This window comes from Pygocentrus nattereri, chromosome 23, assembly GCF_015220715.1.
Source record: "Pygocentrus nattereri isolate fPygNat1 chromosome 23, fPygNat1.pri, whole genome shotgun sequence".
NCBI classification, from domain to species: domain Eukaryota; kingdom Metazoa; phylum Chordata; class Actinopteri; order Characiformes; family Serrasalmidae; genus Pygocentrus; species Pygocentrus nattereri.
The window spans coordinates 22,357,317-22,501,495 of NC_051233.1; the positions used below are offsets into that span (position 1 = coordinate 22,357,317).

Here is a 144,179-nt window from a genome sequence, read left to right on the forward strand (position 1 = left end):
GATCAGAGAGTGCTGTGCTCTTATTCTCACAGAAACCTGGCTCTCGGACAGCACGCAAGACTCAGCAATCCAGTTAGAAATGCACTCCGTCCCCCATGGGGACAGCACAGCAGTGTCAAGGAAGAACAAAGGCGGCGGTGACTGCATCTACATGGACAACAGGTGGTGTTCCGATGTAAAGACTGTTGAAAAACATTGCTCAGCTGACTTAAAACTGCTGATGGTGAAGTGCCCTTCTATCTTCCCTAGAGAGTCCAGCACTGTGTTTATTCTGGCTGTTTACATCCCACCACTCATAAAATTAGCCATGGCGCTAGGGCTGCTGCATAACACCATTAGTAAACAAGAGACCGCGCACCCAGACACTGTGTTCACTGTTACCAGTGACTTCAACCACTGCAACCTGAGGACTGTCCTCCCCAAGTATCATCAGCAAGTATCATGAGCTTTCCGACGAGGGAGAGCAACATACTCAACCAAGTCTACAGCAAAGTAGACTACAGGGGGCCTATAGGGCTGTGTCTCGGCTACACTAAGGACAGTCTACAAAAGGTCTAGATATGATCTGCGTAGATCTATCAGAGAGGCCAAGAGACAGTACAGGCTGAAGCTGGAGGGCTACTATACCACCGTTGACTCCCAGCACATGTGGCAAGGACTGCAGCACATCACCAACTACCAACAGATGAGCAGGGTGGTTACAACCAGCCACACTACACTACCTGATGAGCTGAATGAGTTCTACGCTCGTTTCAAGACCCTCAACCCAGGACGACTGAGAGACTCTATGGCCAAGGAGAGCACATAGAACACATTACTCACTGTGACATCAGTGGATGTGTGCAGGACCTTGAAGAGAATAAACCCATGGAGAGCAGCCGGCCCAGACAACATCCCTGGACGTGCACTCAAGGTTTGCTCATCAGAACTGGCTGATGTGTTTGTGGACATATTCAATCTGTCCCTCGTGCAAGCTTTTGTGCCATCCTGCTTCAAGACCACCACCATCGTGCCCCACCCAAAGAAAAACATTGTGACCTGCCTAAATGACTATCGCCCTGTTGCACTCACCCCAATGGTGATGAAGTGCTTTGAGAGAATAGTCATGACTCATATCCAGGAGACCATTCTGAACAGTATAGATCCTCTCCAGTTTGCAGAACCGTCAGAACCGGTCCATAGATGACACAGTGAACACTGCCCTTCACACAGCCCTCACACACCTGGAGGACAAGGACACGTATGTCAGAATGCTCTTTATTGACTACAGCTCAGCATTTAACACGGTCATCCTACACAAACTCTCAGAAAGGGTCCTCACCCTCAGACTGACACCCGCCCTCTGCAGCTGGGTGCTGAACCTTCTAACAGACAGACCCCAGTCAGTCAGAGTCGGCAGCTGCACGTCCAGCACAAAAGTAGTGATCACAGGGGACCCCCTGGGCTGTGTGCTAAGCCACCTTCTACACTCTTCACTTATGACTGTGTTTGCTGATGATACTACAGTCATTGGACTAATCACTGGTGGGGATGAGACAGCATACAGGAGGTGGCTGAGCTGGTGACCTGGTGTTATGACAACAATCTTTCCTTGAATGCAGACAAGACCGAGGAAATGATTGTTGATCCAAGGAAGAAGCGGGAGCTGCACACACCCCTCCACATAGGTGAGAGGTGGAGAGGGTGAAAACCTTCAAATTCCTTGGCATCCACATCAGTGAGGATCTCACCTGGTCTCAGACACTCAAACACACACGTCATCATCAGAATGTCCCAGCAGTGACTGTACTTTCTGAGAAGACTGATGAAATTTGCCATGTGAACCAAAATTCTCAGTACCTTCTATAGGAGTACGATCGAGAGTGTTCTTACAAGCTCCATCACAGTCTGGTATGGAAACTGCACTGCTCAGGACAGCAAGGCTCTTCAGAGTGTGATCAAAACTGCACAATCCATCTCAGGAGCAGCCTTCCCCTCACTACAGGACATTTATCATGCCAGGGTCATCAGGAGGGCCCACAACATAATCAGGGACAGTACACACCCCCAGCACACTCTTCACACTCCTACCTTCAGGGAGACATTACAGGAATGCCAAATCCAGGACTGCAAGACTGGCCAACAGTTTCTATTGACAGGCCATCAGGCTGGTGAATACCTCACTCACTACCTCTTCCCCCCCCTCCCATTCTGAACCGGTTTAACTTTTGGCCGACCTTGCACTCAATAACTGCACTTTACACTGTACTGCTGCTGGCAGAACACTACTGTTTACATCTGTTACTTGAAACACACACTTTATGAACTGCTGCTCTACATACTTGCACATGTAACTTTAATTTTCTTTTAACTTTGCACTTATAACTGTACTTTTTATTATTATTTTACTGTTGTTTTCAGTGTTATTGTTATATTTTCTATTTTTTTTATTCTAAGATTATGATTATATTTGGTAAATGGAGGAACAGCAAAATAAGAATTTCATTGTACAGTGTAACTGCCTGTTTCTGCTGTGCATATGACAATAAAACTCTTGAATTTTGAATTTTAAAGATTTTTTTGCTTTCCTGGTTTACTTTGAGTTGGGCTGGACTATATCTGAAGATATATGATGACCATGGTGCTGGCAAAAATGGGTGACTATTAGAGGAGAGCTTTAGCAGTCTAGATAGTTTATTCAAGGTTGAGCATAACATGAACTCTGTAATTCAATCTCTCACACAAAGTCCAACTTCTACCAGAAAATAAAGGCTAGCAAAAAAAAAAAAAACACCAGCAGTCTCAGAGTTTATGTTGCCATGGACACTTTGTAGTCTGAAATGCCCACATAGCCCACAATGACCAGGCAGAGGATTTTTAATTTGTTTTAAGCTCTAAACTCCATTTAAATTATGGTTTAAGATTAATTGTCTTCACATCTGCTAGTGGTTAATGACTATCAAGAGAGAAATCTTTATTTTTAATATTCACAGCCATGTTGTCACCCCCTTCTGACTATATGGGCAAGTTGATTAATGTTGCTATAATTTATAGTCTACAAACCCAAGGGGAATTATAAACTGGCAGTAGCGTGGCACGCCTGGTGGTCTGGTGCCCACAGCAATTGCCTACTTTGCTGTGCCCACACACCAACCCGTAGGCAGCATCTCTCTCTCTCTCTCTCTCTCTCTCTCTCTCTGTCTGTCTGAAGGAGGAGGGGGTAGTGAATGAAAGTAATAAGGGTGAAAGCGAAGGGAGGCATGCTCAGTTCATTCGGCTGCTCATGTTGTGAGGTCAAAACTGAGTGAATCATTCTTTCTTGGTGATTTTCTCCATCTGTCTCTTTCACACACAGCACACATTTGCATGTTGATGTCAGTGAAGAAATCGTCAGGGCCTTCAAGGTCTTCAGAGAAAACCCAATAATTTAATGATCTTCAAGTAGGTGCAGCCAAGCAAGGTTTAACAGTGGTCAGGACTTCAGGAAATGACCTGAAGGCCTTACACATAGATAACCAACCAACACAATAAGAACTGATTGAGGAATCAACGAGTCATGATTTTATTATAATAAACAAGCCAATTTTTTGAGGAAAAATTGCCGCTCTAGTGTCACGATTGGCCCCTCCCAGTCCTGTCCATGTGCGTTTGTTTTGGTATCTGTAGTCCTGCCCCTTGTTTCATGACTCCGCCCCTGATTGTTTTCACCTGTCCCTCGTTTTCCCTTTGTTACTTAAGCCCTGTGTTTGCACTTTGTCTTTGCTGGTCTTTGTATCGGTCTTTGTTGGTTGTATTGGTCTGTTGTTTGTGTTTGCTTTGTTTGTTTGAACCAGTTATTGTTTGTCATCATATCTGGAAATCGATCTGTCCGCATTGGCTCTTTGACGCTGGACCGTTATGACCCTGATTCTGGATTTGCCCTCAATAAAAGTCGCTTACCTCCGCACATACGTCCGCTACCTCACTCGTTACATATAGGCTTTTGGAAGTTGAGTGGTAGGCTGATCAATGTGTTACTGAAGGAGTAAAGAGTCCTGGCTTTGTAGAAGTTTCAAATAAAATATGCAATGTCTTTTACAAACTTCACATGTCCATGTTTAATGTAAAACAGCAATTGTGTGAATCAGTGTTAGCTTAATGCCAACATACTGCTAGATATCCATAGGGATGTTTGCAAAAATGTGCATTATTACTGATAATAGTCTAATACAGTTCACGGTTGATTGATATGCATTAATAAACACTATAGCAAATAAACAATATGCACATACAATATACAGTATATTACATATAAATCTAAAACATACCTATATAATAAATACATGCCTATATAAAAATAAATAAAAGAAATAAAAAGAAATAAAAGAGGTTAAAGAGCAATGTTTCAAAATAAAAAAAGGTTTCAAAAATGTGAGCAAGAGTTTGTTAAAATGCAATTAGGGTCTCATTTTGAGTCTCATCTTCATATTACTGTGCAATAAAATATCTGCAATTATCCCTTGCGTTGGGATGGACCTCTGCAGTCTTTAAAAGGCCTGTGTTTCATATTTTTCTTATTTTTGTTTTTTTGGGGTCCACTTACAACACTGGTTTGAACTACCAAATTGCTGTTGTCGGAACAAAACCTTTGAGTTTTTGACAAGATTTGAAAATACCCAGAGTCCTATAAATTGTCTGTAAATTTCATGATGATTGGACCAAAAGAAATGACCTAAAATTATTTGGAAAAATGTCTGGCTCCATTGACTTACATTAAAAGTAGTGTGTTTTTTTTCCCTTCTACTGTAAAGTTACAATTTTGGAGATATGAGGTTTTGATACGACAGCAGAAAAATACAGTTAATTTGACCCGACCATTTCCAACCTCTCTTTATCCCACAGAATTGAAAAGACTCAGAGATGCACATGAGTTTCTTCATCCAGGTCCTGATCTGCATCATATCAGAGACATCATAAAGGAGGAGAACGGTCACAAGTCGAAATGTAGGGGTGGAAAAATTTGTATCGGTCAACGTGGTGTCTGTTGTGGAGAAAGTCTCGTTCTCTAACCAGCTTGCTGCTTACAGTGGTTACACCCCCTTGCATAATTTTGCACGGTGATTTCAAATATGCTTCTGAAATGGTAATTTCACCTACAGTTGTCAGTATATTGGTCTCTCCTCATTTAAAGAGATAGGAGTCTGGTCTTGTATGGCTGGACATAACTGCCCAGCAGTGTTGCCAATATGACCGCAGCGTGAACAGACTTTCCTATAATGACTGTGATAAAGTAGACTGAAAACTGTATTGTGGTGATATTGCTACACACATTAAAGGGCAGATTTACAAAAAACGGTGCTAATTATCGACAGCCTGTACTCTGTGCTAGTGGGAGTGGCCACATTAGTGCGTTATCTTCTTATAATTTCCTCGCAAATGAACAAAATAAATAACTTCGTTATTAATAGACCCCCAATATAAACCCCAATTTCCTCTTGTGAATTTTGTATGAAAGTCTATTCTGCCAGGTAGGAGTCCAACTGTGACACATTAGGCCAAAATAATGGGTAGTTACATTGTTGTTGCATATGTTTGTTCACATGCATCTAAAGTTATTTTCTCAACATTTTTGAGTAAGTTCATTCTTTTTTCCATTTGAAGTTCCTTCTGATTCTAATGAACTCTGATTGTAACTCAAAGTGAGCATCGCAGTGCGTCAGAAGCCACAGCCACATGAATTAATGAGGTAACCATTAGCATTAATGTAGAGAGTGCAGAGCCGAAGAGTTTCAGTGTGTGCTTTTAACTGTCACCTGCAAAAGCAAACCGTCGCATCCACTATTTAGGCCAAACCTTCTCTGAGGAAACTCTGACTGTTGTAAAATTTACCCAAAGAGCCAGAAAGTAGCAGTTAAAACATTGTTTTCCTGAAACGCCTCAGTTTTGAGGTGTTTTAATTTTTTTTGCGATGATGCAAAACATAAATCTGTCCCATATATCTAAAATTGTCCAGACATCCCCTTTAATGAGGGAATCCGGTTACTTTAAGGTGAGTTTGAGGCTATGTAGCAGCTGTACATGAGCCTAAGGTCACTGTGCCTAATACCAGGCATCAGACTTTTTTAATACTTTCATCAAATTGAGAATAATGTGACACGAGCAATGTCAGCCATGTTAGGGCCAAAAATAAGAGAAACATTTCACAGGTGTTAAACAGTGCACAGTCAGTATTTACTATCAGTGCTGGTAAATCAGAGTAGATGCATTACAACAATCTCATCCCAGTATTCCACGCTTTGAGAGGGGAACTCCTACAAACACATATGCAATGAGGCAAAGAGCAGTGATCTTATTATAAGTGCCAAAGAGTTATTGTGCTCGTTCAATGAATCATGCGTAAAGTTTTAATGCCATGGATGGATGGATGGATGGATGGATGGATGGATGGGTGGATGGGTGGATGGAGTTGGCGATGATGCAAAACATTAGTAAATCTGCCCCATATGTCCGAAATTGTCCAGACATCCGCTTTAATGAGGGAATCCAGTTACTTTAAGGTGAGTTTGAGGCTGTGTACCAGCCATACATGAGCCTATGTAGCCTTGAACACAACTGCATTAAAAATGAACATGAGTAATGCATACATGTCAAGTATGAGTGTACAGTACTGTGCAAAGGTCAGAGACTACCCATCATTTATTTCATTTTCAGCCAAAACATAGAACAGAAATAGAAAATTACATAAAGATCGCAGCTTAAATGTATCAAATTTTTTCAGTATTTACTGTGTTCACTCTTTGCCTTTATTACAACTGCTATTCTTTTCAGGAGACTTGCTTTCAGTTTTTCAAAGATATCTGCAGGGATATTTTTCCACTTCTCCAAAGTTCAGTCTTAGAAGTTGGTTGCATTTTCTCACAATCCAAATAAGCCCAAACACATTCAATGACGTTGAATGTGAATGGACCCTTCAGTGGACAGTCTATTGTTCTGAGAACAATAGCAGCTTCTTTATCTGAAGAGCAAATGTTCTTCTTTTGTCAGTAACGGCTTCTCGACAGCTGCACATCCTTTCAGACTTGTAGTGTTGTTGTCCTCTCACAGTGGAAGGATGGACAGAAACACCTGTAGAGGTTTTCTCCTGTTTTTTTTTTTTAGTTGTTTTTTCTTTGACTTTCCTCCCTCCTTATATAAGTCTTCTATCTAACCTTTCAGAAATATCTTCTGAAAAATGAATAGCTTGCACCGTTTTGACTGACAATTACTTTTGAACAGTACTGTACACAGAGAGAAAGGTCTTATCAAACACATTGAATCGATATGTGTGTGTGTGTGTGTGTGTGTGTGTGTGTGTGTTCCAGACTCAAGAAAGCCTGAAAAGGGGAGATATTAAATATTTTAGTCTCAAAGTGCCTTAAGAGCTGCAGATTATTTTGCTCAGGTCAGGACGTCCTACATGTGTTTGATAACTATTATTATCTCTTCATTGTAGCCATCTCTCACTGACATCCTGAGCCATTCAATTACGTGTGTGTGGGAGTGAGAGTGTGTTAGTGTGTGCTTGCAAGCATTTTGTGTCTGTAATTTGTCTTGCTCGGTCGACTGATTCTCTAAAAAGTGAAGTAGTTCTCATATGCTTTAATAAACGGACTGTAAGGAAAACAGGCTTTAGAGTCTCTAGATAAGAGTCCAATATCATGATCATATCACTAAGCCAGGGGCTCCAAACCTTCTTCGAAGACGTGACCCTTTTTTGGAATTAAAAATATTTCTTGGTCTTCTCTATGACCAAGGTTCTGTAGACTGAATAATCATGCTTCTCTATCTGGCTTCTTCTCTATCTTACCTGTCTGACTGTATTGCGCCAGGTATCAAGTTTGGTGGAGGAGGGATAATGCTATGGGGTTGTTCTTCAGGGGTTGGCTTAGGCCCCTTTAGAGCCAGTGAAGGGAAAACTTAATGCTTCAGAATATCAAGACAATTTAGATAATTCTATGCTTTTAACTTATAGTCATGGCTGGGTGAGTCTGGTGTGGAAGAACTTGACTGGCCCTGACCTCAAACATCCCATCAAACACTGTTAGGATGGACTAACACTTAACTTGCAAGTTCCTCAAAAATACCACATTAACATGTTCGATAAGCAGGTCACAAAAAACCCCACCAGTCAGTATGTGGAATACCCCCTGGTCACATGTTGGCTGGCTACTCCAGTGTTGGTAACAAAATGCTTGGATTAACAGTTCTTCTTCTGGAAACACTTGTTTCCATTTTGGTAATGTGATCTCCAACATGTTAACCAAAATCTTCTTTGGTCTTCGGTTTGACAAATGAGTAACGCTTGGAGAAACTAGTTCCTTTTTTTTTTCTTCAGAGGTATCCCAAGCATATTTACATTTGCTAGGCTATGCAGGATCAGCTGTGTGAATCAGTTTGCTACAGCGCCACCCTGAGGTAGACCAGTGCTGCATCTCTACTTAGTTAAAAAAATACCAAACACAGAAACCAGGTGATTGTGAGTGAAGCAGCTAAACACTGGCCTTTCCCTGAATGTGTATTTGAGTGTCTATTTTTCCCCTAATGGACAAGATAACAAGTTTTTTCAGGGATGCCTCCAGAATTTAGATTCGAAGACAATCAGGGGTTCCCAGACCCCCAGGACCCTCACACGTTCCAGCAGTTGTAGTTCTACCTTTCTCATAGCAAAAGGATAAGAGACAAAACGGATGCAGATGCCGTTAGTCACCTATTGTTCTGTCCAGCCAAAGCCAGGATAACTGTTATGTTAGCACAAAGAGACCAAAGCGCTACATTAGCTAAATTGATTTTGAATTAGGCCTACATAAGTGGTGCAAAAAAGCCCACTGTCAAAGCACCCTGCAGTTCTACCTGCTCTTAAGTGGACGGAAAAGAGAGGGTTGTTGTGATGATGGCAGCAGGGGAGTGTATTTGGTCCCAGGGTTCTACGCTCCCTCAACTTTGTTTTGCTATATTTTAAAAGGACAATATGAAAAACTGAACCTTACTTCTGTGTAAACATACTTAATCCCATCAGCGGTGCCACAATAACCTCTAGAGAGACATTTTCCAGTTTTAAAGACTGAGTTCCCAGAAGGAAAACCCCCTTCTGATGAAGTATCTTGAAGATGGGAGGAACGTTTTGAAAACTAAATACTCGTATGACTGTGATAACTGTCTTCAAATCATCTTTACAGTGAAGAGAATGAACTCCTCAGAAGAAATGCCACATGGGAGTCTAGATACCTTACCTCACTTCTTTTTTAAAAAAGATAGTAAAATACTATGCCATACAATACTGCATAACAAGACAAATTATATATCAAAGCTTAATTGGGTCAGAATTGATGTCTGAGTTGCTTAACGCCTCTAAATGCATTTTCACAGAAAGTTATTACACACAGCTGTTGCAAGTGCACAGCCTGATGTCTGGGACATTGTTTTATGATAGTTTTGACAATGGTTCAGTACATGCCGGGTGTTTTACAGCAAAATATTCCCCAATTAACGCTTAATTTCTCATATTTATCATGATTTTACCACCTACTACTACTTCATTATTACATATAAACACTCAGAAGACGTGTAGGTTCACTGGTGGTTTGGGATAATAAATAAAATGGCTATATTTGTGTGGTAGACATTGCAGCCCCTGGTTGCTATGATCACCACTGTAGAGATGTATGGGTCTGTGGGTTTTTCTACCATAAACCATCTCACATCAAACCACTCGGAATGAACTTGTTTACAGCGCTATTAACTGGTCATGGAATCACCAAAGGTCAAACCATAAGATATCCTTAACTTCATTTTTTTTTTCTTTCAAGCTTTGTTGGTTGTAATGGCCTAAATTAAATATTAATGTTGATGCGAATAAATCTAAAAATATTCAAGCCTCAGACTTTGATTTTCATTCTTGCTCAGATAGCAAGTCTGTACAAGCACTTTCATGTATTGTTTCCTAAGCATATGACCAATGAGGGAATGTAGGGTTGACCTTGGCAGTAGGAGATAACTAAACTGGTTTTGGCTTAGCCCTACATAAGAGAGGTACAACAAACTACCTGGCAAGTCAATCCTGAAAAAGAAACAACAGTGATGATGACGCAGTCTTGGTTCCCCTCAGCCAAAAGATGGGACTGGCATTAGCCAAGCAATGCTCGACACTTTGGTGCTGTTGATGGGCTGGATCAACATCTGCTTGTGCCAGCTGACAGCCATTCGTCTGCATTACGCCTCAGTGCTTATATGATTCACTAGAAAAACTACTGAGATGAATAAGAAACCATCTCCCCAGACAGAAGGGTATATAAGAGCATTTGGCTCAGAGAAGCAGACTTGGAGAAGGGACTGGGTGAGTGCACATGAAACGTCCTTGTCTGAATGCTTGAACGTTGCATGGTTGTTAATCTTGTAGTGTTTCGCAGTTTTGTGGCGATAGTGCTGGCCTATTAGCACTCGCAGCACTATCAGTGCAAACATGGTTTGTTAGCTTAACCTTGTTTGGTGTAGAGAAGGCACCATAGTGTACCACTTGATTTGTATGCTTGTATGCATATATGTTTGTATGCTTTATGGGTTCTTTATTACTTCTGTTTCAGACAGACATTACCTTACGGAGGAGAAAGTAGTCTGTTTTCTCTCTAGGGTGAAAATGCTTTATATGCTTTATAGCCTACATCAGCCATTAGGAGCGTGTGTGCGTGTGTGTGTGTGTGTGTGTGTGTGTGTGGGTGTGTGTGTGTGTGTGCGCGCGCAAGCGTGTACAGTTTTGTGTTTGCCTCTTTCAGTGAATGGGAGCAGGACAGGCAGGTGTTCAGTACAGATGGAATCTCAGATTGAGTAACAAATGGTCACCATTGTGTTCTCCCTCTAGCCCCCCCACCCCATCTGGAAAAAAATACACACAGAATTAACAGGAAAACAGAAAGAGACTGAGTTAGGGGGGGCCAATATGACAGTATTTTATCAATATTGTGTTATGTTGTGCTTTTCTGAGCATATCGTTGATATCGCCAATACTAATTACAAGTTTCATTTTAAAGCGCGCCTGATTAATTAGATTTACTGCAGTGCCGTTTGTAAAACATTGAATAAAAACACTGGTTCTACATGTATTACAGTAACAATAATGGTCTTTATAGTATTTTATCCTATTTTGTCTGTTTCAATTTATTAAATCTTAGAAAAACTAAACATCTTTATGCATATTGCGTATTGTGAAAATGTATTTGAAGTAGCGAGATATAATATTTTGCCATATTGCTCACCTCTATTAAGAGTGAGTTCTGTATGCATGCAATGTAGTGGTAAATTCCCTCAAGTCTGTCTGTGGAACCTCACCAGTGACATAAATAAGTTTAAATGTCAGACACCTGAAAAGTTGTGGTATCTCTGGCCTTCTGTTAAATTGTCTTTGCAGCCTTGGTAACAGCATTTTAGGGGTTAACCTTTATAGCAGTAGTCTCAAAATCTGGACTTTGAGTCCAGTTACTGGCTAAAGCTTACAAAATCCAGGACTGGAAACTGGATTTAAGGTCAGGATTTGAAGACCTATACTATAGTGCACTGATTTCCAATCCCCACCCCCACCATATGATTTACAGTTTTTCCTCCAACCCAACTCTCAACACTTAGGGATGAAAGAAAAGTTTGGACACTGAATACTCATTTAACTGAGGTAAGGAGAATACTTAGTGACTCTGAAAAATACTGGACATTAGTTCTATACTTAAAGCTGCACTGTGTAAGATTTTTTTTATGTTAAAATTGAAAGGATTAGCATTACTGTAACCTAAAAATAACATTTTAAATTATAAACCTAAAATAATAATTTAAGTCATCTGAAGTTTTCCTGACCATGAACATGTATTAACATTGCGCAAACTCAAAAAGAAGTCTAGTCTGATGTTTAGATGAAAAGCACTTAAAGCTTTCATCTTTCAGAGAGAGGAGAAAATCCTTCCACTGTGAGAAGACAATGCCATGATGTGCAGCTGTCAAGAAGCTGTTATTGAGGGAAAAAAAGAAGAAAAATTCCAAATCAAAGAAGTTTCATTTTGAACTATGGAGTCCAGACCTCAAATTCATTGAAACAAAAGCAGAATCAAGACTATACTGATGACATAAATGATAACAGTACTAGGCCATTCATGGACATTTACATCATGTACATCCATAGACGACACATCCTTCACAAAGTTTTGACAGAGTTCTCTTTGAGTAGATTCATCTTCTTGGGGAAGAGATCCAAAACATTACAGCTGTCAATGCAAATGTGGTTCATTGTGCATCTCGCTATATAATAAAGTGTACATAGCTATGAATAGTGCAGGACAATTAAAGTAAGTAACACCAGAAGAAAGTTGGAAAGTTTGAGGTGTAGACAAAAACAGGAATTTTGATCCATTATGGATTCTGGAAGTAAAGTAAACACTAGAACTGTACTGTCTTCCAAATATGTCAAATGAATTGTTGAAGACAACAGCCCTTACTTCCTGTCCGACTAAAGAAACTTTCCTACAGCCTGGAAATAAGTGGAGATTTGAGCACAAACGATTTAGTGCGTGAAATCAAGTGCTGGCCTCCCAGCACCTCATTTCCATCAAGCACGCTCTAATTCATACAGATGTTTCAGTACAGAGCCAGTAAAACAGCATTCAGCCGCTTGTCGAGCAATGTCTGTGCTTGTAGACAGAGTCTGAGGTCGAGCAGTGACTGTCCTGCTCCCGCTACTGGCCAAACTTTATAGTGTTTAAATTATAACCACTGAAAAAAAATAACGTAAAATAAAAGAAAACTACTGTTCTAAGACTAGGAAAATGTGATTGTGTAGTGTGATTATTTTCTAAAATAACAGATTTACAGTACTGCAGTGTATGAGATGCTTCTAGACTAGCTGTTTTTGTATTATTTATTTCATGGATGGTGTCAGTAGTATACAACAAAACACAGTGTAATACATCTTTAAATGGAACATAACACAAGTCCATCCACTTTTGTACTGGATTTCCATGTACACAAATTATTAGTATTATTGTTATTTTCCTATTTTATTCAAGAAATGATTGACATTATAGATGACATTGATAATAGTTTGGCTATTTTTTTGAGGTTTAACTTTTATTTTCTTACACACTTCTACCAGATGTGAGTTTGATCATATAAATATGTCAAAGTTGAAGAAGAACAAAACTGTCAGTGAAGCTTTTACAATCAGGTCTGACTGAATGCAGCTTTGATCAATAAGAGCCATTGATATTTTGGATCAACTATGGTATATTAGAGTTGGAGCTAAACCAATGGTTTCCAGTCCTGAGTCCAGTTCCAGTCCAGGTGATGCAACCCAAGCAATAGGGCCTATGTTTTACTCCTTGCCTATTTAGAACACCTCTTTGATAAAACTGTGTGACAGGGCCAAGTTGAGGCAGTTCACAATAGATGTGCCTACACCATTTTCCTTTTAGGTCTGCAGGCGACAAGATTCAGATTGTAGTGCTTTATGAAATGGCAAAGAAAGGTTACTTTTGTTTGCACAGGTCAGACAAAGTCTAAATACAGACTGTCTGGACTGACATGACCTACTTGTGGACGTGACCTCCTCTGCTACATACATATACTATACACAGATCATCCATAACATTAAAGCCATCCTTGTCCATTTTATCAGCTCCACCATATAGCTGCACTTTGTAGTCCTACAATTACAGACTGTAGTCCATCTGTTTCTCTGATACTTTGTTAGCCCCCTTTCACCCTGTTCTTCAATGATCAGGACCCCCAAAGGATCTCCACAGGGGCGTTAGTGTGTGTTGTGCTGGTATGAGTGGATCAGACACAGCAGTGCTGTGACACTGAGGTGTTCAAAAACACCAGCAACGCTGCCATGTCTGATGTACTCAAACCAGCACAACACACACTAATGCCCCTGTGGTGGTCCTTTGGGCGTCCTGACCATTGAAGAACAAACCACTGTGGTGGTCTCAGTGTTACCGCAGTGCTGAGAATGATCCACCACCCAAATAGTACCTGCTCTGTGGGGGTCCTGACCATTGAATAACCGAGTGAAAGGGGGCTAAGAAAGTATGCAGAGAAACAGATGGACTAGAGTCTGTAATTGTAGAACTGAAAAGCACATCTATATAGTCAGTAGAGCTGATAAAATGGACAATGAGTTTAGAAACAAGGAGGTGATTTTAATGTCATGTCTGATCTGTGTGTACACTTTTTGAGGTTCAGTGTTTTGTGTCAATGTTAACGATAACAGTTTATGATAAATGGCGTGTAATGACTCTGATTGGCCTTTGTGTAATGTCCAGTCCTCTTGCTTTAGGAAGAGAGCAAACTCTAAAATGGCTCTTAAGTGCTTTATTGCACAATTACGTCCACAGGTTACAACACGTCGGCAATATTGTAATAAATTACGTCACAATATGCTTCTCTGAGTGCACTGTCGGTACTCATATCATTAAAAAAACAGACCTAGGACAATTATAGAGAGCCTGTAAAAAACAATCGATGAATAATAACTGCATCAATTGCATAGTAACAAGGAACTATTTGGACATCAGTCCATTAGTCCATTTATTTTTAACTGTTTGATATTTCCTTCTATTCTTTTTTAAATTGTTTATTTTTACAATGCCATATCCATCCATGACCTAAGTGCACTCACAGCCGTACACCGCTGCTTTGTAAATGTGGCATTATTGTTTTCCTGGGACATTTTGTTTATTTTAAAATGTTAGCAAACTTCAGAAAAAGCAATATATTGTTGTACATATTCAGACGCACACTGTATATATAAAATGAATTGTATAGTAATATAGTTTTGCTATATCGCCCACCATTGAGTCTCAAGTAATGCAAATGTTCCTGGCTTTGGTAGAGACAGTGAGAAAGCAGGAGAATGGAACACTCAAAACGACTTGACTGGTGGAAGCAGGTAAACCTCAACTTTAGTCACTGGTCCCTTGAATCAATCCTTGGGTTCCAGAAGACAATCTGCCCCAGCCATGAATGTTTCTACTGAGCCAGACATGCCATTCCAACAACTCCTCAATCTTTAGCTCAGCATCATTGTCCTCCTCAGGGCTCTTGGTGTCGTTTGTTTTCCACGGTATGAATGTCTAAACAAATACAAGCAAGGCAGTAAATTCAATTATGTAAGATAGAATGTAATAAATACAGGGAAAGTGAATAAACTATTAAACAAATCTATTTTAAACTTGGATCTTTAGCAATACACCGTAAACTGAATTCGTCTGACCAGAATAGGAATCATATGAGCACTCTGGTGCTTTTACTGAGCAGCAGTGCAGCCCCTGAAATCTCTGAGGCAGTAAAATGATAGGAAGAAGAAGAGGATCCCCTTCTTCAGCGTTCTGTTTATAGAACATCAACACAGAGGGAGGGCATCAAATCGGAAAGCCTGAATTTCTGTCTTCTCTTTAGGCTTCTGGCTAAATCTGTATGGGGAAAGAGCAATGTTGTTTCTACAGATTCCAACTCACTTAACAAAAAGACAAGATAATGGATGCTTTACTGAGAAAAGGCTGAGGAGAAGATGGAGGCAGACAGATAAATTATACATAGAATTTCAAAAAGAGGGACAAAGCAATGCTAGCGAGCCATGATGACGATATTAATTAAAACAACAAAGCACTCTGCAATTTTACGTCTGTATTGGAGCTCACACAGCTCCTATGAGAGCAGAGGCAACTGATGCTACACTGGGTCACTAAATTAGAGGAGTATTTGTTGTAATATGCTATGCTGAAGAAGAACCCAGTAAAACCTATATATAGGAAGAGATTGTAAATGCTTCATCAGCAGCACCTGAATATGTTATTAGCCCTCTTGTTCCCAAATAAATAGAGCTGGGACGATTTCCAGGTTTAATGATAAGAAACTCAGTAATACTTATACTGTTTTAGAATGTAATCATTCCGCTAACCCTGTGCAATTACTGTCATTTTGGTGGAAGTCATGGTGGGAGTAAACAGCTTCTGCTACAGTCTTCCTGCAAGCACATGCCAGGAGAACACATGTTTACATAATTATAAACTGTAAACAGTACAGTGCTGGTGGTTATATTATTTATTTAAATTGCATTAGATTTTTTGTTATAAATACAAAACAGTAAAGCCTAAGAATATAACCTGTATTAAACTTGATTCAGTGTTTATTTCTATTTTGAAAGGCCCCATGCAGACACAGGGAGAACATGACAACTCCACATAAAAAGGACCCTGGTCGCCCGGCTGGGGAATCGAACCCAGGCCCTTCCTGCTGTGAAGCGCCACTGTACCGCCCAGTACAGTTAAAAAGGCTACTTTTGATATTCTGCATTTAAAGCTGAGATACGTAAATGAGCCCTGATCTGATTGGCTGTATGTCCACGTGTTGGTTTTCATGACATCACGTAAACAGGCAATCAAAAATAGTTTTTATAGCTTCCGGTCCATCGATGGACTGTATGGACTGAGGAGTAAATGGTACATTTTGAAACTTTACCAGTGTTTCTGGCATTTCAAAAAAAGTGTGGAAGTTTTGGTTTTCCCTCATTTGGGTCCCTTAACCATACTGTGACAATACCAAAAGTTGGTCACCAGTATGAAGACATTGATCGACTGTGTTTGACTGACAGACATTACTCTGTGTTTCTACACTTAGTTACTGGAAGATGGCCATATGCTCTTAACAATCTTCCTCAGCTAAATGAAGTTCAGTTTCCAGAGGCCCAGAGCTTCTGCATCTACTTCTAACTGAGGTTTGTTTGGACTCGTTAGCCTCTCTCCCTGACTGACAGGAAATCTCTTTAAAGAGCAGTGAGGATTCAACTGATCCATTTTCTCAGTTTCTCACTGACGTGCTCCCTTTCTCCTTTCCTTTCCTCTCCTCACTGGGCCAGGGTAATGTGTATTGATGGACTCTTCAGCATGTCAATATGAAGAGGATCTGAGTGGGAGGATGGGGCGCAGAGATGGAGCAAAGCTGAAATGGGGATTAACACGATCCTTCTGCATTGATTGGATGAAGGGGGAACCTCCGTCTCCTTCTATGCCTCACTGGGTCATAGGGAAAGACTCCTCACTGAAAGCAAAATTCTTGGGAGAGATTGCCTGGGTTTTCTAGATTGACCCCTATTTCTTTGCTGTGATCACATTTCCCTCTGGAAGAACAATGTATGTCTGCTGACCTTAAAGCAGAGACGATGTCCGCTCACCTTGTGTAACCTTGGCTTTCTTACATTTGATTTATAGCACTCGTTACTCATGGGAAAAGAACTCTTTCAACATATTCATATTCAGTTTATCTGAAGCACTTCAAAATGCCCTTAGGCAGAAGGGGTTAGCCATCATACTCTTGAGCCCGGCTGAGTGTGTAGATAGTGACAGTGTCTTCTCTACTGAGCTATACATACAGCAGGAGCAGAGTCGTAATTCAAAAGGAAGACGGTGGGAGGAGGTTCTGAAACACAATTACAGTTTGGCTGAAACTGAAAGCAGAATAATTTACAGAAAAATTAGCATGCACTTTTAAATAAAACAGTCACTGAGGGTTTTTTTATTTATTTATTTTCTTTAGGTTTCTGGCTAGGTCTGTATGGGAAACGGGGATTGCTACTAACATTTCATTTATTCCAGTTTTCTTCAGTTTTGCTGGCAGAAGGTGCATCTATTGCTTCATTTCAGTCAATTTCTGTTGTATCTGTGTAGCAGGACTTACAACAGACCTTGTCACAAAGCAGCTGTATAGTGCCACTGCATGTTCTCTTCACACCCCTCTGCTTCCCTACCTCCATTTCTGTTTGTCCTGGGGTGACAGACAAGCTGGTATCAGCCATAGGCACCTGCTCACCCCCTGCTCCTCCATTAATCCCTCCTTTTATCGTTCCTTCATCCACTGCTCCCTTGTTTCCATTCCTTCTCTCCTCTTCACTGTCCATAGTACAGAGAGCTAATGCTTTCCTCACTACATCTTATTGCTAGTAAACAAACCTTGTTTTTTCATGCTTATTTCACAGTTTTAGGTCAGAAGTCTTTTTCTTTTTCTTCCACACAGTAACAGCGGTACAGTGCACCTCATTTCATCAAAATGTAAAAGTGCCACATCTTCTATGTGAAGGAAAACCCCAGAGTCTTGTTCAGCAGCAAAGGTGTGCATCTCTGGTCATTTTACGTGTGTTGTAACAGAGTGCCACAATGTTAGCTGTACCAATATTATGACCGGGAAATCGACAGTGGTTCTCAATTGATTTCGCTTTCTTTTGTTTGATATGCTTGCACAGAACCATTAGACGCAGGTGGAGTGTTGTTAGAAGAGTTTGGCAATTTAACTAGCATTTCTGCTGAAGCGGGAACTGAGAATTGAGAAGCAATTGACATGAGAGATTGAGAAGCTTGATGTTTACAGGAAGTAGCAGCTTGCGAACGTTCCTGTAAATCAATTCACCTCGCCCTCCAATTCTCTCTCTCTCCCTACCCCTTCCTCCCTCAGGAAGAAAGACGTGATAATGATCCTGCCTTACGTTCTCTCTAATGATGACAGCGCAGAGGTGTCATCAAGGAAATTTGCCATTGTGCAATGTATAAACCAAATTCAGTCATTACCACACCTCTTCAGCTCCCAATTATACTTTCATTCATGCTGCCTTCATGAGTCCTTATCCTTTCTTTGAACCAAACCAAACGAGTGCCAATTTGTGCTGCTTATGAATTCCTGATTACGCCTCCTCTTCCAGTTCCACCTTCAGTCTTCCTGCAAATTTCTGCATATTTTTGATAAGCTTTTGCATTACTCTTTCTGGCTATTCCCAGGACTACTTTCCCTCACCAGTTTGCTTGTTATTTTGTACATCTTTACCTTTGGAGAGCATACCTTTCTTCTCAAAACACAGACACTTTCATTCTAGTTATGCTTCCAGTTAGGCAAGCATTGGACTTGGCCTTTGACTTTATAAAAACACCTGTGTGCATGTGAACTACCCAAACAATAATGTAGCAACTAGTAAACATCTATTTTAATATAATTCTATATTCTTTCTTTTCCTAAGTGATTGGCACTGAACATAACTATGTAGTTATATGTATTTATATGTATTACAGTCTAAAAATAACATCTACCCATTTTCTTTCTAAAAAAATATTTCTATCTATCCAGCCCACAGTACCCCACACAGTGTCATTAATTCTTTCTCTATTGAATTTGCACATGACAAATGTTTAAGGATATTGCAGACAATGGGTGCTTCTGTCTTACAGGGACATAAGCATTAAGATTAGTGTCATTAATAAAGGCATGGAAAAAATGACACTGTCATATTGACTTTGCCATTTTAGAACTATAACACAATGTGTAAAAATGACTCCACTTTGAGAGTCTTAAGCTCTGTTTCAACTGGATTTGTTTTACCCAAAATGTACTATAATTTAAGTGATTACTGTCAAAATGCATGATTTTAACCCAGCATGTAGTTTTAAGCCTGACATGAATGGTCTTCTGTAATCCTCAGAACCTGGGACCCTCTCAGTAAAAGCAGTCAGGATAAAATTACCCTTTTGGAAATATAAATGCAAATTTGCTAAGAGGCGTATCTGTGCATAATATTATTGTTATTAGGTGTGGAACGTGTTGCAAAATCCTGACATACGTGTCCAGGCTATGATGTTTCTATCTGGGCTACCTGTAGTAATTCAGGGACATTACACAAACACTTTATCCCATAGGACCAATAAAATCCTTTCTTGATTACATTACATTTACCTCTGTTAAAACTCAGCTCAAATAGTGCTTAGAGAAGCAGTTGAAGTCCCTTCTTATTTAGTGTGATGGTCGTAGTTCCTCAACTCATGGACCATAGCTAGACCATAGCTAGACCACAGTAAGTCAGGGGCTTTACTTAGGTCATATTAACCCAGCCTCCTAACTCTCAAGTGGTGTAGAGGTGTTACAAATGCTGTCCTCCAGCAGCTCATCCTCACTCAGGCTGATGTGAAGGCAGGTCTCGTTAACAGGTGAAGAAAATGGAAGCGTGTGCTCATAGCTGTTGGGCGTGGTCAGGTGGGGCGGAGTACCAGTGAAGGGGCGGTCTTCCGGTAAACTGCTGCAGGTACTAGAGGTTGACAGGAGGGCAGAGCTGCGGTCCTCAAATGGGTCCTCTCCAGGCTGCGGGGACGTGAGGGACTTGTTGTCAGAGCGGACACCAGAATCCTCACTGACCGAACATGAGGCGCTCCCACCATTGCTGAGGGAGTAGAATTCGCCGGGGGAAATGGTACAGGAAGTGATGTCTGGGAAGGAGGAGCCGTTGGCCTCCGAGCCTGGAGAAAAAGTTCTATTTGGTCGCTTTCTGTTGATGGGTGGAGGGGGTGGGTCTAGCTTAGGAATGATTTGCTTGAACCTGTGGGGAAACAGAAAAGCAATTTTGGGCAGAATGAGAACCTCAAACAAATCCTCAAGAGACTAAGTAACATAAAATGCTAAGAACAATGAATGTGGAAACGCTAAAGCAGTAAATAGGATGATTGTGTTAGGGTGGTCTGTGGACTCACAACTGCTGCCGAAAACAAGCTCTTTAGCTATAACTCTCAGGCTGTTCCAGTTCTCAGCTGTATTGTTGTGCATGTATATGTGAGAGCTTGTGTGTGTACACTTATCTCTCTCCCACAGTTCCCCTGGTGGGTGAAAGAAGGAGGAATATGAGAAAGTGAGAGTGAGAAAGGGAGAGCAGTGAGAATAAGAGAAGAGAGGGGGCTACAGTTTTAGGTTCTGATTGTCGCTCTACTAAAAATGCAGATGCAGAATGCAATGCAGGCACTTGGCATGAGAGAGTACATAAACACAAATGCAATATCCTACCACACAAAACTTGAACACTACAATTCCCATGCAGATACTCAAGCAAATGCAATTATACATCGTAGCTGAAAAAGCAGTGATACTATGACATTCAGTTCTCTCTCTCTGTTCTTTTCCCTCTTTCTCAATGCCACTTCCTGCCTTTCTCTCATTCTGTCTCTCTTCTTCATTAGCATAACACTGGAGTCAGCAATCCTGTTCTGTGGCATACACAACAGTCTCCCCCACACCTCTGCGAAGAGGCTTCCATCTCTTTCTCTCTCTCTCTCTCTCTTCTCTATGTGCACAAAATGTTTGTCTTCTCCGTTCAATAAATGACAGCCGCCATAAATAACACATTTCAGGCAATCCTTGACATTTAAAGTATCTGCTCAACTTCATGCACTGTATGTGGTCTTACATGCACATTATCAGCCCTTTGAATGTAATAATTCCTGAAAGATTTCAGCTTTACTTGGTTTATTAACTTTCCTGTTTCACAGACTACACTGAACATTTTTTGAAGCCCTGTACAAATCTTTAATGTCTGTAATTTATATACGTCTGACTGTAATAATGACCTCCTGTAATTTGGAGTTCCTTTAGTAACAGTGGTCCTGTTAAAATTGTTCTCAAGCTAAAGGAATAACAAAGCCTGGCAATAAACATGAACATGCACCATTCTGTCACTGTTATTGAGTGTTCCAGCTGGTGTGTAACATCTCTCTCTAGACTAACCTTCACCTGGCCTAACTGTGGTAATTTGGGGAAACTATGCCATACAAATTGGTCAGTCAAATCCCTTAGAATTTACACTACACACTGCTGATAAAATAAAAAAAAAATGCTTTTCTATATACAGTGCTCTGCTGAGTAGGTCAGTGAAAAGATTATATGGGTTGCTGATATTTCAAGTATGGATAAAGGATGAAGGGAGAACACCGGCTGGGTTTTGCTGAGGTTAAAGAGCTGGACTGTGTGTAGAGATGCATTATACACATCTCCAGCCACTCTAGCTGCTCCCTGAGGGAGACTGAGAGACAGGGCAAGAGAGAGAGATGAAGAGAGAGACACAGTTACAAAGAGAGACACTGAGAGTGAAAGAGAGCTGTAGAGGCAAAGACAGAATAAAAGAGTGGTACATATGAAGAGAAAGACAGATAGAAAAGAACGGCAGAGGAAGTAGAGCTGCATAATATGAACACAATACTGTTACTGTTGCACTACTCTTTATATTAATACACATCAGTATATTGCTGCTGTTTGGAACAAAACCTCTTATCTCAAAAATAGTAACTTTACAGGAAAAGGAAAAAACATACTCTTCACTCTTAATGTAAGTGGAACCAGAATTTTTGGCCGTTTCTTTTGGTTCGTTCATCATGAAATCTATACACAATTTTAAGGACAACAGGTCATTTCAAATTATGTCAAAAACTGAATAATGGAGATACAAGGTTTTGTTCCAACAGCTGTAATATATTAATCCTTAATGTGGTATAGTTAAAGATTCACTTTTGTTGAGTCACGTAACTGATTAACTCAAACACCTAAAGACTGTCGGTTATCGGACAGGATGCCAAGAACACACAATATGATGTGATTGATTAGAAGGTCATTTACACATTTGTAGTTCATTTGCATCAGTAGTGCAAAGGCTGGTGCTGTAATAATGATAAAAAAGATGAAATGAGAAAAAAGGTTTCAAAGAAGCCTTGAAGCTGAATTCCATTTTCTTTACTTCTACGAACGAAGTAATTCAGAGTGTTTTGAAATGTTTCATTCTCGAGAAATTTACCAAGATACTGTATAATTGTTCAAAGCAGTAGCAATAGGAACCAGACGTCTAAAGTGCTTAACGCTTCTAAAAGCTACATATCGCAGTTATTACACAAAATACTTATCAATAATCTGCCTCATGCCTGAGACAACGGTTTACGGTAGTTTTGGGATGATTTTCGCCTGAAACATCATTTTAAACATCTATTCATGGTGAACTGGTACATGTAGGGCATTAAAGGTAAAGTAGTACTCCAAGTACACTTCTCAGATTAAGCACTATTTTACCATTTTCAGCATTACATATGAAACTAGAAGATACATGTAGGTTCGCTGGTCATTTGGGATAATAAATAAAGCTAGATCAGAGTGTAGACACTGTAGACACTCCCTGTCACCACCACTGTAAAGATCAATACATATGACATTCAAATGAAAACATATAGAATAATTTCACATTTTAATGATTTAATTAAGCAGAAAGCTAAACTTGGTGGAATACCCCTTGAATAGAAAGACAGACAGAAATAGAAAGGTAAAGAGAAGAGAGAAAGGAGAGATACAGGGAGATGAAGAATCAGAGCAGCATATGCAAACAGAATTGACAGCGATAGGAGACGAGAGGAAAAGACAGAAAGAACGAGAGAAACAGAAAGGAAGGCAGAGGATATAAGTAGTGGGAGAGATGAAGAGAAAAGCATAGAAAGAGGGGAAGAAAGAATGGCAGAGGGAAAGAAAATAGAAAGAGAGATAGGAGAGAGTGAGTGAGCCTGGGGTGTTTTTGTTTGATGGTGTGTGTGTGTGTGTGTGTGTGTGAGTGTGCTTCAAGCGGGTTTCAAAATCCTTTCACTCTCTGGCAATATTTACCAGCGGGAGGACACATGCATGCGCGCACACACTTCTCAGTTCATTAATCAAATACATTGCAGCTTTGATAAGACAAGCCTTCTCCATCACCCCTCACACAGACACAGAGCACATCAACACTGTACTGGTCATATTGTCACATCAGAATGGCAGCAATCTGATTCCTTATGTGCACTTTCTTGCCATCATGACACCCACCACCCCAACACACACACATTGTGCCCATTCATGCTCTATTAGCATGCTAATGTGACTTAAAAGACGGTCTTAATTATACTCACAGAAGGTTGGAAAAGCGGAGAGAGGGGACAAGAGGGGTGAAGAGGCAATATATGGAGATAGGAAAGCAAGATATTTAGGAGGTTTTAAAAGTGCTTGAGAAATGAGTCAAATGAGAAAGGGAGAGAACAAAAGGATGATATGGGAAGAAAAAAAATATGGGTGTTATAGGAGGAAGAGAATGAGCAGAAGGGGAGGCTCTTCACAGGTGCACCTGAACAGAAAGAAACAAATATAAGAACTCCCTCTCCTTCCTCTCTCTTTCTCTACTTTTAAAATCAATGGTGAGTTCCATTTGAACTATTTTGCTGTTCAAGTATTTGCATTTTTCAACAAATAGTTGAGCAAATATTTCTTATTGTTATGAATAAAAAACAAAGCACAGAAAGTTTACGTTTATAGAGCACTTATTTCTAGCAGCACTAGCAGCATCTGACTGGTTGGGTAGCACAACTGTGATAAAAAGAATAGGGATTCATCAAGACCTTTTTTTACAGGCCGAGTATATGTTTTTTAATACTTGCCGATATCAATCCTGTACAGACAAAGCCTACAATTGATATATTCACACTGTGTGAATCCACTGGGTCCGACAGACAGCGTACGTGTAACACAGCACTTACAGACAGCTTTATCTATGGACAAGTATTAATAAAGCTGTTTCATTCAACAAAAAACATGCTGCACACCAAGTACTGAGCAAACAAACTGAGAAACTGTGACAGCAGCTTTGCTAACTTGTGCCACATTGTGCACTGAAACTAACTGGTGAAGTATATGGGTAGGACAATATAGTCTCTACAGTCTATTTTAGAAATACTATTTAAAAAATCCTTGTATCAACATACTTTGCAGTTCTATTTAGTCAAATAAACTTCGGATGCACAAATCTTGACTTTTTCAGCATTTTCCTTTCAAATGAGTTGTAAAATTATGAAAATATAAATACTACTAAAATATAAGATAATATAATAATCATATTTATGGCATTTGGCAAAAACTCTTATGCGACTTACAATTTTACATTTTATACAGGTAGGCAAAGGCAGTGTTAGGAGTCTTGCCTGAGGACTGTTAATGGTATAGAGGAGAAGGCAGAGGTGTTACCCGCAACACTACACCAACCGCTGTATGTAATAGATAATTTATCAATATTTTATATTCCCTATATTTCTCACTTATATGAAATCTATTAGTTAATGTTAAAAAAAGAAGATCGAATCTGCAGTGAACCCTGTTAATGACAAAAACAAAATCTTGATTTAAGCCACATGTCTTCAAATCTGGTCCTCTTTTTTCTACTCACTGGTTGTTAACTGAACTACTGGTGTAAATGATTGGCCACATAGTGTCATATAGCTGCTGTTGGAAGAAAACCCTTTAAGTATGAAAGAGCATAATTCACTTTTAATGTAAGTCAATGGAACCAGACTTCACTCCACGTCATTTTGGGCCACTTCTTTGGGTCCACTCATCATGAAATGTACATACAGTGTAAAGGGCAATAGGCATTTTAATTATGCCAAAAACTGAAAAATGACAAAAATGGATATTATAAATAAATAATGGATATGGAAGTTTTGTTCCGACAGCAGCAATATGTAACTAAGAATACCAAATGCGGGACCAGAGACTGGAGATCTGGATTTGAAGACCTCTGATGTAAGCTGCGGAAATCAAAAATGCAGATGCACAGAGTTACAGCAAGTATCATATTATAACCACATCTAGGCACCCGAATCAAAAATAAATTGAATCCCAAGCCTAGTCTTTATGTAATCCAACAAGAGTACATTATTAGGTCAACATAATGCATTTTTAAAAGGGTTGCACTGATATGTGATGTGTAGGCCCATTGCCCATATTTTCATGTACGTATCTACTGATGCCAATATTTAAACATTTATAAAATGTAGAAATTGGGACTATATCCATCTAGATTAGCAGTATGAAGGAATATATCATTTATTTCTGAAGAGTTACAAATATGGTACAATGAGCAGAACAGAAGCGCATGCACAGAGCAACAATGTGAAACTGCAGTATGTGGGAGTGAGGCTGGAATACACACACGAACACACATGCTGAGAAGCCGGGTCTCGCAGAGCTGAAGTCTGTCACATCTTAATTCAGCAGAGGCTGAGTCAGGAGAGAGTGAGGAGGGAGGAATGGAACAAAGAAGAACAGAAAGATGCATGATGGAAGGAAAGCAGGGGGCTATAGCTCAGAGCAAAACAGAGGCAGAGAGAACGATGGGGGATAAATAAACGGTGACAGGACAAAGAGAGTGAAAAGACACCAAGCAGGGAAGTTTCACTCAAGGAGAACATAGAAAGAATGTGTGTGTTAAGTTTTAGAACCTTGGCAATGCATGAAGAGTGAGCAAGCGGATGGAGAGAGACTGAGAAAAAGAAAGACAGATGCACACACGAAACCCACACTGCTCAAATATAAAAAGACAGGCAGTATACATCCCACAATCAAACACAGCACCTGATGCTATTGCCTGATTCTACAGTAAATCAAGCTTATTTACTTTTGGCATACAAATGCAAATTATGGCAAGTTCTTTGATGGATAAGCCAGTGTCATTAGTGAGCATTTACTCATTAACTGGCAAGCCTAAAATCAATTAGATCACCTAACAAAAACGGACATGTCTCAAAGTGAAGGCTGCAATCAGAGTAGAAGAGACCCTGCTAGCCCTGGTACCTGACTTGTCTTCAGTGTTTGTTCATGCAATTAGAGATAGCCTGAACAGGCTGAACCGACATGTTACAGCTTATTGATGTATGTAAATGTGATGTATGTAAATCTTAAGTTTTACATTTAATTTCAAAGTCTGGTGCTATAGCATCTCACTATTTATGGTTGTTTTGTGCTTTAGTTTTTTGCTATGCATGAAGGACTGTGGGGGACCAAAGGTCTTTGTGTTTATCGGCCACATTTCAACGATTTGATAAAACAGGACAGCCGCTGGTGATGTAATGGCTGAGATGGCTATTATCAATCATAAAATCTGATTAGTTGAGCCATGTTCAAAACCATTCCTTGTACAGACTGCATAACAGTCCTAGACCATATTAGACATATTCTATATAAGAGCTATGCTTATGATTATATAGTAAAACCTAAAAAGTTGGAATATACAGTCATGGGATACTGAAATTTCTATATTCTTAAGTCCTCAGGTTATCATTACCACTCATTATTAGCCCAGGTTAAAACCAACAAAACTTTTTAGAGTTAGCTTTGGCTCAATGTACCCCACTAACTCTTGAAAGCTATCGCCGTTTACCATTACTTGTCTATAATTTTGCACACCCACGTGTGATTCCTTACACTGCCATGCATCACACTTTTTCCTGGAGAACATGGATGAAATTGTTGTAACTAATGTTTTCTGGAAAAGCTGTCCTAAATACCACTAATTGTAGCCATGTGTGTCATTTTTTGTAGGCCTGTTTGGTGGAACCATTTAGCTACTGCACATTCAGGCATACAATTCAAAAAGGTTCCTTAACTTCAATGACAAACCTGCCAATTGAAATAGGAATTGTTTATTGGAAATGAATTTAAAAATTAAATAAGCCTTTATTTATTTATTTATTACATTAATGTTTATTTATGTGTGTGTGTGTGTGTGTGCTCATGCATGTGGGTGTGCCATGAGAGACATTTCATGTTGTTCTTGGTACAGTATGAGTCACTGGCAAGTCTTGCTTTGAGAGTGCAGGCGTATGCGTGTGTGTGTGTGTGTGAGAGAGAGAGAGAGAGACACTGTGTGTTTAGAAATCCAGTTATAAACAGCCCAGAGTTGACAGACTTAAGAGCTTTCTTAATGTTTATAATGTTTCTAGTGTTTATGAGAAACATCTGGGTGTTTGTCAGACTATGCTGCATACTTGGCAAAACTTTTTCCATCATTTCAGCTTATTTTTCATTTGTATTTACAAGTGTTGCATGGATGCTCTCCCATTTTACCTTCAGTATCACTATGCACAATTTTTCTGTGGTCCATGGGTCACACAGCAATCAAAGAATACACTGTGGAACATGAGTTTACCACAGTGTTTTATTTCTATAGGACTGTTATGCCATCATGTTCCAATCAGCACATCCAGTACTGTGCAAAAGGCACCCAAGATACATTTTCAAAATCTATTTATTTGTGTAGTCTGTGTTTATTTGCTGAGAAAAGTGTTAATATTTGAATAAACAAAATATTATATAACAGAATATTAATTAATAATATATATAGTGATTTTCTGGATGTTAGTGTATTTGTTTTTTAAAACCATTTTAAACCTCTCCTCGAGGAAGCCCAGTATTATATGTAGTTAAAAAGCAACTCCAGGTTTGACCAATCAGTGCTTCGTTAAATTGTGCTCATGATGTAATTGATGATATTAACAAGTCTCTGTGGTGGCTGTGAAGATGTCAAGGAAAATATGGAGCCAAGACATTCTTGTTACTTTTTTTTTTGTTTTTATGATTATTTGATATTTATTTGTGATAAACTCACTGCTGAGGTAAATTGTTTCCTAAAACCTTCGAACAGTACTGTGAGTGTTCTCAAAATAAAATGTAATAAATCGATATATCAAACATAGGCAAGTGTCTTTTGTCCAAGCACAGTCCTTGGAGTGGTTTAGCATGGGAAAAGTGCATAGCTGAGCAGAGCAATGGGAACTGGCAGATAAAATTACCTTAAAAATGACTTTCAAGGGCTCATATCATGGCAAATGTCCTTGCTTTTTAAACATGTAAATGTGTTTAATATTTCAAAATGTACCATTCACTCCCCAGTCCATATGGCCCTTTGAATTTAAAGCTGGAGAAAAAAAAACAGTTTCGAATTTTGTTTTTTGTGATGTCATAAAAAACACTATATGTATAGATATCCACCTACAGCAGTTAAACAGACCCACTCATGTTGATGTTAAGACTGTTACTTTGTTACTTTTTTGAATGAGATACAGTACAGGACAGCCCATCAAAACAGATAATTTGCATATGTATAGGCATAGTAATTCTAAGGGATAAAGAGAGATTGGACATGTCATGCCCTTAAATAAAGACCCCCCCCCCCTCCACAAAAAATAAAGTGGGCTTCGGGTGAAAAAATAATATTAAATGAAGAATGTAAAAAAAATGAATTAGGTGGACTAGTTGAAAGTCTGTTTCATGTCAACAAGTAAAAAATAGTCTGTGGTAATTGACAAAATGTGGAATGAAACTATGTGGCACATAGAGACTACAAAATGCTAAAACAGTCCTTTTAAGCCATATGAAAGTAAAAACAATGCATGATGTATATCATATGTGTTGTGCAAAAGGATGCAAATCTATTTAAAGTGAGTTTTATTTAAAGTGTGCATATGTAAGGTGGTTGTTGTTGTCAGAAAATACAAAGGGAAATGACTATTTACAGAATTCTAAGAAAGTCCCATCTCCCTCAGTCATTGCTGCTCCATCAATCAGATTTTTAGCTCAAACTACCTGGTAGCATCTATAACACTAACACTAACAGACTAACAAGCTCACTGGTGCAATGGAAAAATCTGAAGCACACTGATGAATACATTCAAAACACTATCATTCAAAACTACACTGATTATACAAGATGTTCAGCGCAGACACACATTTGAGAACTGATAAAATGGAATAGCAACTGGAGCTGGAGCTAAGAAAACTAACTAGTGAGCTAACTGATCTTAACTTTTTTGTAAGTTTATTGATTTTCTGTCATGTTTATGACTTTTAGCAAATACAGTAATCCAGATAAAGCTCAGTTTAGCTTACAACCAAAATAAATCTTACTGTTAACAGTTTTACTGTTGAGCTGTGACTGATATCTTCCACATAATTTAATTAAAAACTTGATCAGCGTCAGGAATGAAACACAAAACGCCACAGTCCAGATGATCCTGATCAGATGTGTTACGCGTGTTCCTCAGTAACATCTTCCCACAATTTCTTCGTCTGATAATTAATACTAATTTACTGCCAGTGGCGTTCTCAATGCAGGTTTGTTCTGAGAATTGTATGTTTTGCTTGATGGAAGAAGGAACGGTTAGAGAGGGTTGTGATTGTCCAAAAGACAAGTTTATCTTAATTTTTGTTAACGGTCAATTGTCCTCGCTGTGTCTGGGGAATCAAACAGCTACCACACCAGCGTTGCTTAAAAACTCTGCTTTACACGTACATTTACTTCCCTAATTACTGCTACACACTAAATATTGATCCCTGAAGGAAAAACAAGAAAGCTAATAACTAATCAAGCCAATGAAACATCTTGTCAGGCTCAAGAAAGGGGGCAGTCTGGTGCGAGTATGTTTGTGAGAACCTAAAAACAGAGTAGGTGGTACTGTGGGTTCCGTCTCTGTAATACAATTAATCCTCAGAACCTGACACAGGTCAAAATTTCCATTACCTATTACATCAAACCCCCACTCTCTCTCTCACACAGACACACACATCTATTTATATTATGGTCAAACAGAAGGGGAGGACACTCCATTGGTTTCTTACAGACTTTCATTAGTTTTGTTTGCATTTCTGCAAAGCAATATCCATCTCTACATGTCTGCTGGCTGAGTAGAAAGATGGATACAGAGAAAAATAGGACGGCAGGAGTTGAAGAGTGTGATAACGAAAAGGTGAAAACAACATTATCTAAGGCAAGGGGATGATGAGAGCAGCCAAAACTGAACAACACATTGTTATAACTAACCTTAGAGAATGATGTTTTCATTTAATCACAAACACCATTTTGTAGGTTTACAGTGACTGAGTGTAGCCCATCAGTAGTTGCTCAATTTATCAGCCCCCTCTACCATAATCATTAAAGGAAAGAGACCACCATAGTGCTGATACAGACATTACACACTGAATCAAATGTCGACCCAGTGTATTATCCTTTGATTGTAAACTTGGAGACTATTGCAAACATCCTTGGAAAATGAGTCATAGTTCTGTAAGCTGTGGCCAGCCTGATGCACACAAGCCTAAAACTTGCTCTCCTTTTTTTCTCTTCTCAGTCTTTGCCTCTTTTTATCTTGCGTTTGTTTTGACCTGCTCTGCTCCACAAGCCTGTGCTTTTATTTTGTGCAGATGGAGGGGCTCAAGTTTCAGAAAGCTGAGCTGCAATTGGTTATGAATCAGTTTGGTAGGAAGTGGTTAACATTTACACACACATTCATTCTCAGTCTGCTCATGTACACAGGGTGTGCGTCTCATTTAAACCTAAATCTAAACCTTGGAAAGAAATTAGACAGCCGCCATTAAAGAACAAACAAACATATACATACATAAAAGAATAAATACAAAGCAATCTGCCATCGCACTTTACATATGTCTTTCATTCACTCTTCTTTCTCATGTTTTTGTTTATCTCAACTAGACATCCCTCTCTCTGCCAAAACATCTGTTCTCCCTCTTTCTCCTTGTCCACCCCTGTTTTTGTGCAGTGTCAAGTTTACTTTTTCTTCTAGTTCTCAGCTTGAAGTACCCACTGGCTTGTGAATAGTTGTTTGTTGTAAGCATGTTGCTATAGAGACTGTTGAATACGCTTCCCGGACAAATAAGCGAAGAGTGCTTATGAATAAGTTTGCATGTGCATGAGGGGAAATGTTGTGTACCGTTTGTCCAGCGCAGATGAATTCATCCTAGTGATGTCACTCTTCGCACTGTCCAATCCCTGCTCACATCCTGCATCTGCTGGCTTGCCATTGGCTGTGGCTGTGAGGGGTCTGCCCAGTTTGAGCAGGTTGAGGTAAGACTCGGCACAGTCCGCTGTAGGGCTGATCGGGAGACAGTTTTCTGTCTCTCCCGCTGGCGTGGAGGTCATGGGCTGGTCTGAGCTGGGTGTGTAGCGGTTCTTCAGATTGAGTGAGAGAGAGCAGGTGGAAACACCTCTCCATGGTGACTCTTCATCTGGTGGATGGAAAAGATTTGCGATGACTCATTTAAAAACTAAAAGTTTAAGTGATGTAAAAGCATTTTCTTTTATTTGCGTTATTTTAAACTGTAGTTTGCTTAAGTGAACACTGCACAATTGTTAAACTACCATTCAATAAATGTCAAACCATCTATGTAACAAGTGCTAAATGTTAAACAGTGCAGCAAACTAGGAGAGAGGAGCGGGTTAGCATTACTGTATCTAGCCTGATAACAGCTCTGTTCACCAAAGAACATGTATAATTCTGTCTAACTAAAGTACCGACAAGCAAGCTCAGATGATGAACTTGCATGACGTTTGAATCTGTAAATGATGGACTAAGGTAACGTTAGATTAGCAAGCACACTACAGACCCAAACAGTGCCACACAGAAAGCTAAAATCAAAACCGTTTTGTGGTGTTTGGGGCTGTAGCTTATCTGGCTAAACATGCTATACACCACAGCACAAGACTGGTTGCTAAATTAAGCTAAAACAACAACTGCGTGACAACCATCTGAGAGCACAAAATCAAGTGATTGTTGTTAGAGTGAAATTGAATGTGTTCTGTGGTGTGTGTGTGTTGCTTTAATCTGTTGCTGAGATGCTATCACATTTTTTTTTTTTAATAGATTTTTCTGGTTCTGAATTTTTTCTTTTTTTATCACTGCCACCAATCAGTAAGCTCCCACATGATGAATCTGTCAGCCTCTGTAAAATATTACATAGCTACATATTTGTATAGGGCTTGGGAATGATCATTCTGACACATTAGCAGGGTTTATTCTTTGTTTACATGCTGCAGATACAAAGTCTGAAAGCTTAGAGTGATAGCTGTTTTTACTGTGATAAAAGAAAAGGGAGTGTGCAACTCCAGGGAGATCCCAAACAACTATATAATGATTGAAATTAGCCTAATTGATAATCTGCATCCACATAAATTCCCAAATAATGAGTGGAGCAGCTAATGATCTTCATATGCTAATGTTACCTCCTCTTCCATTCATATACTTTACCCTAGATAGTGTGGGGGGCTCATGTGCCTTTTACGTTGAGTAATTCAGAAAAAGCCCATTTACATTTTAGAAATGTTTATTCCTCACAGCCCGTGACCCTGAGGGAGAAGAGGCTTAGAAAACGGATGGATGGATATTCCTCATAGCCACTGGCAGATTTAACTGAGTTTACTTACTAACAGGTATTTCACTTGGCCACTGCTGATTTAACCCATTTCTGCAGGTTTAACATGCTTCACTCAGCCATCTTTGATTTCACTCAGTTACTATATTTCCTTGGCCTATTCTACTGTAGAGCAAACACTCCTGACTGGCTAGTTAGTACTACTACTGTACAATACTAACCTCACAAAAATGAAAGCTAGATCACACGTGGCTTAGAAGAGGCAGTCAATCTAAAGTGTCACAGCATAATTTCACCTCTGACCTTTTAGTTGCATAAACAGCATGCATTGAAAGGTAAATTGTCAGCTTTGTTTAATAGTAGTAGCGGTATCACTATATAATGTCACTTCATCATGAAGCAGGAAATGGCTGCTTTTTTTTTCGTTTCACCTTATATGCAGCAGTAGAGTGTTGGCTGATTCCAAACATAAATCCACTAAATGATGCTGAAAGATTTTTTCCATGAGATCTATAGGATTACTGCATAAAATGAGTAAAGTGAATAAAATGATCATGTTTAGTTAAATATGTTGATTTTCATTTAAGATTTAAAATGACAGTTTGGCCCATTAAAAAGGAAATAATGTTATTTACGTTGCAAGTATAGCTAATATACTAGTATAGCTAATAAAAGTGTGCACAGTTTTGCTGAAAGAAAAAGCATGTTACATGTTTTTGCCATTTTCTTGACATCAAACAAAAAAAGGCTCAAGGCTCAAAGCAGGCTCACAGCTGTCGATATAGAAAGTAAATCAAACGTAATTGTAATTCGCTGTGTAGTTCACTCTGTAATTACATTTGAATACTAGAGCAAAACAATAGTAATAATGCTTGATATCTAAGGGTTGAAAAACAAACACTCTTATGCCTAAATGGAATTAGGAAACACAAAATATTTATTCTCCAAAAGTCAAGTGAGACACACACACACACACACACACACACACACAGAGTCTCAGTGTTTGGCAGCATGCCCAGTGTTGATGCACTAGTGGACTCTGTGTAACGAATTAGTGGAGACAGCCTCCATAACACCATTACATCCCAGCCAAAAAAATGATGTGTCAGACGTGTATGTGTGGACTCACATCTGTGAGTGTAATTCAATCTAATCTCTCTCCGTCTCTCTCACTTACTCAATATCTCACTGTTGAGATCTTAAACACAAACAGAATGTTGAACATTCTCCTTATTTTGGTCAGGTGAGCTGACTGTACTCTGCACTCTGGGTTTGTGCTTGTCCCAAACACTCAACAAGATACAGAAAGACAAAAGGGGTGGATAGGCAGAACTGTATGCTGTGATACCTACTTAATGTTCTCTCTGATGTGTGTAGAGGCCCATTTCAATGATGCCCTTCTCTTGACATAGCAAATGTACTTAAAGCATCAGAATAGAATTTGACAGCTGCGGTTCTGAGATAAGCACACAAACACACTCTTATATGTATGTATGCGCTTACATGTACGTATATATATATATATATATATATATATATATATATATATATATATATATGTGTGTGTGTGTGTGTGTGTGTGTGTGTGTGTGTGTGTGTATATATATATATATATATATATATATATATATATATATATATATATATATATATATATATATATATATGCAGGGGTGATAGTGGGAAAAATTCCTGAGCCTGAACTTTTTTTCTCTGATCGGGAGGTGAGCAGGGTGGGGGTGCTATGTATGCGACACACTTAACACATAACATGTTGGCCCCTGGGCGCAGATATACGTCTATGTATAACCCTGATCTTCATTACTGTCAAAGAATTTTTGCTTTTGAATTAGTCCCTTCAATGATAGATTGTGTTGAATTTTGTTGAAATACATGAACAACATTCAGACATGAGATAAACAAACCCAATATAAGCCTATATTTCAGAAGCTTGTGCAGATTACCAGAACTCTTGGGACTAGCAGGCCTGTTCAGGAATCCATACCTGTTTTTAACTAGTCACATACCTTATTGCTTCTATAGCATAGGAGACTACAGATACTACAGCCATACCAAGAACGGTCAGCAGGTGGCAATAACAATACTCCAAAGTAAACTAGGAATTGATTAGTAGCCTAACCATTGACTAAATGACATGAACAAAGACACATTCATTTCTTTTAAAAATATAATAGCAAACTATGCAGCATTTATTTTAAATATTTTGAAACAGTTACAGTGCAACAAACTCATAAATAATACTACCACCCTAAAATTACTATTCAGTTCAATTTTCCCCTTAATATAGGCTTAATATAGATGTGTTCCATGGCTGAGTTTATACGTTTCACGCTGACAGTGGAAAAAAATTTGCACGTGTATTTCCTGGGATTTCCTACTGAATCTATCAATTCGTTTGGTCAAAGCAAGTCCCGCCCCGCCCTGTTTCTGACTGGCTTAATGGCTAGTAGGCTAGGCCTTGGTGTTGGTTACAGTGAAACCTGCGCATGTCAGATCAAGAGAAGCGTCAGATCCTATGGTCAGATCACTAGGCCAGGGGTCGGCAACCCGCGGCTCTTTGATCCCTCTGATGCGGCTCAGACTTAAAAAATGTTCGGGCGGAATATGACAAACGTCCGGTATTTAGTTTCGGTTCGCTTGACTGACATGTCGGCGCCAAAAAGGTTGCAGACCCCTGCACTAGGCGAACCTTTTTTTTTTCTTCTTGCAGACACGTCGGTATGTCGGAATTCCGGCGTGGCGCCTGAAAACTATCAGGCCTGTATATGTGTATGTATGTATGTATGTACAGTGTGTGTATGTATGTATGTATGTATGTATGTATGTATGTATATGTATATACATACATACATACACACACACACACACACACTGTACCCACAAAAGTAGTAAAACAAATTTTGGCACTGCAAATGTCCTTATACCCATGTACTTCCCCACTATTACCATATTAGAAAATTCTGGAAAAACTTTCATATAGCTAATAACATAAGTGTGTTCGTCTTACACTGTGTAGTGCCGTTGACTCTGGACTCCAGTTCACTAATGTGTTTGACCAGCAGTGCGATGTGTTGCAGTAGGTCTCGATTCTGCAGAAGCAGTTGGTGGGTCCTGGCCTGAGCCTCCATCCTTGCAGCAGTCTCTGCTGCCATCTGGTCTTTCAGGAGCTGCACCTACAGAGGGCACACAATGGGGCAAGTGTGGGGATTAGAGCTGGCCTATAAGGGTTAGAGCACTTCTCTGCATGCTACAGATTCAATGTTGCACTCTTGTGCGATTCAAAAGGGGATGAATGCTGCTGAAGATCAATTTCAGTGGACCAACCCCACCCCACCCCCCCACAAATATGCATCCAGTTTATGAAGCCCCTAGACGTATTTCTACAGCATAAGGGTAATGAATAAAACATGACATTCTTTTTTTTTTATGATGTCAGTTTTGTCCCTTTGAAATCGACTGCTTCAAATAGATCACACTGTTATGGAAAAAAAAAATGTATTGCTTCCCAGTGTGTCGTGACATTTGGACGATTGCGGGAGGGTGTGTTTGTGTGTGTGTGTTTGTGTGTGTGTGTGTTGCGTGCGGGTGTGTAGTACATATTATGAATATTTGACAGTAACAGTTTCCATGCACCATAATGGAGCAGTGGGTCACTGGTGCCAAATCTCAGCAGGCACTTGGTTTGAGAGCAAATTCTGTTATTCCTCCTCAAGAGCAAACACTGCATTTATGACCATAATCATAACGTCAATGTGCATTACACCAAACAAGGCAAGACGAGACAGACCAGTTATGCTGAGAGACGTTTTCCCAACCTTATCACATTACAGACCACACAGCTTTCTTTCTTCTCCTTTTTTAAATTCTTACAAAGGCATAATTCTTTATCAAATTCATGCAGTTTAATCTGCAAACCATAAAGGCTTTTTGATAAAGATTTTGGAAAATATGTACAATATTAATAATAATAGTGTTTGTGTTTATTTAGTATCAATATTGAGTAAAAGCACTCCCTAGTGGTATTACAGTGAGTGATGCTCTGGCATTAGGTTGTTGGTACACTGGGGAGATTGAGTACTGTTTTATTTGGGTTGGAGCAATAGGACAATCATCAGGGTGAATTCTCTGGGTCAAATCTGATCACAGAAATGAGTGGAAGTGGCATGTATACTAAAAGAACGGTTAGTGTGTGAGAGGGAGACTGTCATGCCTTACCTGTGCCACAGCAACCTGTGCTTGCTGTTGCTGCTGTAGTAACTGCTGCTGTAGTAACTGCAGGTGGTGGTGGGTAGCCAGTGGAGTGAGAGATGGTGAGCAAGGGCTGCTGGGAGACAGAGTGTAGAGAGACACACCCTCCAAGTCCTACAAAGAGAAAGGTATTAGATGGCCTGTTATTAACCACAAAAAAATTGGCCTTAAAAAGTACTTGGTACTTTCAATTGCACAAGTTAATTTTGTTTAGAAACAAAGCAGACAAATTCAAGACTGTCATTTTTTACCTTTTGTCAAAGGATTCAGTTTTCCCTCTAAAACCTTTGTACAATTCTGAATTCATGTAGTATCAATAAACACAAGGCCACCAACACTACTGTAGAAAAACAGCCCTAGACTTTGACGTTTCCACTACTGTACTTTACAGTACCCTAAGTGCTGGTCTGGTTTCTCACATTCTCACATCTCACAAACAATGTGATGTAAACCCTAAGTGATGGCAATTTATATGAACCCTACATACATCAGTTCAAATAGTAACATTTTTGCATTACATTTACGTTAATGCACAGCTTCACAATCACAAGTTATACTGCACATGAAAAAGGAAGAAAGATGTAATAGGCTAAGTTAACAAACATGAATGAAAGTGGTTAGTGGTCAACACAATTACTGAGCCACTCAAAGCAGAACAGAGAACAGGCTCACAGCTCAAAGGTTCAAAAGAATTCTCACACAAGAACAGCAAAAAGCCAAAAGTCTTCAGAAGCATATCATGTAAGAATAGCTACTGATTGCTCGTCATGCTGTTTAAACATGAAAATTCTAACCCCTGCACCTTGAAAGAGATCATTAAAGTGAAGTGCTCACACACAAAAGACACCCATACCCACACACATTCGGAGAAACTCATTTTTTCTAAGTAGCTTTAGCCTGACTGCTTAGTTTGGTGATGAGGCTGAGACACGTCTCTGGGGATTGGAACCAAAAAAATGCAGCTTCCCATTTCCAGTACACCACTTTCTAGAGAATTAGCGTAATGATTTTTCCCCTGTGCCTGACGGTACACCTGACAAAAACCGAAGTCGTTTATTCTACACAAACATAACTACTGTGGGTGGATGCTAGCTAAAAACAGTGCACATACAAGGGATAAATGGACACAAGGCTACAAAGAGATAAGCTACCATAAAACATTAAAAAAATCTTCACACAGCATAATCCGGAGAGCCCAAAACAGATGACCAGTGGCGTTAGCCCAAATAGCAGGCACTTTCAACCATATTTAGAAAAACAAATCTGTCTAGCAGCAAAAGAAATTGCCCGTTAGAACTACAATAGCATGATTTATTCATATTACATACTTCAGTCCTGCTCAATTGCAAGAAACTACAAATATGGGTAGATGTGCAGGCTTTTTATGTTGTAATTATTACAAGACTGCTGGAGAGGTGTGTTCTACACAATGGACAGCTGCTTTTGCAATCTTCTGTTCAAGACTTGTCAGAGACTTTTTATAAACTCTAACTTATTATATGATTATATGTGTCTAACGTGGTTAATCCCATCAACCACCGCTGGCTATGTTTGTTTCCCAGACTAGGAGGTTTACTGATAAGATAGAAGTCACAGGAAAGGCCGGTTCTGATTTATAGTGGCCCCAAAACAGATTTTGCCTTTAGATTTTGGATTTAACCACTTGAACACTGGTAAAATACAATACATACAATTATATTAGTTTCAGGGAAAAAACACTTTGAACAGCACATCAAACTAAAGATGAACTCTCTAGAAAGCCTGGAGCCAGCCTCCAGCCATCAAGTGCCTTTGCACACTTTTGAGTTCATGGTCTTATCTATGAACTCTGAAGCATATAAAGGCATTTTTGATGCAAACCTGCACAAGCCAAACCCAGCAGATGCTTTTTGAAAGAAGATCTTTTGAAAGAATTGCATCCTTGGAATGGTCCGTTTAAAATATATGGCACTTGGTTTGACATTTTGTTTCCCAACATGCTTAACTTAAGTATGGCAGAAATGTCCAAATACATTTTGGGCTCAGTGTATGTGAAGGAAGGCACCTGATGTAAACGAAATTAATATTTCACCTCATACCTTTTAGCTTGAAAACAGTTTCTCAAGAGTCTCAAATGAACTTCTTGTTTATTATGTCTTTTCTGTGACACTTCCTATGTATTATAGCTGTGCTTTGTACTACTAAAAGTGCCAGAGACTGCAGCACAGTGCTTCTCATTCAGTGTACGACAGTCTTTACCTGGTTCCAGCAGTATTTCTATGGACTACATGGATAAGAACCTGACCAAAATGTAAACTATGGTTTGTTTTCTACCCCTGTTGGCATGAAGTTCAGACAGCTCATGTTTCTTTAAATATGAGAATGTATAGCATTAGGGAGAAGCTAAATTGCTTATAAAAAATCCTAATTTACTATGCAGTTTTCTAAAATGTTCATGCCTATTTAAATATTCTGATTCAACCCTATAGATGGCATAATTCTGCTTTTTCCAAATAGTGACATTGAGACCTTGAGTATCTGTCAATAACAATCCAATATTTTGTTTTCTTTAAAATTATTATTATTAATTTTTAATTAGCACATTTCATCTAAGATAAGCATCTAAAAGTTGGCTATAATGCTCAGTGTTTTCAAACACTCTACTTTGGTGTTACTACTACACTGTCCTTCATTGTTATTGTACTTTTTTGAGTGCCAAATGCAAATGTTTGAGCTTTTTAATGATCTCATTGAAATTCCTAAACAATGCTAGGGCACGAAAAAACAAATATAATGGAAGGAATAAAAATGTGACATTTACACACAAAAAAGACTCAAGAATGGGATAAGACTAACTGTAACAATATAGGTTTCTATAAAAAGTGTGAATAAGTTTGAACATCAACATTTAGACAAATACCTCAGTACTTCGGTTTACTAAATTAACTTGTAAGCATAATGCAAAACAGAGTTTACCTTGGTTTAATGACATAATATGGCACTGAATGATGAAAGCACATGACACTTTAAAAAAATGCTGAAAAATTGGTCCGGATATCAACAACTTGCATTCTAAGACTCTTAGAAATAGTTACAATGCTGCCCAAGGAGGCTTCTGCTGAAATCATTAGAAAAAAGAAAAACATAGAGAGTGGTGAGAAAAGGATCAAATTACATATATTTGAAGGTGACAATTAAGTTCCTGTTAATTGTTTATTTTATTTATTCTGTATAAAGTCTCATGACTGAAATGCCACACTGCTGTTTTTAACTTATGAAAGGCGATTTAGATAAATTTCGATATAGTCAATCATAAAATATTTCTTTCCAACTTTCTTTCCTTAACTCAATGTGAACTACGCAAGATAAACTCACATTTATCAAGTTACCAAAAAGCCTTTTAAATTTATTCCTAAAAGCTTCATTCAGATCCCCTTTACCCTAAAACATCACTTCCACATCTCCTCTAAAATTCTCCTGACATTTGCAGTTAAATGTGACTGCCTAATGCTTAATAATCTCACATGCATCGCTAAATACACATTTATGTCAGCCACCTACCCTGTGAATCGCCAAATCTATCAGGGATATTTTCTGGGTCTATGCGTAGCGTATTCCACCATACTCTCTACTTCTTTTACAAAACCCTCATCAATGCTAAATATGAAAACACTGTTCACACGGTTGTTTATAAAGTAGGACATCTGCACCAAATGCAGCAAATAACAGCAAAGGTAATGTCACATGTAAGGCCTCTTTCATTTGCAATGGCTAAATGTGTCCACTAGAGGGAGCCAAATAATTACACTACACCAGCCCTCTTTGAAAAGCAGTTAACAACCCTTGTCTACCGCCCTGTATACCTTAGTGTTTAATTCTCTAGCACACCTGATGCACCTAATCGGTTCATTAACAAGCCCTTCCTGAGTTGAAGTGGGTGCATTAGAGAAAGGAAACCATTCAAATCAGATCTGAGGTACTTAAAGACCAATGTAGCAAATCACTGCTCTAAAGCAACTGAGAAAATATGTATTTTTTAACTTACTAAGAAATAGAGATCATAAGTGCAGGTGTACAAATTTAGGCTGTCAAAAGAGGATTCTTCTCATCCTGATATTTTCTCAAGAATCATGAATCAGTTTCTCACCCAGAGGTTTTCTCACCCAGCCTCCGTTTGTCCTTTTGTTTATCTTTCCACTCATCCAGCCCTAAGTCTTTTTTGGCAAAATTGGGAGAAAATCCGGATGGCAATTACCAAAATCCCATCCACCCGTCGCGCTCTCTCTCTCTCTCTTGCGCTCTCCTTATCTTTCTGGAGCGGAGTGTCACAGACCACTACAGCATGGCTCACTTCCAAAAGCACACGAAACATTCCGGGTTTCAGGATTAGGTGGACTCCCTACAAAGCTACGCAACATTCAGCTCCTTTGTTTCATGCTGCTTTCATCTCCTCACTTCAACAGGAGAACAAAAAGCTACAAAGGCCCCTCTACCTCCAGTGCAAGGAAAAAAAAAAAGGAAACAAGGATGACAAAGCCCAGTTCTCTCTCTAGTTATCTGCTGGTAGAGACATATTTGGTAGCCCCCTAGTGGTGTAAATGCCAATGTTTATATTTAGAGAGGTAGTTTTTAGCTTGTTAAAAAACATGATCAAGCAGTTTTGATGCAAAGGGCAAATATACATTCTAGAAATGCATCAAAATTTCATGAGCAGAAAATTTACAGCAGAAAATGGTAAAAAAAAGGCACAAAAGCCTAAACTCTAATCTTAACCAATACATAGTTACACAGGCCAACAATGAAGTGTGAAAATTTACTGATCTAATGCTTTTCAAAATGAGTTTGAATGTTAGTAAAAATTAGGAACAGAGAAATTAAGAGAAGTCGATGCAAAAGGGTAGCAAAAAATAAGCTGTAGATCATAAGTGTAGGTGTATGAAAACAGGCTGTCAAAACAGGATATTTTCTTTAGAGAAACAATTTGTGATCAGAATACAATGAAACATTAGCAGAAAGAAAAGTTCGTGCTAGCATGCAAACGACGTGTAACTACAGTCTTTAAAATGGGGGGAAAAAACACTTTCAAATGACTAAAAATAAATACATTCATTGGATTGAATGACCAATCATTCTGTGTTGCGAAGGATGTTGAATTTCATAATCACTTCCTGTACATACTATATTAATTTATAAACTTTATATATTAACTCTTCATTTTAATTTTGTCAGCTTGGTTCTGTCCTGTTGAAAGAACCAACATTTAAAAGCACACATTTTAAAAAACGGTTTTGGTTTCAAGCCTAGTATGTCCTACAGTCATCCAAGGCTGGGAGTCAACGAGCACAATTGGCCTCATTCCCTGCAGGTGGGTAGGAGGGCCCTCCCTCTTCCCTATCACTCAGCACAATAGCCAACACAGGCGACTGTTAGCTAATGTCAGAGAAATGTCAGTTAATGCTCTCCTAGAAGCACATTCCACTGTCCAATAGCTTTGCATAAGTGGCAATTCAAAAAGATGCAGTGGTGCATCACGTGGCATGAGGAAGCATGCGTTAGACTTCATCCTCCAAGCGTTGCCTGCATCATGTGACAGGGGGAGACCTAGTTACTGGGTAAAACTGGACATTGGTTAGAAAATTGGGGAAATGTCATGAAAAAAAATAAAATCATTAGCAGCTTATTTTAGATTACAGAAACATTTGCGCAACCAGAGAAACAACAAGAGGTGGCTAAAATCTATGAATTTGCTTGCTCAAAATGGCAGTTCATGAAAAAAAAAAATCCATGAATGGTTTGGTCTTACATTTTGCTTTTCTGACACAATGACAGAATTTAAAGACAGCTTTGTTTAATTAGATTATTAAATGTAGAAAAGGTAGAATTCACTATTTCTCCTTCTGCACAAATTGATGAACAGTTGTGTTACCAACTGAAAACACTAACACCTATTCATCACTCCTCTCTGGATTGTGGAACCTGCTGTTTTTCAAATGTCGGACGCAGGACACCAATTTGATTTTCTGCCAGGGATGTTGCATGTGATGGATGGCTCTCGGAATTGATTCTGAACTGAAAACTGTGGCAAGTGTATCGCTCCAGCTACATCTTGTGGACCTAGCTGGCTGGGCTGAGATTGCTTCTACTAATTTCTTTAGTCTACAGCCACATGAATAGCACTGATGAGAAAACAGGGCATCAGAGCCAGCCTGGGGTTGTTGATTCAGGGCAGCTTTTACAGATTTACTGAAAATGCTATGGCACAGCTTACTGCTCTGTTGGGTTTAGGTTTAGGACTCACAAGTTGGCAGCTGTTGCCAACCTTGCTGTTAACAATAAGACCACAAAAGAAAGCTTTAAACAACTAAGACAGCTCACTCTATTAGCTTGCAAGTGCCTGCATGGTTTTGATGGCAAAGACTCATTAGAGTTCCATGGCTTTTATTTTTCACTTCCGTGTAAAAGCCCAGCTCTGCCAAGCAGCTTAGCTGTCTCCGTCTCATTGGAGCCATATGATTTGCTTGTGCTTCAGTTGTGGTTAAGCAGTTGAAGTTATATATGCAGTTCATAAAGTCTCTCTAACACTTTAGGGCAAAAGAAACGCATGTTTACGGGCCTAAGGCAAGACAACACCATCAAAGAACAACTTAAGGCACACACTGAGGTTACATGCAGGATGATGAAAAGTGGAAGGGAAAGAGGGAGAAGGCTTCCGTTTTAAATGTCTTCACTTTCACTGCTGACACGAGATTTTAGAAAGCCATCTGTTTGGCTAAATAATGTAAAAGATTGTCACCATGTGCCTCTTATACTCTGTCAAACACACAAATTCAACTTAAATTAAACTATATATAACCTTGTCATAAACAGACATTCCCACCTGGAGGGTTTGTCCTGGTTTGACCATGTTGAGATCTGATAGGCTCTGAAGGATTTCGTTCATAGCTCGCTCACACACACTGGCAGACTGCGACTCTGCCCCCACATCTTTGACTTCATCCCGTTCAGCTCCAGTCAGCTGACGGCCTGTGAGAAACATCAATAAAGAGGTGGATTTGATCTATGGCTGTTGCCATCAATTACATTAGTAATCAAGTCATTTGCCAGTTATTCATTCAAAAATAAATAAATAAATAAATAAAATAAAAATGGACTTGAAGAATTCCACCAATTTTTCAAAATCTGCCAAATTAAGTGGTTAAAATGTAAGTCAAGTCATTCAGAGTTGTCTGATGTGAATGCTGTGCTCCAGAGAAACTTTCTGAGTCTGAGTTGTTCACAGTGGTGGTGATATAAAACAGACATTTTTTTAAAGGTGCAGTATTTAGGATTTAGTGGCATGTATGGGTGAACATCCCTCCCTCACCCCTCCTTTTCCAAGCATGTAGTATCACCTGCCATTTGTCAACATTTTTTTTGTAAGTTTGAGATCCACTGATTCTTCTTCTTTCTACATCTTCCAAACCAGTACTACAGCACCACCAAATTCAAGTTGCTGCTTTCTAGAGCCAGTGGTTTGTCCATTTTAGGCTACTGTAAAAACATGGCGGCACAACAGGGCAGCCTCTGATGGAAGATATGTGGATATAAAGGGCTCATTCTAAACAAACAAAAACACTACAATTCGTTGTTACAGGTGACTATACATGGATGAACACATAGGTATGTATACTATTAACTTTGATTAATCAATTAGTTTGGAACAAAAAACCTGCAGATTTGTGTAGCAATGATGTTCCATTTAATATTTCATTAAAAACAAAAAAACAAACAAAGAAAAAAACAACACAAGTCCCCCGTCTTCTAATTGGGTAGTTGTGTCATGTCTAACAATAAACGAACAACAAAGTGATCTTACATGGCAGCTGTAATGATAAAGCAAAAATAAATTAAGTAGATTCTGTGCTGTCGAGTGCATCCTGTAGTGATATGTGACTGGACTGGGTAATGTGTGATCTGTAATATAATAATCACACATAATAATCATTAGCCATGTCACCTAAAATAACCAGCACACAATGGAGTGTTTCCAAGTACATACGTTTTAAACATCAGTGAACTAAAACTTTTTGTTCCGAAGCTAAAACCCATAGAAAAACGTCAAACACAGTCAAGCCGTTTTCAATAGTAAACAAAATGGATATCTTTGTGCTGTAGACCTCATGACCCCTGGTTCTTATAAGCACCAAAGGGGAAAAAATTGAGTTGTTTAACTTCTCTACAACAGCAAATCCACATCAAACCACTCTGAATGCCTTAGTGTTCACATACTCAACTCACTTACTACTTTAGAAAATAAAAATAAAAAATACATAAAAGACAAAAAAGCATATAAACATAAAAAACAGAAATTTGAGATTTTAAAATATGCAGTATTATGTAATTTGCCAATTTGATAAAGTAATTGAGTAACTTTTGCTGGCCCTAGTTTTTATTTATATAAAATAAAAGGCATATTGTGCTTAAAAACAAAAAAAAAAAAAAACACATTGCTAGAGTGGGAATTTATTCCCAATTCATTTGCACAAATGTGTCTTTTCCTGCTTGATTTAATTTGTTATTAGCGATTGTAGATCTCTTGTCACCTGACAACCCTAACTGCTTAAGCTAAAAAAACTAGTGTGTATTGAAGTAGGACAGAGCAGAGCAACTGTTGAGGTAAAAGCATGTTCCTATGTCACCTTCATTAGTGGGTTCCTCTGCAGACTTATCGCTCTCTCCATCTGCAGGGCTGTCCAGCTGTCCATCCCCACTCTGTTCAGCATGCTGCAGACTCAGCTTATGGCACACTTCAAAGGCCTGTCCCACCGTCCTCACTATACGCATAGCCTGGCTCTGAGACATTTACAAATTTAACACATAACAATAAATGTCCATATACTAGGGCTGAATTGATCAGATTACAATAGTATTGACTACAACATTGGAAAAACACAGGCGTCATCACGAATTACAACATATTAGTGAACATCAGAACCACACACACACACACACACACACACACACACACACACACACACACACACACACACACACACACACACACAAACAAAAATCTAAAGGCTCCTTTGGATAGTGCAGGCTTCCATGGTACCAATATTGCAACAATGATATGATAATTAATAAATAACAATGTGTTGCCCTCCAATATCCTTCTCCAAGTTTTGTGGTAATGTTCATTATTGTTTCTAATTTAAAAACATGTTAACACTGTCCTAATAATAGAAACTAGGGCTGCACGATAAAACATATTTTTATCTAGCTCAGACAATACTGTTTTTCTGTTAGCCAGCTGGGCTGCTGAAGTATGCTACCTTACGATTCCTTCAAAATAAGACACCCGTATTTGTTTTTGAGTGCCTAAATAAAAAAAAAATTTTTTAAATAAGAAAAAAAAACATTAGCTCTTATAACATCACTGTGTTTCCGACAGCTTTATGAAACATGGCATTTTATGTCAATATCATGCAGCTCTGACATAAACTAATAAATGAATGAGGGGACAAAAAGAGAAGAAAGAGAGGTAGAGATGAACCACAGAGAAATTAAAAGAACAGGACATAGTCAAGCCCCCTTCACAAGTCATCGTAATCTTTCGTATGATCAAAGAGATTATCAAGTTAAAAGGTGATATGATCAAGCTTGAGACAAGGAGGCAAAGAATGAAAAAGAATGAAAAAAAAAAAAAAAACAGGGACCACCTCAACTCTTTGAAGTTCAGAAGTCAATTTACCTTCTTTTTGGACTTGAAGACGTTGCATCTGAAAGTGTTGCTGGATCCGTCTCTGGCAATGTAGCTGAAAATCTTAAGATCCTGAGAGTCATGGGATACATAGAAAATCCTGAGACCAACACAGAGAGAGATATGAGTGGGTGATATACATAATAAATACACAATAAATCGCTTTCCTGGACACCCTGCATTGTCAGTATTTGTAGCAATCTGGCTCCTTATAAAACCAGATTTCCACCAATGCAATTAAAACTGCAAAGTGAGCACACCAGGTAGGAATGCCATGGTTTTTTGTCAACTGTTTTCCTCTCTCGTTCCACTTGTCACACTGAAATCATCATACTGATTATTTTTCATTCCAAATTGTCAAATTAGAAATACACAATACCCTTATACATACTGTGTGTCTTGAAGCTACCTTAAAGTGTCACAATATTACAGTTTTGCCCACTTCTTACTATGGCTCATTCATCCTATACATATTTCATCAAAGCAGTGAAGTCTCTTTTATTAAATACATTTTAAAAATACAATTTAGACAGAATGATTAAATAATTCCCCCCACTTAAAGAACAATCCCAGATGTAAAAACAGTTAAAAAACAGTTAAATGGTTAAAATGTCATATGTCATTGTCATATGTCAGTCATTCAAAGTGGTTTGATGTGAAATGCTCCGATCTAAAGACACTTGCTGGATCAGAATTATTCACAGTGGTGATGAAGTTTATTACCTCTAAAAGTGCCCTCACAGAAAGTTATTACATGAATTGGTTATGAATACACTGACTGGGACACTGTAATGAGAAGTTCTTGGTCTAAAGCATATTTTTAAAATTCAAACGCAGGGTGTTGTAAGGTAAAATGGTCCCCAAGTTTATAGTTAATAAAATGACTATATCTGTGTTGTACACACTGGAACCTCTGGTTCGTTTCAGCAACACTGTACAGAACGCTGTAAGTTTCTAAGCAATGAACCATTTCTAAATGTCTGTTTTCATCTCAACCATTGAATTATGCAAGAATATTGAAAAAAATTGTGAAATTCCTATTTAATGATCTATACAGATAAAAAAGGAGAACAGCATAAAAACACAGAACAAACAGTCCAGCACTTTGAAGCTTGGATTCCACAAGGCTTTACAGAACGCAGATACCTCAGAAAGCATAGCAGCTGTATTGATCTACAGTATTTCAAGCAGCACATAATCACTTGGCAGACTACGCCATAGTGAAATTCTCTCCCTAGCAAGCTAAAAAATGTTGCTTTGTGTTCTATCTTTTCTTTTTTTAGTCAATTTTATCAAGATTACAACAAGCAGCAAATTACCACATTTTGTGTAGCCCACTAGATTTTATAGTCCAGTGCAGCACTATAAACAGATGCCCTTTACTGCCATTTATTCATTCTTTGATTTTATGGCAGTATATCTCACCTCCATAATTAAGTTAAACAATCTTTAGCACAAAAACCAAGAGAAAAGAAATTAAGCTACAGTTTTGCAAAATGCGAAAAAAAATAATTTTGTCAAATTTGTTGGACGACAGTGATCTCAACTGATCACTCTGAGAGTGAATAGGTGAACTGGACAAAACTGGAACAGCTGGAAAATTAAACAGTAGCTTAAATCAAGACTGCAGACTCACCTGTATATGGGATCATGCATCACCAGCATTTTACTTTCATCCCATGTCCATTCTTTTCTCTGTAAAACAAGAAGTGCCAACTGTTTCCCTTTAAAACATCAACTGATTATTTTTGAGCTCGGCAATAAATCAAAGCTAATAGCAGCCAGTTATTTTAACCTAGTTTGCATAATGATAACACATGTTCAACAGGGTGTATTACTTTAATAAAAGAGTTACAAAGAGGACAAAGTAGAAGGTACACACAGCTCACCTTCTGTTTCTTTCGCAGTACTACTTTTACTCCATCCACTGAGACCACCATGCTCACTTTCTTCTTCTTAATGTTCTTTGCTTTGAACTCATACTGCAATACAGAAAACAAATTGCATACTGGTTAAATGTGCAAGAACAACATTCTAACCCAGAGATCTTCAAATCTGACCTTAAATCCAGTTTCCCTACCTGGCTTTTGAAGTTCCTGATAGGCATGACACTAGGTGGCCAATCAGTAACATACAGACAGTTCATGTAAATCTGCCCTAAGTAAGATTTTTTCTTAAAACTGAAATAAGTAGCAGTACTGAGTCAGGAGAAAAAATTAAATGTGGCGTGCATGTGCTGCTTTGAGTCACCTTGTAAAGCCAGAAATAATTTAGAAGTCAGAGATGTCTGACTGGATTTTGCTGGAATTCTTTGGACCGTGATATGTTTTTACTTAACATTTTAACATACACACTCAAAAAGAAGGTCTGGCTCAGTATCTAGGTCTCAAAGGCAAAATCAACATTACACCGACAAAGACATGACACCAGTAGATAATTCAACCTCTTTGGAAGACACATCCTTCACAAAGTTTGGAGTTCTCTTTGAATACTCTTTCAATACACTTAATCATGAGATTAATCCGGGAAGGGGTCCGAAGCTCAACCAACATTAAAAAATGTTCTTCTGCACGTTGCCTGCAGTTACACACTTCCAGCAGAGAGGTCACCAAATCTGCCAAACTTACACATCGTAACTTTAACTACTGCTGAATATAAAATCCGGGACTGGAAACTGGTTCAAGGTCTGGATTTGAAGATCTCTGCTCTAACCATAAGCATAGGAACAAAAAATGCAACAGAGGCTTTGGATTTATTCCAAGTATCTCAGCAGATCAATGTCATCTGCTAAGCATCTTGGGACCTCTAAGCATTGTGTCGTTTGCAATTCCAATCAGGAATGGACACAACCCAATTTTGCTCTTCAGATATTGTTTTAGATATTGTCTGAGACATGTTGTAACTGAGTCTATGCAATCTAATGGAATAACGGGGGGGGGATTAATTATTTTATGAGCATATATCTTAACCTCTTGTCTCTTGTTAATAGGTGATATAGAAGGGGTAACAGTAAAATAGCTTTAGTGCTTATGTCTGGGCAGAAGCCAGCTCTCTACTTTCATTTTGACCTTCATCTCTCTCTTTCTCTAACCCTCTCTCAGGACAGAGTATGCAGTTTTTGTAGCCATAAAAATATGAATGCTGTGTAAAAAGCTCCCATTGAATTATATCCTTATCTGTTTTGATAACTTAATACAAAACTTGAGTGTTTTGGAAAAAAAATCTGGATAATCTATGAAATACTAATCCATTCATGGTGCCAGTGATTCAATAAAACTTACTGAGATAAATGACAGAAAGGACACAAATGGTTTCTGTATATAAGAAAAGGAACTTAAATTAGACTCATGTCTCGAAACCCAATGTCCTCACAACTTGGGCTCAAATTATTTGGCGGCTTGTTCATCTCTAACTGACTCCTCGTCTGAATGACTTTCATTTTGACCCTGTGTGTCAGAACATAAGGTCCTCTGAGCAATCACTGAATCACTTTCTGGATAAGAATCATTTTCTGCTGGAAGACTAAAGGTATTCATTATTGAAGTCAGGTCCTCACGTGAACTGAGCCAGGCTTTCTCCGTCACAGACATACAATGATGATCTTTCTATCTTTTATAAGCTGGAAGAGAACAAGGGAGCGAGGAGGGGGATATTAAAGAGTGTACGAGGCAGGCTGCAGGAACAGGATATGACAGCTGAACAGCCCGCATGCAATAGATGACAAACCCTTGAACTTGTTGTAGTATATGAGAGAGTGGGTGTGCATGCATGTGTGTGGTAATAAGTCAATGTACAGTTTCTGCGTCTCATGAAATGCTTCGTGTCTGGGCAGAAGGATGCAGAAGCTTAAAACTGCTCTGTCAGCTTTATTTTGTGTCAATGCTCAACATTAAAACTTGAACGTAACTTATCGCTAAGGCTGCTCTTCCTGCCCCACTGATCCATACAACTTTTAAAACTATCCTTTCCTTTCTCTCTGACTTACACTCTCATTTACCTTACCTGCTTTTCCCTTTTCGCCCTTCATTTTGGTCCCTTAAAAGCTTCAACTACCAAAAATAGAAATGATATTAAAACATCCAGAAGCATTAAGTGACAATAACGTTTTTCCCCCTCAAAAATGGAAACAACCCAAAAGAATGAACTTCCTCTCTGAATTTTGAGATGCAACTTATGTTACTGCACTTTATTTAATGCTGAGAATCTGAAAAATAACAGACCAGCAAACAAACAAGCAAAATTCTTAATAACAAATCAGTAAACAGGAATGATCCACTAACCAGTGCCAAAGTTCCACGATGCTCAGTAGTTCAAGAACCCGAAATGAAGCAGAAGTTATTTTTTACACAGCAATATTGTTAATTGAATGTAAACTGCATGTCCATAAGTATTCGGACACCCATTCCAATCACTGAATTCAGCTTTAAAACATGCATTGTGGGACTTGGATGTATCCTTCTCCATGTCGACCTTCCTCTGCATATGCCAAAACCATTTCACCCTCATTCTACACTTGTAAACACCTGCATGCATGTTGTATTCTTCTTAGCTTGATTTGGTGCTAGTAACAAGACTGGACAAATCCGAAATTCAGAAATGTATTCTTTAAAAAAAAGAAAAGAAAAAAATGTCAGATACATTTTTTGTAAATGTTATGATTTGGACTTTGTTATTATTAACATCATTAACACAGGAACAGAACTTTTAGGAGATCTTTTATTTTGTCAAGTAGATAAGACTGAAAAGGTATTTATGGGTCTGGCCTGAGGGCAGGGAATGGTTTGACAGCGGTTGCACCCCTGGGATATATTGGATTTAGTGTCTTGCTCAAGGGCACACTGACTGTCTTGGAGCCTGCAGGGATGCCGGCAGCCCTATCTGAGCAACTTATTGCAGTAAAGTAGGAGATTGTTAGAATCCAGAACTGGGTCAGATGCTTATTTCAAAAATATCTGGCCACTTTGAAAACTTTAAAAAAAGAACTGCTAGGAAGCAAAATTTGAAAAAAAAAAAAACTGCATTTGACAACACTGCTTTATTTGAAAAAAATTGCAAATTGAAAAACCTTTTTGTGTAGGCTCACAAAAATTAACCAAAAAAGTGACAGTAATGAAATCATAATTGGGATAAAATTGACATTTTTAAATTTATGATCTGTGAACCTTCTGAGCACATGTCCAACTAGCAAATGCTGGACAGGTGTTTTCAGTGCGTTTTTCAGAATTCAGCAGTATCAACATCACTTTATGCTGAGTAGGGCCACAGCATGGCTGTGGCATAACCAAGACCAAAAACCAGCCTTAAAACAAATAATGCATGTTGATATCAACTTCATGTTACTTAATATCCACATCCATTTTGTTGAACTGAGTAGTCAATTTTTCATACAATGCCTATTTTATAATGAAACAGCTAAACCAACATTGATGACAATGGCCTGATGCATTTTCTTATGAAGAACATCATAAATACCCTTGAACCACAATAAAAAGCACTGCAGAGGAAATACCCCCTTAAGCTCTGTAACAGTGGAGCTTGTTGGAAACCTACTTCTAAAAAACTTTTTTTACCCGTGCTTGGACAAGTAATATTTTGCCCAGAACATTCCGAACTGAGAACACTAGTTTCACTTTTTAATTCAAGCCTGTACAGGAGCATCATGTAATAAGACTGCAGAGTATGCTTCAGTACTTCAGAATGAGAAACAAGATAGGGGTAACTTAAGTGTTAAAAACAGAGGTCTTGCTAGTCCAACAGGCCAAAAAGGTAATGAATCGAATTCTTAGTACTCCAACGAAATAATCGTGCTGCCACCATTTTTGTATGCAACTTCCAGCAATGGCAGTAAAACACAAAATTTGTGGTTGTAGTGATAACAAACGAAAGGAGAAATCTACATGGCTAAGATTTGTCACTGCCTTACTTCTCCTGCATCCCAAACTGCACACTAGCACCCTAAATAATATTTAAAAACTAGTGCAGTCCTATTAGAAGTGCACTCATTATTGTAGTAAGTGAAATATAGATGTGTGTGGATTGGGAGGCTGCATTTGATCAGTCTGCAAGATACCTAGCAGTTCCAGTGGCTAATTATAGCTTTGCACTAGTGCTTGTCAGCTGTATATTAAAAATGTCCTAATGAACATTTAAGGTGTTCCCCTATTTAAGGATGCATTTATTGAGGTAAATTGGATGGCCACAGATTTTCCTGTGAAATTATAACGGCTTCTTATTTGCCAGCTTATTCGTTCTACATACAAGGCACCCAAATGTAACTGCTGCACCCTTTAGGATGGGACAGAAAGTTCAAGAAGCTTGTATATAAGAATTCAATGGCAACTTAATTGTCTTCATTATTTTAGACTTTTGGCAGTTTTACTAGCCATTTGTGTTAATTTTTGTATAATTTCATGCGCTGGATTTTGTCCTTAATGTGAGGATCGAATACCTCATGCAATTACCTTAATTATACTAATTTGTTAAGACTTTACCCAAATAGGTCAGTTACTGGAGTGAGCAGAAAACGTTAAAGTCAGGAAACAGTGCAGGAAAACTAACATATGTCTGTTACAGCTGAGTGCCTGAGTATTATAGTTCACTACAAAAATGTTTTGTCATCGCTCCTGCAGTAGTTATATGGAGAGGAAATGAGTTTTACCCTGCTAATGCTTAAGCCAGAAGTAATCACAAATCTTGTGAAAAGGGCCCACAAGTACCAATTTTGAATGGACAAAACAAAGAACTCGCTCTGTAAGTATGTTTTATAGCTACAAATTTGCATCTTTAACCGGTTCTCAAGTCCACCTGTATCCAGTTGTGGATTCTTCAGTTTGCTGGCAGTGGTTGAACCACGTCACAAAGCCTCATTCTCATTCATTTCTGCCACACTTTATCAGATCAGATTGTAAATTAATTGTAGTTCACTTAATACTCAGATGTAGCTTTGTAGTTTACATTCGTCATGCATGTTTTATAGATATTGCATATATTTTTATTTCTAAATAAATATTAGAGATATGCTAGGGTTTATTTTCTAATTCTGGATAATGTAACATATTCCTATACAAAAATGACAATACATATGGTATCATGAAATTGCATTTCGTCACACACCTATAGTACATATAATAGAGAATCTCTTAACAAGTAGAAACTTCAGGAAGAGCCATAAGAGGAAGAGACAAAAATACAGTGATCTCTATAATGTTTGGGGGGGAAAGCCATAATTTATATATTTTTTATTTGTCACTGAACTTCATAGAGGGCACAGTAGCTCTGTAAGGCTCTTACTGAAATACATAGCCACCAGCAGCTTCTGCATTACATTTTCATACAGCTTGGCCTATCTAGATATCTAGAGCGTGTAATCTTTGACAATAATGTGCTCTTGCTATATTCATGTGCAACATTGTAAAAGAGAAACATTTCACAAACTCAAAAACATTTTTTTTTATAAATAACAGCTCCAAATGTCACAGAAAATGAGAACTACAAAAGTCTCCTCTAGTGAAAGGCATAACACACATGCAGTGCAGAATTACTGCAGCTGTAAACGGCTTCTTTTCCTATTGGGGCAGGATTAAAGATCCTGGTGACACTGAAGTACAGCAGTCCTTTTACTGCTGAGACGAATGACAGAACTTGTTTACGAATCAAACATTACAGCAGGGCAGGTCAGTGATTCTGAAGGAAGAATATTTGCAGTCTAGTCTCAAGTGTCCTCAATACAAATTCTACCTGTTATCTCACTTGGTCTCACTGGATATTGATTTTTCAAAAGACTGTTCTTTAAACAATCTGCCTTAAAGCACTGCATATTCAAAATGCTCTGTGTAAAAGTAGCTCTTCATGAGTGACTGTAATTACACATAAACAGTTAGCAGTTATAATATTTAAAGCAAACTCACAGTGAAGATAACATACAAAATGTACGTGATGGCTTGAGTGGAAAATAACAAAGAAGCTCGTCATTCTTTGCCTTAATTATGCTTGTCTAAGAAACACTTATAAGAAATACTTATTTACTAGAAACTGCTATATATAGGCTTTACTTTTATTTACTTTAAGGAAGGGTATTTGCCAATAATTTATCTTTTTTTGCAGAAAGACGTCTATGAAGATGGAATGATCAGTCAAACATGCAGGGAATTTTAATGTCAAACTATTTCAGTGTTACACACACTTTCTCAGACAGATTTATCATTTACTTTTGTACATCGGTTATTAATTCATGTGTAGTAATTTAAGATTTCTAAACATTTACAATATCTCTTCAGTATTATTAGCATGTAGAATGTACAGTCAATACAACTGTACTGTTGCACTGAATGTACAATACAGTTTTATTTCTTGTATTTCACAAGATTTTACAATAACTAAGACTGAGCTTTACTGTTGAAAAAGTTGAGCAGTTTATAGTCTTGTTTTGTTCTTGTTTTCCCATATATATATATATTACTAGTATGCAAGGCAGGAAAATGGGATCTTGTAACTGTGTTTAAAAATTTAATCTTTTCATTCCTCAAGTGCAAGTGTGTTGAAATATTTAAGATTTAATGCACTCCCACTGTTCTGTTTTCTCCACAAGCTTCTCCGTAAACAATTAAAAGGTGCGCTCTCTCTCTCTCTCTCTCTCTCTCTCTCTCTCTCTCTCAATACTCAGAAAGGTGTAAAAAGTAACAGTTCCCAACGCAACTTCCATAAATAAATAAGAAAATTCTTTAGTGAAGAACTTTGGGCTTCATTTACCAACCGTTCTTAAGAAGAAATTTCTTCTTAAAACCCACTGAATTTTCATGAAGATTCTGATATTCACTAGTGTTTTCTTATTTGGAATTTTTTCTTAGATAAGAACAGAATCTACACACTCGTGCACAAAGGTATGAACAGTTCTGTTGTTTAAGAACATGTCAAGAATCCCATTTTCTTAGGACCTTCCTCAAGAACAAATTTAAGAACAAACCTAGGAAGATACTGGGCGATGAGGCCCATTGAGCTGAAACCAAGTATGATACAAATATAATGCGAAAGGTATTTATTTTCTCTGTTCCTTAATCCTAACTTTATTCTACATTAATAAGCATTAAGAAGCATTTTTGCATAATGTCCTAAAAGCTGGGCTAAGGCTGCTCAAAAACAGTCCTAAAGCAGAATGAGACCTCAGTGTCTGGCTACTCTTGCTCCATGTTGGGTGATATATCATCTATACCAGGTTATCTTGAAGGCATTTCATGATACTGCTTTTCAGTTATAGTAATTTTTTAGTGATATTTAATTGATAATGACCATTAACTTCATGATGTAACACACACAAAATAGCAACGTTACAGCTGTTTAACTTTTTATATCCTACTTTCTCCTCTTTATTTATGTCATTTTCTGAGAGTTTCATTTTGTAGATGTGTCAGTATTTGGTAATTCAGAAATTTGGTATACCGATACTAAAACGTATATTAATGTTATCGTGGGCATAATCAACCAAAATTGGTCAAAGTTGCTGTTCCACCAGAGACTTGTAGACGAGCACAACTATTTCTCCATCAAAAAGGTGAAAACTCAGCTAATGGTGCTGAAGTTTTTACACAGTGTCCACTTTACTGTCCATAGACACACCTACCTTGTTTTGTGGGTGTAAAGTCACAGACAGTAGCTCATCTGTTGCACAGTTTGTATTGATCATCCTCTAGTCCCTCAGTAGTGGTCACAGAACTGGATATTTTTTTGACTCCAGCAGTGACGCATATTTTAAAACTCCAGCAGTACTGCTGTGTCTGGTCTACTCAAACCGGCACAAAACACACTAACACACCACCCAAAAAATACCTGTGAGGGTCCTGAAGAACAGGGTAAAAGGGGCTAACAAAGTACACAGAGAAAGAGATGGACTGCAGTCTGTAATTGTAGAACTATAAAGTACTCCTATATGCTAAGTGGAGCTAATGAAATGCAGAGTTATAGCCTGGAAGAGTTTACATACACCTGGTAACATTACACTAAAATATTATTTACTCCAAACAGAAAAGGCTACAGGTTACAGTGATCTAAATGTTCTGTTAAGTACTATATTAAATTTTCTCTTGCTAACTTGTGCTTGTGCACACGCACACACACGCACGCACGCACGCACACACACACACACACACACACACACACACACACACACACACACACACACACACACAAAAAAACACAGCGAAATGTTTTGAAAGAAACCAATTACTACACAGTATCCAGAGTATCACTCTTGGATACTGGGCATGAAGGCTATCTATGCAGGATGTCTCTATGTGAAATGACCTTGACCCACTATGGGACAGTCTGCATGAGCGTGTAAGACAGCACTTTCTCAAGCTTGTCTGCCTGATTGGGATTTCCGCTTGACTTCAATCAAATGGATAGTGAGCGCCACTCTAACAGTGTACACAGAGGTGTGTGTGTATGTGAGTGAGAGAGAGAGGCTGAATGAAAGAGCGTGAATGTGTGTTTGAGAGAGAGAGGGAGGGAGAGAGAGAGAGAAAAAGAGAGAAGAGTGAAGAGAAGAGTGTGTGTGTTGGGGGGGGGTGAAAGGACATGAGTGAGTGGATTGATTTGACTTCCAAACAACTTTCTTGGCAACTCAAGCACTGCAGACCTGCTGAGTGCAGGACATGGGCCAGTTGTTCTGTGCTGCACAATTTCAGACTAATCTCTTTCATTTTGATATCTGTGAGGCTTAATTGCTTTTTGCAGTTGCATTTCATGCTGTTCCCTCATTCTTTATCCAATTCACTTCTTAATTTCTGAATAGCAATAATGAGCTGCATTCTTTCCTGCTCACTCTTCTTTTTTCTCTCTTCCTTTCCTTTCTCCATCGCCACTGCTCCCCCTTCCTTTGCTGTTTCACACATACTAACTCTGAGTGGTGTGAGCGATGTGAAACATCTTGCTATTCATTTTAGAGCATATTTTTTCCTCACGCTGTATCAATTAAAACAAAACAGAAAGCCAAATGAAACCAATTCACAAAACAAATAAAAAGGCCCAAACTTCATCTTTTTCTCCGTATGCATGTCTCAGTGTCAACAGCAAAAAAATTCACTGAATCAGACATTTTCAATTCCAATTTGAGACGCTTTCACATGTAGTACTGAAATTCTTCTTTAGAAATTTTTCTTTACTGAAAATTCGTCATAATTTCGTGCTGCTGAGTCTCATAAGCATTTAGGCTGATGTTTATGTACCCAAAAATTAGAAAAGACGTATTGCAACTGCTCTGTTTAAAAAAAAAGTCCAAATAAATAAAAAGGTTTACAGAATCCGCGGACACGAACAAAAGAAGTGGCCGTGGCTGAATAATGTACCCTTTTTACGGTGAACTCAAACACATTGTGGGTGATGAATCCAGCTGTCAACCACTGGAACTTCATAACGCTCCTCTGACGCTGGTGAAGACGAAATTGAAAGCTCCAGGAGCGACAGGCGTTCGCTCATCAGGATTTGTTTACTTCTGGACGAGCACAACACATGAAGTATTATTCTTTTGTGTCTGCGGGTTGGTTTAGGAGCTGATCTGTGCAGACTAATGTTGCATACAGGACACATTTATAATGTGAACAGCCAAACAAAAAATTTGGATTTGGTGAGAAAACGCTGGTGAGAAACCAGCTTGTGTAAACATAGCCTAACAGATTTAAAACTAAAGTTCAATCACAAATCAGAAATGGCAAGAGTAAACAAATACATCAGGCAATTTACAAATTAATATTTTTATTGATCAACCACTTCAGATTTCTAAAAACAACATGCACTACCATAACTGCCAAGCCAGTTTTGTCAAGTGTGTCAGGTCTGTTAAAGTCTGAAAACTGAAAACAATGATTTTCAGAAGTTATTTGTTGAAAGAAATAAAGTGAATTACACATCAATATACATATATAAAATAATGTCAGATTAGGGATAAGAAAAAAATGTAAATATAACTTCAGAATACCCAAATACATTTTCACAATATTCAATGTGGTTTGCAGACAAGTTGCAAAACAGGTTACATGTTTAAATAAAAACGTCTATGCAAAACTGAGAGTATAGTGATTATTATTTTTAATTTAAATTATATATCTTTTTTAATTTAAGAAAGAACAGGAGGAAAAATCTAAATAACTGAAGAATTCATTTAAGAAGGTAGTCATGTTTGGACGAAAACCAGTCCGCTCAACCAAAGCTGAAACACTGGCATTATATTTGGACATGCCTATAGTGGGCATGCTGGATCTAATTTGCCATACTAATGTTAAAATCAGCTGTTTTAGCTATTTTACCAGGGCTATAAAGTGTGACAGTTATGTTTGTATACTTGCATACTTTACTACTATGAAGGATGAATCCTTTAATGAACACAGAACATGCGTTGTTAAGAACCTATTGCATGACTGAGAAGGCAGATGTGTAACTAGGTTTCAGTTCTCTAGCTGCTGCTAAGTAGAACCATAAACAATTTCCACTTCTCTATTCGCAGAGTCACCTTGACAAACTTGTTGACACATCAATCACAAAAGACACTTCAACATTAGATATGTGTAGAGGAGGAGCCAGCACCACCTAAGAGACCACTGTTACTGCTAGTGTTAGCTCATTCAATGTAGCCTCTGTTACTCACACACAGTGGCCAAAATACGTTCCTGCATAATGCAAAATTTTCATTTGTGCTACTTCGCTAGGCATTCAGCTAATGTTCAGTGTTATGGTAGTGACAAGCTTCCATACCTTGACTTACGCAAACTCGCTTTAATACTAGTTACAGCAGTTCCAATCTTTGCTTCCAGTTGCAAGCAGTTCCGAGTTTGGGAGTGGGTTACTGAGTTGATCTGGCTTATATTTGCCAAGATGGTTGTAAAACAAAGACATTTTCTTACTTAGAGTAAGTTTACTACAATTTTGGAGTTTCTTACAGTAAGAGGAACACAGACCCTCTATAAAAATACCATTATGATGGGTGTAAACTCCTTAAACTCCTTGGAACCACTGGTGGTTCCAAAATACACTTCATCATATTCTTCATAACTTTCATATTTCATTTGCTATGTTCAAATAGTGGGTGTCCTATGAGAGCTGTAACTTTCTTCTCTCCAGTCAAATAGATGGGTGATGTAATTTTAAACCCTTACAATAGAAGAAGCTGAAAAGATTTTTTTTTCTACTGAAAATCAACCCATTTTTCCACAAATCTGGGCTATAAACTATAAACAAATGGGGTCTGTTCAGTGATAAACTCTGTAAAAATTACTTTTATAAAATAATACAAAGTGCATCTAAGATTTTTGTCTTTCAGCGGTAAACTGTAAACATATAGCAATATGTGTGATGATAAAACACATTTTCTGCTACAAAAAAAATAAAAAACTGCATTTATTTCATGCAGTTACTAAATAATTTGCCTTATGATTTGGTCATGCAAGTTCAGACGGAAAAACTAAAATATACCCTGGAGAATAAGAGGTTAATGTTTCAAAAGAATTGCAATGCATCCAAGCATTGATCATTTTTTCCCCACTCCTAGTTAATGTCAACACTAGATGATAGTTCATGTCACTCTACAGTCTTGTGAATATGAAACTTTCGGTGAAATTAGTTCTCTATACCCAAGTACTGAGCTACATTAATAAAACAAACACATGAATTCTTAAATGTAATATAATTAAATAAACATAATAATGAATATTTTAAACAACGTCACTATTAGTTTACATAAACAAAAAAGCAATAATGAATCTGCAAATCCAGTATGTGCATGCGTAACTATCTACATGCACATTGCATACAGAGACACTGAGGGTAAAGTGGCCTGAGCTTCACTGAGTAGCTGATGAGTTCTGTACAGACAGGAGCTCCCTGAGGTGCACATGACAGCTACAAATATTGACCTTGGCTTTGACTTGAATGACTGTGTGTTGTGTGTGTGTGTGTGTGTGTGTTCACCTCTGCTATTTTTACAGATATCAATGTTTTTTTTTTATATGTTTTGACTGTATTTTCAGTTATCCCTGTAACTTTGAACACTACATGCTCTTTAAGTGCATCTCAAATTCAATGACATTTCTCAGAAATCAGTGATTCGGCACAAAACAACAGCATAAAACAAAACTATACTGGAAAATATAAAACAGGACTTTACATATCTTTACATAACCTAACACAGGAACATCTGAAAGGTTAAATGTGGATGCCTAGAGGTTAACTTACATAATATATATGAATTACACAGTTGTGAGAAAAAAACACCCTTTGAATTAACAGGATTTCTGCAGGACTAGCTGTTTCAGTCTTTCAATGCAGTCTCAGTCTTAATACTAAAAAAGGCAGTCTTAATTATAATCACACAGTATAAAAAGCAGTCTATGTACAAATAAATGCAGAACATTAAACACAGTCAACAAACAAAGACAACAGTAAAAACAGTGAGCAAACAAGGTCATTCATGGAAAAATGCTTGTTAATCTCCAGGATAACCGTGTTCACGCATAGATTTATTTTATGACAAACAAATCAGATTATATTTTTTTAAGATATTCATGCAAATATCCAGATACATCCATTCTGATTCTTTTGTAAACCTTACAGCGATATATAAAATTTGCCTGTCGCCCATTTTTTGACTATTTCAGAATGTTTATAACCATGTCCTTTAATTATGACCAATACATAAAGAAATTATTCTAATGACAGTGTGTATACAACAGCTCAGAAGATGAATAGGCTATGTACTCTGTCGGATTTGGAGAACCTTACACACTAGAAGATGAAAAGGACAGACTTTAGACTGGTCTGTGTGTGTGATACGCATGTATGCCCACATAAAGGGTCAAAAACATCAGAGGCGCCATCTGTCCTATGAGGGCGACAAGAGAATGTGTGTGCAGTGACCACATGCTTGGTATTATTATGACCTGTTCCTTCTTTAATTCACATGCAACTTAAATAAAGGCTTGTTCAGTCAAGGATTAAGGGCAGTTTTGTATGAATTTGAGGCAATCAAAACCTCCAGATGGCCATTGTTCTTTCACACACAAAAAAGGGAAGGAAAAAACCTACCTTACTTTTAATGTACATCAATGGAACCAGATATTTTTCCAAGTAATTTTGTGCTGTTTCCTTTGGTCCATTCATCATTAAACAATGTAAATGCCAACAGATATTTTCAAGTTATGTCAAAAACTGAAAAGAATGACAAGAATGGAGATACAAGGTTTTCTTCTGACAGCAGTGATATACAAACATAATGCTGTGCAAATGTTTTAGACACCTAAACATGTTACTGAAAACAGTTTATATTATCTTTATCTTAGGAAATATTTTCTGTTTGTAAAAACACATTATATCATTAGAATAAGTGCAAATAAAAACAAACACAGTACAAACTAACAAACTTGCCTTGTTTTCAAAATAAAGTGTTCAATAACTTGTGAGCGTGTTAGAAGACCAAAGACTCAGCTATTACATGGATTGGTTCAAATTAATCACCAGCAAACTTGATTTAACACAATGAAGAACTGATTAGCCAAACAAGGTTTTGGATAATAGCTACAAATAATACTGGGCCATCACAAGGTGAGGCTTGGAATTTGTTAAATGAACTGACATAAAATCACTATTTCCTGTATTAATATAATTTGTATGCTTACTTTCCAGAAAAAAAAAATTAATTTTAAAAAAGTACCTATTGTTTTGTACGGTACACTCTTAGCATAAAGGGCTCTATTTAGTACCAAAAAAGGGTTCTTTGGCTTGTAACTATAGTGGAACCCTTTATGGTGCTATGTAGTACAACCTTCAAATAGGAGTCTATAAAGAACCACCTACAACACATTCTCCATCAATCTGAAAAACCCTTTTATGATGCAAGCAACCATTTAATAATACAAAGTCGTTAAAGGTTCTTTATAGAACCAGTTTCTTTACTACAGAACCCTTGAATAACCACATTTTAAGGTGTACTGTACAATAATCTGAGTTCTGTGACATCAGAACCACCTGTCATTTGTCGAACTGTACATAATTGCTTGTGTATTTATTTATGTATTTATTATTGCTTTTCACAATAAGAGGAAAGTGCTGAGGGAGGCAGGCCAGTAACAAGCAATGTTCAGGTGACACACCAGCCAAAGGCATAGCGTAAGGACAAATATTACAAGGTAAAGTCAAAACCCTGTTTTAGCATCTTTCATTAAGTAAAAGTAAAAAGACATTTATTTATTTAATATTTTTTATCACATTAATTCACCTTATAAGAATCAGCCAGGACCAGAGTACATCTAACATAGTTGATTTTTTTCAACTTGACTACATACATAAAAGGAGAACAGACATTCATGTGTGTAGCAGAAGCAAATCTAATAAACATATACCAAAAATTCTACCACACCAATCACATCTTACATCCACAACCTCACCTTAATGTGTCCTGTTTCTTCTCTACAGTGTCAGTGCACACAGTGGCTCTACATTTGGTTTGTATGTTTCTCCTAATAACAGGACAGCGAGTGCTCATATGAGTTTGTTTCGGCTCAGCAACACCTTAAAAGTTGTTTAGTATGTGATCCCCAACATTTCAGTCAACAAAAAAATAAAGCTGCAAAAATCTGTACCAAAGTGTGAGACACACAGTCTTTTTATAAACTTTTACAGGCTTCTGCACAGTGTATCTAAGACTTTAGAGACTGAAATGGGACTCAAAAATTAAGAGAGAATGAAATATTGTGGCAAGACTGTGACCTTGTGTAGTCTTTACAGCAAACCAACATGAGAATAAAATACACACAACTGGAGATCGACCTGGACAACGAGCAAACAATGACCTCTTAGGAACTTTAAGCAAACATACATACAAGAAACTCCACCACACTATTGTGCAGTTGGATATTTTGTCTTTGCAAAGTCTTAACAATATTTCAGTGTGAAAGTTTGCTTTTGTCTCTAAGTATATAAGTAGCACACAGGTTATGTTGGGCCACCACTAAAACTGCATCCCATTACTTTCAAAAACAGCTGAAATGACAAAACTGTCTAGTGACAGATGCTTTTAAAAAGCAACACTTATCCGACCCTCATACACATGCTCAGACTACTTTTAGTCATACCTTAAGCTAAGCCACTAAGCGGAGCTTTTAAGGTAGTACCTCACGCACACACACAAACACACAGAGGCAGAGCAAATGGACAGAACAGGGAAAAGCTTTCTTAGGTCTATGGGGGAATGTAATGAGACTTTTTTCCACAAAAGAACTAATATTTTTTGAATGCTTTGTTGCACGAGTAACTGACTAAGAGAGCTCTCGCTACAAAGGAGCTACTCGACTAGTAAAACAGTAATCAAACATTTTGTATTGCCTGATTTCAATCCATATTATATAATCAATGGCATGGCAGTGTCACAAGGCCACCTTTCCTGACAGTAGAGAGACTGGTAAACTTTGTCATTCAGTGTGGCCAGGAACCGCCTACTGTGGCAGGAAGGGATCATCTGATTGACAAGCAAAACCATCCACCAGAGATTACAGTTGTTGAGCAACCTGTAAGTGTGATTTTCAAAATGGTGCTTCAACATAAACAGCCTCCTGGAAAATAAAGTGGTACACGGCAAAAAGGTCTCATAATAGCCATTAAATTCTTGAATAACTTGAATAACACCAACTAACACCAACTTGCTCCAAAAGACTTGCTCTTTGGTGTGCTGAGTGGGAACTGCTTAATACTGCTAGCTACCATTTATCCTAACACACAAATGCAAAGATATTTTTTTTATGTAGGCTTTTTTTTCAAGCAATCACCTAATTTTCCATATTTGAAAGAAAATAAGATTTTGGTGATTGCATTGCTGTGAAAAAGCACCATATGTAGTTATTTACTACATACTAGTTACTTGAAATTACCACAAATTACTACATCTTAATGTTGCAAACAACAAAGCTAGCAAGCATTGACATATGTACACACACGCACACGCACACACGCACACAGCCTGTTATTAGCTAACTCCAACCCAAACCATCCAAATCACTGCGCAACGACACACTAGCATGCAGTAAGTTAGCAGCCCCAGGCAGTGTGTCAGTCACAACTGTGGCAAAATGGCTTGTGATGAGCTAAACTGGAGAAATAAAGTGAGAGAGAAGCAAAGAAAAAAGATGAGAGTGAAAAAGATGAGCAATGGGCTTGTGTAAACTGAGGGAGAGGGAACGTGACAAGAGGGCGAGAGAAGTTCCCAGAGAGTTTATGATGATGGATAGATAAACAGCCTCACAGAAGTAGGGCAACCAACAGTCTCTTGCTTCTATCTATCTCTCCGCTCTTTCCTTCTCTCCCCCCTCTCTTTACCCTAAAGCACTTTATTCAATTATAAAACAAACTAAAGTACAATAAGATAATGGAGTTGCAGCATGCCTTGCCCAGTGTGTGTGTGTGTGTGTATATACATTTTATATATATATATATATATATATATATATATATATATATATATATATATATATATATATATATATATATATCACACACATACACATTTATTTTCATATGTGTGTGTGTGTGTACGTATACGCATGTCAAGCTACTGAAGTGAACTCCACCCTCTTAACCACCTTTTGTTTAGCCTCTCTAGCTCTTGCTTGCATGTACACACTCACACCCCCCCACTATCACCTTCCGCACACAGCATGTTTTGGCAGAGACTGGAGTTGCTATGGTGATATGAGGCAATGGGCCTCATGTTACTGGTTAACTCAGTCTGAAGTGACCCTGAAACGTGAAAGAAAGAGTGAAAGAGCAAAGAAAAAAAGAGGGAGGATCCCTGCTGCGTTCATTGACTGAATGAATGCGGTAGACAGAGACAAAGCTGGCAGATTGTTTCTGCCTGTTCCAGCAGTGGTGAATTTCAGATAATTAGACACTTTTTTCAAGACTCTTTTAAAATATATATAGTCAGTAAAGTCCCCAGGGGAGATATTAAAGTAAGGATGTGTCAGTGTGTCCATTTTCTTTCTTCAGCACTTTTAGGAAAACCTGCTGTTGTGTTGCCACCACAATCACTAAAATGCACCTTTTATGAGGCGCGATAAAAAAACTCATTTGCCTGGAAATTCACCAGCGTAGTGCGGCCCACACTGAAAAGTGCCTGCTGATAAATCTGCAGACTTGGAGTTTATGGAAGAGAATGTAACACCATATGATATTTCACAAAGTGTACCCGTGGAAAAGAAGAGAAAACACCTAAAACAAACAAAACAGAACTGTCTCAGACTCAGCTGTAGAAACAGAATGTTTAGATACTCTTAGGACCCTTTAAAAAGATGATTCATTTTCTTGTAGTGTGATCATGTTCAACAACAGTCAAGAAATGCAGAAAGCAGGAAAAGCTTCCTTAAAAGTGTTTTGAGGAGAAAGAGCTGAATCAATGCAGCTATTAGAAAGCCTTTTTCCAGTTTTGCCTGAGTGACAGAATGACATCACTGCTCAAGCCCTCTGCATCCTTGTATTATCACTCAATGCTCACAAATCACTAGAATTCTTCAACTAAATGCACAGAAGGAAAACTACAAGGATAGACTGGCATAAGGCCTTCATTTTCATATAATGCACTGTATCCACCAAGAAAGCCATTTAAATTAAATAAAATTTTAAATGAACTATCTGGAAATTTAAACGAGGAAAAAAATGCATATTTTTTGATAATTACGAACTTAAATGTCCAAATTTAAGTGTAGAGGTGATCCATACCTGACCGCTTGGTTGATTTTAGTGATTTATCTTTGTGTTCTGTGATTTAACACACTACATGCTGACCTAAAATAGGGATCTGTGATATCTAAAAAGAATTACAATGAATCATTAAGTCGGCAAGTGTTTGCTCTACTGTAGCCTAATGACATATTAAAGTTTTGTAACGATCCATTGTTTTAATAATCTCTGGTCTATACCAGTAAAAGCGATTATTGGTTATTGAATATATAACCAATATTCAATAACACTGGCCCATATTGCCCAGATTTAACTTCCAGACTCACAACTCTAATTTGTACATTTTATACTGTAAAAATTTGTAATTTCTGTGTGAAAAATGTGACATATCTCCACTTACATATGGTCATTTCAATATCAGCTCCTTGCGTCACATGTATCTTTGCTACACCAATTATTTCATCAAAAACTATAAAAATAAAATAATACATGCTTTACTATATGCATGCTTTACTATATAGTATAATGAGTGTAGATGTCTGTGTCTGAATTGACTGTAACCCACTCTTGTATGCATATCCTCAACCAACATAAACAACTGCCAAATCCACCTTGCGTGCTGAATGGTTTTTGGAGGGCTGAAGGGATTGAGGTTAGGAATGATGGCGGGTTCATAGACGTTGGTGCATATAGGCCACCACTCTGCATCTGTCCGTGGGCAATCCCACAACAATGAGTCCTTTCTTTCTTTCACCAACCCCCCCTCCTTATTCAGCCCAGTCTACTTTCCATCTTCTCACTCAGCTTACATCTCTTTTCAGTTCTGTTAAACTTGTGTTTGAAGGAAGAGACGACGAAACAAAAAACATGATGCATTTGAAAGCAAGACAGATAAATGGCAGAGAAATTGTGCTGGTGATTACACTATCACACACAGCATGCAATATTATTATTACTACAGAAAATATCATGACCAGTCCTGTACTCTATCACTGTTGTTTTATATTCTGATGCAACACTGATGTAAACTTTGCTGATTAGATTTTATATTTTAAATGATAGTAAATGGCTGTATTTTAATGGTACATGTATAATTACTTGGTTTTGAAGATTTGAAGATAAATGTTATTTACCAGAACAAAAACTACAGTAATTTGATGCAATCATTTATTTTTAAAATAATTAACTGATGTCATTTTCATATTTTGAAAAAGTAAATACACCCCTGGCTTCAGTAACTGGTACTGCCTTCCTTGGCACAAACAAATTTTTGTAGGGGTTTGTTATAACTGTATACCAGTTTCTGGCATCTACTGGGAGAAATTTTTGCCCATGAAAAATTCTTTCAATTGTGCAATGTTCAAGTCTCTTGTTTGTAAAACCCATCCACCCCCAACCCCCACTCCCAGCCCCCACAGCACAGATCTGAGTGGGATTCAGGCCTGTGCTTTGACTTGGCAATTTCATAAACCCCATTTCCTCTTTTTGAGACATTCCTTAGTGGATTTACTTGTATGTTTTGGATCATTATCCTGTTGGAAGGTCCACTTCTTCAGCTTCTTCCGCAAGTTGGCCAGGCCCTGAGGCAAGCAAAGCAGCCCCAATCCACCACCATGCTTTACAGTTGGTAAGAGCTTCCTCTGTGGTAAAAAAAAGCTCTATCTGTCCATAGTACATTGTTCCAAAAGTCCTGGGGCTTGCCTAAATATTATATCTTATTTATTTATATCAGCAAAGGCTTCCTCCTGGCACACATCCCATGTAGGTCAAATTTCTTTTTCTAATGGTAGATGCATAAACAGTTACATCATTAGTGACCAGAGCTATCCGCAGATTCTGTGATACATTTTTTTTTTTAAGTTTTAGAGATTTGACTCTCAAGAGGCTGTAGCGGCCTGGCCTGAACAAGTTGGCAGTGGTTTAAAACCTCCTCCACTTGTAGATGATTTTCCGGACAGTGGAATGATTGATTTCCAATATTTTGGATATCTTGTTAAACCCCTTCCTAGACTCACGGGCATCTACAAGTTTCTTTTTGATGGCCTCAGAGAGTTATTTTGATCTAGGTGTTGATACAACAACTCCAATAACGAAGAGCAAATCAGACCAGATATCTGACAAGATTTTCCAAGATATTCTCTAACAGTGTTCTAATCATCAGCACCTGATCAAGTGTACCTGATTTCAATTTGACGTGTGAATAGTGATACCTCTTGAGGTGTACTTATTTTTTCCACATAATAAAATTGCATTTGTTTCAGTTATATAAAGAATGACATAAAAATGTTAACTCTAGTTAGTTTCACTTGTTAAATCATATTACCTTTATCAACACTGTTTAAATGAAGATTTGATATCTCTTGATGGAAGATTTGATATCTCCAAATATGTTGACAAAGTCTACACTTTTATTCATTCATGGGGTACACTTACTTCTTCTTATGACTGCAATTCCATATTAACCTTGGATTACATACTTGACAAGCATATCAAGCAGACAGGCTTACATACAAGATATTTTAAATAAATCCTATGCTCACCTTGAGGAGAGGCAAGAGTTTTATATGAAGGTTACTCTAGACAAACTGCGTACATACACACATCTGTTTCTGTCTCTGGCCCTATAACACATTAAAATAGATTTCAATCACAGTATCACACTGCAGAATTAAATATTGCCATAATCTTATATGCCCTTCTCTGGGCATATTCAGACTAGAGGTTGACAGTATGACTATATTTCATTGCCATCATAAAAAATGTGGATGTTGTCAGTACTTAAAGAACACTGAGCAATTGTATGCTTAGTTGCTTAATATGCTTAATAATGGGGTTAACCGAACAAAAAGTTTAACAAATCATGAGGAGCCTTTCAACGATTCCAAAACACTTTACTGGACAAACAAACCATGAAATCTTCATATGTACACTATATATCCGAAAGTCTATAGACACCTGATCATCTGACACTTTTTTTTTCTGGAAAAAGAAAAAAAAATGAATTCTAGTAAGGGGGTTTGTCTCCCCTGTGGTGCAGTAACAGCCTCTACTCTGTTGGGAAAGCTTTACACAAGGTGTTGGAATATTGTTGTGAGGATTTGATTGCATTCAGCCACAAAAGCATTAGTCATGCTGATTAATGTTGATTAGTTCTGGATCACAAACTCCATTCCAGTCCTCAAAGGTATTGGATGGAGCTGCAACAGCCCATTCTGCCTGCTGTATGAGAGCCGAGACACTTAAACTTGTGTTTCTCCCAAGACTGCCTAGAACCTGACACTGTGAGAACGTCCTAAAATGTACATCTTAATATATGCAGCTTTTAATTCAGCCATCTGTCTAGCTGTCTGCCACACTGAAAACATTTGCCCAGTGTGGCAGAATTTCTAGAGCAATCTTCTACAAGCTAGGTGCAGTAAAGACATCACATCACTCAGCTTTAAAAGTCTTGCTGTGGTTTGAATGAAGTAAATCAATAAATGAAAGGCATTTTTAAACAGGCAGTAAACAAGATTTAATTATCACTTGGAGCTGCCTCTACACTTGGTTATTTTTGTAGGTTAACAGTGGGTTATTATTCTGGGATGTAAATATTTTTGTTAAACATTTTAACAGTGAAAGTATTGTGAGACATTTATTTATGCAGAACAGTGAAAACAAAACAATATATAAATAAATCTATTATAATATTAATTTCTAACATTAGCCTAGGCCCAGCAAAATTTGGAATCTGTAAAATATCATTCATTATTCAGTACCAGTTAGCATGGTTTGCACTGTTTAAACATTGTTATCTGTGCTCATATGTGGCACACTAGTATAACAATTACGAAAAGTTAATACCTGAGGAAGAATTTCAATTGGAATACTGTTTGGCACAAACCATGACAATCACATCATTATGCAATAACAGAAAGTAAGATTACCTCACATAAGTACGAGTAATGTAATTAGATTGGCACAAATGTAGGGTTAGAAGCCCAACATGTGCTTTCCTGTGCTGGGCTTGAATCCCGCTCTCCCCCATGGAGAACAAGTCATTTAGCAGTTCAGCTAAAGAATCAGGTTGCTAACCTGTAAAAGCACTAGAGACTGAAAAAAATGAAAAACAACAAAAACGGAGATACAAGGTTTTGTTCTAAAGCAGCGATGTAATTGTTGATTTTGGCCTATACTGAAAACAAATATGTAGATAATTATTCATATTCATAGCCTGACTGCAAACATGAAAAAAAGAGGTTCAGGTAATCCTGTGTCCTTAGCGATCAAATAAATAGCGGTCAAATAGCTCTTTCTGAACAAGGTGTATTTTATTGCTTTTTTATTTTACAGATAAAACAGAAAACAAAAGGGGAGATTTTTAAAAACGTTATCAAATTAATCTAATCATTTGTATTTAATATTTCACAAACTGCACTGAACTAAATTCAATTAAGCAGGACTGATTACAGCCTCTTTGTAAACAAATATGCAGTTGTGAAGTGTGTAAGTACTGATGATACCCATGACACGTTCAGGAAAGCAAACTCTGACCTAATGTATCATGACAATATGTCATATTGCCCAGCAATATGGAAACTATGTTAAAGTTAATTTAGTGCAACCTTGACATACAGTATTACAGTGCAACTTGTTACTTTTATAATGAAACCTGTCAAATGTTAACTTTATAGAATTGAGAGAAAAAAAACTGTTGGTCCATTTGTGAAGAAACTAGGACACAATGTAAAAGACAGCTGCCGTTTTCAAAAAAAAATTCTATGATAATATGCTTTTTTGTGGAACAGAGACTTTAGCCGAGAAATGGAAAACAGACAAAGGATTCCTCTACTGATTTACTCCTACTCATCTCTTTTGCTTCAGTCAGTGAAGTGGAAGAGAGAATGATAAAGGAGTGCCACTGAAAAAAGGCAGAAAGTAAAAACTGGAATATGAGAGAGAGAGAGAGAGAGAGAGAGAGAGAGAGAGAGAGAGAGAGAGAGAGCAAATCAGGGTCCCCCAAAAAAAGAGATGGATGGAAAACAGAGAGAGAATTAGCGAGATGAATGGATCGAGGGAGACATATTTACAGACAGAGCAACAGAAAGAGAAAGAGAGAGAACAACAGAATTTGTGTTTGAGTCTGCTACAATACTAACTACTTATATGACAAATCAGTAAACACTCAGAGAACGATAATTACAGTGCTGTAGAAAATGTATTTGATCTTCACTCGATTTCTTCTATTTTTGCACATTTGTCACATTTAAATGTTTCAGATCATCCAACTAATTTTAACATAAGATAAATACAGCATTAGTAAAATCAACATGCAGCTTCTAAATGATCATTGCGTTTATTGATAATATCGATTTATTCAAAACCTACATCACCCATGTAAAGAAGTAATTACCCTCAAAACCTAATAACTGATTGTGTGCTTCAGGTCACTGTCCTGCTGTATAACCCAGCTGTACTTGAGCTTTAGGTCACAAACTGACAGGCAGACATTCTCCTTCAGGATTTTCTGATAGAGAGCAAAATTAATGGTTCCATCAATTATGACAAGTCATCCAGGTCCTGCAAAAAACAAAGTGTCCCCAGACCGTCACATTTCCACCACCATGTTTGACTGTTGGCATGATGTTCTTATGGTGAAATGCAGTGTTAGCTTTGTGCCAGATGTGACAAGTCTCTTAAAAAGTTCCACAGTCCGCAGAAAATGATCCCAAAAGTCTGGGGGGTCATCTAGATGTTTTTTTGAGAAATGCAAGACAAGACTTTGTGAGGAGCAAGACAAGTTATTTTTGCCCAGCGTCTTACTTATTGTGCAATTATCATGTACTTTGACTTTAACTGAGGTGAAGCCCTCAGTTCTTTAGGTGCTCATTGGGTTCTTTTGTGGCCTCCTGGATGAGTTGTTGATGTGCTCTACATGAAATTGTAGTAGACTGGCCACTCCTGGAAAGCTTCACCACTGTTCCAAGTTTTCTCCATTTGTAGATAATGGTATCAGAGCCTGTGGTGTCGTGCTACTTTTTGAGACCTTCTAGTTTGCCTCACAGTGTCAGACAGGTTCTATTTAAGTGATGTTTAGATTCAACAGGTCTGACAGTAATCACCTTTGGGTGTGGCTGTGAAATTGAACCCAATAAGTCAATTGAATTTGGTTAGCATGGTAAGTTTAGTAGCTAAGGTAATCACTTTTTCACACAGAGCCAAGTAGAACTGAATAGCATTTTTCCTTCAGTGAACAAAATCATCATTTAAAAGTAGCATTTTATGTTTACCTGGGTTATCTTCTCCAATATTTAAAGTAGCTGAATTACTGCATTTGTTTTATCTCCCAATTGTCTCTAACATTTCTGCTTTTACCACCTAAAAAAAGTCATTATTTAATAATTTCTTAGTTGGGGGGGGCTCCAACAAATGACTAAATAAAGAAATTAATAAAACTGGGCAGTAAGCTGACTAACTGGGCAATTTATTAGCAGTCCAGGGCTGAATTTTCAGAGTTGGAAATGTGTTTACTTCATTTAACTTAACATGAAATACATCATAAAATGATGAAAGTGAATTTGAAATAAAGTTTCTGTACATAATGAATGAAAAAGAATTTACTTGAGAGTAAAAAACCTGTAAATCCTTAAAACTGGGCAGTAAGCTAAGTTTATTAAGTATAAGTATATTATCTGCTAATGGTTACCTGTTTACACCAAACCTGTTAAGTGGTTTGTAAAGTTGGTTGTTAGTCTGACTTTCTCAACTATTTAAGCAATAAAAAAGAGAGCAATTTTCAACAATGTTTTAACACATTTCACAAGGCTGGATTTTCAAAGTACTCCAACTTAATATAAATGTAACATAAAATGATGAAATTGAACCTGAAAGTCCCATCAATGTAAATAAAAAAGTTCAGAAGTTCAGAACTTACTAGAGAAATGTCATGGAGTCAGATGAATACCTACACTGAACTGTATTTCACCTGACAGGAACACTTTTCAATACAATCAAAACACCCATAATGCAAGCTATGCATTATTAACACAACACAAGTTCTACATATGGCTCACTCATAAGGGACGAGGCCATAATAACATTTCTAATTCATGTTTTAAAAGTTCAGGCATGCAGATGCACACCCACCATGACTCAAGGCTTGGCTCTAACGATCAGATCTGGTGAGAAGTTAACTCACAAAACAATCAGAGCCTCTCCATTATGTGACTCTGCAGTATTCCCATGTTGTAGAAGCAATTTTTTTCTAATAAAATAAATCAGAATGGACAGACAGGACTACTTGTCATTTATTCCACTGGGAATGGGATTTCACTGGTTATTTTTAGCTCTAAGACAACTAACAAGGAAGTGACATTAAAGCAATGTTAAGAGCTCCTTTCCCTTTTGGACATTCACCCCTGAGTCTCTAGCAAGAAAGAAAAGTAAAAGTATGAAAGGAAAAGAAAGATTAAAGTTGCCACTGCATTTACATGTCTGCCTCAGTGGACTGACATTCACACTGAGGCGGAGAAACAAACACACATAAAGCTTCCTTCTCACTTCCATTTTTCAAAAAACTTATCTGTACAGTTTGTATACTCAAGTCTCAAAGAAACTGATGAACTTTAAAAAGGATTTCCACACAATTTTTTTTTAATTTCTGCAGAAATGAAATTGAAATTGTGTAGTTGTTTGATGTGAAATCTGAACAGTTTAATAAAGCTAGAAGCTGCAGCACAGAAAGTTATGAATAAAATGATCATGAACATGCGTGTAAATCGTGGTTTTGTGATTGTTCTGAGATAAGGTTTTGGTCTTAAACATAAAACACATGCAGGTAAAGAGGTACATGCAGGCGGATTAAAGGTAAAATAGGAACCAAATGAAACTTTTTTCCCCCAAATTTGCATGTGAAACTCATGTTTGTTCACTGGTCATTATGGTTAGCAAATGGTTCCTGTTATCGCCACTGGAAAGAAATCAGAGTCTGTAAGTTTCTCTATAATGAACCTTTTTACATCAAGCCAGTCTGGATTACTTTGTTACAGCTTCCTCTAATCCCAGGACCAAATCTTAACAGTAACTCTTATATCATGGAATATGGACACATTGCTCAAAGCAATATGTCTCAAATGATTGTTTCCCCAGGTTCATCCCAATAGTAGCTAGAGTTGGGACACAGGCATATATAATACAATTTATACTGAATACATACTTTTAAATTCACATTTCTAAGTAAACACATTTTTTGTATTGTGTAAATCTGACCTGCACTGGAAACGTAAATAACAAAATCAAACATGTCTGAATATTTGTTTACCGACAATGGCCCACATTTATCAAGTATCTCAGTAAGAGCACTGATCTAAGATCAGGTTTTATAAGGTCATCGAATTTCATTAAACATTAGACAAAAAGAATAAGCTGACCCTAGATCAGTATTATTACTACAAGAAATCTGATAAATGTGGGCCACTGTACATAATAGCAAAAAAAGACAATGGGCTTCTGACATTCTGTCTCTTGTTGACTCAAAAACTGCCATCTTTTAGTCAATGCACTTATGAAACTGTATGAAACCATATCTATTAACCAACTTAGCAAGGCTTGTGAGGTGTTATAAACTTAACTTTTTTGATTTCACTTTCTTATTCAAAAGAGAGGTTTTTAATTGATCGTTTTTATTCCTAGGTGTCAAACAGAGCCAGCCATAGAAGTTTGTTTTCCACTGTTTGGGTATTCAGATCTTTGCAGACGCACATACACACACCCCCACAGGAGTTGGGAATGGGAGGCTTCTCTGCATACCTAAATTTCAGGGGCTGGTCTAAAGCCTAAAATATCTCCACTGTGTTTCAATGAGCTCAAAAGACCTCATTTTCCCACAAATAATGAAAGCAACTGAGAGAAAGAAAGCAGAAGAAAGAACATGGGGGGGCTGCGGGGAGGACTGGAGGGACAGGCCAAACCTAAATACAAGATAATGTGCACAGATATAAGTTTACGAATGTTTACGAACAGCAGAGCACAAGCTAAAAAAGAAAACTACACAAGATGCACATTCTCTCTGAGGGATGCCAGTAACCTAGAAAACACCAGCAGAGACAAACACTTAAATTAACCAAGTCTGAGTTATTATGCCTATTTTTTTACACTTTCTCAGACCTTCATCTTCAACTTTGATGTGGTAAAAGCACGGTATAAACTTACATACCATCTCAATCAAACCTTGCTGAAACAGAGAAATTTGTTGAAAAGTGCAGATTCTAAACTTTCAGTAAATACATTTGTGTATGTATGTGTGAGAGGAATCATTTTACTATAATCTGAAATTGAAAAGTTATTGTTCTGGGTTGTGATGCACCAAATTCTAGACTGCAACAAATACACACACACACGTCTATATATACATATATACACACGTGTGTGTGTGTGTGTGTGCATATATATATATATATATATATATATATATATATATATATATATATATATATATATATATATATATATATATATACTGAAAACTACAGGTGAGATTTCATTTTAATCATGTCAGTCAATTTAAAATGTATATAGAGTGAAACATACTGTCTGCGGTAATTTCCATATAGATAAGGTGTCCTGAAGGTTAAGATTTGTTGAGTTGTAAAATTATGAAAAATATAATAGTGTAAAATGTAATGGTCTGCCACAGGCATCTATAGCTGAGCTCCAGAGCACTTCAGATTTAATGGAAAATGTCTCAATTTTTATAATATGTAAAGCACTGATGTGTGGCTTTAGAACTCACTGCTGATGTGTAGCACTCTTGAGTTTCTCCACCAGGGGTGCTAATAGCACGCTAGTTGCTTTTGGGTGCATCATTTTAAGATAAGAAACAGCAGGATCTAATAACTTTGAAAACTAGAGGTGAAATAAGATGTAGGGGTCGACCAATAATCGGCTTGATTTTTCCAATAATCCAAATCGGCATATGAACTTGCTTCCATGCTGATAAAAGCACTTCTGGTATTTGTTCGGTGTTTGTGACAGAAAACGCTGCCATCACTTCCACAGCGAGAGAAAAGGTAAAATCATCATGACTGAACAATATAGCTGGCAAAAGGCTCAATATACTCAAATAATTTCACTCACTCTAGCCAGACAAACGTCATATGCATGCAGCTCGAGGCCTGCCAGAAACATCACTTGTTTGAGAATGAGGTTTCTGTGTGCGGAGCAGAGATGTTGTCCTGTAGTAATTTAAACACGTTCAGAATGTTGAGCACCTACAGCAAAGCTTCAGTGGGTCAGCAATGCAGACATGCCTCTGCATAAATCATTTCGTACCGTTTTACATGTAATAAATAAGTTATACATATTGACATTTCTGGTCATTTTAAAGAACAGACAGCTGCTGCTCACTACTTCCAAAGATTCCACCTCTCTTCTTAGGCTGTACGGGCCATTTCCATCATATCATGCAGTGAGGAACAGCCTACATCTGGTACACTCAACACGTTCAACTACTGCATGGTATTGCATGAAATACATTTTTGACTGAACAACAAAATGCACTACTACTTACATACACATGCTGTACGAAAACACTTGGGTTGATTGAACTGCTATGTGATGCACAGCTCCAACAGAAAGCTCTGTCTACGTACAATCAATTAAGCTGCTTCATTCAAAATAACACACCGCGTGTCCGAGTACTGAGCTAACACGCTGAGAAACTGTTACAGCTTGGCAAACTACACTGTGCCCTGAAATATACATGGTAAAATACAATCTCTCTACAGTTTATTTTATAAAGACAGTTTAAATCTCACTGTATTTATTGGATTGGTGCATTTTTAACAGGTCAAGTACAAGTAAATGAGCATGGTATCAGGCTGATACCCAATACCAACATCCGTACCAATATATCCCTAATGATTTAGGGATGTGATTTCCATTAAATATCTTCATTAACAGTTAACGCTAAAAAAGCAGGTATTTTAAAGACTGTATAGAATGTAGTTCTAAGCTGCAACAGAGCGTGTTTGTGTGTTTCACTGTTGATCTGCTGCCACTGAGACTGTCTGAGCACATCCATGCTGATCAGCACAGGAGAGCAAAAGGAACAAACTTCGGTACGATCAAATATAAACGTAGTTCACTGTGTTAGTAGCTATGTAATTAATTAAGTACCTAAGTAACTACCTTTAAATAGTATAGTGAAACAGCGTATGGTGAAATAAGTGTTTATGATAACATGACTAATTCTACTGATAGTTATATCTAGCCAGTCATAACATAGCTCTTACTGACCATACTTGCTTTTTTATGAGCAAAGGTAGATGAAGATGAATACCAGAAGCATGAAAGGTACAGAGGTGTAAGAAAAATCCTAGAGCGGAGGCCCTCTGATCTCCTGACATCCTCTCTGAAGTTAACAAGCAACACACACACCCGCATATACACCCAGCAATTCCTGCTTCAGAGAGAAGCGATCAAGCGGCAAATCCAATCTAATTAACAGACAGAGATGCCCTTCATTCTGAACTCTTAGAGAAAAGAAAAGGCAAAAGGAAGAGAAAGAGAGAGGGGAGATAAGACGACACAGAGAACTACTCATACATCTCCTACTTGTAGGCAGACAGAAAGAGACATATTCTTCATATACATACACACAGGGACTACTCAACCAAAACAGCAGCAGTCGTCCCTAATTTCTGCAGCCACAGGATTCCCACGTGGACAGAGCCAAACTACCCAGTGACTCTATTTTCAAGAAGAATTACAGTAGGTACAGTACAGCAAACACCAATAAACAAGATTAAGCTGTCAAACACAAACATCTGCTCATACATACAGCCACATGCTCATAAATGCATTGAGTGGAGTAGCTGAGGCAGAAGGGCAACATAATGAATATTAATTTCCAATCCTGGTGGATCAGCGTCCATCATAGTTTTGGTGATTTCCCTGCTCATCACACACCTGGTTCAATTAATCTATTATCGTCAGGCTCAAGGAAATGGGACAGCAGCCCTCCAGGACTGAAACTGAATACTCGCAGTCTAACATAAATATTTCCTCATGAATTTTATTGCAAAAAGAATCCTGACAATTTGCTTCTGTGAAACAAAAAGTAACAATGAGAACGAACTGTTCACACAAACAATAACCCAATAGCACACCACCAGGACTGGATATCACAATTCCTTTTATGGTACTTTCCAAATTAGTAGTTCAGGATGAAGCAGTTTTTGAGCTGCACACATCTACCTTTTGTACTTCGCTGTTTAGCCCAATGGTTAAGTTAGCAAGGTTCAATCCCAGCATAGAGAAGCACTCATTAGGCCTCTAACAATTTGTGTCAGCATGATCTCTTCTGTCATCACAGCTCGTGACAATGTGTTTAGCACAGAAATTCATACTGTGATAACAATAAAAATACAATTTATCATGTACCTCAAGTGTCCAGCTTACAGCATTTCAATCTACCCAGCATATACAGTTATTACTGAAAAACATATTAGCAATTATTAACATGACAGGTGATTCCAAACTTTGGTAGTGTATATTTTTATATATAATATTGACTTTGTATGTATGTATGTAATATTGAATTGTGTCTAAATATAATATTAATTTTACAGCAAAATATGACTTGTAACTGCATATGGTATTAGAAAAAAAGTCGTTGGAGAATCATATCAAAATCAAGGTATTGGAGTTATCAACAAAGCGTGAATTAATCCCCAGGCCTACACACCAGTTCATGTTTTGCAGACGTGATAATGTTTTCACGTGATTACAAGACCAACATAACACACCAGTCAATGTCATGTTTCAGCTGATACTGTCATCTGCAGTTTGTCAACTGTGCATGACAAACTTTGCACTGTGTATATGTGTAAATATGTACACTATGTACAATTTTATGTAACGCATTGTTGTTCTGTTACTGCTGCACCCAAATTTCCCCTTACAGATCAAAAAATCCATTACACAACACATAAACCTCCAGTGAAGGAAATAACTTACTCTGATTCTCCTCATAGCTGCAACAATCTCCATACGACTGTTAGGTCTTGGGACGTCCAGACTACCAACATACTGCAAAACAAATGAAAATATGAAAATTAGTCACACATACTGTATGGCTGCACAATTAAAACCAAATTCACCCTTTTAAAACCTCAACAAACAAAAAATGACCACATCCACCTTACAGCATCACATATGAACATAAATATGTAATGTTAATATCTGTTTACTTCAAACTCAAGAAAATCAAAAAGCAAACATGGATAAACATTTTGAAAATGCAAAACCTCACAGTCTTTCAGAGTGTTTGACTTTACCAGTTCTGCCATCCTTTAGCCCTTTATCAGTGGTCTGTTTCTGACAGTTTCAGGCATCATTTAAGATTTTAATACCTCTAACTGTAAACCTTACATAATAGACCTTAAATAAAAAAAATCTATTCTGACTTTTTAAGGATCCACAGGAGCCCTGAGACACACACACACACACACACCTCACACACACACACACACCTCACACACACACACGTAAAGGCTTAATAAGAGTTGAGTCAAAAGCCTTGTCCTTGAGAAGAAAGGAAAAAAAGAGCCTCATTCTGTCAACTGTAGACTTAATATATATAAGCAAGCACTTCTGAAATAGGATTTCCTGCAACATCTTTCTTGTTTTCAACATGGAGAACAGTGAATTGGAGTTTTCAAACTAGTCCACGTCACTACTAACAAAACATATCAGAGCACACTGAGCGCTTTATCTCTGAAGAAGTCACTGTTCAGTCACATTTAGAATGAAACATTCTGAGCTTCAGATAAATACAAATTTAAACAGATCTAGCATCATCTTACCCGACTCAAAACATTTTAGCTATTACCCGAGGCACAGCAAGACTGGCCTTGGACTGGTCTGGAACTGCAATTTCTCCCTGTGATAAAACTTTAAAGGAGGCAAAGCTGCGCAGGCAGCAATTGCCGCTTTTGCACAGAAGACATCTCAGAGTTAATCCTCCATCACAAATTTGAGCTATATAAGGCCCCGTAGGTTGCTGAAAATATCAGGCTTAGAGGTTCCAGAGGCACTTAGCAACGTCTGGAGATTTATAAAAAGCGAGGTACTCAGCACTAATACCAGTCGATGTGAACCTCTGAGGAACAGACTTGGCACAGCAGCTGTATCCAGTAAAATAACCAGTGTTACACTGACGCTTACACTGCAGAACAGTGGACACTTAACGTGCGATTTCGCTTATGACTTGTGTATCTTTTTTCAGTGGTGGTCTGTGTGTTTGAGTGGCACCATACTAAACAAATATACCTACATAAATACAGTAGCCTTTAACGTGATTAATGTGTGGATGGCTGACTTGGGCCCAGCCAAAAACAGATGGATTTCCTGCGACTATATGTGTTAAGAAACTGTCCAGTCCCTTATCTGAAATCATTTGAGAGTCTATTTATTCCTTTCTCTCAATAAGGGTCAAAGATAAACAGTTTCTTCACAGACATGCTGTTTATAACTTTCTTTTCTAATCTGCTGGGTGATGTAGGACTCATCAGTCTTCTTATACAGTGGGCCCACAGAGGAGCACTTACCTACCACCTGTTTTAAAATATTAGCTTTATTTATAGGGTAATAACTACAGGAAGCTCACATAAAAGGTCCGCAGTACTCAGCTGACCTCTAAAAATGCTGCAACGTTATTGGACACGGACCAGAACTTGGCTTCAAGTTGAGCTGGTTGCTCTAAAATGCGTGGGGAAACTAACTCAGTCAGTACAAGCTGGATGAAGTCTTACATTTGTGGACTGTTGGAATATTTAATATATTCTCTTCAGTAAAACTAAATTTCATTTGAATGAAACATCATCAAAGCCTGCATCAAAATAAACAAAGAGTATCTGGGCAGAGTTACGGAAAATGAAATGTTATTGAAGAAGCACAGGTATCAGTCATGGCGACTTAAAGGAAACGTTCAGCGAAAACATCTAACCACATTAAAAATTCCCCGCTTATCCTAAATGCAGTCATTCAGGTAAGCGTTTAGTGTCTGAAGTTTCCTTTAGTCTTGCAGTGTAGCTATAAGACCCGTGTAGCCAAGCAGCAATAGGAGCTTTTGGGGGACATATAAGCTACATGTATGGGAACGCTATATTAGCATAATAACTCATAGCAAATGAGATATTTATTCATGAACCGTTAACCATTCCTTTAAAAACACAGACATAAACGGACCAACGGTAGTTTGTCTTAGTTTCTGAATGCGGTGGTAGCCGCCGTTCAAAACAGTGGCCTGCCCTAACGTTACAAATCTGACCACTTGTGTCTGAGGAGAATTTAGCCTGGACTGCTGACTGAAGACAGACAACAGGAACCTGCTCCGCCGCAGCGTTGCAGCCGGCGCCGTTGTTGTTGTCGTTACTTTACCTTGGCTTGGAAATGTATTCCGTGCTGGAAAGCCTCGTCGTTATGAAGCGGCACACGGGAGTCCGCCACGTCGTCCACAAGGTTGTACCTGTTCCTGCCGGGCATCTTCCCAAGGGACGTGTCTGTCCCTGGACAAGAAATGTGTCCACCAGCTGACCGTCCACTGAAACACGGCTTTTCCTAACGGTTAACCAGCCGCGAAAAAGGCGCGAAAGCGAGACGTACGCTGCGCGAGGACTCCCATGGTGGTGATGGGCTGGTCTCGGTTCTGGAGTGAAGTCGCTCGGTGCGGTTTTCCTCTCCCGAAAAAACACCGGACACGTTTTTCTTACGTCTCGGAACACAACGGTCAACTGTTTGACGACTGTTTGAGTGAGGTCCACCGTCTCACAGCGCGGACAGCCAGGCGCAGCCGGACTCCTCAGCGCTCCTCACAGCCCGGCTCTCGATTTTATTTACAGCGTCGGCTCGCCGAGCTTCCCCATTGGACCAAAGTTCTCTCACGTGACGGCTTTCCATTCTCCACACCCGCATTTGGACAAGACCCACCCTCCTCTTCAGGGATTGGCCAGCACGCGCCCGCTTCTTCTAACATGATTGGTCAGCATGACCTCTTATCCAATCCCAGCGCAGGACGCGCGCTTTGGGAGAATACAGGTGGGAAAATGGCTGTCAGGTTTTGTTGGTGGTTTAGCCGAACTTTGAGCTCAGTGAGTTAAGATATTGTGTATATTTGATATAAAATCAGCCTACCTTTGAAAAAAGGAGAAAACGCTGCTGAAAAAGACCAGCAAGGAAGTGTGAAACTGTCGAAATACGTAGTTGCGAAGTTGCTCCAGCGCCCGCTTGATCATATTTCTGTACGGAGCTGCGGGCAGAAACCTGAATAAACGCTGTGAACTTAATTTGCATGTATTCACCCAACAAGACGCTGAATCAAACTTCAGACACTGAATCAAGAAACCTCTCGCGTGAGTTTTGCAGTTTGGCCTCATTTAATGAAGCAGCGGTGGACGAAGTACACAAATCATGTACTTGAGTTAAAGTAGATACTCAAGGTAAAATAATACTCCAGTAAAAGTAGAAGTTCCTCCCTTTAGACATCCACTTGAGTAAAAGTACAGAAGTATTTGCCTTCAAATGTACTTAAGTATCAAAAGTAAAAGTACTAAAGATGAATTATGGCTCTATTACCATATTTGTAACAAGACTCGCTTCATCAAATCATTTTAGGTGAAAATACTCCAGTGTCACTCTTGATAAACCAGGCTTTTAATAGAATGTGATGAATTAATCTGACACTGATGTCTATTTAAATAATCATAAGCACAAAACACTGAAGGCAAACACTTTCCTAAATTTCCTCCGGGATCAATAAAGTATCTATCTATCTATCTATCTATCTATCTATCTATCTATCTATCTATCTATCTATCTATCAGGTAGAACCGAGTGGCTCTGAAATCACTTTTTACACACAAGCAAAGTTTCAGTTTAAGATTTATTTACAACTTAGTTTTAAGTTTAAGTTGAATAAAAACTTGTTTAAACAGGTTCACAAATGAGTTTTCTTTACTATATTGCATCTGTAGGTCTCTGTTCATAAATGTACACTAGCAAAAACAAATTTTCTATAAAATGAAATGGTGTTTGTATAAATTCAGAAAAAAGACACGACAGTCACGAATGCATGTGTGTACATATTTCTATATTGTGCTCTATTTACACAAAGTCAGGTTAGCTCCATCATTTATGTTGAATAGACTCTCCCAATTTTACGCTGCTGCACTGATGTTGAACCGTGTGCTTGTAGTGGGTCGGTGTGTCCAACAGGTCAAAACAAGCTCAAATCAAAGTGACCGCTGTGCCCTGATTGGTGTTCTTGCTTTGCACTTCTTTAGTTTTGAGATAATTTTTGACAATATTTTATACACACATAAAACAAAAGGAACGACAGATTTCACAAAATGTAGTGGAGTAAAAAGTAAGATACTTGACTTTGAAATGTAGTGGAGTGAAAGTAAAAAGTCACCCAAAATGGAAAAACTTCAATAAAGTACAGATACACAAAAAAAACACTCAAGTACAGTAAAGAATTACATTTACTTAGTTACTGTCCACCTCTGATGAAAAGACTATAGTAAACCATTACAAAGACAATCATGAACTTGGAGGACGGGGTTTCTGTTGTATTTGCCCAAACTGTCTAATAGTTGTCCAGCCCTATGTTTTATTTTCTGTCAGTGTCTCCTCAGATTAGGGCAGAGTTCAAGACAGTCCTTACTGCAGGCGTTTTCTAGGCTTTTCTCAACTGACTTGATGGTCTTGTCCCAAAACTGCTGGACAAATCAGCAGCTATGCCTTGAAAGACTGCCTCAAGGAATATGTAAGTGCAGGATCTGATGACAATAAAATGTGTCACTGTCTTTTATTTAGTCCCTCACTGTACCATATATATCCTGTAGAACACAAATGAGAGGAGAAGGACTGCAGCTTTGCTTGTTCTGCCACTCTACCTGTATGAAGGTCCAGTCAATGCAATCAGGATGTTCTGATGTATACCTGACGGTACTGGTGAGACACTAGATGGAGGGGATGCATGTTGGCCTCCTGATAGGCCAGGAAGATGTTTTACAGGATGCAGGATCTTTTCTCAAAGATACCAAATGTTAAATATGGATTGTTTTGGCTTCCTGTTATGTTAGATGTTGATTTCTGAAGCTTGATATTTCACTTGTCTTTATGGTGTTAAAGAACAGGCCATATGACTTCACATGCAAGTCCTAAATGGTGTATTTACAACCGAACATCCCATAGGAGTGTGCATTATTTAAGACACAGTGCGAATTCAAATGCAAAACTATTTGTGTTTTAATTTCAGTGTGTAAGGACTGGAAACTTTTAATATAGAAAAGCAGCGTTTTTCATTTTCTTTGTCTTAAAGGTCTGACTGGCATAACAAAAACACGCATTTGCGGTTGTATTTCATCCTCATGGCGCTCCAGCTCTGCCAAAAAGAAAATGTATTTTCAATCCTGTTTGCAGCTGCATTTCCACTGTCAGCAAGGCAGCCTTGTCATTTAAGGGCTGTGGGTTTTGGGGTTGTATTAGATGCTAAATCTATCTGAACAGACACCAATCAATGCCCCTTTAGAAGGTTCTCGTTTGAGAAAGTCTAAAGCGAGCCACACACAGCACACAGCGTTACTGTAGACATTGATCTGGGTGAGTGAACGTTAGCTTTTGCCATATACGAGTCAGTAAGCTTACACCGAGTCGTGGGCTGGAGGTTAGGGAATTGGCCCTCTGACCGGAAGGTCTCTGGTTCGATCCCCAGAGCCGACAGCACATGACTGAGGTGTCCTTGAGCAAGACACCTAACCCCCAACTGCTCCCCAGGCGCTGCGGATTGGGCTGCCCACCGCTCTGGGCAAGTGTGCTCTAGTGTGTGTGCTCACTAGAGTGTATGTGGTGTTTCACTTCACGGATGGGTTAAATGCGGAGGTGAAATTTCCCCGTTGTGGGACTAATAAGGGTCACTTAAACATTATAACCTCATTGTTTCTATGCTCATTGTCCATTTTTATCAGCTCCACTTAATATAAAAGTGCACTTTGTAGTTCTACAGTTACAGACTGTAGTCCATCTGTTTCTCTGCATACTTTGTTAACCCTGTTCTTCAGGAGTCAGGACCCCATGGATCCTCACAGAGATTATTTTTGGGTAGTGGATCAATCTCAGCACTGCAGTAACACTGACGTGGCTATGTTAGTGTATGTTGTGCTGGTGTGAGTGGATCAGAAACAGTAGTCGCTGCTGAACTGAGAATAGTGCATCAACCAAAAATATCCAGCCAACAGCATCCTGTGGGCAGCGTCCTGTGACCACTGATGAAGGAGTAGAGGGTGACCGACACAAACTGTGCAGCAGCAGATGAGCCATCGTCTCTGACTTTACATCTACAATGTGGACTGACAAGGTAGGAGTGTCTAATAGAGTGGACAGTGAGTGGACATTCAACTCTGTAAAGACACTGCTGTGTCTGATCCACTCGTACAGCACAACACACATTAGTACCACCACCACCACATCAGTGCTGCAGTGCTGAGAATGATCCACCATTTATATATTTTATATTAGCTGCAGTTCTGAAGTGAAACAAAACCACAGGTCATGAGATGGATCCTGCCAAGGCTGATCACCTTAAGCATGCCCTCTAAAGAGCTTCTAACTATTTCAAAAATGAAATTCTTTCTGAATTGATGCACAGGACGTGATCTTTGTCATAGAACTGACAGTTCTGTGAAGTTGGTCCACAAATAAAATTAAGAATAACTATACATTTTCAATAAAGTTTACATTTAGCAAAGTTTTTATTTTATGTTTGCATTGCAATCAAAATTGTTAGTTAACTACAAGAAGATACTTTGCATGGTGAAAAGGTTCTTTAGGTTGACAGAGAATGTGTTGTATATGGTTCTATATAGAAAAATGTATTCTATAAAACACCAAAACGGTTCTTTTATCATTGCAGTGTATTAAGTATGAAATGGTTCTATATAGGACTCGTAGTTCTTTAAATTCGTAGCACTTTAAATGTTCTTTAGCAAAAGGAATGGTTCTATCATTTTTGAGAGTGTACTAGTGGAAATTCATTTTGGATGACTTTTCAATGCCTTTTAACCCAGAAGCCCAGAATGTCTGCTAGGTGACTCTGGTAGTATATTTCAAATTATTTATTGTATTTCTTTCAAAGGCCTTTGAACACAAAATGTTTTTAATATGACATTTTTGGTCATCTTTTCAACGGCTAAGCTTGGACATCTTTTCAGATTTCATTTTCAAGCATAATAATAAAACGTAAATTAAACAGTAGTTATGTACTGGCTCCCGAGTGGCGCAACCGTCTAAGCATTAGCCCTATCATCAGGAGATCATGAGTTTGATCCCTGGTGATGCTACAGCCGTCTATAGCCGGGTGTCCAAGAGAGCACAGTTGGCCTCGCTCTCTCTGGGTGGGTAGGATGGCCCCCCTTCTCCCCTCATCACTCAACGCGATACTAGTCATCACAGCTGTTACACATATTCTGTTAGCTGATGTAACAGAACTGGTGGTTGGCGCTTTCCTGCAAGCGTGTTCAGCCATCCCGTGATGTTGCGTGAGCAACAGTCCGAAAAAAATGGTGGTTGGTTTCACGGCTCTCGGCGGAAGCCGGTGCTAGCCTTCACACTCCTGGCATTGGTAGTATCGTGTGATTGGGGGAGTCCTAAGCAGAGGGTGGAATTGGAATCAACTAAATTGGGGAGGAAATTGGGCAAAAATACAGTAAAAATAAAAAATACAGTAGTTATGGACATGATTTCAACATTGAATCAACGGCCTTAGGATACCTAATATTATGTCTTTAATGTGACTATTTTGGTCAATTTTTTAAACGGTTAAGTTTGGACGTCTTTTCAACATTTATTATCAACTTTCGTTGTCAACCTTAATAAAGCAAAGTTTAAAGGGCAGTCAGAAACTTAACTTCAACGTTGTTTCAACAGCCAATTGTTTACTGGGTAATTGTAATTGAAGGAAGCTGCTTTGTAGGTCAACAAAAATGAAATAATACTTGAGTCATTTTTATCCTATTCAAAATCCAACTTTTTCAAACTGAAATTTGGGACCATTAGAAAAAGACATTACATAATGGACAGCCAATTGTTTTTTTTTAGAATTTCTGCATGATTCATTTTTCGAGATATAGGCAAGACATTGTAAGCATTTTGATGTGAAGTAGTTCATTCTACAGAAACTTACTGACTCAGATTTCGTTACAATAGCATTGATAGAAACCTGGGGTCACGAAATCTACAACACAAATGCATCTATTTTATTTTGCTATCCAAAACAATCAGTAAACTATATACACTATATAGCCAAAAATGTTCGCTTGTCTGCCTTCACATGCATACGAACTTGAGTGAGATCCCATTCGTAATCTATAGGATTTAATATGATGTTGGCCCACCCTTTGCAGCTATACCAGCTTCAACTCTTCTGGGAAGGCTTTCCACAAAGTTTAGGAGTGTGTTTATTTGAATATTTGACGGTTCTTCCAGAAGCACATTTGTGAGGTCAGACAATGATGTTGGATGAGAAGGCCTGACTCGCAGTCTCCACTCTAATTCCTCCCAAAGGTGTTCTATTGGGTTGAGGTCAGGACTCTGTGCAGGCCAGTCAAGTTCCTCCACACCAAACACGCTCATCCATGTCTTAATGGACCTTGCTTTGTATGCTGGTGCACAGTCATGTTGGAACAGGAAGGGGCCGTCCCCAAACTGTTCCCACAAAGTTGGGAGCAAGAATTGTCCAAAATCTCTTGGTCTGCTGAAGCATTAAGAGTTCCTTTCACTTGAACTAAGGGGCCGAGCCCAACTCCCCCCTCCACCAAAATGTACACTTGGCACAATGCAGTCAAGTACCATTCCCCTGGCACCGCTAAACCCAGACTCATCCATCGGATTGCCAGACAGAGAAGTGTGATTCGTCGCTCAGAGAACACGTATACTCTGCTCTAGAGTCCAGTGGAGGCGCTTTACAGCACTGTATTCTTTGCTCTGCATTGCGCTTGGTGATGTAAGGCTTGGATGCAGCTGCTCGGCCATGGAAACCCATTCCCTGAAGCTCTCTATGCTGTTCTTGAGCTGATCTGAAGGCCATATGAAGTTTGGAGGTCTGAAGCGATTGACTCCGCAGAAAGTTGGTGACCTCTGCGCACTATGCACTTCAGCATTCACTGACCCAGCTCTGTCATTTTATGTGGCCAATCACGTTGTGGCTGAGTTGTTGTTGTTCCCAATCGCTTCCACTTTGTTATAATACCACTGACAGTTGACTGCGGAAAATGTAGTAGTGAGGAAATTTCACAACTGAACTTGTTCCACAGATGGCATCCTATCATGGTACCACACTGGAATTCACTGAGCACCTGAGAGCGACCCATTCTTTCACAAATGTTTGTAGAAGCAGTCTGAATGCCTAGGTGCTTGGTTTTATACACCTGTGGCCATGGAAGTGATGGGAACACCTGAATTTAAAGATTTGAATGGGTGAGTGAATACTTTTGGCAATATAGTGTCTGACCTGGTGTTTTATATGTATTGTTGATAATAGTAAAATAGCAGGAAATCTAAAAAGAATTTCCTTTCTTGGAGAACTACTTTGCCTGCATGTACATCTCCATAAGCAGATTACAAAAATATATTTTAGACCAAAGGCTTATCTCAAACTGAGCATGCAATAATGTCTTAGGCATCAAGCAGAGTATTCTTAACTATTTAATGCAATTCCTTTCTCTGATGTAAGTTTTAGAGGGATTAAATGCTTCAGACTTCTGGGTCCTATCACCACCACTGTGCACAATTCTGACTCATTCTGACAATTCTGAGCATTTCATATGAAACCACTCTGAAAAGCTATGTTTACATATTAATTATTTATAAATCTTTTTCGTCTTAATGATAAAGTAATGGAATTCCCTTTTTATGAAAATTTTATGAACTAACATAAATTTTGCCTGAGATTCATGCTTTGATAAAACACAAGAGATTTATGGACAGATACTAAGCCATGTGATATTTGCAGATTCTGTATCTGTTGCTTTTTGTGATCTATGCATCTAAATGTAAGTTAAGTCGATGAAGAATTAGGCTTGTGAGATATTTTCTTAAAAAAAGAAGGCAGAGCGCCATCTGCTGACTAAAATATGGAACCTCAGTGTGGAGACAAATTTCTGTTTTACCTGACTTTAGAATTAGTCTTGAGCTACTGGTGCTTCTAGGATTTCTTTTTATGTGGAGCTATAATGGAGCCATGATTCCTGTTCTGGGGCCAAACAAATGCCTTCAAATTCAAAGAGCTCCATATTTATCTCTTTTATCTCTAAATACATTTGCATTTATTATCCACATTATCTACATACATTATTTATCGTGTGTGTGTTTAGGCCTTGCCCTCCAGAGAATATTTTAGTAATTTTCAATAAGAAAAATAAGCATAATGGTGCATTCTGTGAATAAAATACAAGGAAACATAGAATTGTCATAAGGCAGGGCTGCCCAATCCTGGTCCTGGAGGTCTACCAAAACATTATATTTCATCACAAACATTTATCTCTAACATTAAGATGCCTTTAAAGGCCTTCATTACCACCAGGTGTGTTAGATAAGGACTGAAGCTAAACTCTGCAGGGTGCTGGCCCCCAGGACCAGGACTGGAGAATGATTCTGTTCAATGAGTTCAACAACTATGCCAATATGTCAAGTCTGAAATTTTTACTGCTTTTCAGCTGTTTTTAATCGTTTGTTTAAAATAAGCCATTGCTTAACACAGCAAGCTCAAAAGGTCAGTATTTGTGAAATTTGTCAGAAATTTCCTTTTGACATAAACCTTCAACAGTTATTGTAAATAGAAGCTATTCTAATATCTCCACATATCGTTTGTGTTCTGTGTGCTGAACTGCCTATACTGGCTCCAAAAAGTTTGAGGTGCTTGGACCCCGAATGATCGCCACTTTTGATGTAATTTGCAGATAAATCCACAGAAATCAATACTGTTTACCATTTAACAGACAAAGTTATTGTTTTGCCATAATCTTTGATGTAGTGACTTTTGCCCACCTCTAAAATGTCTTCTGAATTTTGATTTTGTTAACTTGCACCAGAGCTCAGGGGAAAATAGTACTAACCAATAATATTAAGTTTCCTTTCTCACTCCCTAACCTATCACAGAGCAAAATTTCACTTGGAAATCGGTCACAGTGCAAAATAAAAAGCATAATTTTTAATGATTCGCTGCATAATTAATTCACTAAGGTGTACACAAAGTCATTCAGAGTGGTTTGATGTGAAATACTCCATTCTAAGGACACTAATAAGCAAAATGGCTACATTTGTGTTAAAATCATGGCAAGCCCTGGTTCCTATGACTATCAATGTAAAGAAAGAGTCTATTTTTTACATCAACTCACTGTTACTGGCTTTTTTTACTTCTTAATGATTTAATTATGCAGACAATTTGCAAATGCCTGCACTTACCCTTTAAATGACCTAACCATTTTTGAATTTGTTTTAAACTGTCAATGGAAAGATGTCTGCTAGGGGTTAAGATGGCAAAGAATTTGTCTCTAGAAGATAAAAATGTAAATGGAATTATTTAGTAGAACAGAATTAGTAGAATTAGACATTCTATAGCACTTTGTGGAGAAGACTTTCACTTCCCTCCATAACTTTCTCTCTCTTTGAATGCAATCTTTTCTGAGGAGGAGCACGCTATTGCAGCTTCAGAGCTGTCTGGGACTACACTAAGACCAGCTGCCCATGGAGCAAGCAGGCCATTTAGCAATTTAGTTGCCCTGTCTGTGTGTGTTGGATTATTGTAATGCTAAAACGTGAAAAATTTCTTATGCTTTTGGCAGAGAACAACAGTTCTTCTGCCAAAATATCTTAGCAGCCCTCTAACAAAATGCTACTCCTACCATGCATTTAGGTGAAGAGCTGTGTTGGCTTTGCACCAAACATCTCCTGGAATTAGAGCTAAACACTTCAGCTGTGGTCTCATCGGATCAAAAGACATTTTCCTACAAGATTTTGAGTGAATGTATCTTCTAGCATAATTTAAATGAGCTTGAATGTTCTTATTTTGTGAGAAACAGCCACTCTGATGCACAGCCTGGACGTATGGAGAACATGTGAAATGATTGTTGTAGGAGTTTATACTGCAGAAAAAGAAACAGTTATCTAGTGAGCTGGCTTCCTCTGCTGATCTCCTCTGAAAACTGAATTGTGGTTAGCAGAATGTGTGCTCTAAACTAAAGACAACCAGCTGGCCATGTGTGGTTAACCCATTCAAATCCCAGGCCTTTTGCATCCCGATGCCTAATATTCAGTAACTATGTGGTCTACAATGTAAACTGGCTGAGTAAGGTTATAGAAGTGTCTGTCAAAAGGTTGGATCCACTGGCAGTGTCCTGGCCATTCAAGGGGTTAACAGTAAAGCAATGTTTTTAACATTATATGACCTTTTCAGTGATAGGTGGGGTCAGTACCCAGGGCTGGGTAGTAACGGAATGCATGTAACACAGTTATGTATTAAGGATTAAAATGTATTCTGTTACAGTTAAAGCAAAAAAAAAAAAAAGACAGTAATCAGATTACAGGTACAAGGGTGATTACCAGCAGGATCACATTCAAATGCAAACTCATCGTTGTTTGCTGAAATTTGCCATTTTAATGATTCATTAGTCATGTAGATTTGAAGAGTTTTTAAGTTAGGGAAAAAAAAGGTGGAGGAGGGTCCTGCTGCCAGGAGAGAATTCTGAAGAATCCTCCTCTCTAGCAGCAGTTCACAGTCAATCTGTAGAAATTTTAGATAGCACTTTATTTTTATTGGCAGAACAGAGATCTGTAGTGATTTCCTGCATATACACCATATTGCCAAAAGTATTTGCTCGTCTGCCTTCACACGCATATGGACTTGAGTGACATCCCATTCTTCTTTTTTTTTTTTTTTTAACCTGTCATGTCTGGCCATTTTTGCAATCGGAATGGTAATCCGAAGAGTGACATCCCATTCTTAATCCATAGGTTTTAATATGATGTCGGCCCACCCTTTGCAGCTACAACAGCTTCAACTCTTCTGGGAAGGCTTTCCACAAGGGTGAGGAGTGTGTTTATGGTAATTTTTGACCATTCTTCCAGAAGCTTATTTGTGAGGTCAGACACTGATGTTGGACGAGAAGGCCTGGCTCGCAGTCTCTGCTCTAATTCATCCTAAAGGTGTTCTTTCGGGTTGAGGTCAGGACTCTGTACTCATGTTGGAACAGGAAGGGGCCGTCCCCAAACTGTTCCCACAAAGTTGGGAGCATGAAATTGTCCAAAATCTCTTGGTCTGCTGAAGCAGTAAGAGTTCCTTTCACTGAAACTAAGGGGCCGAGCCCAATTCCTGAAAAACAACCCCACACCATAATCCCACCTCCACCAAACTTTACACTTGGCACAGTGCAGTCATACAAGTACCGTTCTCCTGACAACCACCAAACCTAGACTCACCCATCAGATTGCCAGATGGAGAAGCGTGATTCATCACTCCAGAGAACACGTCTCCACTGCTCTTGAATCCAGTGGTGGTGCTTTACACCATTGCATTCGACGCTTTGTATTCCGCTTGGTGATGCAAGGCTTGGATGCAGCTGCTCGGCCATGGAACCCCATTCAGTGAAGCTCTCTAGGCACTGTTCTTGAGCTAATTTGAAGGCCACATGAAATTTGGAGGTCTATAGCATTTGCAGAAAGTTTTATGTGGCCTACCACTTCATAGCTGAGTTGCTGTTGTTCCCACTGACAGTTGACTGTGGAATCTTTAGTAGTGAGGAAATTTCACGACTGGACTTGCACAGGTGGTATCCTATCACGGTACCACGCTGGAATTCACTGAGCTCCTGAGAGCGACCCATTCTTTCACAAATGTTTGTAGAAGCAGTCTGAATGCCTAGGTGCTTGGTTTTATACACCTGTGGCCATGGAAGTGATTGGAACACCTGAATTCAATGATTTGGATGGGTGAATACTTTTGGCAATATAGTGTATAGTTGAATGTCATTTACCCTGTTGATCCACATCACCAGATTCTACTGCAGCAAACCAATCTGATCTGACAGTGAATTGTTTTACTCTCACTTGTTGGTTGGTAAAATTATACAGTTGGACTGGCTGTAAATCACTATTTTACGAACATTAGCTTGAATTTAATGCTGAAGTGAGCCAACATTACTGTAAACATGCATTAACATGTGTAAAGTGTCATTGTTACTTTACACATTTTTTCTGGGGCGGACCAGCAAGCTAGGTGCGTCTAAAACAGTGCAGTGTGAGTGGACACAGTATTTAAAAACTCCTGCAGCACTACTTTGTCTGAACTGCTTGTACTAGTACAACACACACTAACACGCCACCTCAGCGACATTTCAGTTGTCAAAGATTTATCAGTCACGCTATTTCTAATCATAGAAATTGATTCCTCAAACAAATGAGTGGAAAAAAATTGTGTTTGTAAATCCCAAACACGGGTGAAGTGATAAGTCATTTCGGAGATACAAAAAAACGCTGGTTTGTAATGTAGGTCCTCACTGCGTATTAAAATCTCATCACTCATGATTTATTGAGTTCCATGATAACAGTAATAGATTTTGTTGAATGTTGTGGAACATTTTTTTTATTAAAATAAAGGGTTTTATGTATGTTTGAGATGCTGGTGTGGTAATTTAGATAGACAACTGTCTTTCAATTATGCACAAAAAATTTGTGTTTGCTGCTTCTGCTTTTGTTTTTGACCATTTATTCATTTTATTCATAGGCTGCTTTGACTCCATGCAGTCTTATTACTATTCTCTTTGTGTTAGCATTTACAAATAATGTAGTTATACCCTGAGTTAAATGTAAAAGACAGAATGACGCAGACGCTCGCGGGTAGAAGTTGAATGAGAGGCTTTACTGATGAAAACATAATCCAAAATTGAAGTCAGTAAACAAGCATAGGTCAGATCCAAAAAGGCCAAAAACAGAAGCACAAACATAAAAGCAAACAATCCGAAAACGGGTCAGGCAAAAAGGCAAGTCAAAAACAGGGCAAGAAGTCAGAACCAGAATAGCAAAATAGATACGAATGCTCAGTAGCTCTATAGACAGAAGCAATACCTCGCACCAAACTTATCCTACAAGCCTGGGCTTTATACTAAACTAATCAGTGAGCTGCAGGTGGACATGATCAGTACTCTGGAGGGCTAGAGCGCTGATTGGAGCGTGAGAGATTCCCCAGGTGGTTCTGGGAGATGGAGTGCAAAGAGACCTCAGAGCCGAAGGGAGTCGTGACATTAAAAAGTTATTGATATTTATAATTTACTCATAATTTTGTACTGACTTCTTAATTCTCAAATGTTTTTGCAGCTTAGTTTCCGTATATGTATTGCAAGGACCGGGGAGTGAATATATGTCTATTATTTCCATAGATAGTTGTTTTCTGTTACATGAACCCTTTAAAATAAGTAAGGAAATTAATACACAATTCAGACAGAGTTCTTTTGTTATGTTAATCTACAAACCCAATTTCAAAAAGTTGGGACTGTAAGTGGAATGCCATTGAAAAACAGACAGCAGGGATTAATAAGCTCTGTTTGATGTGTATTAAATTGAAAACAGCACAAAAACACCACATTTGATGCAAAATAGTTGGCACAGGAGCATGTTTACTATTGTATTACATCACCTTTCCTTAAAACAGCACTTCATCAACATTTGGAGACTGAAGACATAAAATGATCCAGTTTTAAAGCCAGATCTTTCGTCTTTCTTCAGTTATACAGATATATAAATATTATGAGCTCGAGTTCAGAGAAGCTACTGGACATTTCTGGACCTTGTTGACATATGGACTTTGCTGTGCATAATACAGTCTACACTGGCATTTGCAGTGTGAACCAGGGTTTATAACAATGATTCATCAGTGTATTTCCGAGGCCTCGTGGTGATATCCATCACAGAAGCATAATGATTTTCCCTGCAGTGCCGTCTGAGACGTCGAAGGTCACGTACTCAGTTGAGGTTTTGGCAAACAAATATGTTTATACGCTAAAAGGCTAATTATCTTGTCTTTGTGCTGTTATTGTTTAAATACACACCAAAGTGAATCTACAAATCACTGATCTCTGCTTTATTTGCATTTTACTTACTGTCCCAGTGTTTTTGGAATTGGGTTTGTAAAATGAATGGCCTGTAGGTCTTCATCATAGATCACAGCCTTTTCTGTCTTTAACCTATTCTTCTCCTTTAATAACGTCATTTCTCAGTACTGCTTTTTGATGTAACAATAATATGTAATAAAGCTGATGATTTATAGGTGTTTATTTAGTAAGAAAAGATACTTTTTGGAAACAAACAAATACCAAAAAGTTCAGACACTGTGCAAAATGTAAATGAGAATAAAATGCAATGATGTGCAAGTCATTTAAACCCTACATTTCATTGAAAATAGTTCAAAGACAACATATATATATATATATATATATGCCCATTTTGAATTTGATGCCAACAATGTATTTCAAAAATGTCAGGATGGGGGCAACAATAAGCTGGTAAAGTTGTGTAATGCTTAAAAAAAACAAATAAATAATAATAATAATAATAATAATAATTGCCAACAGGCATGGTATGGCATGATTGGCATAACATGATTGGTTATAAAAAGAGCATCCAGGCGAGGCTGAGTCTTTCAGAAGTAAAGATGAGGAGAGGTTTACCACTCTGTGAAAGACTGCATGATCAAGTGCAACAATTCAAGAGTGTCTCAACATAAAATAGTAAAGAACTTTTGCTTTTCGTCATCTACGGTACATTATATGAAAAATCTGGAGAATTCTCTGTAAGCTAGGGACAAGGCTGAAAACCAATATTTACTGGCTGTGATCTTTGGGCCCTCAGACAGCACTGCATTAATAACAGACATGATTCTGTCATGAAAATCACTGCATGGGCTCAGAAAAACTTCTAAAAAACACTGTCAAAACAGTTCGTCGCTGCATCCACAAATGCAAATTAAAACTCTAAAATGCAGAGAAGAAACCAAATATAAACAGGATCCAGAAATGCTGCCACCTTCTCTGGGCCCAAGCTCATTTAAAACGGATTGAGGGGAAGTGGAAACGTGTCCTGTGGTCCGACAAATCAACATTTGAAATTCTATTTGGAAATCATGGACACTGTGTCCTCTCGGCTAAAGTCCACTCAGCTTGTTATGAGTGCACAGTTCAAAAGCCAGTATTCATGATGGTATTGGGGTTCATTAGTGCACATGGCGTGGGTGACTTGCACATCTGTGAAGCCACCATTAATACTGAACAATATTCACATGTTTGGCAACATACGCCACCATTTAGAACGAAGGCCTTGAATATTTAAGCAAGACAATGCCAAACCACATTTTGCATGTATTACAACAGCATTTCTCTATAATAAAAGAGTCTGGGTGCAAAACTGACCTGCCTGCCATCCAGACCTGTCACCACTGATAACATTTGGTGCATTATGAAATGAAAAATGCGACAAAGGAGACCCTGAACTGTTGAGCAGCTAAAATCCTATAATAAACAAGAACAAGAAAACATTTCACTTCCATAACTACAGCAGTCGGTCTCCTCAGTTCCCAAATGCTTACAGAGTGTTGTTAAAAGAAGAGGTGATGCAACACAGCAGTAAACATGCCCCGTCCCAACTTTTAGAACATGTTGTTGGCATCAAATTTAAAGTGGGCTTATACAGTATTTTTCAAAAAACAATAACATTTCTCAGTTTCAACATTTGATATGTTGTCAATGTAGTATTTACCTTTAAAAATATGGTTTACATGATTTACACATCATTGCATTCTATGTTTATTTACATTCACACAGCATCAGAATTTTTTTGGAAATGGGGTTGTATATTTTATACAGTTAAGTAGATGAGTGAGTGTGGTGGGAACTTACACATCTGAGTACATTTGATCTATTTCTGTATTGTTTATGGCTCAGTTACACTGCTTTATATCACCATTGTCTCGCACAAGAACATGCTGCTCAATCATATCAACCCTGAAAAATGTATTTTATCATTAGAAACTGAAGAGTTATTAAGTGCACTGTGTGTGTGTGTGTGTGTGTGTGTGTGTGTGTGTGTGTGTGTGTGTGTGTGTGTGCGTGTGTGTGCGTGTGTGTGCGTGTGTGTGTGTGTGTGTGTGTGTGTGTGTGTATGTTGCTCACTTGTCCAGGGTGGCAGCCTGACATTGCAGCATGGTCAGACATATCTACATGAAAGTCACGCTGCTGCTCATATTCTTCGTTTTGATGTAGTCTGAGTTGCAGAGAGACTTTCTGAGCTGCTGGATGGTCCGGGAGAACTTCTCATCACTCTTCATCTTCGTGTAGGACCATTTCTTTAGTTTAGACAGCAAAATGGCGCCCTCTAGCGTTCGAGAAAACCGGAAAGCATTGCAGAGAGCCCCCGCGACCCTGACGGAGAAGCGGCTTGGAAAATGGATGGATGGATTGCAGAGAGCGGGAATTCTCCTCTCTACAAGTTCTCTGGAGGAATTGTATATAAAGCTCTCAAGGGCAGTGAAGGAAAAAAATCAGATTTACAGCATAATGAGTCTGACGCCCCCTTGTGGTGTCCTTAATCAAGTGTTTATTAACAAGCTCTAATTCCTGAAGAGCATTCTTCTCTTTTAGAGCCTTCACTAGTGTTGTGCAATAGTGTGTGAATATGGTCTGATAAACATATTGAAATAGTTATAATAATCAGGGCTGCAGTCCGGATGAAAGGCCGATTTAGCAGAAATGTGACCCACTTCAGCTTTGGGCGTTCTGTGACTCGTAAGACCCTTAACCTGCGTTCAGATATTCTTTAATATGAAGGGAAGTTGTGGTCAGTCCTCTGCTCTCTTTTGGCGTTTAGGAAAAGCGTAACGCTCCTCTCAGCCAATCAAATCTGAAGCCGTCAATTGTAAGTCAGTTGTTTCATTTCTGGCCTTGACATCAGTGAAGCTCTTCCATGTTATGACAGTTCTGATTAACAACCAGAGAACTTGTAAAGAGGAGAGTTACCGCTCTGCAATGTCTTCTGTTTTAAACTCCAGTCACAGGAGTTTAAAACGGTGCCTCATAAACGTTCGTGACGTCACGAAAGGCTAGCGAGCTGCTCCGCTCGCCAACCAATAGAGGGCGCTCCCGAGTGAGTCCAAAATGAATGGGAGCATTTGAGCAAAATCATAGCTTATAAACGCTTAAACATTTTTAATGTAAAAAAATAAAATAATTTCCTGAACACTGAACATCATAAAACATTTTAACACCGCGGTTATATTTTTAAGAGTTTTTAATCTCGAGCTATAGGAGTTTAAAACAGCGCCTCGTGTATGACCATGACGTCAGTGAGCGCAAACAGCCAATGAGCTGCTCCGCTCGCCTATCAATCATCACGCTCTAGCAGTAAAGCCCGCCTCCTGCTGCCCGAAACCCGTTTGCTGAAAAAAAAAGGAAACAGGTCCTGTTACTGTTATTGAAACACGTCCTTTATAAAATCAAAAGAACCTTCTGGGCAAGTGATTAGAAACAATTCTAACTCGTTTTTAGCTGTTGAGCGCCATTTACTCCCGTTAATTGAGGACTCCCTCACAGGCCGCTGGTGTTTTGCGCTCATGTTTTTGATATAAAGCGCGAAATAAGAAGCAGCTGGGCTCCTCATAAACAGGCGCTGTTAGCAACGATAAAACACGTCATGATCGCGAAACTGAAACACTGATATAAGAAAGTGAGTTTTGATGACTTCATCACTATGACTGCTATTATAACACTCCGAAATACTGATGGGTACAAACTGCAGTCATTCAGGTCTGCAGTTCCTGCATATATTTGCAGGATATTTTACAAATCATACGGGTTTAAATATCAGAGAATATGCAGTGATCAGAACTGACACCCAGTAATGTCTGACAGGTTGGGACTAGTCCAAACTGAATGGGAATCATAGTTTGTAAATGCTTAATCATTTTATTTAGAAATGTGGTCATTTTCTGAACGAAATATTTTGGCATGGCTGTTATATTATTGAGTGCTTTTGGACTCCAGTTCAAGCTGGACTTTATAACGCTGCCTTATGCGCAGAAACGGTGTGTCCACCTGTAGAGGGCAGCTGTGTCCAACTCAGTTCAGCTGAATTTGTTGGTAAAGCACATTGGAGAGCTTGTTCTCGCTCTACTGGCAGTTAATCGCCGATTGATGGAGAAGGAGCAGCTGTTTTAAAAACAACCTCTTTCAGGCGTTTGAATGTTCATCCAGGAAAATCGAGCTGAAGTCATGTGTTTCATGGTGGGCAACCCAGTGAGCTGGATAGTCCTAATCTGAATCCTGAGGGAGTTTATCTACTGTGACTCCATCATGTAGAAACGCTGTTTGACTCTGAAAGTGTTTATGTTCCTGTGGTGAGCTACCCTACAGGATATCTGAGTCATCTTGAGCCGTCCAGCTAGGGCCATTTCTTAAAGTTTCAGGGCCCCAAGCAGCATCCTGCTTGGACTCACCCACCTCAGCCATAATCATATCAACAAGATTAAACATAATTAATATTTAATAATCAATCATTATGAAGAAAAAAAGTGCAATGAATGTGAAGCATATGGACAGTATAACAAATAAATAACCGCATACATTAGAAACACATTATAATTAATGGATGTGGAAATAATGTAAATTAGGTGTGACAGAGTTGGACCAGGGGTGGGGCAGAGTGGGATATTGTGGGACTGGAGGTGAAACAGTGGGATTAGATCAGACTGTGGGACAGAATAGGACAGAAGATGAGAAAACAATGGTATGGAATGGGACTGGAGGTTGGGCAGGGTGGGACTGAGTGGGCCAGGGCGGCACAGGGAGTGAGACGTATGTGGACTGTGCTAGACGATATAGAAAAAATAGTAAGTCGTGATATTTAAAAGATTTTCATGATACACGATACATATGAGAATATTAAGAAACCCAAACAAAATGTGGCAGTGGCGTCACATTTAAAAACGCCAGTCAAAAACTATGACTGCAGCTATTATTCACCACGCCACAGTTAAAGTGGACTGATCACGCTCTCCTTATAACGAAACCTGCAGCTCCTCTTTAAGCACCGACCAAATCCAGGATATGCTCAGAAATGCATATTGATCACGGTAACAAAATACCGTCGTGTTGCCCACCCTAACATGGACAGATGTCCTAAGTCATAAAAACCTTTTAAAATTGTTTTCTGTGGAAGAGAAGAAACGCGTTTGAGGCTGTGATGTGCCTCCACGGACACCGTCCTTTGCGTTGTCAACGCTACCAAAACAGTAGCTCCGCATCTGCCCCGCCTGCTGCTGTCAGACTGAGCGGCCCCGCCGGCCAGGCTCGCACTTACCTCATCCACACCGCCCCGCACCGGGCAACGCGGAGGGAGAGGACAGTACAGAGGAATGACTTCTCCAGAACGGACTGCTCGCATTACAGCGGGGTGCGTACTCGAGGCAGTAGCTACATAGCTAGGAAGCGAGCTTTCCTCATCTGACTCGTCTCTTTGTTGAGGCAGAACAGAAACTGCACAGTTAACGGCTTTCATGCTGTAGTAGCTAAAGGCTAACAGCGAGGCGACGAGTACTGCCGACCGTTAGCGCTGTCACATTTAAATGGTGTGATTTATGCCTTATGTTTAATATTACGTGTTGAGTATGATGGGATAAATAACGAGTCTTTTATTGGGGAATGATTGGCTTGGTTTGGATATAAACAATACACTTGCAAAACGTTGAAGGCTTCTCACGTTAAAACACATAAGGTGACAGTAATTAGTTAACCGAGGTTACGTTAATGTCAGCTAGTCGTCGTTTGGGCGATTTGTAGTTAATGCCACACTTGATTTTGGGTTTTATAACAGAATGTTATTTGCCAAAACCCGAAACACTAGCCTTGCCTTTAAAAAGGCTGGGCATTAACGGCGTTTTTATTTATTATATGCAAGAAAATGTAAATTAGCTTCGAGCTTCACCAGCTGGTACCATGTTGGGTAGATGACATGTTTTCTCGGCTGTATTTGCCTCCCGAGCAGGCTCGCTAACCCAGGTATATTAAAGTTAAATGCACTGGTGTAGCCTTAGTCCGTTCACTGAACCGCCACCCCCCTGTTTAAGGAGATTAATGAACCGGTTGGCACCATCACCACCGCCGTGACATTATGAGTGAACACTATGAGAAGGTAAAAGTACAGCTTGAGCAGATGAAGTCTCCGGCTGAGGATACGGGTGCCGAGGCTGAGGTGGCTCCGGCCGCTGCACTCCCAGCCTCCGCCAGCGTCCCAGCCTCGGCCCGGTCAGCCCGGAGAGAAAGCTCCAGGACCTCGATTCAACCTAGAAACCGCAGCAAAAGCCGAAGCAAAGCCAGCAGCCGTGACAGAAACGCGAATGTCAAGCAGGACTCGGACAAGTCGAAGGGATCGAGCCGAGTGGGCAGCGACCAGATGCTCCAGATAAAGGGCACGGGGAAGATCCTGCAGGGCAAAGCGGAGACGAATGGCAGCAGAGAGGAAGATAAAGCTGCGGTCGGGAAGGAGGGAGGGAGCAAAGTCGTGCAGAAGAGGAGAGCTGTCACAGTGGATACGTCTAAAGCCAAAACATCACTGGAGGCGCTAAAACTCAGCATCAAGCAGCTCAAGTGGAAAGAGGTGAGGAAAACAGAATAAGGCTCACACCCACAAGAGTCAAGCCTGTGTTTAAACCTTCTGTGCGCAGGAGTGGATATGTAAAGCCCAGCGATTTTCACTTCAACACGTTATACTGTCACCAATACTACACTTACCACACTCTCAGAAAAAAGGTACGACACTGTCACTGGGGTGGTGCCCTCAGGGCTACATCCCAGTACCTTTAGTCATGGGACATAACTGTACCATAAACCACTGAAATGATATTTTCTAAGTTGTATTGACTCCACACCCCCAGTCTCGCCTCCAGCCTTTTATTAAATGGTTCGGTTTTAAAACATTAGTTTATAAAACGATACAAATATCTACTTTTCCACTGGGAAAAACTTATTAAAGGTACACCGTTGGACCTTAAAACCACTGCTGTACCTTTGAGGGAAGGTTTACACTGTTTGTACCTTGATGAACGAATCATGTACCTGCTTGGTACCTCTATTTCTAACAGTGCATCATACCTCTACAGATAGCTCTCAAAATAGCTGCTCTATTTTTTTTTATAAGTGGTGCAAATTCTATGACAACAGAGTGATTTAAGCAGTAATGCGCCTTCATGCTTTGTGCCAATCCTGTGTTATAAGGGTAATTTCACAGATTTCCCAAAATGTATGCGTGGTTTCATTGTTGAGATGTAAACAAAGTCATTCAGAGTGGTTTTGGTGTGAAATGGTTAATTGCACTGTTGTTAATGAGCATTTCTGTACAGTGGTGGTGATGGGAACCAAGGGTCGCTATGATCTAAAATACAAGTAGAGCCATTTGTTGCTATCCAGAACCACCAGTGATCCCAAATGCGTCAATAAACATGCTTTCTTTGGGGACTATTTTGCCTTACAGTGCCATGCGTGTTCCCCTCCACTACAAACAGGTGAAAATAATTAGATTAACAAGATGTTTTAAGACAAAACTATTCTAAAATAATGGCTCAGGCATCAGGCAGTGTATTCATAGCCATTTTGCGTAGTGACTGTCTATGAGGGTGTGCTTAGAGGTGTTAAACTCTTCAGACATTTGGTTCCTATCACCACCACTGTGAACAATTCCGTCCCAGTAGGTTTCTTCAGAACGAACCATTTCAGGTCAAACCACTCTGAATGACTTTGTTTACATCTTAACCGTTTAGAAAAATTGGTGAGGGTCCCCTTTAACATCTTTCTTGATGGGAGCAGCCTCTTCCTTGGTTCAGTGGCTTACCACCCCATCCCCCGTCACGTTGCAAAAGTTATGCCTGAATGGTTTGCAGAGCCACGGTACCGTATAGCAAGAGCATTACAGTTCGGCCGTGGTGGGCCGGTCCAGCACAGTTTGGCGATTTTCCTGTTCAAACACACCTACCAACTCATCTGGCAATGAACAGATAAGTTAAACTCGGGTCTTATGGGATCCCATAAAACTGCTTTAAATCAGTTTGCCTGTTTACTGTTGCTATCCGTCAATGTCAGTGTCAGTGTTGATGCTCTCAATTAGACTTGTGCTGATATTCATGAATAAGATTTACTGTGATCATGGATGAGCTGCGTTCTGAATAAGAGGGAGATAAACAGGCATCAATGCTGTTAGTGTAGTTTTCATCAGAGGTGAGTAGATGAGCCTAAACTAGGGATGTGCACTCAGCCCATTATTAGAATCTGATACACGATACTGGCTTCGTAATTCTGTATTCTTACGATTCTTTACGAGCCAAATTTGAATGAAAAAAAGACTATTTAACCGATCACACTAAAGCTGAGCATTACGGTGTCTACCAGACCTACCTGGGACACCCAGTGCCCAGGGGCACCAAAAGGCTTTAAATTATTTTAATTTGTTAACCCTTTTTGAAACAGTCATTTTACTTTAAATCTATGTACACAGCGACAGCCTGACAGTCCAGTCCAATCATAAATATCCAAAAACATTCATTGTATAAATTGGGCAGACAGCAGGTAAAACATAGACAAGATCATTTTGACATCTTATTTTGGCATCTTGTATTGAAACCTGACTGATCTTGATCTGAAAATCGTAGCTTAGGAGTCAACTCATATTAGATATTTTGTGAAGAATCGATATAATGAGTCTTCAGCAAAACCATAGTTATCGTAAAAAGATTTAGGTTTGTTGGTATAGTGCACTAAGCTCTAACGCCAGGGCCACCACAAGATCTTAAAGTAGCTGTGGAGCTTTGATGTTCTCAATAATGCACATTGTCACAGTTTTGCATTGCGATATCATAATAAGTAAAAGTACTGTGACTGGTGGGAAATAATGACGCATTTTTAAAGATAGAAGTAGCTTTCCATAAAAAAAAAGAAGTAGCAGGCCAGAAAGCTGTTTTGTAAAGATATTGCTAAGCTGTAAGTTTTATCTTAAAAAGTAGGTAACCTGGCTGGCATGAAATTTTATTGAACAAATAATAAGGTAACAGAATGTAAAACACACATTATTTTTCTATCAGCTTACTTTCAAAAGTTCATAAAAGTGAGTTTTAAAAAACTCATAAAAGGGCAGTTGAGGTATTTAATTGTGAAAGGGCCATATTGTTGAAAACTTTTTCTATGTGAAAATAATTTACTCTCTATGGCATATTTCTAATGTAAAATGTGTAACATTTGCATGGCTACATTTTATGTTACATGTATATTTCTAAGTATGTGAAATTCAGTAAATAAACACGTAACTGTGCATTAAAGTACAAAAACGTGCGTTCTCTGTTCTTACTTTCATTTAGAAAATCAACCAAACATGTAACTTGATCAGGGGCACCCAAATATTTTACAACTAAATATATTCCTTTATATATTATAGCAGACATCGCTGTGTATTAACCTAGTCTCTCAGCAGTGTGTGTATTTTGTTTCATTCTGCTGTCTGTGAGAGTCGGATGGTATTAAAAACGAACCCATGACTCCCATAAATATATTAATTAGCTATCAAACTAAACCGTGCCCTCAACCTTACGTGCTTATGTGTCAGCTGCTTGGCGCAGGACGGTCCATACGCACACTGAATGAATGTCATCACCCCGGCTCTGTATCCACTCGTGCACTAGGGAGCATTGTAACCTTAGGCCCTTCTCGTTAGGCTAGGGTTTCAGATTAAACGGTGTCTGCTTCACCTTTTGTCCTGTCTCGTCCAGCAACGACAAAGTCAAAGGTAGGAGACATTCTCTGCTAATGGTAATGACAATGACTGGTAAACAAACACCCTATTAATTTACTAATGTGTGTTCAAGCCTGTTGTATTTCCTTCTACAAAACTTTCTGTCAGCACATTTGTAAGGAGTATAATAGTAAAACTGATGGCTTGAGAAATTGCTGTAAAGCAGACCTAGCAAGTAAAAGCCTTAACCTCTTTCAATCAACCCCTACTTTTTTCATTAACTTATCGCTGCTGTCAGAACAAAACCTCGTATCTTCAAATGGTAACTTTACAAAAGAAGGAAAAAACCTACTTTACTTTTAATGTAAGTCAGTTTTGGGCTATGTATTTAGTCCATTCATCACAACAGGCACTTTCAAATGATTTTATAAACTGAAAAATGACAAAAAAAGGTTTTGTTCTGAAAGCAGTGATATTCAAAATAAATATATTTCCCTCTGTGTTGAGCTGCCAATGAGCAAAGGGGGCTAATACAGGAGAGGTGTGAACCCCCTGTTGTGAGAACAATTTATACCTCTCCACAAAGACGGATAAATAGTAATAAAAAGAAATAAAGCAAGATAAAAAATAGATAAAAAATAAAGAAATAAAACAAGCTACAGCTTTCTTGGTATAATGTCCACAAATTTGCCACAAAAAATAGCATTTGAAGACTTTATAAATGTTGACTTGTGTTGGCTTGCACACCTACAAAGCAGACAATTCAGTTTGCTTTTGGTTTTTGCAAATTCTACATATTATCCTACAATTATATTGTACTACAATAATTGAATTTAATTGCTGCTTCAAAAAAGGAGCAAATTTTTTCTGTTTTAAAATTCATAGCTTTGTAAGCTATAGACAAGTAAGAACTTTGTGAGGCCACTGATGAGCATGTGCTTTTACAAGGCAGCAGTATCTGTTTTGTAACCGAGTAAAAGTTTGGCAAATTACGTTTTGTTTATTTTCTAAAATAACTCATGTGCACTGAATATGCTGAAAAATGCCATATTTGAGTTCCCTGTAGATGTAACGTGATTTTCTGTCACTGTTGTAATTGCTGACTAAATAGACATGATAAAAGATCAGCCAGAGAGGAGTTACGTATCGAACCTCTATCAGGCCATAGTGGTAGGATGGATTAGATTATTTATCTGGAGCCTGATCTGTGAGCTAAATCTGCCACTAGCCACTCCAGTCTGAGACAGTCGTGACCAAGGCTCGCAAAGCTTTCTGATTCACGGTGCAGCTAAACGAAACGTATGATGGGACCGTTATACAATGTTGGTCTTTGCCAACAGGACTTGGTTTGCTCCTTGCAAGCCCGAGGGCCAGTTTTTGAGCTACAGATTGGGCCTAGTCCTCATCTAAAGGGATTTTCAGTGAAGGATCCCCTCTGACATTGTAATTAATCCTAGATTTAGGGTAATCTGTGTTCAGAAAACCACCGCAGTGTTTCAGGCCTCGGAAGAAGACACGACTAAGGCGAGGCAGATTCACATATGAGTAGTCATTGATGCTCATTGATTTAACTCTCATTTTCACTGTGATGCTGTATCAGAATCAAAGTGCTAATATAAGCTCTTTAATAAATCCTTTAATCTCACACCTTTTTAGTTATACCGATAGGGAGATGTGCTTATTAATGTTGAGAAATCTCAAGAAAGACATTTAACAACCTGTTAACGATTTTAACTTTATATCTGGAAGTGAAAGCTGAATCAAAATAGTGAAAATGATTAGCTTTTGGTGTGTCCTGGTCAAACCACAGCATTTTTAGGCATATGGTCATGGTTTATCTATAGGAAATAATTAAGCATAATCTAGGATAATCTCAATCCATTCCTTCCCCACCTCCCTTCCTAAGTTCTGCAGTTCAGTGCAGGCTAACGTACTAATGGAAGAATACTTGGAAGTCAGCTGGCATTTTATTGTGGATCAGTCTAATTAAGACTATGTTTACTTCCTCTCATATACATGCATGTCTAAGTCTAATTTGAAGAATATTGGTCTCAAAACTAATCTGCTTCAGTCCTTCATTCTTCCCTCACCTTCCGACACCGGCTCAAATGAAAACCTGCTCAAGGCTTGTGTTATTAATTTTTTAGTTTTTGGCTCTTGCGAGACTTTTTTCTCATTTGCTTCGTGCCAATCTCACGTGTCCTAGTTGACTTGCTAAACTCTGCCAAGTGATACCAATTAGCTTAGGCTAATGGTGATTGGCTGGAAGACCCATGACCTTATTCACTGAGTTAACACTGAGTGAGGCACAGCCTCATTCAGATACTAAGGGCTCTGCCTTAGCAGAGCTGCGGGTTGGTGGGCAGAAGATAAATAGTTTATATGGCTGTCTAAAAATCAGTTTAGATGGCTGTTTCTGCCACCTATTGTTTTAAAATATATTTTTCAAATTAAGTTTTTTCTTAAGACACGCTAGCATTTTTAATTTTAGTTACAAAATCTCAAAGCACTTTAAACAGTTAGATAAGGAAGACATGTTTACTGTTTTATTGTTTTGAATTTATTACCTCATCAATCCGTTTTGAATATAATTGCTTGTGCCAGCTCTTGTGTATATTAAAAAAATCAGTAACACTTTACTGTAGAGTGCTGTTCATAAGGCTACATGACATCTACATGAGGTTGTCATTACAACTGATTATAAGCTGGTGTCAGATGGTGAGGGAAGAAAGAAGGACTTCTGAGAAGCAGATTAGTTTTGAGACCAATATTCTTCAAATTAGACTTGCATGTATATGAGAGGAAGTTTTATATATATATATATATATATATATATATATATATATATATATATATATATATATATATATATATATAAAACACTACCTAGTACATAGTAACACTTTACTGTAGGTAAATACAACCTATATGACATATACTGACATAAACCTACATAACTGTTTATAAATGCTTATTACAACAGGCGTCATCTGCCGTAAAGACTACTTTAGCTCACTTTAATCAAAATTGGCAAATGTAACCTTTATAGCAAATGACGCTTATTGGAACAAACATTTATAAACAGTTATGTAGGGTTATGTCAGTTATAATGACAACCTTATGAAGGTGGCATGTAGCTCTATGAACAGCACCCTACAGTAAAGTGTCACCGAAAAATCTTTCAAATTAAAATTTAGCATTAACCCAGTAATGTTGACTAAACATTACTGAGAGGGTTTGGAACTCTTTAGGACTGGTCTAATTTACTGCTTGACATGCTCAAACATGTTGATGTTTATACAGTACTGTACAGCACTAACACTGACCCTTCATTTGTTTAACTTAGATTATTCATTTTTATCCCCAATAAAAAAAGGCAAAAGACATATTTAAGAGGAAATGACATTCTTTTTGGCAGCCTTGCTTTGAGTTTTTCAAAGAACTCTACAGAGATGTTTTTCCACACATCCAAAGTTGAGTCTTAGAAGTTGGTTGCATTTTCTGCTTCTCAGAACTTCTCAGAGTAATCCAATCACATTAAGTGATGTTGAGGTCTGGACTGTAGGGTGGTCAGTTCATTGTTCTGTGAACACAAGCAGCTCCTTTGGTTGTCAGCTACGCATCCTGTCAGGCTCAAAGTGTGGAGTTGTCTTCTAACAGTGGATGGATGAATAGAAACACCTGTGGAGTTTTTCAGATCTGAAGCAAAAGTGGAGCTTTATTTATTTATTTATTTATTCTTTTTTCGCTCTCTCACAGATAAGCTTATGTGCTGTTTATCTGATGGACACAGTTTTGGTGGTCTACTAGATCTTGCGCAGTTGTTTGACTCGAAATGAAATAAATGAAGAATGATCTCTGACTTTTGCATAGGACTGTATAGTGAGAGGTGTGTGTGCCTTCCTCATGGATCTTGTGGAATATAAATATACTTACAAACACGCGCACACTTGCCCACATTCCTAATCTGATCACAGATCCTACTTTCTTTGGTGTGCCAGGTGCCTAATATAGGAACACTGCTTCAGTCTCTATTAGCCTGTTAAACAGTGACATAATCCTCTGAGAATCCAGCTCAGCCTTGTAATCTTACATACCCACTATACAACATATCATTTATAGCACAGCCTAAGAATATAGGACTGCTTATATTTGTAATGCTTATTATTTTCTCATCTAAAACACCTTATGACCTCGGCTGCCCTCATACAACATAAATAGCAACAAATACACACACCATATCTGTTAAATAAGGGAAAGATATATGATCTTGTCATGTCATTGTCATTGCTGTGGTGAGAATAGTCCACCACCCAAATAATGTCTTGTGCTGTGGTGGTCCCCTAACACTGATGGAGGAGGTAGAGTAATGACAGACAAATTGTACAGCCACAGATGGCTATAGATTGTGACTATATACTATATAGTAGATGCACCTGATAAAATGTCCAAAGAGTGTAGACGCAAGGCTTTTTAGTATAATTGATGAGGTGAATGTGTTATTGCATTAAATATATATTTTTTTCCTTTTCTTTCTGATTTTCTTCAGTTTCCAATGGGCAGACGGTCAGCCTGTGATATTTACTGGCATGGAGTCTCCTTCCATGACAATGAAAACATTGTTTCTGGACAGGTCAACAAGTTCCCAGGTAAGCAACATACTTTGTTGGCCAATGTTGTGAATTCATGTCTGTTTCCATATTACATTCCAAAAGGAAAACAGAATTTAGTTTCAATGAAATTGAAGACTTACTGTATACATTTTGTCTGTGATCGTTTTAAGGGTCTAGAAATAATAGTAGCATTCAAAGATGTGAAATCACCTGTCATACAAAATAATTGCTGTAATTTTCTTCAATTGAACAGGTAAACACTAGAAATGATTTAAAGATGTTTTATTCAGTGTTTCAAGGTTTCTTTGGAAAACACCACAAAGTTTTTGCTATCTACCTTTTAGATAGATAGATAGATAGATAATTAGATACTTTATTGATCCCGAAGGAAATTTAGGCATCCAGCAGCAACAACACAATACAGTAAGAAACATATTCAACATCTATTAAACACAGAAGAATAGAAAATATATAAGGCTATAAAAACTTTCTGTACAAGGTAAAGAACTATCTGTAGATGGAGCAGTGCAGTAGATTTTGCTGACAGCCAATAAATAAATTCACAGAGCAAAGTGCAAGGTGCAAACGACATTGGTCACCACATTTCAAATGTGAGGCATTCTGAATGTCACTTTTATCAGAACTTAATTCTCAGTGCTTTTAGAGCTTTCTCAGTCATTAAGAAATCATCTACAGCTCTGTTCATCATGCTGGATCAAGCTTCCTACTAATAGTCAAAATCTGTGAAGTTGCATCACAAGAGAATCATTATACATTTGTCATCAGCATTTGTTAAGTGTATAGACCACGAGGATCCCAAAATTTGAATGCTAGTGTGCTAGTAACACAATTAAAAGGGCAGAACATGTTTATGCTACATTCTGCCATTAGTTATTGCACTTTTTTAAAAGTCTAACAGATATAAGCCTTTTAATGTGAAGTCAGCCATATAATAAATGATTCAAAACAAAGCAAGTTCAAGGCAGTTAGTAAAATCTCTTTTTAGTTCTTAAAGTTTAGTTAAGCTTTTCTTTGTAGATATAAGGTGGAAAATCATCCTCACTCAGTGAGACCTTGTTAAGTTTTCTGTTGCTCAGTTATAGAAGAAACCCACTGCACTGATATAATGACTGTTTTCAGCACAACACACTGGCCAAACCCTGTGGATGTTCTTTCCTATATTGCCTGTTCTTCTTTTGTCCCTCGGTCAGTTACAGTGAATTTGAGCATGGAGATGTAGATGAGCTATAGCCCAATAAATTGGCCAGCTAGAGTATCAATGTGAATCAGGTTTGCACAAGCTTGATTGATCATAATTTCTTCAATTAAAAGCAAGATACTAGCAGCCCAACTACTATTTTAGCAGTACAACATCACACTGTCTCTGTTCAATTGCAGGGATGATAGAGATGTTGCGTAAGATAAACTTAAGTCGTGCAGTGCGCACCATGCAGGAGCTGTTTCCAGAGGAGTACAACTTCTACCCACGTTCATGGATACTGCCTGAGGAGTACCAGCTCTTCTCCACTCAGGTATGGAATCGCCCTTGAAAACAAAGAAACAAGGACACACTTTAAGGCCATAGTACTACAGTAAACAATATTTTGCTTAAGTGATTTGGTAAACCTGTAAACTGAGGGTTGCGAATGGCTGCAGTCCAGACCAGTTTGGTGACTTATTTCCCTGAACTAGCATGTAAGTTGGTAATCAACGGTTGAATGTTTAAAAGTTTTTGTACAGGGAAATGACCAAACAGTGCTGGGCTGCAGCCCTCCAGAGTTCAGCACGCATGATTTAAATTTCCATATTAAAATGTTCACTGATGTGCCACTTTTTTTAGGTGACTTGTAGCTACTCAGTCACTTTCTCAGTCATATGGAAAATGACGTTTTTTCAGAAACACCCTCTATATAGGTTCACTTTCTAGGTTACAGTTAGTGACTGTTGTCCATTTGTAGCTACACAATTTGACAGCCCTCCCCTTGTCCACCATGGCACCAGAACCAACTTGATATTATTACCAACATGGAAGTGAGCTCCAGCTGTATCAGTTGGAAGCTACTAGGTTTTGATAGCTAGGAAACAAGTCAGCTAATCAGCCAATCTGGGTACTTTAGTTTTAATGTAAGGTTGCGTTGGAACCAGCCAATATGGGAATCGACAGATGTTTGCACAAAAACAAAATTAATCGGCCAAATATTTGTTGTTATTTGCTGTGTTGCAATTTCATGACGTAAGTAACATGAATTTGTGTAGTATTTGAATGCTGCTGCTACATGTGTACCAAAATAATCATAACATAATTATGTGTAGCACATGTTTTTTTTAAATAGGCAAGTGATTTAAACTAATTAAAGAACAAATTATTTTGTTTATATTGCAGGTTTGGTATTAAAAAGTACTGTAAATGTGCTAACAGGTTTCATGTGTTCATTTACCATATACAATGTAATCTTTAGATTTTAAAACGCTTAGTAAAAATTGGCCAATCAGAATTGGCCATAAAAATTCATGATGCGTTCATGGTGTATGTATAGTTTATACCTTGTCACATGCAATGAACAAAAAAGACAAAATGTGAACTGCAGTTATTTGTGTGGCAATTAATCTTTAGCTGAAATTTCATTTTGTGATAGGCAACAAGGTAGGTATGTCTAACAAAGTTGTCAGTAGAAACCCAGGTAGTGCCTCTTTACATGATATATTCATTGCAGCACCACACACACTTCCATGCTACTACAATGTTGGTATCTCTGCTGTGCTGAGAATAGCCCGCTACCAAATAATATCTGCTCAGAAGTGGTCCTGAGGTGGATACAATAGAAGGTGGGTGGCAAAATGTGCAGCAACAGACTTTAGTAGTCTGTAGTGTATATTATAAAGGGGAATTCACCTGCTTTTTTTAAACTTCTACAGAATTAAATCGCTCACCTGTAAACAAAGCCATTCAGAGTGATTTGGTTTGAAATGGTGTACTGACTCAGAATTCTTTGGTGTTGACATGATCTAGGGGTCATAATGTCTATAACACAAATCTAGCAATTTTATTTATTATCCAAAACCATCAGTTAATCTACATAAGTTTTATATTAATAGTGTTAAAATAGAAGCTGTTCTGCCCTTATAGTGTTTTAGGGCAAAGTCCTATCTCAAAACCATTTCTAGTTATAGCTTTCTGTGTGAGAGTTTTAAGAGGCATTGAATGCTTCAGACGTCTGGTTCTAATATTCACCGTAACTCAGCAGGTTTCTCTGAAACCGCTCTTAGTGATGTAATTGCACAGAGATATTGACTAAATGCTTTGGCTCTGCAGTACCCTGACACAGATTTAGAGTGCCGCAGCCCAGACAGTTCCATAATTTCCCCATTCAAAAAGCATGTGATTCTATTCATTCTATTCATGTGTTCCGTCATGTTCCACAGAACTGAAGACAGCTATCCCTGCTTAGTCAGATCCATAACACTTTACTGTAGGGTTCTGTTCATAGGGTTACATAATACCAACATAATGTTGTCATTACAACTGACATAACTGTACATAACTGTGAATAAATACTTGTTCCAGTAAGCGTCATTCGCTAGGTTACATTTGATTTTGATCAAAGTCAGCTAACGTTTCCTTTATGACAGATGATGCCTATTGTAATAAGCATTTATAAACAGTTATGTAGGGTTATGTCAATTGTAATAACAACCTCATATGGGTTGTATTTATCTACAGTAAAGTGTTACCTTTAGATCCAACATGCCACTTGTTTGTTGTTCCAAGCCATGAGATCATCAGTGATATGACAAGCCAGGCATGTAGGTGTTTCTTAGCACTCTTTTAACAGAACTCACTCCTTGTACTTGGCATGCATGCTCAATTCAAACTCTCTCAGTCTGTTTGTTCTTCTGTCACTCTCACACACCCAGAGGCTATTTCTGTAGTCTGGCCAAGTGGTGGTTTGTGTGCTAGTAATTGGCAAAGACAGAATCACCGTAAAACCAAGCTAAGCAGTTTAACTGCCCGCGTCCACTAATTGTGAATGACAAGTGTGTTGCAAGATCTAGAAGATATGGGATTTACCTGATTCCTAAGCCCCTTCTACACGCAACAGAGTAGTTTATTAGTTTAGAAGAGGTTCCTAATCTTGGAGTTTGTAATCTTAAACTCATGGACTGATTAAATATCTCCCTTGTCCCGTTAGTTGTTTAGCTTGAACTGTTCTTACACAAGTGGCAAGTATTGTTGATGATAATTTGACTCTTGTGACTGTTTGGGTCTCAAATACATGTTTGATCACAAATGCTGTAGAGGGCAGCAGAGTTCTACTGAAGTTTATTTGCTGGGGTTTGTGTGGAAAGAGGCCATGCTACTGGATTTAATGGATTTTTTCCAGATGAATAAATATATGGTTTAAAGTTCTACGAAGTACAACAGCAGCCTCAGTCTTAGCATGGCAATGATCGGGCATTGATTTGCACTAATTAGGATGCAGACATTAGATGAGGACCGTGTTGAGTATCCTTCTCATCAATGACAGAAACCAGATGCTAGTTTGAAGCTTTAAGACCTTGTGGAGAAATGTTTATTTGGGCTATGGGCTATTGCATTATGCTGAAACTATTCACCAACCACTGTGGTCAACTGTTCAATCTGCTTAGAATGGACAGCAACAGTGGAATTCAACCTGGTGAACATCCTCAGGGGTGATATGAAGCTGACATGAAGGGGTGAATTCAAAATCTTACCGTGCAGCCAAAAAACTGTGGTTGGGGACGTGCAAGTAACTGGACACATAAAAGTAAGCATCCTTGAGATCTATGGACCTGAGCCACTTGTATTAGTATGAAGAATGTGCTTTATTAACAAGTTGAGCATACAAAGATTTAGTATAGTGCAGAATCTGCCCCAGAATCTTTCTTGGGAGAGGAAAAATCTGTAGCCTCTTTCTCGGGAGCCAAAAAATAAATTGAATAGAACCCTTTGAACTTAACAGCAGGGTCCTCTTTTTTTGATGGCGCTTTGTCGAAGAGGGAACAAACTTCCTTGCCAAGAGCCTTGGCCTTAACCAGGTCTGTAATAACTGTGACCCTCAGACTCTTATGCTTTGGGGGCTGGGAGTGAAACTGTAATCTGTAGCCCTGTGAAAATGTCACGAGGACCCGCGGGTCTGACATGAGCTCAGAAGATTGAGCTAGGTGTTCTAAAAACATGTTGCCACTGGACCTGGTGTTTCATTTCCAAGACGCTTTTTTAGTAGAAGTTGGACACCAGGTGGAACAAGGCATGGGGGTGAGACAAAGCACATGGCATAAGGTGGCATCTCAACTGGACCGTTAATCCGCCAGATGTGCCCCAATCTTCACTTCAGTGAAGCTTTACTTCAGACATATCATGTATTCCAGTCAGTCACTTCATTAGATGTACTGATGAATTGTTGCCAATCATGATTGCATGTCACTTTTTATGTCATTTTAACAACATTCCGAGGTCAAAAGATCCATCGCTCCTCAAAAATTAAATCTTAAAATAATGCATTAATTTTGATGTTCTGGCTTGAGTACAGACTCTTGGCTTTTATCTTCATCATATGTCTGTTAGGATTGTCATGTAGTTGTTAAATAAGTAGCACACACATAAGTAGTGACACAGTTTTCAATGCCAGAATTCCTTCACAGCTTCCTTTCTGTCTTAATTCACAGATTCGTCTCCTGAAAGATAACGACTCCACCCTGAAACCCACTTTCATCGTCAAACCTGACAGTGGCTCCCAAGGCGATGGTATCTACCTCATACGGGACCCTGCTGACCTTCGAGTCTTTTCAGGTTCTCAGGTCAAGCAGGCAGTAGTTCAAGAATACATTCAAAAGCCTCTGCTCATTGACAAGCTCAAGTTTGACATTCGCTTGTATGTTTTGGTCCGTTCTTTGGAACCTTTAGAAATCTACATTGCTAAAGAGGGCCTATCCAGGTTTTGCACAGAACCCTACCAGGAACCTTGCCAGAAGAACCTCAATCATGTCTTCATGCACCTAACAAACTATTCCTTGAATGTACATAGTGGGAACTTTGTCCATTCAGACAGCTGTAACACAGGCAGTAAGCGCACATTTTCCAGTGTTCTTTATCGCCTGGCCTCTAAAGGAGTGGACATTAAAAAGGTTTGGTCAGACATTATTGCATTGGTGATCAAGACAGTTATTGCGCTTGTTCCGGAGTTGAAAGTCTTCTATCAAGCCGATATACCACCAGGCAAACCAGGACCTACTTGTTTCCAGGTATTTTGTGATTACTGCAAACTTCTAAGCCTCTTAAATTTACTTGTCTGCCCATGCAAATAAATAATACTTGGAAAAGACCCAAGAATAATTTCACATGGTCATACACCAGAAAGCAGAAAGTACCTTGCCCAGATTTTGGCCAGATGCATCATAGCATGTCATCTGGATCCATTTGATCATGTCCTTCAGTTTCTTTTGGCACAGTGGCCCGATATCGACACTGTGGCTCTGTAGTGTATTCATCTGCCCTGAAATGGGCAGAAACCTTCTCTGAATCAACCATGGTCTACAACCGCATTGATTTTCTCATTTCTTTAATTCCACAACATTTAGTGATTCTTTTATGGGTGTAAAATTAAGATCAAAATTTTGATTTTGGCTACTTATTTAAGCCATCAGAGAAACCCAGTGCACAAGAAAATGTATTGACTTTCAAACAGTGCAAAAGATTTGAAAACAGTACTTCATTAAGCACAGGTTGAAAGTTTTATCCAAGTAATGCACTTGGATAATAAAGTACTTGAATAATAAAGCACATGCAAGCATCTTAAAATTGAACATAAACAACAATATAAAAAGGAGCTAAATATTTGACCAAATTTTAACCTTTAGAAGTCGAGTCCCATTTGTTGTAAGGTCAGTGTTCTTACAGCACAATTTCAAGTGTTGTTTCCATGAATGAGAAGAAATTCATATATATTCGTATAATCAGGACTTTTGTTAATTTTGTTGGTTAAATATTTGCTTTTTATTTTGACTTTTATTCTGTGAGGACAGATTCTAAACAAGTTATAGTTATATTAAATAGGTTTGTTAAGTAGCCAGAAATGTAAAAAAAAATGTATAGTTATAGCATGTAATGTTTTGTAGATATTGGGGTTTGATATCCTGCTGATGAAGAACTTGAAGCCTGTTCTGCTGGAGGTAAATGCCAATCCCAGCATGAGGATTGAACATGAACAGGAGGTAAGTTTGGCCATCAAATAAATAAAAAAAACATTTGACAAATGTTTTCAAGAGACCTGCCCTAGTCCTCTGCCTAACTGTTATCATGGTAACAGTTACCAGTGATGGTAAAAAAAAAAGTATGAAGTTTGTGGCGTATTCATCATCATCATCATCATCGTAAACCGCTAGTCCAGATAGGGTCACAGTAGCATTTACATTTTACATTTACAGCATTTAGCAGACGCTCTTCTCCAGAGCGACTTACAAGAAGTGCTTTGTCTATCTAGAGAAAGTATCTTTGCCAGTTACCAATAGGTTAGAGAAAAAGACAGTCCTGAGCTCAGATACTGCTAGATACAAAAGTCAGTGTAGACTCCCAGAAAAAAGGAACAGAGTTGAGCACAGAACTCTGTGCCATGCAATACAATTCAATAAACTACAATACACCGTGCATTCAACAGTAAAGTAAACTACAAAACACAATGCAATACAATAAAATATGATGTACAAGTGGAGCACAATATATTGCAAACAATAATTCAATGCTCATTCAAGTGCTGTGTAAAGAGATGAGGCTTCAGTCTGCGTTTGAAGACAGCAAGAGACTCTGCTGTTTGGACAGCCAGGGGGAGTTCATTCCACCACTTGGGTGCCAGTACAGAGAACATTCTCGACGCTTGTCTTCCACGCGCCTTGAAGGATGGCGGGTCAAGCTGAGTTGTACTTGAAGCTTGAAAGGCTCATGGTACAGTTCAAGATTTCACAATTGCCATCAAGTAGGCAGGGTTGGTCCATTTTTGGCTTTGTAGGCAAGCATTAGGGTTATAAATCTGATGCATGCAGCGACAGGAAGCCAGTGAAGGGAGCGCAGCAGTGGGGTGACCTGGTTGAACTTGGGCAGATTAAAGACAAGTTGCAGAGGCTTGATGGCCTGAATTTCACCAAAATAAATCTGAGTTATTGTCTGTTGTTATTATGCTGCTGTGTTACAGGTATCACCTGGAGTGTTTGAGTATGTTCCCAGTCTAGTCGATGAGGAGGTCAAAGTAGGAGTTATTAGAGATACACTGCGTCTTATGGATCCTGTCCAAAGGAAGCCTCACATGTGAGTCTGCCTTTCACACTCTTCCTTTCAACACCCCTAAAACACACAGACACTCACACACTCGACTGTGTATTTATATCCTCAGTATCATATCAGTGCATCAAATGTGGGTGGGTGATAGAATCAGATTAACTCTGAAACATCAAACAATTCAGTGCCTATGTTTGATACTTAGGACAAAAATATCTCATTAGAAATTATATTTATTTGTGGCTGTAATCACTAATTTGACCTTTGGGTTTGAGTATTTTGGTCTCTCCCAAAGAGGAGTCTTAATATTTGTTAATATTTGAATAAAGAAAATTGATAGAATATTAATTATATATAATAAATGATAAATAGTGATTTTATTGATGTTAGTGTGTTTGTTTAACCATTTTCAAACCTCTCCTCGAGGAGGCCCAGTATTATATGTAGTTAAAAAGCAACTCCAGGTTTGACCAATCAGTGCTTCATTAAATTGTGCTCATTGATGATATTATTAGTCTCTTTGGTGGCTGTGAAGGTGTCAATGAAAAATATGGACCAAAAAAATTCTTGTTACTTTTTATTGTTTTTAGGTTTATTTGAATTATGAATATGACTTTATTCTAATGTATATTGTAATAAACTCACTGCTGAGGTAAATTGTTTAAAAATTTGCTTAGATGCCTAAAACTTTTGCACAGTACTGTATGTCTGGAAATAAATGCTCCGCAGTGTTGCAAAGATGGCTGCTGAGTGAACAGACTTTCCTATTGAGACTTTGGTTTCACATAACATTGATGGTATGATGGTACACACAGTGTGAGTAAATACATTGTAGGCTTTGTTCCTACATGACAGTCTTTTCAAATTTGCAGTGTGACTCACCAAAGAACAAGATTTCTAAAATTGTACATGTCTAGCTTTAATGGACATTTAGCCACAGGTCAACCAGCCAAACAAAAGAGTCCAACTACATGTAAAACGTGAAACGTGGGCTCCTCGGATGCTTGGAGCCTTGGATATGATTCCTGCTGTGAGTGTGCTACAGAGACTGTTATTAAAAGACACAATTGAGGAGTATCAAAACAATGAAATGTACTTTACTTACAGCTTCACAGAAGTATGGAAGACAAATCTGGCCAAAAAAGATTTAGAATTAAAATAATAAAATATAGATGCAAACCTCTTGCCATTTCTTTTTCTAAATATCTGCACGAATATCCTGCCAAAATTTAAAAAATGAAATGAAATACCTACATATACAATTTAATTTTTCACATAAGCATGAGTAATTTGTGTCAAAAATAAAAATATATTTAAAAAAGCTATTTATCATTTCATTTTAGATGTTACTCTTGTATTTCATGGCCATACTTAAAATGGAAAAGCTTCACTTTGGCTTTGCCTTTTCTTCATGAAATGCATAATAATTGTCTAACCCTAACCCTAACTAAAGTCAAAATACAATGTTTACATTCTTATTTCTTTTTCATAGCAGTAGGCTGCATATCTGACAAAATGAAAATGCAAATTGGATAAATCAACAGAAAAGTAACAGTTTTAAGTGTGAGAGTGAAAAGGCAAATGCAAACGAACATCAGCGCCACCTGCTGGTGATTTACTTTTCATTTTCCACTTTGTTTTCTCGTTTTAAGCAACATGGAAATATATATTAGTTAACACAAGGTGGGGTTATGGTGTACATTTAAGACTAAATGCCCTTGGACCAACCGTCTCAAAAAAAAGGTATCAGAAAAACACTGTCACACAAATTTGCCTCAGTCATTAGGATTAGTGGACATGTAGTTGGCAACATGTAGTTGATAACAGCTGACAACACCACATCTCATTTGTGGTAGTCATTTGTGGTGCTGTGGAGAAAGGTGAGCCGTATCTGATTTCATAACTCACACTGGTGAATATATAGCTAACCTTTTTTTTTTGTTTTGTTTTTGTTTTTGTTTTTGACTTTAGAGATGTGTAGAGAACAACATCCTCTGCCCTGTCAGGAATCAAGTGCCTTTTACAAATCTTCCCAAGAGCATGTTGTAAATGTGCGTACCTTCAAAATCAAAATAGATTTAGAGGTAACACTGAAAGGTAGTCCTAGATAGTAACAGATGCTAAGCACGGATTGGAGAGCTATGAAAATGAGGCGAGGCTTGGAATATGTCAATTATGCATTGATAATAAACAGAGGCAATTATGCATTGACAACATTAAAAGCAGAGGCGATCCACAGGCACCTCAAAACACAAGTACACATGCAAGTGCATACCCTATGCCACTGGATTGTTCTGCACCATTTGGCCAAAATAATTTACTGTTATTTGATTAGATGAACACAAAAACATGCGTCTGGAACTATAATTGGTCAGTATGTTTACAGCGCACATTTGGTTAGCAGACTTGATAGTCCTCTTGCAATATCAGTATTTTGATAATATCAATACTGAATAATACTAATAAAAATATAAAAGTATTTTATAGCCCTAATGTTACATTTATGATTTTTTAACTTCTTCTTTTAGACGAAGCAGTAAGAAAGACAAAAAGATATTTTAAAAGGTGTTGTTTTGGTATGGGATCAAATATCAGGTAGCAGTAATGGTAACAGTGCACGTTTTCATTTTCAGTTCTGGCCCTAGTATATGTATAGGTGTGGTTGTGTGTGTATGTGTGTCTGTGAGAATGTATATGTGTGTGTCTTCGTTATGGTTCAGTGAGGTTGGAGTGATGGTCTACTGAGCCTCCAGTCTAAGCCTTTTAGATGGAAAAATTCAATTCTGAAAATCCTCTGATGGAATTTCACACTCTTGTGGTCGGTTTGCCTGTCCTCAGTCAGTGTTGTTAGCTCTGTGTGTCTGTTTGTGTTTGTTTTTATACATTTTCAGGATACAAATGTCCTGACTTTCTTGGTAAGCCAGAGAAAGATGGTGCTAACCTACAGGAGCAAAATAAATCATATATACACACACAAACACATAAAAATACAGTATCTCATAAAAGTGAGTACACCCCTCACATTTCTGCAAATATTACATTATATCTTTTTATGGGACAACACTGCAGAAATGAAACTTGGATATAACTTACAGTAGTCAGTGTAGAGCTTGTGTAGCAGTATAGATTTACTGTCCTCTGAAAATAACTCAACACACAGTATCTATCTATCTATCTATCTATCTATATATATATATATATATATATATATATATAAATACAAATGGAATTTGTGTAAGACCCCCATGTCCTGACATTGCAAAAAAAACTGTGTGTGTGTGTGTGTGTGTGTGTGTGTGTGTAAATGCCCTGCCATTATTCGTGTTTCATGCTTTTTCCTCCAGCAGCTCAACAGTGTCAGGCTTTATCACCCTTTGCCTCCACTAAAAACACAGACACAGAGTTTATGAACTCTGGGGAAATAAAAAGTTGAGTGTTTGTGACAGCTGCTGTGACTGAAGAAAATATGGTGTCATCTTAGTAGATGAGGTGTAACTGAGACCTCTGTGTGTGGCTGGCTGTGTGAAACAGATGCCTCATTACACATGTTTGTCTTTAATACCTATTAATTTATCCGTTTGATCTGAGCAGTTGATATTAAAAATCAGGACCATAGAATAGAGCTTTGTTGTCACAGAGGAAATACGAAAACAGATTAATCAAGCTGTGCTGTGTGTGTGTGTGTGTGTGTGTGTGTGTGTGTGTGTGTGTGTGTTTGTGTTTGCTGTTTGTTTAAGAATATGTCTGTTCCCAGTGCAGCAGATCACTGGTAGTGAGCATTATGAATTCAAACTCCATCACAAGCAATGCATCTGTATTTCTGACTGTGCTCTTGTCTCAAATGATCTATTAAATTAAAATAAATGAAGCAGCAAAATTGACTCCAGCCTCCAGATAAACATTGCCACCACAATTCCCATTTGATATAAGGAAAAAGGAGATGAGCATCAACAAGAATTCTGTAAACACTCACAAAGTTAGCCGAAGGCAAGAAAGTATGTGTGCCTGAATGTCAATGGGTACGCACATGCACATATTATGTACACTGAAAATGCATGTCAGTTGTTGTGGGTTATTGATAATCAAAGAAAAAAAAACATGAGAAGGATTTTTTTTATCTTCTTTATACTACAGTTCTGCAAACAAAAAATTAAAGAAAACAAACCCAGCTCAGCTTTCAGCTCAGCTCAGCTTTTTCAATACTTCAACGCTAGCCAGATTGAACTAATATGGTTTTGTTCCAGCCAATGTTATTATGTCTGTTACAAACATCAAATACAGTGCAGGATGTGCTTCACAAGCTCAAAATGTTCATGTTTGATCTAGAACTATCATAAATGACATTTATGCTTCTCTGTAAATAATGGCATTTATCAGACCCTCTCTAGTGATCACCTACCAGGTTCCTAGAGTTTTCACTGAATTGAGAAAATCTGCTTTTAGCTGTAGTACACCAGCAAGCGGGAAAGCACCTCATTTGAGCTTTCATTTATTTTCATTTCTTTATTATCTTTATTATCTTCTTTGTTCATTTTGTCTTGTTTTTGATTTGTTTAGTTGGTTAAAATTTCTATTTTTCTAATCCCTGTTTAACTTGTTCAGCTACATAGTAAATGAAGAGCACTGTGTACTTCCGAATCAAAATACAAATTGATTGATTGAGAATGGCAAAAAATACTCATGCACCAGTGTTAGCTTAGCTAACATATTATTAGAGTCCCTCAGGGAGCCTAGCAGAAATTAACACTCACATAACGGGGTATTTTCCTCACTTTTGACTAAGTTTTGACTGAAGGCCTGGCTCTAGGAGTCATGGTTCTCTGCCATATGTGCTGTGGTCTAACAACATTGGAGCACATTACTGGTATGAGAATGAGAAAAGTCTGCTCTTTACTCTTTTATGCCTGCATGGAAATACTGTCTTTGAGATATACCCTCATGACTTTGGACCATGTAATACTGCAAGCTGTGTTCTTTATATCATAAAAAGGCCCTCTTTCTTTTGAACAACTGTTGTTTGCAAGATATCTCTCACTTTGTAGAGGTTCAGGCACAATTCCCAGTGCTTGAACATAATGAAACTACAGTATCGCTGATGTTGCAACCAAAGTCTTGGGGTAACTGCTTGCCTTCTCTTGTGTTCTGCTTTCTCTGAGTATTTTGTGTTTGTGTTTCTTTTGTTGGATACATTTTTATTCACCCTTATTTTTGCAGCCTGTGCAAATGATACTGTGCTTACCAGGGAGGAGTACAGTCATTTGTAAGTTGGGTACACTTTTCTGGTTCAATGTTGAACTAGTAAACAAGCCAAGATTCTTTTATGTTGTTTCTCTAGAGAAGATATCAAACCAGATATCAAAGTCTTTTGCTGAATTGTGAGTGTACGAGCACTATTGAATACTAGAGAAGAATAACAGTAAAGAATGAGTGGATGGATATATTCCTTTTCCCTAAGGTTTTCGATTAGGGAAAAGCCTTTGCCCTTAACACTACTCTGGTAACTGTATCACAAATTGTTCATCCTGGAAAATTAGCCCCATCTCCAGAAGAACAAATTAAGTAGATCTAAAGCTTAATTTGAAAATACTTTTAAAGAATTTATGAGTGTTTCACGAAAAAATATACTCATTACTGCATTATGTTGCATTACTGACCGAATTCAGAAACTGCACGCTGTTCACTGTTATGAGTGAGTTTTGAGACAAATTTTCTGCTTCCGTAAAAAAAAACCTACATAGTTAAATGGGTAAGAGACATTGTTCTACAATAGTTTTAAGACAAGATCTTGGCCTAAAATATATATTTTTAAATGAATTCATGACAGAGATACATGCAAGTGTTGTAAGGCAAAACAGCATATGCATTATAAATCTCAGGCACGGAAACATGTACCTTCACTGGTTATTTAAGATATTAAATAAAATGGCTAGTTCTGCATTTTAAACATCACAACTCCCTTGCTGGATCTGGGCCTTGTCGTGGCAGAAGGGCTTGTGTGGTCTAGAGATCTTCAGAGCTAAGTCGTCGGGAGCAATATGCTCCTGGTAGGGTCTCCCAGGGTAAACAGGTCTGCAGTGAAGACCCAGACTAACGCGATCCAAACCACACTATGCATGACATACACAAAAAATCATGTACCCTTCCCGGGAAAGGGTCCCTAGGACCTACCCCTGGAGCCAGGACTGGGGGTAGTGATCCACGGCAAGCGCCTGGTGGCCAGGCAGCCCACGTAACCCGGCCGGGCTCAGCCCAAAGAGTCAACGTGGGGAGGCCATGTGGGCCCACCACCCGCAAGGTCCAGCATGGGGGAGCGGTGCAGTGCCGTATTGGCAGTGGGAGATTGCAGGGAGGCCTTTGGCGGCCTAGGCCCCTGCGGCAGAAACTGGCTATTGTTACATGGAATGTAACCTCACTGGGGGGAAGGTGCCGGAACTTGTGCAAGAGGTTGAGAGGTACCAACTAGATATAGTTGGGCTCACCTCCATCCACAGTGTCGGCTCTGGAACCAAACTCCTGGATAGGGGTTGGTCTCTCCTACTCAGGGGTTGCACACGGTGAGAGGTGCCGAGCGGTTGTGGGGATACTCATGAGTCCCCGGCTGGTGACCATGCAGTTGGAGTTTGTCCCGATGGATGAGATGGTTGCCTCAATGCGAATTAAAATCACAGAGAGGAAAACTTTGACTGTTGTCTGTGCTTAAGCACCAAACAACAGGTCAGAGTATTCGGCCTTCTTGGAGCAAGTAGGCGGGATTCTGGAAAGGGTCCCGCCTACAGACTCTGTAGTCTTATTGGGAGACTTCAATGCTCACGTTGGCAATGACTGGGAGACCTGGAGAGGCGTGATTGGGAAGAACGGCCTGCCTGATCTAAACCTGAATGGTGAATTGTTATTGGACTTCTGTGCCAGGCATGGATTGTCCATAACGAACACCAAGTTTGGACACAAGGATGTTCATAAGTGTACATGGTACCAGAGCTCCTTGGGTCAAAGGTCAATGATCGACTTTGTTGTCATTTCATCTGACTTGGGACCATATGTTCTGGACATTAGGGTGAAGAGAGGTGCTGAGCTGTCAACTGATCACTATCTGGTGGTGAGTAGGATCAGATGGCAAGGAAGACTGTTGGTCAGACCCAGTAAGCCCAAGCAAATAATGGGTGCCTGTTGGGGCAGTAACCCAAGAACCTCCTGGTGGACACCGGTGGTGAGGGAGGCCATCAAGCTGAAGAAAGAGGCCTTTAGGGACTGGTTGGCCTGAAGGACTCCCAGCAGATAGGTAACGACAGGCTAAAAAGGCGGCAGCGTCCTAAATCCAGGACATGGGAGGAGTTTGGTGAGGCCTTGGAAAAAGACTTTCGTTCGGCCTCAAAGAGGTTCTGGACAACTTTCCGGCAACTCAGCTTGCGCCCAAGCTGTATTTGGCAAGGGTGGAGAAAGTCTGACTTCGATTGAGGATATTGTCGGTCGGTGGAAGGAGCACTTTGAGGAACTTCTTAATCCGGGAGACGTGCCTCCCTCACGGGAGTCAGGGCCAGAGGCTTCTGGGGTGTCAAGTTCCATTTCCCTGGTGGAGGTCACTGAGGTAGTTGCTAAGCTCCTCAGTGACAAGGCACCGGGGGTGGATGAGACTCGTCCAGAAATGCTTAAGGCTCTGGATATTGTAGGGCTGTCATGGCTAACACGCCTCTACAATATTGCATGGACCTCGGGAGCAGTACCCTTGGACTGGCACATGGTGGTGGTGGTCCCTATTTTTAAGAAGTGGGACCGGAGGTGTGTGCCAACTATCGGGGTATCACACTGCTCAGCCTCCCTAGGAAAGTCTATGCAAAGGTGCTGGAAAGGAGACTCCGACCGATAGTTGAACCTCAGATTGAGGAGGAACAATGCGGATTCTGCCCTGGCCGTGGAACAATGGACAGATTGTTGAGGGGGCATGGGAGTTTGCCAACCCAGTCTACATGTGTTTTGTGGACTTGGAGAAGGCTTATGACCATGTTCCTCGAGATATCTTGTGGGAGGTCCTCCGGGAGTATGTGGTGCCAGGGCTACTACTCTGGGCCATCCAATCTCTGTACTCCCAAATAAGAGCTGTGTCTGTATACTCAGCATTAAGTCAGACTCTTTCACTGTTAGCGTTGGACTCCGCCAGGGTTGTGCCCAGTCTCCACTCCTGTTCGTGATATTCATGGATAGAGTGTCAGGGCGTATCCGGGGTCAGCAGGGCATTGTGTGTGGAGGCCGGAGGGTGGCGTCTCTGCTATTTGCAGATGATGTTGTTCTTTTGGCTGAATCACATCGATGCCTCCAGTGCTGCAGCTGAGTGTGAAGCGGTTGGTATGCGGATCAGCACCTCCAAGTCTGAGTCCATGGTCTTATCCCAGAAAAGGATGGCATGACCACTCCAGGTAAGGGGAAAGGACCTGCCCCACGTGGATGAGTTTAAGTATCTTGGGGTCTTGTTCACGAGTGACAAGAAGAGGGATTGTGAGATCGGCCGCAGGCTGGGACAGGCGGCAGCAGTAATGCGGTCACTGTTCCGGACTGTAGTGGTGACGAGGGAGCTGAGCCAAAAGGTGAAGCTCTCCGGCCGATCTACATCCCGACCCTCACTTATGGTCATGAGCTGTGGGTAATGACCAAAAGAACGAGATCACGAATACAAGCGGCAGAGATGAGTTTTCTTCATCGGGTGGCGGGCCACGCGCTATTTGATAGAGTGAGGAGCTCGGTCATCTGGGAGGAGCTCAGAGTAGAGCCACTACTCCTCTGCATTGAGAGGAGCCAGCTGAGGTGGTTCGGGCACTATTTCACATCAAACAACTGCAAATGATTTTGTTTACATCACTTAAGATCTGAGCTTTGTTAAGTTCTGTCCTGTTAATCTGAGACCAAAGATACATATTTTTAAAGACATTTTTCTCCTGACTACATTTTTCTACACACACACACACACACACACACACACACACACACACACACACACACACACACACACATGGATTTCCTGATCTGCTTATCCTTCTGGGTCACAGGCTGCTGATAATTACTGATAATTATTTAAAAATTGATTCAAAATCATTACATTTTTGTTCATAAATCTTAATTAAATGGTTAAGATGTAAACATTCATTTCTCTAGAAACTCTAGAGAGTGAAAATTGTTCACAGTAGTACTGAAAGGAGCTAGACATCAGGAGAGTTTAATGCTTCTAAAAGCTCCCTCACAGAAAGTTATTAAATGAAATAGTTATAAATACATGTCCTAGGTCTGGGGCTAAAATGGATGGATTTTTTAAGCCATTGATGGTGGAGAGGGTAGGTTGTCATGCAGGGTAAGGCAAAATAGTTCTCAAAGTCATTTCAGATTTGCCACTATTTTATTGTTATCAACATTATATATGAAAACTCAGGTTCACTGATGGTTGAATAGTACACAAAACTGTAGACATCACAAGCCCTGGTTTCTATCACCACACTATAATCATTTCACATCAAACCACTCTCACTGACTTTGTTTACATCTCAGCCACTGAATTATGTAGAACCTTAGAAAAATTGGTGGAATTCCTCTCTAATGATTCCCTCCAAAGCATGTTTTTTGATTTGTGTGGATGTGTGTATAAAAAGGTCTGAAAAAGGAGTGCATCATTGATGTGCATTGTAGTCTGGCTGTTTCCAAGGTGACCTTTCTCTTGATATTTCATTTGCATTTCCATATTTCCATTTTAGCCTCACTTGCTAGCACTGTAGCACAGTAATATTCAGTGCTGTCAAAATTTTCAAGATTACCATATACACTGCTCAAAAAAATAAAGGGAACAACACAATATAACTAAATATAAGTAAATCAAACTTCTGTGAAATCAAACTGTCCACTTAGGAAGCAACACTGATTGACAATCAATGTCACAGCTGTTGTGCAAATGGAACAGACAACAGGTGGAAATTATTGGCAATTAGCAAGACACACTCAATAAAGGAGTGGTTCTGCAGGTGGGGACCACAGACCACTTCTCAGTACCTTTCTGCTTTCTGGGTGATGTTTTGGTCACTTTTGAATGGTGATGGTGCTTTCACACTTGTGGTAGCATGAGATGGACTCTACAACCCACACAAGTGGCTCAGGTAGTGCAGTTCATCCAGGTTGGCACATCAATGCGAGCTCTGGCAAGAAGGTTTGCTGTGTCTGTCAGCGTAGTGTCCAGAGGCTGGAGGCACTACCAGGAGACAGGCCAGTACACCAGGAGACATGGAGGAGGCGGTAGGAGGGCAACAACCCAGCAGCAGGACCGCTACCTCTGCCTTTGTGCAAGGAGGAACAGGAGGAGCACTGCCAGAGCCCAGCAAAATGACCTCCAGCAGGCCACAAATGTGCATGTGTCTGCACAAACGGCTAGAAACCGACTCCATGAGGATGGTATGAGGGCCCGACGTCCACAGATGGGGTTGTGCTCACAGCCCAACACCATGCAGGACGCTTGGCATTTGCCACAGAACACCAGGATTGGCAAATTTGCCACTGGCGCCCTGTGCTCTTCACAGATGAAAGCAGGTTCACACTGAGCACATGTGACAGACGTGACAGAGTCTGGAGACACCGTGGAGAGCGATCTGCTGCCTGCAACATCCTTCAGCATGACCGGTTTGGCAGTGGGTCAGTAATGGTGTGGGGTGGCATTTCTTTGGAGGGCCGCACAGCCCTCCATGTGCTCGCCAGAGGTAGCCTGACTGCCATTAGGTACCGAGATGAGATCCTCAGACCCCTTGTGAAACCATATGCTGGTGCGGTTGGCCCTGGGTTCCTCCTAATGCAGGACAATGCTAGACCTCATGTGGCTGGAGTGTGTCAGCAGTTCCTGCAAGATGAAGGCATTGAAGCTATGGACTGGCCCGCCCGTTCCCCAGACCTGAATCCGATTGAGCACGTCTGGGACATCGTGTCTCGCTCCATCCACCAACGCCACGTTGCACCACAGACTGTCCAGGAGTTGGCGGATGCTTTAGTCCAGGTCTGGGAGGAAATCCATCAGGAGACCATCCGCCACCTCATCAGGAGCATGCCCAGGTGTTGTTAGGGAGGTCATACAGGCACATGGAGGCCACACACAACACTGAGCCTTATTTTGACTTGTTTTAAGGACATTACATCAAAATTGGATCAGCCTGTCGTGTTTTTCCACTTTAATTTTGTGTGTGACTCCAAATCCAGGCCTCCATTGGTTAATAAATTTGATTTCCATTGATGATTTTTGTGTGATTTTGTTGTCAGCACATTCAACAGTATTCAATGAGAATATTTCATTCGTTCAGATCTAGGATGTGTTATGAGTGTTCCCTTTATTTTTTTGAGCAGTGTATTTCCCTCATCCACCTGTTTCTATGTCAACAGATCTAACCTACTGGGTGAGGCTTCAGAAGAAGCGATTGTTGTGGAGGCGGGATCAGATGAGAAGGCGGGGCTGGTGGAGTCACTTCCCTCTTTGTGTTTGAAGCAAGTCTTCCCCAAGTACATGAAGCAGTTCAACTATCTACGAATAGTGGAGCGAATTGCTGACATTTTCTTGCGCTTCCTCGGAGTCAAAGGGACCATGAAACTTGGTCCAACTGGTTTCCGCACCTTTATCAGGCAGGACCATCCACTTGTATATTTTATTAGCTGTGACAGACTATTTTTGGGCGATATATTGTCTATGCTAGTATTGGTGTCACATAATAATACTGATTTTTAGTTTTGTGGTATTGATAGATAATATAGATATTAGGCTATATATAATAAAAATCTGTTGCATAAATGTGTTCTTTTTGGCACATGTTTAGAAATACCTCATTTTGGAGATGAAAACAACCAAAACATGCTATTTCAATTTATAAGACATTCTTCTAGCTGCCTTTTACATGGTGGCAAACTTTCATGATGAATGTACTAATAGAAATGGTCCAAAATAATCTCAGTATTAACTTCCATTAAATGAAAAGAATGTTTTGGGTTTTTTTTTCCATTCTTGTGCAAAGTTGCCATTTTGGAGACAAGGTTTTGCTTCAACAGCATATTGATATAGTACCAGTACCAGATAAAGTATCATTATTTTTATTAATACAGTCTATATATAGGGACACAAATTTTGGCAAATTCTTTTGACCATTAACTGACTGCCATTCACTGTTAATTAGTAAGCCTGCAACCTATCGAAATATAAAACATTAAACCAATCCAGTTCCAGTTCTGAAATCAATTGGCTGAGCCACGTTCAAGCCATTGTAAAATGGTTGATATATGCGTATTTATCAGTGCACATATCAACCCATGTTATTATTTACATCCTTATTTAAATATCTGATACTCTTTTATGTTGGTAAATTTGGACAATATCATGGGATTGGTTATCAGAAGTTCATAAAATTAATTGTATTAAAATTCTTTAGGATTTAATAAGTACCCTGTACTTAACCTTGTAGAATATCTGATTATTGTTGTTGTTTGACTGGTTATATGACAAACTTGAAATAGGGAGTAACCTCCAAAGACACTTCAACCATTGTAGAATGACATTTATGTATGATCCCAGTTAACGTTAAATTTGATGTTAAATTTGTTACACCTAATTCCAATTCATTAGAACTGCTCCTAAGTTTCCAGCTACTAATTCCAGTTCTAAAAACAGAGACAGACAAGCCCACTAATACACTTTCTCTTTTAGGAATTGTAAGCTGAGTAACAGCAGCTTCACCATGGCATCAGTGGACATCCTTTACATTGATATCACACGCCGCTGGACAGGCATGGTTCCAGACTCTAGAGAAGCTGGTAAGCGACCTGTCTGTGTATATGTTAAGTTATTAACATATAAGTTATTAAAATAGTTGTGCTGTTCATAGAATCATCTTTGGCAATTATATTGTTGGAAAACATAGCCTAGAATGAACAAACTACTTCCTTGGCATAAGAATTCTTTATTGCTATTATTATTACTGATAAATTATGCATTTATAATTATTTTCCTGTCAGGCCTAACAACACCCCTGACTTAAAATCACTGTCATGCATGAATCATAGGCTTTTTTCAAATATGATCAAGTTCTGTGTGCCTTTAATAAGGAAAAAAAAACATGCTAACCAGAACTTCAATATGAGAAACCTAAACAATTGTTACTTATAAACCATATTCACTGTCTTATATTGGATTGCTAATAGCTATACCACTCTTGGCCCGCTTCCACAAGTTTGTTTGATAATTAGGGAATTTTATATAGTTATTGTAGTAATGTAGGCAGTCCTGCTGCAAAACCAACTAGACTCAATAATGCCAAACAGCTATCATCATGGTGGACCTCAAAATTTCTTCCCCTAGTACTTTGCAAAGATTGTGTGCCTGCGTTAATGACTCAAGAAAGTAACGCATGCTGCAGTTTTAAATTTGCACTTCTGATATGTGATATGCTTTAGGTTGGGGTCATACGTGTATTATTTTCCCCAAGGAAATAGGTCCAATATGAATAATGCATACCTCATCTTGCCTGTCCTAATCATCAGAGGGAGAGACAGGAGAGTGTATACTTAAGTGTGAGTCGTTTAGAGTAGCCAAAGGGGTGCGCCGTGAGGAGAATTCCAGAATATGTTTATTGGTCTTGTACTTTGAGGGTTTGCTCTTAGTGCTTTGGGTTAGGAGAAATAGATACACACACATAAACACAACCTGAACGGTGGTGGGAGGAGGCTAATAACAGGGGGATAAGGTTAGCGTTTATGAATAATAAAACTGCTTCAGAGATTGGACTGTTTATCCCTGAGGAGGGCAGACAGAATTTCTCCCGAATTCCTCCATAACGATATTCCCAAACAAAGCAAGAGTCAGTCTGTGGGGAAATTTTGAGAATAGGTGCCAAAAACTAATTAAGATTAAGTGACCCTTATTAGTACCACAACAGGGAAATTTCACTTCCAACCTAACCCATCCATGCAGTGAAACACCACATACACACTAGAGACTGCACACACACTAGGTGGCAGTGAGCACACTTGTCCAGAGCAGTGGGCGGTTGATGCCTTGCTTAAGGCAAGGCAAGTTTATTTATATAGCACCTTTCATACACAACGGTCATTCAAAGTGCTTTACAAATGAAAAAATACAGAAAAATGTAATTAATGTAAATAAAATAAAATGTATGTAAATTAAAAAATTTAAAAAACATAATTAAAACAATAGATTTAAAAGAAGTTAATCAAATTTAAAAGGAGGAGATAAAAAAATAGAATAAAAATAAGAAACATGATTAAAACAATAGATATAAAAGAAGAATGAGCATAAGAATGAGCATAAGAGTGCCGTTACAGGATAAAAGTGGATTAAACTGAGCTAAAGGCCTGCTCAAACATGAAGGTTTTCATTCTGGATTTAAAAGTGTCTAGTGTTGGGGCTCTTGTAATGCTCTCTGTCAGCTGGTTCCATTTCAGAGCAGCGTAGTAGCTAAATGCCGCCTCTCCGTGTTTAGTTTTTACCTTAGGCTGCACTAACTGACCAGTTCCTGATGATCTGAGAGTTCTGCCCGGCTCATATTGCTGGAGCATATCTAATAAATATACTGGTCCTGCACAATTAAGACATTTATAGACCAGTAATAGTACCTTAAAGTCTATCCTGTAGCATACTGGTATCCAGTGTAGGGATTTAAGGATAGGAGTGATGTGCTCCCTTCTTTTACTCCTAGTGAGAACTCTGGCAGCTGCGTTTTGAATCAGCTGAAGCTGTTTGATTGTCTTTTTTGGGAGTCCAGTTAGGAGCCCATTACAGTAATCAATCCTACTAGAAACAAAGGCGTGGATGAGTTTCTCCAGGTCTGCTTTAGCCAGAAAATCTCTGCACCTCAGTCACGTACTGTTGGCTCTGGGGATTGAATCGGCGACCTTCTGGACACAGGGCTGGTTCTCTAACCTCCAGCGCACGACTGCCCCAAACACATCCATCCATCCATCCATCCATTTGCAAAGCCACTTCTCCCTCAGGGTCACGGGGGGGGGGGTGGTGCTGGAGCCTATCCCAGCGGTCTGCCCCAAACACATTGATTTATTAAACATGTTATGCTTATTTTCAGTGTTCATAGTTTTTTGTATTTACATGCCTGTTTTTTCCTAAACCACATTATTCTTCTCATACTGTGCATCTCAATTCACCCTGAAACGCTCTCTTAGAGCTCCTGTATGTTTAAGCCCCACCCCCTCAATGACCAGTGTGCTCTGATTGGTTAGCTCGCCCACTCAGCAGATGAAAGTCAGAGCAGTTGAAAGCTGAAGCAGCATCATGCTAGAAGTTTAACCCCTACAGGCGGCCAGTAAGGACTGTGCTATTAGATCGCATCATCTTGTAACAAAGTAAAAGGGCTGGAATTCCAAAGAGGCAGCTGAGAAAAGTTGTTTCTTTTCTTTTTAAAAAAGCATAACAATAATCTTAAAAAAAAAAATGTATCAGTAAAGGTGCACTTTGTAAATACACACTTACTGACTGTTGCTGCACAATTTATCAGCCATACTGACATGCCCCAACTATCAGTGGAAAGGGACCCGGACCATATATCATTTGGCTGTTGGACCACTCTTGGTAATATCAGAATGTTAGCAATGTGGCAGTATGTGTGGTGCTGGGGCGAGTGTGTCATGCACAGCAGCAAGGAGCACCATCACCGACTCCTTGAATAGTGTTTGCAGAAGACTGAGATCATCCTTTGCTTATTTAATTTCCAGTTAAACTGGCCATTACAAACAAGCTATTCATCTTTCAGCATCGTTTTTTCAGTTCTCCAGGAATATTTTTCTACACTTCCAGTCTAGTCTTATAAGTTGCTTGTGTTGTCTACTTATAACAATCCAACTAATCCCAATTACAAATTTAGAATCGTCAGTCCATAAAACCTTGCTCCACATCTCACGTGTCAGTAAGGGCTTCTTGACAGCTACACATCCTCTCAGACTCATAGTGTTGAGTTGTTTTCTCGCAGTGGAAGGTTAGACAGAAACATTGTTGGATTTTTTTTCAGATCTGGGTCAAAAGTGGAGCTTGAGTTTCTGTAAAAGCTGAAAGCTTTCAGCACTGTTTATCTGATGGGGCAGGTTTGGTGGTCTTGTGTGGTTGTTAGGAGTCCCATTGTCTCTTTATCTTTTAAGAATATTTTGAACTGTCTGATACGGACGCACCAACAAAACTTGTTTCTCTTTTGATATAATACCTGATCCTCAAGTATCTGCTGATACCGTGTAACAACATCAAACCTAACTGTCTAACTCCTCCATAGGTGCCTATAGATCCTGATATTTGTACCATTACACTTTTTGAGTATTTTATCTAGGTAAAAGCAGTATTCTGTCACAAATAAAACATCCTAAGCTTGTATAAATGTAATTTACTGGTTGGATAACTTCAAATTCAAAGTTTTGAAAAGCCATGAAAGCTACAAAAAGGGGCTATGCTCTTCTTAAAAGGCTTAATTCAATTTGATGTATCTACATATTTGCTGGTCATGTCAGATTCTGCAGCTTCAGTTAAAGTTCATCTGCTGGTGCACAAGCAAGCATCACTCAGATCCCTTGTGTGCGTCCACAGAGTGGTCTTGATAAACCTAAAGATTTTGTGAAATGTAACACTGCAGAATTGGTGAGCACTCTGCCACATTTCTGCCACTTTCAACTTGATCTTGCAACGCTTCTTTTATAATGAAGAAGAGTTCATCAGTCGGCTTTCTTGACATACACCTCATTCTGTCCACAGCTCCACAAAATGAACACAGTCCATAAGACAGGCTACAGTCACCTATAAAGCCTATTAAAGTCAGGGACACCCCACCTGAATGTGCAGAAAAAAAAGCTCTTGAAATTCCCTCTTGCTCAAAGGATGAAATCTCCCTTCCACTGAAGTTTAGTTTGTTCATCTGTTTCCTTCCAAACTTTCAGGCTGCTTGATTACCTTGAGGAATCTCTTGTGACAATACTGGCTTGTAAATGAAGTTTTAAACGGAAGAAATATGTAAATATAGAAGGTCCATGATTAAGTTTTCATTGCCGTGGGGATTTGGGTTAGACTGCGTGTACTAAATAATAGAGAGAAGAAACCCTGTGAATGAATAAATATGCAGAAGGAAAAATTCAGATGCATATGCATGACTCTAATTACTGTCGGTGTTAATAAAGCCGAGTATCTTACAGCTTTGACTGCAGTAAGATAACTTAGTGCTTGGGAAATTCTGTCTCTAAGGTCTTTCTTTAAATCATCAATTTTTTTAATGGAATGTCTTCGTCCATACTTAAAGAGTAGGTTGAAGGTTTTTAAGTAAATCTCCATTATGAAACAGACAAGTCGGCTGTGGAATAGCAAAGACCTTTAAACGATAAGCATAACAGCTCTCTTATGATTCACTGTTGACACAACACTCTGCTAGGTACCATTACGCGTTGTCACATTGAGGTAATTTGCTGTCGCATTACGATATTTAGTAAAGACCTAGGTTGTTACAGATTTCATGGTTAGTCACAGTGTATGATGGGTTGGGTACCTAACTGTTAACTATTCCAAAATACTGCGACCCCTGAAACACTCTACACCCTGAAACACCCTGAAACACTCTACACCCTGAAACACTCTACACCCTGAAACACCCTGAAACACTCTACACCCTGAAACACCCTGAAACACCCTGATACACTCTACACCCTGAAACACCCTGAAACACTCTACACCCTGAAACACCCTGAAACACCCTGAAACACTCTACAGTAGCTTTCTTCACTTTTCTGCATGTGCAGGGGATGAAGACTTCATATCGATGGTAGATAGAACAGTTAGTTAATAATATTACACAAGTGGCTAAATATGTAAATAGATAAATAACACTGAGTATAAATAAACCAAACAACAAATATCTGACACTCTTTCTTTCATGGCTCATTCATTCTAAATAAGCAACGTGCTTTTTTATGCACCTTTTTACCATAATTGGCAAAAAATTCTTGGCTTTGAACTGCACACTGCATGACTTCATTCTGCGTTTTGGCGTATAATGATGATTGAGTATTGACAAAGTCTGCTGATAATGACAAATGTTATGAAAAAGTCATTCTCAAAAATACGTTATCAAATTAGCTACAGTTGCATGCAGGAGTTTGGGCTCCCATGGTTGAATGACATGTTTTATTCGGTGATACTGTGAAGTCAGATATGAGTTATCATACAGTGAAGATGTCAAATTGTAACACCCCTGTAAGTTGGACTGGTCCACTACTTCTGGATATATTCATTTTACTTTTATTTTTATTATTATTATTTTTGCTATACTTTTTCCACAGTTGTATTTTTTGCTTGTTGGCCTGGCAGCCTTCCAGTAAAGGACTGGTTGAGTCAAAGAAAACGTGGTTATTTTCTGCACAGATTTTATGTGAAAAATCTTTTAAGACGATGTCCGTGATGGAAGTGGCAGCCACATTTATATGCAAAAATTTGGACTCCCTTGGTCAATGTGAATGTGTTACCTGTTAACATATTTCACTTCCAAAACCAACAAAAACTCAATAGAACACTAGAACTAGAGTTCAATGGATTATTTGTAACTACAAGGAAATCTACGTTTAGCTAAGTGACTAAATGCACTTACAATGGATGAAAAACCACATGATGCACTCTGTGTTTCTCTGTCTCTGATCAGGGATGGGTCTGCAGGCGTTTGTGGAGGCGTTTTTCTACTTGGCGGCTCGCAGGTTTAAGGCATTACCTTTGAGGGAGCAGGTGCTGTCACTGCTGGAGCTTTGTGAAAGTGCCCTGGAGGGGCAGGGACACGTTGAAAAGTCACGCCCTCAGAAGCAACTCTCCAGCCTTAACCCTGCCTCTGCTCACTCCACAGCACCGCCCACACTCAGCTCCCCTGCCCCCACACGCCGCCACCAGGACGACCAAGCAGACCAGACGCCGCGACCTTCCGTAAAAGCAAACGTGGAGTGTTGACGACTCTTATGTACGAGCCAAAAGTCTGGTACGTGGTGTAGTGGAAGGGAATGGGAAAGTGTGCAAGTTATAATGAACAGAACAACAGAGGAAGAACATGCAACATCATTCGGGGGTGTTCCTAGTACTACAGGTGCCTCTGATGCACGTATATTTTTTTTCATGGCTCAATTTGAAGCATTGATTTCACCCACACAACAACAAGGATGCATCAGTAGAGTAAATCCACGTTGCGCACCCTGATGCCAGTACGTAGGGGCTGCCTTGTGTGTGACAGTGTGCGCATCAGCAGGCACGTTGAAAAGCAATGCTAAAATAAAGTTCAGGTGCAAATCAAAGGAGGGATGACCATGTATCCCTTTTACCATAGAATCAGGGACAAGCAGACTCTACATAAAGGGATCAGACCACACCACTTACTTTCCGTTCATAAAGCAGCTAATCACACAGAATGGCCGTCTGCAACTAACTAGCTAATCCAAATGGCGGCCTTATATCACCACATGGTGTTGACACCAGGATTTGGCATTGAGTGCACTAAATGTTTACTTAAACTACTGTATTTATATTATAGGTTATTTTATTGTATTCAAAGTTGACTTTTGCACAAAACAGTGATCCACCATAGTATCAACTGCATCACACGGGAGATGCAAATCTAGAAAGGGCAGGTCTTAATCATATATTAGCCAATTAAAATATATTCTGATAAACACTTTTACTTTTTATTGCACTACCACTTAAGGCATCTAAAAAGCTTGGCTGGTGTTTGCTTTGGATGGTCATGCAGAATAAACCTTGGCCTTGGAGTGATACTTTGTATTTGTTTTGTTTTCTATTCATTAAAAATATGAGCAGGAAGCTGCTTAGACTGTTCTCTTGGTTAGTCAAAGGTAAGTTTTAGACTAAAGTGTGAGGACATCTAATTCTGTAGCTGTACAGTATCAACCAAAAGCAACAGGTACAGTCTTTTTTTGTAATTGAGATGTTTTACACTGCATACTCAAAACCGAAAACGCATTACAGTATACACAATAAAAAGCAGTATTAAGGCAGTTTGAAGGCATGATGACCATAGTTTGTAAATCTGGGATTCCTCAAATGAGGCCCCTTTGCTTCATCCACACAGACCAGTGTTGCTCACAGTGAACAGAAGCTACTAGCTGCCAACAAGCACTGGTGTCATTTCCATAATGCTGGTTTGTGGCTGTTCATTTTCATTTTTTTCACTTAACAATTCATTTCCTAAAAGTTTTATAAACATGGGGTACTCTTTGGGTCATGATTTCACTGATTTTTGTTTTCAACATAAACCTAGTTATTCTTATGTGGCCCCACATCATAACACTAATGACTATAGACAGGTTTACACAGTTTAAAGCACAGATCACATTGAAAACTCTGGTTTTTTACAATGTGCATTTCAACTGCTGATGAGTGCTGTACATACAGGGTGATTCAAAAAGATTCATCCGATTTCAAATGTATTTATTGCACTTGTAAACCATTACAGAACGATGTGGTAAATTTTAAATGATTTAAGGGTTTTTATGTAATGTTACAAGTGCTCAACATGACCTCCTCCAGCTGTACGGACATCGACGCGATAATCAAATTCATCCCATACTGGACTGAGCATGTTGGGTGTCGCAGTACTCACAGCGCTTTCAATGCGCTTTCGGGATTCACCCAGAAATGCTTTCTGCTCAGGGGTCGCATCTCCTCAGACTGAAGAGAGCCATCTTTCGGGGACCCCCTCTTTCAGTTGGTATGTGATTGGTTCCTAGGCGCCTCATGGTTGTGAAACATGGCGCTTTGAAATCAGATCAATCTTTTTTGAATCACCCTGTACTACGCTATGCTATCATCTAGCTAAGCTGCTTTGCACCCGTTCACCTTTCATTATACAAGCATTAATCAGTAAAACCATAAATTAGTAAAGAAAGTGAAAGTCTAGTCTTACTTTTAGAATCTTGTATAAAGTATTTATTTAAATCAGCTTCAATATAAATGTACACACATTAAAAAACAAATATTTTCAAGAAACTCAATAATGATTATTTAATGCAGTAGTTTTAGACTGAGCAACACTTATAATGTCAACCATAGCTTTTATGACTCCCGGAGCTAATGCACATCAAACTCTGTTTCTGTAATAGATGTCAATCCATTTAAATTTAGATTTCTATTAGATTTCCTATGAGGTTTGTAAAAACATTCAAAAACAATCAAATTTGAGAACATCCTAAAGCAACGGCATTATAGCCTCACACTTGTTTATGAAATCCCTCTAAGGGAAAATAAAGACAACAAAGCAGGTATAAAATAGCTAAATAAATTTTTAATTATCCTAGTTGCAAATTTACATAAATTGCACAGCCACATTTTCATAGTTCTTAACATGGACATATCTCTCTGTACATTATTGTTCTCATCTCGTCTTCAAAAGAAGCCAGAGTCCAGCCAATACTTTACTTTAAACATACTTACAAAACTCCTTTCTACAAGGATTATAAAACATACAACACATTTTCATATTCAGTTATAGATGAATGTCTTTTGACAAAGCTAATATACCACACTGACTGCTGAGAACGGGAACTGAGTAAGAGTGTGTGCCACTGTGACAGCTTTTTTTTTTCTTTCCTTTTTTTTGATGTTCTAGAGCTGAAAATATGCTGAATAAAGACGTCAGTCTGTCAGAAAGAACCTTGAGACATCAGCAAATACTCTTCTTTGTATGCTGTTCTGTACAGTTGATGAGAATCAGTCCACACTTACTCGTTCATTCTTGGAAACGTGACGATTCAGAATAGCTTTTCATTTGACTGGGCTTTGGTGATCGGGTGGATGCGCGCAACTGAAAACTCCTGAAATGCGTGATTCCTTTATGCTACCACTTTGAATATTAAATACTGGTGCAATGAAAAGCAACTGCAGCACATATTCACTCATGGTGTCTTAGGCTACAAATTCGCTAACATTTGTGAGAATTAAGCACCAAATTGAACAGAATCAGTAAAGTGCTAAGATTGTAGTTCACTGACCCACAGATGAGCACCTGGATTTGGCTACTTAAACATGGTCATGACGTGGGTATGAGTCAAAACAGAAGCTAAAAGATTCTTACCAAATGGATTGGCTGTTTCATTTTAAAACTAAGCAATGGACCACTGCCTCATATCAGTGAGGGACAAATATGGGTTTCTGAACTGATTTCAGTTTGGGGAAGTAAATTCCTCACATAAGGGAAGCTGAATTTAGTTACAATAAAAAGTGCATAGGCTCAACAGGCATTTAATAGGGCATGTTGAAGGTTTAGAGTTTGTGCTTTAACAGCTCTAGATGAACTACAGCCCCTACTTCTTTTGCTTTACTGACCAGAATGATTATAATGAATCAATGGGACAGTGTCATTCAAGACTGGCTATTTGATTCATAATGGACATTGCACTGAAACAGCAGAAACATCATAATAAATGTAATCTCTAAAGTCCTAAATCAGCAGAACACGTTGAAATGAAAAGGTTTGTGTGTGTATGTGTGTGTGTACATATATATATATTTAATTTTCTTTTATATAATATTTACAGGACGCACCTTGTCTTGCTACAGCAGAATTCATCACTGATACCCAGTAAAAATGATTACTATGTCCCGAGACTCAATGCTTATGCATTGCACTATATATATATATATATATTATTTTTTTTTTGCAGTCAAATCTCTCACTCCTTATTGGCAAAACAGCTAAATCAGACCTGCAGCATTGCATCTTACTGTAGTGCCAGGTATGAGAAATGCAGGTGGCTCCTTTTGTAGGTAAGAACAGAAATACAAAAATAAACAAGCTCTCTATGCTTGTATACGAACTTCACCTTCTGGGTCGGTGAGAATGGCATGCATATAAACAAAGGTGTGGACAGCTGGCACTGCCTTCGAAGAAAGAAGCAACAAAGTGGGAAACATCAATATTGAAGGCTCAGAAAGTGATTAAGCTCGAAAGACTTTCCACAAGTTTTAGAAAGGTTTTATAATATGAGGTTAAATATGAAAAATACCAAAGCAGAATTACAATGAAGTTAATTCATGTGTCTGTGTGCGCTACCGAATTAATAATATTCATACTGCTTTATATCTGCAGTTTGTGCTGATTAAAATGGGGAAATTCCAGACCAAATTAACACACTCATCCATGGTAAATTGCATCAAGACAATAACTTCACCATGACTCTGCAGGTGCTTGTGTAAGTGTAAACTGTAATAAATAATGTATTATAACCTAAGACTGGAACCAAGTGCACACTCTGTATACTCTCTTTCAAAAAGGCCATTAACAATGTCTCAGGGAGTGTCAACTGACTAAAATGGAAACTAGAAAATAGGCTCTAATGTGTGTGTGCGTGTGTGTGTGTGTGTGTGTGTGTGTGTGTGTGTGTGTGTGTGTGTGTGTGTGTGTGTGTGTGTGTGTGTGTACACACATATTTGCTAATACAAGGTTTAATGCTTCACTCCTTGTAGACATGCCTTTGTAAACATGTTTGAAAAAGGTCCAGCAAAAGTGTTGATTTTAATTTTAGGGAAACTGATTAAGGGGATAAAGGAGCTGCATTCCATTTTTAAGGCTTTTTATGTTGAAGAGCTTACAAAGTGCACTGTGTGGGGAGCTGGAGCAGTTACAGAAAGTGCAGCAGACGTGGGTGCAAGAAAGGATGCAAGAGAGCGCTAGGTTTTCTGAAAGGAGGGAGCATTTTGCATTTGCTAACTTGGTATCTATGTAATATTAAAACAAAACCAAAGGGGGCCAAATATTTGAATGTATACGAATACACGCTTTTAAAATAATCACTGGGCAACAGTGGATTTGGAGATCTGAGGCTAGAGTTACTGCAGAGGGACTTGTAGCGACTATACGTCTACAGTATGTACCCAGTAATTCATTTTTTTAAAGTCCAGTTGTTGCTTACATTTATGTATTCTAGTACAGAGAGTGGTTTGTCCTAAACTGAAGTAGTGGATGCCTCTTAATGGCCAAAGCTTTGAGGTTTACCTCGTATCCTTGCTCCACAGAACAGCCAATATCATTTACCAGCTGTTCAAAACCAGAGTCCATAAAAATAATAATAAAAAAAGAAACTGTCCACACAGACACATTTCCCGTGCCTTTCCCAGCCGCTTTCCTACATCAGCATCTTGGCCATGTGTTCTCTCTCCACCCCGTGCTTTCTGTCTGGATTATGCCGTACATCTCTGGAGGCTGGGCTTCAGCAGTTGGAGCTGTTCCGAAACTCTCCGTTCTCTGTGATCTGCAGTTTTGTGGGGTTGGTGGGGGAGATGCCATTGCGTGTCTGCATGCTGTAGCGCTCCTTCAGCTGCGACAGAGCGCTCATCAGCCTGGCGTTGGCTGCGTCTAGAGACGCTATCCGCTTCTCCTGGAGAGAGATGAGAAAGAGGGGATCATGAAGACAGTCAGGAACCTTATCATTTCACCACAACTAGTTTTAAAAACACCCAAAACAAGTGGAGGAACTTTTTAGACAGTAGAAATGCAACCAACTAATGAGACTGAACTTTGGAGGTGTGGAAAAACGAATGTATGCTGTAAAAAAAGGCAATGAGTAAAGACACTAAACACTGAAAAATGTGATATCACAACTTGGTAATTGAAGCTTCAGATTGCAATTCAAAGTAACAAATTTGTAAATTATTAGTGCTACATTTTTTTTTATGGGCTTAATGCTTTTTCGTATTTTGGCCCTTCAAACCATCTACCCTGTAGGTCAAACAGCTGATCATACGCTGTTTACTGCCAATATAAACTGGTCAGAGCCCTCTCTTTCAAATATTCCTTTAAAATGGCCTTTAAAGGGATACAACTTTCTGGCTTCCCATTAATATTCTCAGTATTCTTAGTAGAAAAAGTTTTGGCAAAACAAATGTTATTATTATGCTGTCAAAGCGACTTTAACTAAAACGTATAAGTATGATAATAGGATGTAGCACTAGATGATGGACGATATGACAGCCGGATGTAGTACATACCTTAGTCTCTTAACAGGTTTTGCTCAGCTTTCTCCATAACCACTCATGTAATACATTAATGATTCATGAGTTTAAAAAGTGGATTGGAATTTAAATAAGTATAGATGATCAAAAGCTGGTGAGAGAATGAGAGACCAGCAGGGGGAGGTTCTATGAAATTTTAAAGGCACTTGGTGCCATTTTGGCTCAGATTCGTGCAGCGCTCTTGGCGCCTGGTCCACTGCTGTATGTTAATGAAGTTTTCATGCTGGGTTCGGAGTTAGAACTGATCTTTCTGCAAATGCACATTCATTCCTCTTTAGGAAAGTGTGGGTGGTTAATATTAGATAGATGTGAGTGTTTGGGCTGCAGGCATAAGTGTGTGTGTTTAAGGGGGCTTCAAAAGGGGAAAACTTTTAAAGTATTATCATGAGTATCTGCCGTGTGTGTATATCGCTGTTGACAAATTTTTTGACGTAATTTGAAAATACTTGTTACCCTTTAACATTGTATGTTAAATTTCACGATGAATGGACTAAAAGAAATAACCCAAAATGACTTTGGGGGGGGGGGGAAATGTGGTTCCACTGATTTACATTAAAAGTAAAGTAGGTTTTTGCCTTTTCTTAAAATTACCATTTTGGAGATACACAAGGTTTTCTTCCAACAACAGTTATGTGCTTGTGACGGTAGCATCACTCCATTCCAGCAAAGCCTCTCCTTTGTAGATAAGAGCTTTCTCTTTCATTGGCAGTCACACACATCACCTCACCAGAGAGCACAACAAACTGCTCTGCTTTCCACCTGGTCTGATGCTAAAAGACGCCTCAGAACTGAGCCACTTGAGGGAGAGGACTTTGAATAATAAGAAAAATGTTGGACTTGAAATGGAGACTCGACAAGTTT

At 38.8% G+C, this 144,179-nt stretch overlaps 3 protein-coding genes across 18 annotated transcripts in view; 1 reads left to right on the forward strand and 2 right to left on the reverse strand.

Annotated features, from left to right (window-relative positions):
- Nucleotides 1-14,167: 14,167 nt before the first annotated feature.
- si:dkey-34e4.1 (carboxyl-terminal PDZ ligand of neuronal nitric oxide synthase protein) lies at nucleotides 14,168-82,350 on the reverse strand. Of its 3 annotated transcripts, XR_005129524.1 has the most exons (13): nucleotides 81,938-82,350; nucleotides 79,514-79,585; nucleotides 48,700-48,792; nucleotides 48,447-48,505; nucleotides 46,802-46,910; nucleotides 45,750-45,903; nucleotides 43,949-44,094; nucleotides 37,060-37,206; nucleotides 35,852-36,017; nucleotides 31,386-31,680; nucleotides 23,745-23,956; nucleotides 20,532-20,654; nucleotides 20,271-20,380 (listed from the first exon to the last, which is right to left on the reverse strand). XR_005129524.1 is itself a non-coding variant. In XM_017698844.2 (11 exons), exons 1-11 carry the CDS (start codon nucleotides 82,040-82,042, stop codon nucleotides 19,903-19,905), a joined length of 1,824 nt encoding a protein of 607 aa, XP_017554333.1. In that variant the 5' UTR covers nucleotides 82,043-82,350; the 3' UTR covers nucleotides 14,168-19,902. The 3 variants fall into 3 exon arrangements, 1 of the variants encoding a protein (XP_017554333.1); XR_005129523.1 differs by lacking the exon at nucleotides 20,532-20,654 and having other exon boundaries at nucleotides 20,243-20,380; XM_017698844.2 differs by lacking the exons at nucleotides 20,532-20,654; nucleotides 23,745-23,956 and having other exon boundaries at nucleotides 14,168-20,380.
- Nucleotides 82,351-100,881: 18,531 nt separating this feature from the next.
- Nucleotides 100,882-138,067, forward strand: ttll11 (tubulin tyrosine ligase-like family, member 11). Its single transcript, XM_017698934.2, has 9 exons — nucleotides 100,882-102,247; nucleotides 109,914-110,013; nucleotides 111,376-111,509; nucleotides 115,666-116,241; nucleotides 117,115-117,210; nucleotides 118,185-118,297; nucleotides 129,662-129,898; nucleotides 130,971-131,077; nucleotides 136,957-138,067. The coding sequence occupies exons 1-9, from the start codon at nucleotides 101,762-101,764 to the stop codon at nucleotides 137,250-137,252; spliced, it is 2,145 nt and encodes a 714-aa protein (XP_017554423.1). The 5' UTR covers nucleotides 100,882-101,761; the 3' UTR covers nucleotides 137,253-138,067.
- Nucleotides 138,068-139,573: 1,506 nt separating this feature from the next.
- dab2ipb (DAB2 interacting protein b) overlaps nucleotides 139,574-144,179 on the reverse strand; it is a 250,907-nt gene continuing 246,301 nt past the window's right edge. For 13 of the 14 annotated variants that reach the window (XM_037533219.1, XM_037533222.1, XM_017698888.2 and 10 more), the window contains one exon: nucleotides 142,517-142,684. In XM_037533219.1, coding sequence (XP_037389116.1) covers nucleotides 142,517-142,684 — 168 coding nt within the window. Of the gene's footprint in view, nucleotides 142,685-144,179 lie in introns of all 14 variants that reach the window. The other variant, XM_037533218.1, reaches the window with a different exon arrangement.

Excerpts from the sequence above, each read along its gene's own strand:
- si:dkey-34e4.1 (XM_017698844.2), bottom strand. The coding sequence starts at position 82,042 with ATGCCCGGCAGGAACAGGTACAACCTTGTGGACGACGTGGCGGACTCC. Across the intron at positions 48,793-79,513 it reads CAGCTATGAGGAGAATCAGA|TATGAGTTCAAAGCAAAGAA; the intron begins GTAAGTTATTTC and ends TCTGTATTGCAG. Across the intron at positions 48,506-48,699 it reads TACTGCGAAAGAAACAGAAG|AGAAAAGAATGGACATGGGA; the intron begins GTGAGCTGTGTG and ends CTTGTTTTACAG.
- ttll11 (XM_017698934.2), top strand. The coding sequence starts at position 101,762 with ATGAGTGAACACTATGAGAAGGTAAAAGTACAGCTTGAGCAGATGAAG. Across the intron at positions 110,014-111,375 it reads ACAGGTCAACAAGTTCCCAG|GGATGATAGAGATGTTGCGT; the intron begins GTAAGCAACATA and ends GTTCAATTGCAG. Across the intron at positions 131,078-136,956 it reads TCCAGACTCTAGAGAAGCTG|GGATGGGTCTGCAGGCGTTT; the intron begins GTAAGCGACCTG and ends GTCTCTGATCAG.